General features: G+C 40.6%; 1 protein-coding gene across 1 annotated transcript; it reads left to right on the forward strand.

Annotated features, from left to right (window-relative positions):
* The first annotated feature begins 40,821 nt into the window (after positions 1-40,821).
* On the forward strand, positions 40,822-116,252 carry ASPG (asparaginase). Its single transcript, XM_038406175.2, has 16 exons — positions 40,822-41,155; positions 51,315-51,444; positions 57,008-57,119; positions 61,281-61,406; positions 70,177-70,260; positions 71,437-71,563; positions 81,382-81,494; positions 86,189-86,374; positions 90,409-90,522; positions 93,513-93,632; positions 97,856-97,951; positions 98,544-98,707; positions 104,905-104,991; positions 113,418-113,517; positions 113,813-113,872; positions 115,709-116,252. Exons 1-16 carry the CDS (start codon positions 40,981-40,983, stop codon positions 115,748-115,750), a joined length of 1,836 nt encoding a protein of 611 aa, XP_038262103.1. The 5' UTR covers positions 40,822-40,980; the 3' UTR covers positions 115,751-116,252.
* Positions 116,253-121,683: the final 5,431 nt, after the last annotated feature.

A 121,683-nucleotide genomic window follows, 5' to 3' on the forward strand; every position in this document is an offset into this window, starting at 1 on the left:
AATAAGTAATAAATTACTATGCTAATCTTGGCATTGTCAAACTAATCCTTTCCCAGAAAAGTAATAGAGTGTAATAGGAGGGTTTTTCCCCCAGTTATGCACTCTGCATAGGGTGCACGCTTATTTATTTTGTGCAACCTTGCATTAGCAAAAAGAAAAGGAGTACTTGTGGCACCTTAGAGACTAACAAATGTATTAGAGCATAAGCTTTCGTGAGCTATAGCTCCCTTCATCGGATGCATTTGGTGGAAAAAACAGAGGAGAGATTTATATATACACACACACAGAGAACATGAAACAATGGGTTTATCATACACATTGTAAGGAGAAAAAAGAAAAGGAGTACCGGTGGCACCTTAGAGACTAACAAATTTATTAGAGCATAAGCTTTCGTGAGCTACAGCTCACTTCATCGGATGCATTTGGTGGAAAAAACAGAGGAGAGATTTATATACACACACACAGAGAACATGAAACAATGGGTTTATCATACACACTGTAAGGAGAGGGATCACTTAAGATAAGCCATCACCAGCAGCAGGGGGGGGGAAGGAGGAAAACCTTTCATGGTGACAAGCAAGGTAGGCTAATTCCAGCAGTTAACAAGAATATCAGAGGAACAGTGGGGGGTGGGGTGGGAGGGAGAAATACCATGGGGAAATAGTTTTACTTTGTGTAATGACTCATCCATTCCCAGTCTCTATTCAAGCCTAAGTTAATTGTATCCAGTTTGCAAATTAATTCCAATTCAGCAGTCTCTCGTTGGAGTCTGTTTTTGAAGCTTTTTTGTTGAAGTATAGCCACTCTTAGGTCTGTGATCGAGTGACCAGAGAGATTGAAGTGCTCTCCAACTGGTCTTCGAATGCTACAATTCTTGACGTCTGATTCGTGTCCATTCACTCCTTTACGTAGAGACTGTCCAGCCCGGCCAATGCACATGGCTGAGGGGCATCGCTGGCACATGATGGCATATATCACATTGGTAGATGTGCAGGTGAACGAGCCTCTGATAGTGTGGCTGATGTGATTAGGCCCTGGATGGTATCCCCCGAACAGACACGTGGACAGAGTTGGCAACGGGCCCTGCCGCAAGGACAGGCTCCTGGGCCAGTGGCTCTGTTGTGTGGTGTGTGGTTGCTGGTGAGTATTTGCTTCAGATTGGGGGGCAAGCAAGGACTGGCCTGTCTCCCAAGATCTGCGAGAGCGATGGGCCGTTCCTCAGGACAGGCTGCAGATCCCTGATGATGCGTTGGAGAGGTTCCAGTTGGGGGCTGAAGGTGATGGCTAGTGGCGTTCTGTTGTTTTCTTTGTTGGGCCTGTCCTGTAGTAGGTGACTTCTGGGTACTCTTCTGGCTCTGTCAATCTGTTTCTTCACTTCAGCAGGTGGGTATTGTAGTTGTAGGAATGCATGATAGAGATCCCGTAGGTGTCCGTCTCTGTCTGAGGGGTTGGAGCAAATGCAGTTATATCGTAGCGCTTGGCTGTAGACAACGGATCGAGCGGCATGATCTGGATGAAAGCCAGAGGCATGCAGGTAGGAACAGCGGTCAGCAGGCTTCCGACATAGGGTGGTGTTTATGTGACCATCGCATATTAGCACCGTAGTGTCCAGGAAGTGGATCTCCTGTGTGGACCGGTCAAGGCCGAGGTTGATGGTGGGATGGAAACTGTTGAAATCATGGTGGAATTCCTCAAGAGCCCCTCCTCCATGGGTCCAGATGATGAAGACGTCATCAATGCAGCGCAAGTAGAGCAGGGGCATTAGGGGACGAGAGCTGAGGAAGCGTTGCTCTAAGTCAGCCATAAAAATGTTGGCATACTGTGGGGCCATGCGGGTACCCATCGCAGTGCCGCTGATTTGAAGGTATACATTGTCACCAAATGTGAAATAGTTATGGGTGAGGACAAAGTCACAAAGCTCAGCCACCAGGTTAGCCATGACAGTATCGGGGACACTGTTCCTGACGGCTTGCAGTCCATCTTTGTGTGGAATGTTGGTGTAGAGGGCCTCTACATCCATAGTGGCTAGGATGGTGTTTTTAGGAAGATCACCAATGGACTGTAGTTTCCTCAGGAAGTCAGTGGTGTCTCGAAGATAGCTGGGAGTGCTGGTAACGAAGGGCCTGAGGAGGGAGTCTACATAGCCAGACAATCCTGCTGTCAGGGTGCCAATGCCTGAGATGATGGGGCGTCCAGGATTTCCAGGTTTATGGATCTTGGGTAGCAGATAGAATACCCCAGGTCGGGGTTCTAGGGGTGTGTCTGTGCAGATTTGTTCTTGTGCTTTTTCAGGGAGTTTCTTGAGCAAGTGCTGTAGTTTCTTTTGGTAACTCTCAGTGGAATCAGAGGGTAATGGCTTGTAGAAAGTGGTGTTGGAGGGCTGAAGCAAATACTCACCAGCAACCACACACCACACAACAGAGCCACTGGCCCAGGAGCCTGTCCTTGCCGCAGGGCCCGTTGCCAACTCTGTCCACGTGTCTGTTCGGGGGATACCATCCTAGGGCCTAATCACATCAGCCACATTATCAGAGGCTCGTTCACCTGCGCATCTACCAATGTGATATATGCCATCATGTGCCAGCGATGCCCCTCTGCCATGTGCATTGGCCGGGCTGGACAGTCTCTACGTAAAGGAGTGAATGGACACGAATCAGACGTCAAGAATTGTAGCATTCGAAGACCAGTTGGAGAGCACTTCAATCTCTCTGGTCACTCGATCACAGACCTAGGAGTGGCTGTACTTCAACAAAAAGTCTTCAAGAGCAGACTCCAACGAGAGACTGCTGAATTGGAGTTAATTTGCAAACTGGATACAATTAACTTAGGCTTGAATAGAGACTGGGAATGGATGAGTCATTACACAAAGTAAAACTATTTCCCCATGGTATTTCTCCCTCCCACCCCACCCCCCACTGTTCCTCTGATATTCTTGTTAACTGCTGAAATTAGCCTACCTTGCTTGTCACCATGAAAGGTTTTCCTCCTTCCCCCCACCCGTCCCCTCTCCCCCCTCTGCTGGTGATGGCTTATCTTAAGTGATCACTCTCCTTACAGTGTGTATGATAAACCCATTGTTTCATGTTCTCTGTGTGTGTGTATATAAATCTCTCCTCTGTTTTTTCCACCAAATGCATCCGATGAAGTGAGCTGTAGCTCACGAAAGCTTATGCTCTAATAAATTTGTTAGTCTCTAAGGTGCCACAAGTACTCCTTTTCTTTTTGCGAATACAGACTAACACGGTTGCTACTCTGAAACCTTGCATTAGCAAAACATGTACTGGTGACATTGCTCATTCATGTCTCTAACATTGGTTTTAGCAGAATTTCTCTCTTCCTTGTAATTGTACAGCATATGGCAGAATATTTTCTCACAGGTTTAAGCAACTGTGATATTATGTCTACCATATATTTTGTATACAGTCTGAATTTAAGTTGGTGCTGCTGCTTTTAAAACTTGAAATGCTGTATGCACAGGTTATATTTGAGACACTCTGACTGATCCCTTCACTCAGACATCCCAGCACTCCCTTCCTTGGCTGCAGCCTTGCAAACCTGCCCTTCCACTTATTAGCAACTGCTGAATAATGTCAACTTTTTGCTGGCAACCAAGGGATTGCTAATAAGTAGAATCTATTGTATATGTAAAAGGAAAGGAAATACACAATTTTTGTTAATGTGGCTTTTGAAAGTCACATTTGAAAATTGTAGAAATAATATTTACAATTTTATAATGTCTTTCATCTCAGGATCTCATAGTTTGAGAATCAAATGCCCCATGTACTTCATAGTATCAGTAAAACTTAATGCTGGCACAATTCTCTGTAGCTGCTTATCATCAGGGAGGCTAGAAATCCATTTGCCACAGAAAAATGCAAAATTTGCATTTTTGCAGAGAATCTTTAGTTTTTACATTTTGTGGGGGAAAAATATATTAACTATTAACTAAATTTTATTGAAAGTATCAGTGTCACTTATTCAAAATGTGCAAACCCTCCCTCTTGTGGTTGATTTTTGGATGTGCTTTAAATTTACATAGCTTATCATATTCCAATAAACTGCCGGTAATGTAGAGGTTACTCAACGGGGCATAGGGTTCGGGTTTTAATGTACCTCGAATTTCATTTCAGCCTCCAGACGCGAGTAATTTAAAGTAACGAAAAGATGCCGAGAACTTTAAAAATCACCCCAACGACTCTGTCACTGACTTTGGCAAGGACAAATTTCGCATTGATGGTAATGTGCTGTTCTGTACTGTATGCAGCAAGGCTGTAGATTAAGTTTGAAGACAGGCAGTTGTAGAACACATGGAAAGTGCTAAACATAAACTGAATGAAAAGAAACAAAAACAAGAGGCTGAAACAGCAGAGCCATTGACAACAGTAGAGAAACAGTGCACTGTGACTGGAGCATTCCAGTGTTTTACAACTGTTAATATATCAATAAAATATTATGTTCAACTGATACCTATAAATATTGTGGCTAGGAAAACTAAAGTTTAGCATTTCATTTTAATCGCAGAAAAATGTGGATTTTTGTTTTTTTTATTAGAGTTTTGTTTTTTATCAAAGAAAACTAGGATCCCTGCTAATAATACGCAATATGTGCTTATATATATATATATATATAGCAGTGAGTAAAAGGAGTTCTTTCTCGGGCTCTCTGTCATGTGGGAGTGATTTCAGAAGGTGATATGTTACCAGAAGCAGACTTGGCTAAGCTCTCATATATGTTGGGTAAAAGCATCTTAGTTTTCTATCCATAGAGATTCTATGGTACTGTTTAATTCATTTAAGACTTTTACTATATTTCACTCTGCTTTCTCTCTCATATATTACCACTCCCCCACCAGTGCAACCTGCTTCATCATTCTGATGTATTTTGTACCTGATATAACCATAGCAATGGATTATCATCATTCCACCAAGTTTCTGTTAGGAAAGTTACCATTCAGCACAAAAAAGAAAACCACATCATAAAAATTACCAAGCATTTGGGGTCATGGAAATTAGATGTTAGGGAATAATAATAAATGTTAAATATTATAGTTAGTGCTTTTCATTGGTGGATCTCAAAGCTCTTTCCAAAGATGAATAAACATTTCTGTTTTACAGATGGGAAACTGAAGCACAGAGTTATTAAGTGAATTGCAAGTCCACTAGTAGAGCTAGGGATAGATCCTAGGTCTTGGGATTCCTGTCCAGTGCCATATTGGAAAGATAGATAAACATTCAGATGCATTCACAATTCCTTCAGTCAATTAAATCAGTGCCATTTTCATGTTGTCCACTGCTTTACAGGAGAGAAATCTCTTATGGACCACTTCTGCTTCTAAGTTACTAATCTCTTACTACATGGTTCTCAAAATACTTAATTTTGCAGATCAACAGAAAGGAGTCACAATTAATGACAATCACTGATGTTTGTTAGGCATTCAGGTACTGCATTGTTCAGAGTTATGAACAACCTTCATTCCGAAGGTGTTTGTAACTTTGAAGTTCTACTGTACAACCATTACAATTAGATACAACAGACATTAACAGGTTTGCTTATTTTTGTCCTATTTATTTTATCTATTTCTATATCAACATATTTTCTTCAAATACGGGCTATGCATGAGTTATCAAACAGATTTGACTGGAAAGTTTGAAGGGCTAGTAAGAAAGTTATTTTTGTGGGGGGGGGCACAAACATTAAATACAAATCAACATTTCATATTGGTAATTTATAATAACCTGTAAATCAAAATATTGAAACCAATTTTCTCAGTTGTGGGGGAAATACATATCTTTAGTCTCCAGAGCAAACATGGCAAATTTCAGGCCAAAGAAAATTTGCTAGCCAATATATATAGGGGCTGGGGTTAAAATAAGACCTATAATATTTTAATGTTAATTATAGAATGGATAGCCTCTCCATAAGATAGATTTCAATGATGAACATGTACTGTGCTAAACTTAAAATATTTGTATTCTGTTTTTATATTGGGAATATTTAGTAGGTCTTTTCCTTGCTAATATAAGCCTGCTTGTATAAGTGCATATGTACACCCTTTGAAATAAACACAGCTGTTGACTGATTGGGCATTCCTATAAAGGCAATTTTTTTACTTCTGCTCAGTATTTCTAGTTATCAGAGTGTGGTGAGGTATCTGAGGTAATGGATGTGCCACTTTTTCTCCATGGAGAAACTCTTAAAGGATTTGGGGCTAGTGGATGCACCAATTAATGCATTAATGTATCAGCATCTTTTTTTTTTTTTATGCTGTATCTATCTAGGTGTCCCACTGCTTTTGGGTGCTCAAGGGCGATGCTGATGTTTCAGATCGCTACTTGATTCATCCATCAATCAACATGCCTCGGAGCACAGTTACGTCATTTGTAATGGTCACCTTGCACTATGAACTCAGCTGACACCACTGATTTATTTCAGATAAGCTATTAAGCAACTATTGGACGTTAATGATGTTTGATCATTGCTTTCAAGATGATGACCTTAAAGTGTGTGTCATCATGTTACCAGTCTCCTGAACCATCCAGCCTCTTGCTGTCTTCAGTACTGTGCTATTTGTTATTTCTTTCCTTAATAATCTAGAAAATTAACACCAAGATAAAAACCTGTTGTTAGTTGCCAGCTGTGTGTGTGCATTCTTTCTGTGTGCTATCCCACCTCTGCGCAGATAGCTGATGCAGCAGACCTCGATGGAAATCCCCTCAAAGATCTCAGACCTGTTTCAGTAGCAAAGGCATCCAACCAGGTTTATTGTCAACTGTAGACTTCTACAGGACTACTGACACAAGTATGCCCATTACAACGGACCAGGTCAGTGAATGGCGGGACGTTCAATTCCCACCTCAGCTGGACAAAAGACACCCCCTTTGAGTCACCTGTGTAGCTACATCTATACAAACAAGTTACATATTGCTCCTCTAACCTGGTTACTTAGCAGTATCTGTTGCTTTTGTCTGCATCCAAATGGATTGCAGGTGTGCCCTTGCTTGCTACAGTTAACTGTTTTGGGGCAACTCGTGTTAATGCGTCAATTTTAGGAATTAAATTGCTCATTCTCAGTTTTTCATTTTGAAATTCTTTTTTATTTTGATTGCCTACTTAATTGTCCATATATAGTAGACTGAGGTGTAGTTGGTCAGTCTGCTGTTTACAAAGCACTTTTTTCTTTTCTTGATGCTTGGGGGTTTAGTCCCTATGTAATTTAGTTTTTCTGCAGAACTAACTTTTCTGCAGAAATGTAACCTCATCTCATTACAGTGGATGAGAAGCTGGATATGAGTCAGCAGTCTGCCAAGCACTTTTTAGGAATGTTTATATTTTTGCAGTACCAGCCCTGTTGTTGCCAGGTTTTGTGAACTTACAAGTAGGCATGTTTTGTAACAGGGCTTGACTTCTGCCCACAGCCTTTGCATCAGCAGGGCCTGACTGCTTTAATTCAGGTCATAGGCCTCTTATATCAGGCCTTGTGTCTCAGGATCTCTCTTTCTACTACATTCTCCCATTTTCTCTCTTTTTATGGAGAGGATGGTTTACCCATCATCCTGGAAAAGCATAATGCATGGACTGAAGATCACCCAGTGGGCTAAACACTGTTATATGGTCACCTTATTTTATTATCCACACGTTCATGCCCCCTCTGTCCCTTGGTTTGCACATTCCTCATATGACTGGTGGACAGATTTTCCAATTCATTTTTTTTATCCCTTATGGTGGGCCTGGGAATGTTAGGTCTGGGACTTTGATTGAGGAATGGCCTTTGAATGAGATGGGGGCCCCCTACTACAGAACAGATGTGGACAAATTGGAGAGTGTCCAGCGGAGGGCAATGAAAATTATTAGGGGGCTGGGGCATATGAGTTACGAGGAGAGGCTGAGGGAACTGGGCTTGTTTAGTCTGCAGAAGAGAAGAGTGAAGGGAGATTTGATAGCAGTCCTCAACTACCTGAAGGGGGGTTCCAAAGAGGATGGAGCTCGGCTGTTCTCAGTGGTGGCAGATGACAAAACAAGGAGCAATGGTCTCAAGTTGCAGTAGGGGAGGTCTAGGTTAGATATTAGGAAACGCTATTTCACTAGGAGGATGGTGAAGCACTGGAATGGGTTACCTAGGGAGGTGGTGGAATCTCCATCCTTAGAGGTTTTTAAGTCCTGGCTTGACAAAGCCCTGGCTGGGATGATTTAGTTGGTGTTGGTCCTGCTTTCAGCAAGCGGTTGGACTGGATGACCACCTGTGATCTCTTCCAACCCTAATCTTCTAAGTTTCTAATGATATCTTCTGGAGTCTTCGGGGTGTGATATCTTCTGGTGTCTTCAGTCTGTGGGATGCAACTTTAAACATGATTGCAAATCTAATACACAGGTTGATTTAGTTTCTTTACAATGTAATAGGGATCACATATTTTATAACACAAGCTATGCTTTTGCAATTGTTGTATACACATTTATTTTCACTTGAGGTGCATTACTAATATTTTATACTAAATATAAAGCTTATCTACTAAAATAGATGCTAAAATCTGTGAGAAGGGGTACTGCTTTCCCCTGCTGAGCATACTGTTTTAGCAAAAGTGTTAGTAACAGAATTTTTAGCCAAGCTTTTTAGAATTAATTTGCTTGTGATATCAAATCCACTTTTGTTAACTGTTTAGAAGTACAAGCTTTAACAGCCACTACTTCCGTTTAATATATCATAAAAGAAAAGTGTGTAAAAATTAAACCAAAATGAATTTTAAATGCAAGTCTATGCAAACACTTTGAGGGTATTACATTTTCATGACACTTTATTGTGTTTGGTAGTCAAAGGTAGAAACCTGTTGAAATTGTTTGGTTAGCTTTAACATTTTGCAACATAACCAGAAGGAGCATAAATGATTATCTTTTTAACATTTTTGCTATAAGATTCTTATGACTATATTTAAAAGTGCAAACAAGTTTATAAAAACTCAAACAGGAAATAAACATTTTGTTAATATTAGCTTTGCATTAACATTGAGGTTTCCCCTTACATTTTTTTCTATGAATAAAAAATAAAAAAAATCTGTTTAATAAAAGAGAATTCTTTTTGTTTGTTTGTTGAGGCAGAAATATATGTACACATTTATAACTGAGGCCTTTTTGAACTTTGCAAAAAAAAATTTGGTATTGGTAATATTATGATGGTTATACACCAACCATAATATTAAAGTAGTGTGATAACACTTATATTAAAAAATAGTATATAACATGGGCCTCAGTAAGGATTCAGTATCACTGACCCAAATTGTGGCTGGTACTAACAAGGAATTTGTTTACACAATTTGTAGTTACTATGTAACTTAATACTTTCTTTACCAATTTTTCCTTGCCTGCATGATGTTTGCTGCCATTAGTTTGTTAATTTTTACTTGTGTGTTGATGAAACAGTTGAGCAATGTTATGCACATTGTGAATGGTGTACGTTTCTTAGGAGTGTTCATAACAGGGCCTGACTTCTGTTCATAGCCTGACTTTGCTTTATATTGACAGAGTCTGACTACTTTAGTTTAGGTCTTAAGCCTCTTATATCAATTCTCATGTCTCAAGTTCTCTCTTTCTACTACAGTTGATATTATTTTTCTTAAAATCTTGACTTTTTTTTGCTCTCCTGACTTTTGACTGCATCTAAAACAATAAGAAACTAAATGCTGTTATCTGTATTTTTTTTTTAATACATTTCCTATAGTAGAAATTTCCTTGCTATTCCATTGTAGGACACCGACGGCAGTGTGAATTTACTGTTGGGTTCTACTCTGTAAAGTGACTACAAAAGTGACATTGCAGGATTGCATCTTAATATTGTCTCAACATTTTACATATCAGATTTGCTCAGTTTACCAGTAAAAAATTCTTCCTAATTGCTAGCTTTGAAAAATCACTATCGGAGTTGAAAATTAAGGTAGGCTCTGAATTTATGTATCATCACTTGTAAAGAAAATTATTACCATACTAAGCAGATATTTCTTTGTGTATATACAGGGATCAGGCATGTTGATAAGGTGTCTTATTGACTGTCATGCTTCACAGCAGAACCACACATTAAATGCAGGTTTCAGAGTAGCAGCCATGTTAGTCTGTATTCGCAAAAAGAAAAGGAGTACTTGTGGCACCTTAGAGACTAACAAATTTATTAGAGCATAAGCTTTCGTGAGCTACAGCTCACTTCATCGGATGCATCCGATCATGCATCCGATGAAATGAGCTGTAGCTCACGAAAGCTTATGCATGCATCCGATGAAGTGAGCTGTAGCTCACGAAAGCTTATGCTCTAATAAATTTGTTAATCTCTAAGGTGCCACAAGTACTCCTTTACATTAAATGCAGTTTCATTAGTTAAAAAAATCATTTTATTGGGTTGCTTCCTGTTACAGTAACCAAGTAACTTTTCTAGCACTCTCTCCCTTCTGCTGTATTACAGGTACACAATTATCATATGTGAGCTGAGCTTTTTTGTAAACTTATGTTCCCTACTAATGATTTGTCCGAAATTCAGGTGACTTGGTCCTGTACAACCAAAGCTTCTATGAATGTGCCTGTAACACCTTGAGGACATGTCTTCTGACAGTGTGTGACTCTCCTCACCGGGTAAGAAGGGGGGTTGATAATTATCTGAGCTTTTTGATTATTCAGAAAGGTAGAGCTTGGGGGAAGCAGCCAAACCAGTTCAGCCACCCCTCATTTTCCCTTCAAATATGTTGGGCAACAGTCAGGCTGTCCAAAGATTACTCCAATATTGAATCCAATTTTAATTTAATAATTAGTAATTTCTATTATACAGCAACTCTGAAGATCTTAGAGTTTTAAGGATACATATATGATGACCTAAATTTTCAAAAATACCTAGTGATTTGGGGTCTCAGTTTTTAGCTGCCAAACCTGAGACACATCAAATAGGTCTGATTTTCAGAGGGTGAGTGCTCAGCACCTTCAGGAAATTAGGACTCTTTAGGGGGTCTCAAGTTGGGCACCCAAAAATGGAGACACCCAGAATCCCTAGTCATTTCCGAAAATCTTAACCATGAATTTTATACAATCATAAACTATCTATAATTGTATCTATACAATAGACACATGTACATGTGTGTATAACAACACTGTAGACCTTTAAATAGTATGCAGGAAAGTTAGCTCTAGCAGGGCATTATAAGCTTCATTGCATAAATAATAATTCACTCAAGGGAGGATTGCCATTTCATATTGTCTTTCTGTGTATATTTAGGAGGGAGAGTGCAGCTTCCTCCCTTGGATTTGCTCTTCACTACAGATGAAATTCACCTCTGTGCACAGGGTCAGTTCAGTCCTTTTTAAGCTGTCTTTTCAGCACTTATCTGGTGTATTAGTTTTGCTGGCACTCTTCACAAAGGTGTATTTCAGGTAAAGCTGGGCAAAATGTATTGGACAAATAGTTTATTCACTGAAAATTGAAGTTTTGGATGGATCAAAACTTGGTGAATTTGGGTTAAATTTGGCAAACTTTTTTTACCAATTTTTTTTACAGTAAAAATGTTTTGAAAATTTTGCTCAATTTATTTAAAAAACAAGCTTAAAAGCACTCAAATAAAATGAAATTAAATAACTGGAAAAAAATTAATTTGGGGTTCAAAAAAACCATCATTTAGTTTGACCCAGAATGTATTCTTCTTTTGGCAAGAAAAATCAAGAAATTTCTGTTTTGGGTCAACCCTAAACAATTTTTTTTTCTGAATTTTTTGGTTCAGCCACCGCACTGAAAAATCAATTATTTGCCCAGCTGCAGTGAGGAGCATCTCTTACGGGAAATAAAATCACCCCTTTGACTATAAAAGCCAAATACAGTGAATGATCAACTTTTGACACATTTCATTGTGGATATTTTCATAGTTCATGCATGCTCCCATCACTATAGCATTGTTCTCCCTGTGGGATATGTAATCACATCAAAAATAGATAACCTTTTTAGCAGTGAGCACAGAAACCAAACTGACTTCTTACAGCTGAAGCTGGACCCCATTTCTGAAAGCCAGTATTTTTCAAACTTGGGTGGTTAAAGGTTAGGCACCTAAATCCATATTTAGACCACTAAAGAAAAGTAGCCTAACTTTCCATACACACAACACCTACAAATAAATTGCCAAAGTGGCATCTTTCAGAAATTATACATTTATTTTTTAGTTGCAAGTATTTGAAATGGGATGAGCCGTTTTACAAAACAAGTTGCAGTAGAAGGGATTTTCATCTACATTTTCTTTCCTAGGAACTGCTCCTTCTGTTGCTTATCACAATTAACTTTGAGTGTGACAATTCAAAAAGTCTGGCTGAAGGCCCTTTTAATCTTTATTAGGAAAAGTTCTTATCCAAAATCATATCTGAAATCCTACTATTATTATTTTTAGAGAAAGATCTGAGTAGGAACTGTATTGACTGAGATATAATTACTTGATGGCTGATTTTGTTGCTTTTCACATCTTACTGCTCACCTTCACCATTTTCTTTACATTGTGCCAAGCTGTAAAATGATTATAAAATATTAATATGCTTTTAGAGTTGGCCTCCTGACTTGGAAATAACATTTCATATTAATTTATTTTTATTATTTAAATTTAAGCCCAAATTAGGATTTTACAGGGTGAACTGGCTTTTTAAGGGATCTGGGCTTAGTCTCACCTTTGCCTGGTTTAGCCAGAGTTAGTATAAGAAAGATGTAAATACAAAAACAATGAGGAGTCCGTTGGCACTTTAAAGACTAACAGATTTATTTGGGCATAACCTTACATGGGTAAAAAAAACACTTCTTCAGATGCATGGAGTGAAAATTACAGATACAGGCATAAATATACTGGTACATGAAGAGAAGGGAGTTACCTTACAAGTGGAGAATCAGTGATGACAAGGCCAATTCAATCAGGGTGGCTGTAGTTCACTCCCAACAATAGATGAGGAGGTGTCAATTCCAGGAGAGGCAAAGCTGCTTCTGTAATGAGCCAGCCACTCCCAGTCCCTATTCAAGCCCAAATTAATGGTGTTAAATTTGCAAATTAATTGTAGCTCTGCAATTTCTCTTTGAAGTCTGTTTTTGAAGGTTTTTGCTTGTTTGGTTGGGTTTTTTTTTTTGTTTGTTTTTTTTTTTTTTTTTTTGCATGATGGCTACTTTTAAATCTGTTATTGAATGTCCAGGGAGATTGAAGTGTTCTCCTACTGGCTTTTGTATATTACCATTCCTGATGTCTGATTTGTGTCCATTTATTCTTTTAGGTAGAGACTGTCCGGTTTGGCCAATGTACATGGCAGAGGGGCATTGCTGGCACATGATGGCACATATCACATTAGTAGGTATGCAGCTGAATGAGCCCCTGATGGTGTGGCTGATGTGGCTGGGTCCTATGATGGTGTTGCTGGAGTAGATATGGGCAGCGTTTTCCCCAGGAATTGAAATTAGGGGTGGGAAGGTGAGGGCCGATGAGGGCTGAGACCATAAGGGCAAAGGTGGGCTATATGGCACCATAGTAAAAAATGAAAAATGTTTCACGACAATTTTATTAGTTTTAACTCATATTTTAAAACCATCACAAAAATTGAAGTTGGCTACTTAAGCACTACATCTACATCAGTCTTGGTTTCTTGTTGTAATTTTGCACTCTTTGGTGCCTTCTTGTGTGTCCGTTACTTCCAGTTCTTCACGATATGTTCATGCTCATGATCAGGCAGAAGGCGACTTCTTTCAGAACACAAAATTCTATTCAATGAGGAAAAAATATGCTCAACTGTAGCTGTTGTGACTGGGATTAATAAGAAATGAATTCCTACTTTCATCCCAGGAAACAGCACAAAGATTGGGTCGAACCACTAGTAATGATAAAGAAGATGAAGTTAAATCTTCTTTCGTTCATCGTATAATATCCCACTCTATGTTCAAAATTCTCTGTTCTGCCCTGATCACATAGCAGCCCCATTGCTGGTAGTGCCTCACTTCACTCAGCTGTCGGTGTTTTATAAGACAGGCATCTGTAAAAGCTACGTGGAGGTTGAATAGAATCCAGAAATCTCTATTGTAGATTTGTAAGAATCAAGTCTTTGTACTTTTTCAGCTGGCTTAACAAACACTTCTTGTCCTCTTCACTTATGGAATCACTATATGTACTTTCATTAGTCACTTTGTGGACTGAAGTATTTGCTTCTTCCAGTATATTTTCAATGGATATCTCTGATTGATCCAAGGATAGCTTCTATTTCTCGACAAAAATCTACTACTGTTGTAGCAGATGTCTGGATTACATTGTTTAATGACCCAAGTGCTTTCAACAGTAGACTTACGAGAGAGAGAATGGTGATGGTCTTCTCTGAACTTAGTAACAAAAGTAGTCCACCAGCCTCACTATTTAGATCTGTCCTATCTTTGTAGATACTTTCTAACGCCAGTAATAACGGTTGCAGTAATTTTAAGACAACTGCCAAGAATTACTCATGAGAAAGCCAGCAGGTTTTCCCAAGTTGGACTCATCTGAACTTCAGTCCCAGCGTATCTTCTGTTTGTTTCCAAAATGTTCAGTCCTTTTGGACTGTTGCTGAAAAAAGAGTATAAAAAAGCCATTAAGTTTGTGGCTTATTAATGTCTTTTGAAGATTCTGCAGCTTGTATTAGTGCTAGCTGGAATAGATGGCCTCTACAGTGTGTATAGGAAAGATTAAGGTTACATTTTTCTCTGAGCAAAGCTTGTACTCCACTATGTCTTCCAGAGAAGTTTGTAGCTCCGTCAAATGTACAAGAAGCCATCTTTGGGGTTCAATTTACAAGCATTTAACTCTTCTAAGATGTCACAGATGCAGCTGATGTGTCTTCTATAACCTGAACATCTAGAATGCATCTACTGGCCTACCACGGACATCAAGATAACATACGTAATGAATTAATACTTGATGCCTATTTGCATTGCTGCATTTGTCGGCCATGTATGCACATAGTTTGAATATAGTGAGAGAATTCTTCACTTTTTCAACTCCTTAGTCTTTCACTGTTGCACCACATGTTTCAAGAGAGTCAGCTGAGTTTTTTGCAGAAAGATAGTGAGCATTTGCCAGTCTTGTTCAGAACCAGTGTCCAACTTCAGGATTAACAAGTGACAATGCACTTAACATAGGCCTCTAGTTTGTAGCGTGTGGTATCTCTTGCTTGAATAGAAAGTATGATGCAATAGCCATGTTTGTTCACATAAACTGAGTTGTGTCTCCAGCATTCTTAACAGCCTCATTAATTTCTTCTAAAATTGGCTTTGACAGTGACTGGCTTATAAGGCTTATGCTTATGTTCAGATAAATTTGTTAGTCTCCTAGGTGCCACAAGTACTCCTTTTCTTTTTGCGGATACAGACTAACACAGCTGCTACTCTGAAAACTATAATGAGAGTGATCGGTTAGGGTGAGCTATTATCAGCAGGAGAGAGAAGACCTTTTGTAGTGATGATCGGGATGGCCCGTTTCCAACAGTTGACAAGGGGGTGTGAGTAACAGTAGTGGGGGAAATGCTTATTTTCCCCATGCTTATTTTTCTTCCTACTGTTATTCACACCTTCTTGTCAACTGTTGGAAATGGGCCATCCTGATTATCACTACAAAAGGGTTTTTTTCTCCTGCTGATAATAGCTGACCTTAACTGATCACTCTCGTTATAGTTGGTATGGCAACACCCATTTTTTCATGTTCTCTGTGTGTGTATATTGTGACGGGGCAAGGTCAGATGGCTATAGAAAAGTAGTGGGAGATAGATATATTAGCTCCAGGCTAAACAAATTCCTGGTACCAGGTTAAGTGAAATGGAAGCTGTTCCAGGTCAATTAAGACACCTGGGGCCAATTAAGAACTTTCCAGAAGGCAGGGAGAATGCTATGTTGATTGGGACACCTGAAGCCAATCAGGGGCTGGCTGAAACTAGGTAAAAGCCTCCCAGTCAGTCAGGTGGGTCTGTGCATGTCAGGAGCTGTGGGAAGAAGTTGCGCTGTTGGAGAGGCTGAGTAGTACACACCATATCAGGCACAAGGAAGGAGGCCCTGAGGTAAGGGTGAAATGGAGCTTGAGGAAGTGAGGGCTGCTGTGGGGGAAGTAGCCCAGGGAATTGTACATGTCATGTTTCTGAAAGGTCAGCTACCATAGCTGATACTATTAGGGTCCCTGGGCTGGAGCCCGGAGTAGAGGGTGGGCCCGGGTTCCCCCCCACACCTTTGCCCCCTGATTAATCACTGAGACTGGGAAACAAGAGACTGTGCAAAGAAGGATAACTTCTCTTCACCTCCCTCGCTGGCTTATGATGAAAATGGCTTAGCAGACTGTTATCCTTGTCTCTAGAGAAAGAAGGGTTACATGGAGGGTCACAGTGAGCCTCTGAGGCTAGCGAAATCCGCCAGGAAACACGGGACCCACGGAGGCAAGGACAGAGCTTTGTCACAATATATATAGATATATATCTATCTTCCTACTGTATTTTCCACTGCATGCATCTGATGGAGTGGGTTTTAGCCCACAAAAGCTTATGCTCAAATAAATTTGTTAGTCTCTAAGGTGCCACAAGTAGTCCTTTTCTTTTTGCGGATACAGACTAACACGGCTGCTACTCTGAAACCTGACTTATAAGACTTTCTGCATGTTGACGCAGTCCAGAGGATTGGTGTTTTGCAGCCTTTTCATGTAGGTTGTCAGTATTGGCTTAGCTAATCAGTCTGGCAAACCAAGCTCCTCCACTTTTACTATATAAATCCATGACATGCCCACATCGTAAATACTGTGTGTAGTTCTGGTCACCTCATCTCAAAAAAGATATATTGGAATTGGAAAAGGTGTAGAGAAGGGCAACAAAAATGATTAGGGGAATGGAACAGATTCCATATGAGGAGAGAAGACTGGGCTTTTCAACTTGGAAAAGAGATGACTAAGAGTGGATATGATAGTCTTATAAAATCTTGATTGGTAGAAAAAAATGAATAAGGAAGTGTTATTTATTCCTTCACTTACCACAAGAACCAGGGGTTACCCAATGAAATGAATAGGCAGTAAGTTTAAAACAAACAAAAGGAAGTATTTATTCACACAACACACAGTCACCTGTGGAACTTTTTGCCAGGGATGTTGTGAAGGCCAAAATTATAACAGGGTTTAAAAAAGAACTAGATAAGTTCATGGAGGATAGGTCCATCAGTGGCTATTAGTCAGAATGGGCAGGGATGCAACATCATGATCTTAATGTCCCTAGCCTCTGTTCTCCAGAAGCTGGGAGTGGACAGGGGATGAGATGATTCCCTGTTCTGTTCATTCCCTCTGAAGCACCTGGAACAGTCACTGTCAGAAGACAGGATACTGGGATAGATGGACCATTGATTTGACCCAATATAGCCATTCTTACATAAAAATAATTATAATAATAAAAAAGTTTAGTACAGAAACTCCCCAAGATAATGACCTCTTGAGATAGCGATAATGTGAGATAATGATCTTGGCAAATAATGCATTTTTAAAACGTTGGCCTGCTTGGAAATATATATTTATATAAGTTTCCCAGTCACAAATATAGCTTCTAGAGAAAGGTCACTGAAACATAGTCCAATTAGGGTGACAAGAAAGCAAGTGTGAAAAATCGGGACGGGGGTGGGGGGTAATAGGAGCCTATATAAGAAAAAGACCCAAAACTCGGGACTGTCCCTATAAAATCGGGACGGGGGTGGGGGGTAATAGGAGCCTATATAAGAAAAAGACCCAAAACTCGGGACTGTCCCTATAAAATCGGGACATCTGGTCACCCTAAGTCCAATGCTCTGGCCGCTGTTGTTTGTCATGGCACCATTCACTCTTTTGCTCTGCCCTAATAGCCCTGCACTGTCACCTTCTGCTGCCACCTGCCACTGTGATCTCTGTGAGTCAGTCTCTTGTGATTCTACCCGACTCTCAGTGATTTCAGCTCTTCGGGGTGGGGGGAACCTTGGTGCTAGTGCTGACTGGGCCATCTCTTCCACAGAAACACTGACCCACAGCAGGTCTAAGCACTTAGATCTGATTATCAGAGATTTCAGCTCTAGTGGTCACTTAACAAACCAAAAGACTCTCTATGAAGCCTAATCAGCTCTGTTTTTAAACAGTAGAGGGGGCAGGTCGAATAGTACTTGTGACTCAAGCAGACCATCAAGCAAAACACCTGTCCCCACCCTCTCTCTTGATGCTCTCAATCAGCACAGGCTAAGGACAGTTCTACTGCCCTTTGCTCGTACAATAAAACAACAACATTTCATTTTGTAACCCAACCCTAGCCTAAAATCTATCACTTGGGCAACACAGCTCTGTTTGCTGGATACCTAGGTAGATTAGGTGTGAATGTAAATACAATCAGGTCCTGAAGCCTTTCCCCCAGTCCCCAGCTCATCACTAGCTGTCAGGGACAGCTCACTTAGACTTTGCTTACAAATCATAATTTGAAATTATTAGTTTGGCCAACATCACCAAAATGAATGCACTGACCGTCACAAAAAAAAAAAGCTGTATAAGGAAGCTAGTCTGTGTTCATACTTTTCAAAACTATTATACTTTTTCAGATACACGTATTTTATCATACACTTGATATGCTTTTAAAGTGTGTATTAATGTTTCAATTCAAATTTCCAAACAATCACTAAAGTGGCAACACTGCATGTAACTTGTTCACAAAACTGGGGGAGGGGGTTGGGAAAATTCAGGGGGGCTGTAGGGAAATCCCTGGATATGGAGACAGAGTAGGCAACGGGGTTTGTTACAGGGACTGGTTCCTGGGTTAGTGTTTCTGTGGTGTGGTGTGTCGTTGCTGGTGAGTATTTTCTTCAGGTTTGTGGGCTGTCTGTAAGTGAGGGCTGGCCTGCCTCCCAAGGTCTGTGAGAGTGAAGGATCGTTTTCCAGGATAGAATGTAAATTGTTGATGATGTGCTGGAGAGGTTTTAGCTGGGGGCTGTACATGATGGCCAGTGGTGTTCTGTTACTTTCCTTGTTGGGCCTGTCCCGTAGTAGGTGAATTCTGGGTACCCATCTCGCTCTGTCAATCTGTTTCCTCACTTCCCCAGATGAGTATCGTAGTTTTAAGAATGCTCGATAAAGATCTTGTAGGTGTTTGTCTCTGTCTGAGGGATTGGAGCAAATATGGTTGTATCTTAGGGCTTGGCTGTAGACAATGGATCATGTGATGTGTCCTTGATGGAAGCTGGAGGCATGTAGGTAAGAATAGTGGTCCATAGGTTTCTGGTTTAGGGTGGTGTTTGTGACCATCACTTATTTGCACTGTAGTGTCCAGGAAGTGGATCTTTTGTGTGGACTGGTCCAGGCTGAGGTTGATTGTGGGGTGGAAATTGTTGAAATCCGGATGGAATTCTTCAAGGGCCTCCTTCATGTGGGTCCATATGATGAAGATGTCATCAGTGTAGTGCAAGTAGAGGAGGGGCACTAGGGGATGAGAGCTGAGGAAGCGTTGTTCTAAGTCAGACATAAAAATATTGGCATACTGTGGGGCCATGCAGGTACCCATAGCAGTACCACTGACTTGAAGGTATAAGTTGTCCCCAAATCTGAAATGGTTGTGGGTGAGGACAAAGTTACAAAGCTCAGCCACCAGGTGTGCTGTGGCCTCATCAGGGATACTGTTCCTGACAGCTTGTAGTCCATCCTCGTGTGGAATATTGGTATAAAGAGCTTCTACATCCATGGTGGCCATCCATCTTTCAGGAAGATCATCAATGCATTGCAGTTTCCTCAGGAATTCGGTGGTGTCTTGAAGATAGCTAGGAGTATTCGTAGCGTAGGGTCTGAGGGGAGAGTCCAAATAGCCAGATAATAAGAGAGCCAAGAGCTGTAAGCGTGTCAATGCTTGAGATGATGGGGCGTCCAGGATTTCCAGGTCTATGGATCTTGGGTAGCAGATGGTGTCATTTCTTTTGGTACTCCTCAATGGGATTGGAGGATAGTGGCCTGTAGAATGTGGTGTTGGAGAGCTGTCTGGCAGCCTCCTGTTCATAATCAGACCTGTTCATGATGACTACAGCACCTCCTTTGTCAGTCCTTTTGATTATAATGTCAGAGTTGTTTCTGAGGCTGTGGATGGCATTGCGTTCTGTACAGCTGAGGTTATGGGGCAAGTGATGCTGTTTGTTCACAATTTCAACCTGCACATGTCTGTGGAAGCACTCTATGTAGAAGTCCAGTCTGTCATTTTGACCATCAGGAGGAGTCCACACAGAATTATCCACAAAAGCTTATGCCCAAATAAATCTGTTAATCTTTAAAATGCCACCTGTCTCCTCATTGTTTTTGTAACACAAACTAACACAGCTACCCCTCTGGTGTAAATACATTCATTCTTGTTCTATTCTGACTTCTTAATTTGTAATCTAAGCCAACAAGAAATATGTTTCATTTTCAAAACATTTTTGAGTGTTCAGGTCATAAAAACTTACTTTATATTCTGTGCTGCACACTTACTTTCAATTTAGGTTATAATTTGTCAGAAACGCTTATGTCATAGGATGCGCTCATCGAGAGATTTCCTCCATATCAGTTCCTTAGTCTTGACTAATCATGTAGAGGTGATATTTTAAGTATTATACAATTTAAAAAAAACAACAAACCAAGAGCTGATGGTCCAAAAACCTTTGCATACACTAAGGGACATTTTGTGTTGTAGGTACCAAATTGCTGGGGTTTTTTTTTCTTTATAAATTAGTAAGGTGGCTGAACAAAAGGGTCTACTAGAATATTTATTTCACCACAAAATCATGTTCTCTCTTCTGTGTACTGTAGTAAACATCCAGAAGTTGGTTTTTTAAAAAATTTACATACCTTGTAAAACAATGTATGTTGGAATGGGAATACGTATGGTTGACTTCTGTTCTAAGGAGCGTTTCAATTCCTCTGTTTACATGCCCTGAAAAGTTTTGGATTATAAGATTTTCTGCTCTATAGCCAGGAGGCAGAAAGGGAAGGAATATATGTCTACTGATAGTAGAGTATTGAGTCTAAGGAACAGCTAGAAATTCTCTGGAGTTTTCCTGAGTCAGAGGATTAATTTTTTGTATCATGAGCCCCAGTGTAACTATTCAGGTTTCTATTCAGGATATCAAAAGGCAGGAATTTGGGACATCTGTCCTGAGGATGCAGAGATCATTTATTTCCTGTACATTCTAACTCCTTAGCGTGAACATTTCATATAATTAAATAAGAACGTAAGAACAACCCTACTGGTTTAGATCAGTGCTCCATCTAGCCCAGTATCCTGTCTTCCAACAGTGGCCAATGCCAGATACTTCAGAGGGAATGAACAGAACAGGACAATTGTCGAGTGATCCATCACCTGTCATCCAGTCCCAGCATCTAGCAGTCAGACGCTTAGCCATCTTGGCCATTGATGGACTGATCCACCATGAACTAACTTAATTATTTTTTTAACCTAGTTATACTTTTGGCCTTCACAACATCCCTTGGCAACTAGCTCCACAGGTTGACTGTGCATTCTATATTAAGAAATATTTCCTTTTGTTTGTTTTAAACCTGCTGCCTATTAATGTCATTGGATGACCGCTGGTTCTTGTGTTATGTGAAGGTGTAAATAATATTTATTCATTTTCTCCACACCATTAATGATTGTATAGACTTCTATCATATCCCTCCATTACTCATCTCTTTTCCAAGCTGAACAGTCAGTCTTTTAAATGTCTTCTCATATGGAAGCTGTTCCATGCCCATAATAATTTTTGTTGCCCTTTTCTGTACCTTTTCCAATTCCAATATATCTTTTTTTGAAAGTGGTGACCAGAATTGCACGCTGTATTTGAGATATGGGCATACCATGGATTTATATTGTAGCTTTTATTTTATTTGATGTTAATTATACTTTAGTGGGTTCAGCTGTGACGGCTACAGTCTAAAGTTTAACAGAGGATGTAGAGTCTATAGGAACACATGAAACCGTAGGCAAATAACACACATTACAAGTGCATCTATCTTTTAGTAGTTTTATTAAAGTTGCCAACCAAGTTATAAATGTTACAGCATATACAATTTCTAAAGATAAGTACAATATACCAGTTATACCTGCAGACATACTTACATTCTCCTAAATGGTGTTTGTTGGCCATTTTATGGATTGATCATCAATACAGGAGCGGTTCCCGCTGGAGTTTCCCATAGGAAGTTCAATTTTTCTGCTCTGGGCACCTGTTCTTATACTGTGAGTTTGTTTAATGTACATGCGCAAAATATAGGTATAAAGTGTTAACCCTCTCTGTTATTGGTCCCCTAGAAGAACAAGAGACTTCAAATTCTATAGGCTGTGTAGGTTCTTGTTAATATTGACATACCACCTTTATCTTGTGGTTAAGGCAGGGGTGGCCAGCCTGAGAAGGAGCCAGAATTTACGAATGTACATTGCCAAAGAGCCACAGTAATACGTCATCAGCACTCCATCAGTTGCTCCCCCTTCCCCCCACTTCCAGCGCCTCCCACCCACCAGCAGCCCCGCTGATCAGCGCCTCCCCCTCCCTCCCCACACCTCCTGATCAGCTGTTTTGTGGCATGCAGGGATGGGGGAGAAATGAGGGTACGGCAGGCTCAGGGGAGGGAGCGGGAAGGGGTGGAGTGGGGGCAGGGCCTGTGGCAGAGCCAGGGGTTGAGCAGTGAACACCCCCCGGCACACTGGAAAGTTGGTGCCTGTAGCTCCAGCCCTGGAATCGGTGCCTATCCAAGGAGCTGCATATTAACTTCTGAAGAGCCTCATACGGCTCTGGAGCTACAGGTTGGCCACCCCGGGTTAAGGCATGTGTTAGAGACTATATTTGTTGTTACAGCACTTCATAATTTAAATTCAATCTTCCCAGCTATACTTTCAAAATATTACCAGTTGGTACCTCTTTTCCCATAATCTTTCAGGTTATTTCTGTCATTGATTTATGCCATCATTTCTTGTTCCCAGGGCCTAAAATAGCTAAACTAAAGTCTTGCAGTCCTCAGCCCACAGGTTCTTGCGTTTCAGCTTGTCTTACTCATGTCTACTACCTCGTTCCTCTAAATACTAATCAATCTTATACTTTCATAATCCAACAAATCACCTCTGATTAACATACAGTGGATTTATGTAATATAACATATTGATTAATCATAACATCACACAATAAATGGATACTAAACTAAAATAATTGGCTACATTTCCCCCTTTCAAGGGTGAGTGTTATCTCATCATCAAGCAATGATTAGATAAGAGCCCTGTCACATACATATGACAGTAATGAGTAATAAAATAGCACATAACAAATCTAATTGATATAATGTTTAAATCTTATGTGTAACTTAAATCTGCGTCCTAAAGATTATATGTAACTTAACTCTATCTGCACGCCATTATTTTATATTATCAGGGATTGGTTCTTTCTCTAGGGACTCTTAACTGGAGGAATAATTACTTCTCTGCATTGTGGTACATAGTTATAATAATGTGAAGCTTCCTGAATTTATGTGGGCTTATACTCTGCATTTCTTCATAAGTATTAAAATCCTCTTACTCTTCTCTCATATTACTTCTGCCCGCTGCTGGTGCTGTGGCAGTTGACAAGGGAAGAGAAACAGGCTGAATCATATGTGGCAGAGAGTTAACCCTTTTCGTATGTATTGCTCTAAGTTTTTCTCCCATATGTCATAGAGCAAGGATGGTGCACATAGTAAGGATACTCTGGCCAATAATCTATCCTTTTACTCCAGTTCCCATTTTTTTAGGTGTACTGTTTTATGAACTTCCACTATCTAAAATTTTAACTATGGCTTGATTTGCTTTATCCATGTTATTACTAATCTCAATTAAATGTGAATATTTTTTCTACTAATTGTTTTATCTGTAAGATTAGTGGTGGTATATATGCATGAAAAACTGGAGAACTTTGTTTAGTCAAGTCCTGATAATTAGGGTTACTCAGAATAACAGTTCCATTTTTAAAAATGGGTATTGGCGATATTGTTGTGTGACCAATTGTTTTAGGCACTTGTGGTTTAAAACAAAAATGTGGATTTGTGACCATACATCTATGTTGACCATGATAGAAGTGTTTGTGATTGGTTACTACGCAATTCTGTCCTTTTCTGCATAGGCTATTTGTTCCATAGGAGATTTCCATTTAGTTAGTTGTACTGGACATGATATTTGTGCTGCATTCAATACTAGTGAATCTCGTTGGTACCTTTCTGGCTGACCAATAGTGGAGTTATTACCTTAAATATATTACACCTACAGATTCATTCATGCCCCTTATGAGAGCAACAAGCCATGTGTGGGACTTTCCCTGTTTGGGTATCGTGATGATACACTATTATCGGGAACTACTTGCATTTGTTCCTTGTAAATATAATTTTTTAGGTGGCCTGTGGACTGGACAGTAGCCAATTGGCCAAACACACCCTTTTCTGGATTGAACACGGGTAGCAATGGAGTGAACAAAACACATAAGGTCTGTGACATGTTCTTAAATAACATGTATCATGATTTGGATGTGGTGTCACAGATTCCAAGTTTCTAATAGCCCCGAATGATATTTTCTTACATTTCATTTGGCATTCAACTTTCTCTCCTTTACACTTTTGAATATATTGTGGGCAATACTAATTCAAAATTTGCTTGTCTCTATTTAATTCTGGTACCTTTTTCAGTTATAAGAATTGAAAGGTATTCTCAAGGATGGTGTTTACCATATTCTCCATATGCTGAACAAATAATTTTTTCCCCAAGATAATGATTTCTGTTTTGATCACTATTATAGTTTAGTAATTGATTGATTTTTCTCTTGAGTTTTATTAAACAATTTAGTGATTTCATGCATATTATACACCATAAATGATTCCTCAGTTGATAAGCCATAAATTCCTTTTAACATTGAATTAATCACTTGAATAGCTTCTTCCTGGATTACATAAATTTTGATTCTTTCAACATTCACCTTATTTCAAATTGGCAATCCTGTACCAAACAATCCTGTAATACTATTTAGAATTAGCAAAAGCATCAACATGCTTAGTTACTAATGCCTGCACATCAGCTTTCCCTTCTGCAATGTTTTTTAGGGTATACATTCCTGGTATTGTTACAGTTGAAACAATGTCACAAATGGAAATGACAGCCGGTTGATTGTCTAATGTCTGTGCTGTAATTATGCATAGCAAGCGATTGGTTAAAGCTATGATGTTTCCTTAGAAAATTTACCCCCAATAAATCATAGGGGTTTTTTTCAAATTTGCTAGTGCAAATATGTGTCTTTATGTCCCCTATTTTTATCACCACTGGTTTTGATAACACAACTGTGATCTGGTTACTTGCAAATGTTGCTAACACCCTGTGTTGTCCTGATAATAAACGGGATATTTCTGGATTGTTATAATTGATTATGCTGATTGAGGGCTCCAGTATCAATAATAAATCGAAAATGGCAGCCCCTCATCATGGCTGACACTGTGGGTCTCCCATTTACATCTCGTCCTAAAGAGGCTGCAACTCTGCATGGAGTCTTTTGGCGTCACACATTCTGTTCTTCTGAGTCTATATTTTCCTTCATTTCCTGGTTTTTATACTCCATGCGTGGAGTTGAAATCCAGGATGCCAGTTCAGTTGCTACTACAATGGTTTGAGGTGTGGTGTATTCCAACATTATGGAATTAATTGGCTGTTTTATTTCTCACCCTTCACGCTTTTGAGAATCTAATATTTCCCCTATTTGATGAAGTTCTTTAATAATCCTATTCATTTTAGGACTGGCGGTTGATAGATCGGGCTTCTCAGACAAGCGCGGTAACGATTCATGTCAGGCATGAATTGTTTTCTGCTTGTGGTTGGTGAAGATGGTAAAGAGTGTGTCCCTATCCCTTCATTCATGTTTCTAGAGCTATAGAATCTGGGATTTTGAATTTGGGGACATCATGGTATGGTCCCCCCCTTGGGTCTGATCTGATTTTAATATTATTATCCAACCTTTTTGGACCAGGTGATTGTTCCTGTGTCACAGTTTGTGGGCCTTCTACTTTGCAAACACGGTTTACCCAAGCTCCTTGAACATTTGCTGTAGGAGGGTGAGTTCTCTTGGAACCTTTCTGTTGGGTTTGAATATAACTATAGGCTTTAGACAATATGTCCAACACTTCTGGAAGAGTGCTCCTGGGGTTGACATACATCTTTACTTTACCCCGAACTGCTGGTAAAGAATTATTAACAAGCAAATTAATATATTGTGGTTCTGTTTCTTTTCCAGGCACTTTATTAGATATCCAAGTTGCAGAAAGTTTATTATGAAATTCACGTGGTGACTTGCCTTCCCATTATTTCATGTTAGCTATCAAAGTAACTCCTGCCTGGCCTGGGTGCATATTTCTTTCTAACAGCCACAGTGTCCCTGAATGATTTTTCCCCTTCTCGAAATTCTGGTGGCAACATGTTCCATAAGGTGGCTCTGTTTACAGTTAACTGTAAAATCTTAACCAAATCCTCTTTATCTAACTGGAACAACTTCTCTGCTGTTTCTAAACATGCTGCCTGGGCAGCCACTGGATCTCCTTTTTTTCATTGGCCCTACCATTTTTGCAATGGCTTGTAAGGTTTTTATATTGGTCACCATGGCTCTTGGAGAGACAAGATTACTGGATTCTACTGATGGTTCCACATTAGAAATCTATTCTTTCTCCACTTTCACAGTTATACTAGGGAGTCTGGGTTCCTTTTCCTCTAGAGGGACTGGTATCTCCCAAGTTTGGTCAACTTTAACAGTAGACAATTTAGGTGTCGAGTTTTGCCATGACCTTTTACATTTTCTTTTGGCTAGTGTAGGTGCCTGTAACTTAGGAATATCTGGCACTAGCATGGGTTTCTGTGGAGATTCTGATTTTGGCTCTAAAGTGGTTTGAAGTGGATATATCAGATTCAAAATGAAGTATGCATGCCACTTGTCCTTTTCATTATTTCTTCTGACTTAGTTTTACTTTGTGAGTAAGTCAATTATTTCCCCATGTTTATTTTCCCCCCTACTGTTCCTCACACATTCTTGTCAACTGCTGGAAATAGCCCATCTTGATTATCACTACAAAAGGTTTTTCTTCCCTCTCCTGCTGGTAATAGCTCACTTTAACTGATCGCTCTCTTTATAGTGTGTATTGTAACACCCATTGTTTCATGTTCTCTGTGTATATAAAATTGTCCTACTGTATTTTCCACTGCATGCATCCGATGAAGTGGGCTGTAGTCCACGAAAGCTTATGCTCAAATAAATTTGTTAGTCTCTAAGGTGCCACAAGTACTCCTGTTCTTTTTGCGGATACAGATTAACGCGGCTGCTACTCTGAAACCTGTCATTACTCATCTTTGTCCCTCCTTTTCCTCACTCTCACAACAGCTACTAATTCCTAATTGGGACTTGCACTCCTAAGTCACTTAAGCATTTTGAAAATTTACCTCCAGTCTATAAATTAGTTTCAAACACATTTTTAAACAGTGAGGCTCCTCCTGTACTGGGCAGCCAAATTGATTATACTGTACTAACATGGTCAGGACCGTATAGATCTAGGGTCTGAGTCACAGGCCTGGATTTCTCATCTCCCAAACCCCACAACTTGACATTGAAGATGTTTTAAATGACAGTAAATGTAAAATATAGTAGTATAAAACATTATACAAAGCATGAGTGAGACAGTGTTCCACTAGAACACACACATGTGCTCTGTACTATTAGCTTTAATGATCTGTAGCAATGTCTTCCTGGCTTGACACTGATACATGAACACATTTTTTTCTTCCAGATGGAATCTGGAAAGCATCCATCTGTGTAACTAGTGATAACAGATTAGTCTCAGTGTGACGGGGTGCACCTGGCCTTTGTGGCTCCCTACAGGAGGCCCCATGGTCCTCCTACACCGTGCCCCAGGAAGTAGTGAACTGACAGAAAAGGAGCCACAAAAATGGGTACTCCAGACCTGCCTAGAGAGGCCTCTCAAAAGCAGCCAATCAGAGCCCAGCAGACTTGGATAAAAGGAGTTGCAGGGCCTTAGCAGGTTAGTTCCTGGCTGGAAGCAGAGGGGCAAGAAACGGGGCTCCTTTCAGGCCACAGGTGCTTGAAGGATAGCCAGAGTTGGTTTCTGGCTGCATTTAACTTAGCTTGGTTTGCGGGAGAGAGAACTTTAACCCTGAGATAAGGTGAAGCTAAAAGGGCCGAGTAGGAAGAGACCCAGGGAAATAGTAGCGATGGACTAGAATAAGCAATATGGGGCTGCTGTGTATAGTGTCCCTGAGTTGGAACCTGGAGTAGTGGGTGGGCCCAGGTTCCTCCCCAGGTAAAGTGGCATAAACCTCAAGAAGTGATAGGCCTTATTTTGGAGCCCAAACAAAGGGCCAAATTTAAAGAGCCCAGAGCTAGGGCTGAAGACCCTAGTGAGGGCAAACAGACTGTTAGTTATTGGACTTTGTGATTTGGCCAGGGGGCCAAGCCACTGAAGACACACCAGGGTCGAGAAAAGGACTGCAGAACCACACCCAGCCGCTAGGAGGGACTCAACATAAAGGCTTGTAAATGAAAACATAGTTTATTTTCTTCAGTAATTCCTAAGAAGAATTTCCTCTCTACCTATAATTGTTATATTTTGGAGATTTAGTATCTTGCACTCTAGAGGTTATAGTTATCCAAGGTCCATTCTAAACAGACAGTCTATAAAAATGTTCTGGGTTGGAGGAGATTGGATTGTCCCCATTTTTCTTTAATTCCAGATCTTGATGGAGAATAAATACTATAATCAGGGCTGGATTTACACCTGATGCGCCCCTAGCATCTTCAGCCCCCCTGCAGCCTAAAGCCAAGCCCCCACTACTGTACACTCCCACACACACACACTGGCCGAGACTGGCCCAGCTTCTGCATCGGTTCCAGGCAGCTTGGCTCCGGGGAGGTGGGTGCCAGAAGTAGGGTAGTGGGAAAAGCAGCCGCCTTTCGCTCCCCCGAAAGGGTGGGAGGAAAGGAAAAGCAAGGGAGGGGAAAAGGAAGTCCACCCGCACTGCCCCTTGCTCCAGGGGTGGCAGGTTTGTATAATTTTTGGTGGTGCCCAGAACAGGTCCAAGTCCGCCCTCCTCCCCACCTGCCTAAGGCTCTGGGAGGGAGTTTGGGTGCGGGAGGGGTGAAGGTTTGAGCTCTGGGAGGGAGTTTGGGTGCAGGTTCTGGGTTGGGGTTAAGGAGTGGGTGCGGGGGCAGGCTCTGGGGGGGGAAAAGGGTTGAGGAACAGGCTCTGGGAGGGAGTTAAGGTATGGCTCTGGGCTGGGTTGGGGTGTGGGAAAGGGAGTGGGCTCTGGGATGGAGTTTTGGTGTGGAGGCTGGGCTGGGGTGCTGCGCTTACCTCAGGCAGCTCCCGAAAGCGACCCGCACCCCCCTCTGGCAGCAGCTCCTAGGCGGGGACAGGGGCACGGAGGGCTCTCCGCGTGCCGCTGCCCGCAGGCACCACCCCTGCAGTTCCCATTGACTGCAGTTGGCAGAGTTGGCTTTGAACTGACAAGACCTTTAAATAGTAGCCAAAGAGTTTAGATGAGAAGAACAGGGAGGGATCGGTTTATATAAACCCACAGTGTGACAGAATTTTTTTTATCCCACTATCCAAGTCTTTAGGAAGTCCTGTATCTTCCACCAATGACTGTCACATAGGAATTTCAGATGCTATTAGCGATCTGAGACCCATGATACTTTCAGTTGCATGCATTTAGATTTTTCCCAAATTGAGCCATGAACTTGGGTATTGAAGTCCAGTTTTAGCTGGACAAAAATCATAATTCTAGAGTCCCAAACCTGAAGTCCAAAGTCTGTCCAAAACTTTAGAAAAAATGTATGTCTTACTGCTTGAGACATTTCTTCTGAAACATTTTTTAAATTAAATTTAACACTCTTTATTGGCATCATTATCCAATTCAATTCAAACTTAACATGAGTAAACCTATTTCAACTTCCCAGAAGTCATTCTCAGACTGCAGAAATCAAATTCACAACTTAGTTTTTGGACTGTTAGTGCCAATTAGTTTGGTGCTCACTCATTTTCTTTCATTCTTCTCTTCCTAGCTCTTTCAGTTTGTCTGGCCTAAAAATCATATTTGAGCCAGCATCTACAATTACCCTGTTTTTCAGATTCAATACCAAACAGGAGCTCAAATGGCTCTGCCTGAGTCTAGCATAGCAGCTAGCAAAAGAGAGTCACCCCCCCCCCACACACACACACACAGCACAGGCAACCCTGGAGAGAGGAAAGTGACGAGAAGCTGAGAGAACAAGTCTCTCATAGATCCCTCATTCTCTGCTCCAGCCCCAATAAAAGTCCAGGAGCTCCTCTAACTTGCATCAGTTGGCAACAGTCCCCTAGGGACCATATACCAGCTGCAGAAGCTAGAGCATAGTGTGCTCCTGACAGATATCCCACATTGTCTCCATCTCTAATAGGTCTCCTACACTAGGGACTGTGGGGAGGAAGGCATAGGATCTGACTATATCAACTCTATGCCCACTGAGAGTGGGAACAACTATGTTGAGAAAATCCCCAACAAGGGACTGATGTATGGTTTTACCTCCTGCTGTGCCATATGAGTGGCATAAAGGAAGAGGAACAGGATAGAGCATCTGCTCCAAAGTATTGACTGTGGCAACTTGATCTTTGTGAAATACTGTGTTTGGCCCTCAATCTGGAAAAAAAGGGGAGAACCACTGGTTTATAATGTATCTCCAAGCATTCATGATTCACTATGTTAAATGGAACTAAATAGGCTTCCCAGAATATGCTTTGCCACAGAGTGGGCTGGTCCTTTAAGGGAAGTTGAGTAAAGAAGGCCAAAACTCAATAATATTTGATTAGTGAGAAATGACAACACTTCCCTTAGGAAGAAAGAATCCCATGCACTGCTACAGGCTGGCTAAGCAGCAGTTCTGCAGAAAAGGACGTGGGGATTACAGTGGACGAGAAGCTGGAAATGAGTCAGCAGTGTGCCCTCCTTGCCAAGAAGGCCAATGGCATATTGGGCTGTATCAGCAGGAGCATCGCCAGCAGATAGAGGGAAGTGATTATTCCCCTCTATTCAGCACTGGTGAGGCCACACCTGGAGTATTGCGTCCTGTTTTGGTGTCCCTCCCCCACTACAGAACGGATGTGGACAAATTGGAGAGAGTCCAATGGAGGGCAACAAAAATGATTAGGGGCCTGGGGCACGTGACTTACGAGGAGAGGCTGAGGGAACTGGGGTTATTTAGTCTGCAGAAGAGGAGTGAGGGGGGATTTGATAGCAGCCTTCAATTACCTCAAAGGGGGTTCCAAAGAGGATGGAGTTCAGCTGTTCTCAGTGGTGGCAGATGACAGAACAAGGAGCAATGGTCTCAAGTTGCAGTGGGGGAGGTCTAGGTTGGATATTACGAAACACTATTGCACTAGGTGGGTGGCAAAGCACTGGAATGGGTTACCTAGGGAGGTGGTGGAATCTCTATCCTTAGAGGTTTTTAAGGCCCAGCTTGACAAAGCCTTGGCTGGGATGATTTAGTTGGTGTTGGTCCTGCTTTGAGCAGGGGACTGGACTTGATGACATCCTGAGGTCTCTTCCAACCCTAATATTCTATGATTCTGTGATTCAGAATTTGGTTTTCTTCCTATTTGTAACAAAACCAAATTTTTGAAAATTTCTTGGGAACTGGAAAACCAAAACCAATTACACATTTGAAAGTCTGACCCATGGTATTTCTGAAACAACATTCACTCCACAGACCAGTGACTGACTCACTGAAATTGACATTCTTCTCAATTTTACCACTATTAATGTCAAATTCAGTCAGTGGCTGTCAGAGCTCCCAGAATCTGGGGCAGCCCCACCATGCAGACTGCCAGGGACATCAGGAATTTCCAAAAAGAAAAGGAGTACTTGTGGCACCTTAGAGACTAACAAATTTATTTGAGCATAAACTTTCGTGAGCTACAGCTCACTTCATCGGATACATTTGGTGGGAAAAAAAAGTTTTCCACCAAATGCATCCGATGAAGTGAGCTGTAGCTCACGAAAGCTTATGCTCAAATAAATTTGTTAGTCTGTAAGGTGCCACAAGTACTCCTTTTCTTTTTGCGAATACAGACTAACACGGCTACTACTCTGAAACCAGGAATTTCCAGTCCCTCAGGGCTGCCTGCTCAGGACTCAAACAGCATGGGGAACCAGCTGGCCGAGGAGTCTGGTTACCCTGGGATTTCTGGCCCTGGGGCAGTCCAAATAGTGGGGCTGCTCCAGACCCGTGGGCCCTGGAATCTATCCCAGTACCTCCAGGCTCCCAGCTCTGCAAGCGTGAGGGTTTCCAGGCTCCCTGCTGCAGAGCTGGGGGCCTAGACTGAGACCCCTGGCTAGAGCTGTGTTTCCCAAGACTTCCAAGACTGCCTGGTTCCATGATAGGGAGCCTGAAGGCACTGGCATGGAAGGGTTGCCCCAGAGCTGTGGACCCTGGAAGCCCAGTGTCCCTAGTCCCAGGGCTATCCTACCACCATAGAACCTGAAAGCCTAAAATCCTCCATCCTGAAGCTTTCCAGCTGGCAAGGCTTCCCTGTAACTCACTAGGTGAATTGGCAGGGAACCAATGGAACCCTGCCTGTGATTTGGCGTAAGTGTGTCAAACCCACCTTGATTTTGTGAAAAATTCCAATGAAATTCTGTTTCATCAAAAATTTTCCAACCAGCTCTAGTTTAGCCCCACAGTTTAACTGAGCATAGTTATCCACCGAACCGCTCATGATGAGTTTGGGCCCGTGGTTGTGTCAGGTAACCAAGCATCACATGGTGATAGCCCAGAGCTAATACAAAGGTAGCGAGACTTGCAGGAAACCCAGAAGGGACCCAGGGTTAGAAAAGCCTGGGTATGAAACTCTTCATACCAGTCAAAGGGAAAGGTTTGGCTGGAGCTACCTGCAGTGAGGAGCAGGAGCAACACACTTAAGAAGGGCATAATGGATTGGAGCAGAAGGCTGGGAGTTACTAGCTTTAAGATAAACTGTTATGTCAATAAACCACACCTCAGAAGGGAAGAGTAATTCAGAAGCACCAATTGTGGTGCCTTGTTTGATTGCAGAAGTAGGGAAACTGGGAGTGGAGGGGGAGGGAATAGGGTCCAACACCTGATGTGCTATCATTGGGCTACATGCTCCCTTAAATGTAACCATCTGCTACTGTGGGAGGACCTAGTCTTACCTTGTGATGATTCACCTGCCTCAGATAAATGCATAAAGTTTTTTACTTTATGTTTGAATAAAAGCAATTTTGCTTTTTTATGCAGGGCTATTAATAGACAGTACACTCATGGCAGTTTCTAGTCACTGATTAAAGTTCAAGGAGAATAAGGTAAAATGAAGGTATATAAAGGAAGGCTTGTATTAAGCTGTGGAAACATTACTTATAAAGACAGCTGAACAACACGGCTGCTACTCTGAAATCTGTCATTACTCATCTTTATCCCTCCTTTTCCTCGCTCTCACAACAGCTACTAATTGCTGTTTGTTCCATTTTGTTTTAAAACTCTAATATTTAATTTCTTATCAAAACTTCCATTACAGTTGTTTACTTGACAATGAGATGCTGTTCCAGGAAGAAAGACTGCTAAGCAGAGATGGATTCCACCTATTAAGGAAGGGGAAGAGCATATTTGGATACAGACTGGCTAACCTAGTAAGAAGGGCTTTAAAGTACGTTCGAAAGGGGCAGGTGACCAAAGCCCACAGGTAACTGAAAAACATGGAGACCTGGGTGAAGGGCTGGAATTTGGGGGGAGCATGGGCTGGTATAGCAGGGATAAGGGAGAGACAAGATGTGGGGGCAAGTGGGAATCAAATCAGTATCTTAGATGTCTGTATACTAATGTGAGAAATATGGAGAATAAGCAGGAAGAACTTGAAATGCTAGTAAATAAACACAACTATGACATAGTTGGCAACACAGAGACTTGGTGAGATAATACGCGTGACTGGAATATTGGTATAGAAGAGTACAGCTTGCTTAGGAAGGACAGGCAGGGAAAAAAGGGAGAAGGTGTTACCTTATATATTAAAAACATATACACTTGGACTGAGATTGAGATGGAAATAGGAGAAAAGACTTGTTGGATCTAGAGTCCATAGGAACAATGAAACCATAGGCAAATAACATATACAAGTACAAAAGCATCTATTTTTAGCAGTTTTATTGAAGTTACCAACAAAGTTATAAATATTACAGCATATGCAATTCCTAAAGATAAGTACAATGTACCAGCTATGCCTACAGACATCCTCCTAGATAATGTTAGTCTGTTGGCCCTCTTATGGATTGATCATCAATATGGGAGTGGTTTCTGATGGAGTTTCCCATAGGAAACTCAATTTTCCTGCTTGAGGCACCCTTTCTTATAATGTGAGTCTGTCTATACCTACATTCTGCACATGTACATGAAAGTGTTAACCCTTTCTTTCTTATTCGTCTGTGTCCTCTAGAAATACAAGAGATCCCGAATTCTATAGGTTGAGGAGGGAAGGACAAGTCCAGAAACCAAATCAAAATTTCAGATATGCCAGCTTTCTGCTGTTTGTGCAATCCTCTGGGGTTGAGTGTGTGGGTCCCTGTAGCCTCCCCCCCGGCCCCATGTTCTTGGGCGTCTGGGTGAGGAGGCTATGGAACTTGGGGAGGAGGGAGGGCGGTATTACAGGGGCTGCAGTGGCAGTCTGTGGTCTTGCTGTCTTTCCTGCATTAGATCCACCATACAGCGGAGCATGTCAGTTTGCTCCCTCATGAGCTTGACCATAGCATCCTGCCTGCTCTCATCACACGCGTCCCTCCTCTCTTCATGTTCATTTAACGCTTTATGGGATTCCACAATTGTTTGCCTCAATTCAGCTGGGCCTTATCAGTGCGGGAGGACTGCATGAGCTCGGTGAACATGTCATCCCGAGTTCGTTTTTTCTGCCTTCTAATCTGGACCAGCCTCTGGGATGGACTAGATAGGGGCTGTGTTGAAACATTTGCACCTGTGGGAGGAGAAAAAGGGAGGGTAGTATTTTAAAATACACATTTTAGAGAACAAAGGGGACACTATCTCAGTGAAACAGGTAATTTATAGTACACAGCACATATTCTTTCTATACAAGGTCATATTTTGCTTCTTATACTGAAGTGCCTGCCACTTTGGTGTGAGTAAGCCATCACACACAGCCAGGCAACAGAATTCAGCTTGCAGGCAGCCATGGTAAGCCCTAGGGGCACGTGCGGTTCTGCTTTTTCCGCATTCATTTCAATGCTTTCAAATGGCCGGGCCCCCATGGCAAGCAATGCCTGGTGGGTTTGCCATATAAAAGGAGGGCCTGCAGCTCTCTGGGATGATCGCTTCATACAACACCCCTTCCCTCCCCCCGCACCCACCCCATGGCTCCGATGAGGCTCTGAGCAGGGATGAGCCCTTTAAACTAAACGCAAACAGCCCAGTGCAGCTGGATTTCCCCCCACCGCGTGGCTCCGATCAGGCTCTCACTCACCAGAAGTGCCTTCTCCAGGGTCATGGTCCGGGAGCCCGCCTTGGGAGTCGGGGGAGGCTGTTGGCTCCAGCGTTCAGACTAGTTCCTGGCTAGGGGGGAAAACAGATTCCCCACTTGCCGCCTGTGCACTGTCGTCCTCCTCCTCCTCATCCTCCAATAACTCATCCTCTGCACTCCGTGCAACTCCCCCCTTGCAGGTGTCCATGCACAGTGGTGGGGTAGTGGTAGCATCACCCCCCATAACTTCATGCAGCTCACGGTAGAAGCGGCATGTATGGGGCTGTGACCCAGAGCACCCGTTTGCCTCCCTGGCTTTTTGGTACGCTTTCGTGAGCTTGATTTTTTGTACGACACTGCTCTGTTTCCCTGGAGTCGCCTCTTTCCGTCGTGGCCCTGGAGACTTTAGAGTATGTATTTGCGTTTCTTTTTTTGGAACGTGGTTCTGCCATAACAGATTCGTCTCCCCAACATGCGATGAGATCCAGTACCTCCTGTTTGGACCATGCTGAAGCTCGTCTGCGAATCTGGGACTGTGTGGTCTCTTGTGATGGTGGACTGTGCTGATGGTCACCTGTGCTGATGGTGACCAAACAAGAAATGAAATTCAAAGTTCCTGGGGCTTTTACTGCCTACCTGGCTGGTGCATTGGAGTTGAGAGTGTTGTCCAGAGAGGTCACAAGGGATATTCTGGGATAGCTCCCGGAGGCCAATAGCGATGAATTGCATCAACAGTACCTGTAACCTGAAACTGCAATCTCAATTTTAGCACTGCTCCACTTGCCGAGGTGGAGTACCGAAATTGGATTAAAGAGCCCTTTAAATTGAAAAAAACGGTTTGGTTGTGTGGACGTAATCAGTTTTATTTCGAATTAACTGGGCTAATTCCGAAATAACTGCATACTGTAGACCAGGCCTTGGAGAACTCCCTCGCAAAACTCCCGGTTGCTTCTCCCGTTGGCTAACCAGAACCACTGATACATGAGCATGTAAGTTATGATATTCTGCAAGCATTTTGTGTGTGATTAAGTATCTCATAATATTCAATAAAAGTAGAGACAAGTTTGTAATGACCTAAGAATATAAGAATTTGCATCAATGTTGAAATCTACACTCTACGTTTATCCCAAGTGACACCAGGGGTGAAAGTAAGGCAGTACAGGCCGGTATGGCATACCGGTAAAAAGTGGCTGCCAGTACCGGCCCCTACTGCCTTACCACTTTTGCGCCCCCCCGTCGGCGGCCCTGCCAAGTCCCTAGCGGCAGGGCCGCCGACAGGGGAGTGCAAAAGGGGCAGCGAGGTTAAAGCACTGCTTTATCATCGCTGCCCCTTTTGGTCTCCCCCCACCCCCTACAAGGCTGCCAGTGGGGTGGGGAGGCAAGCGAAAGGAGCAGCTCCCCTGGGGCCGGTGATTTAAAAGGGCCCAGGGTTCTGGCTGCTGCTGCGGCAGCAGCAGCCGGAGCCCTGGGCCCTTTAAATTGCCGCTGAAGCCCCAGGCAATGCGGGCCAAGCAGCGTGGAAGGGTTGGCTGGGGGATGCTAACCCCAGCCCCACCCATTCCGGGGCGGCTGGAGCTGGAGCTGGCCCCCGTACCAGTAAGTTTTAAATTTTACTTTCACCCGAGTGACGTACATATGACCATTAGTCTTTTCTGAAATAGCTGGGAAATGACTCTCTCTGAATGAAAGTTTAATTTTTATGGAAATCACTGACCTCTGTGACACTCATACCCACTTCCCTTTTCCTCTCAATAAGGAATTGGCTTTGATTTCCTGCAAATGACAAACTTCTTCTTGCATTGTCCCAAGTTACACATCCCTGCATGCTTTAAAGTTTTTGGAAGAGGCCTCTTCCACACCTATCCTTTATTTTTGCAGAAAAAGCTATAACAGATCACATTCCTACCCCATTTCCATTTTCAAAATTATTCTTGAATATTTACCAGCTTTGACTTCTTCTAAGTGACAAAATATCTTTCAGGTCACCTCAAATGACATGTCTGTCATTAGATCATTCTGAAGATTCTGCAGTTAAGCCTATGACTGTTAAGACACCTTCTTGACATGTGTGATCCTAGTAAGTAAACAGAGAAATATCCACTTAGTTTAGTAATAATCTATTACTAGTCTTGTTGTAGGAAAAAGTTTGAACCTAGTTTATTTTTCAGATCCTGTGGTGATTTTTTCAAAGCTGGCAATTAAGTAAACTGAGCAATTCTGATGTGGAAATTCTTGAGATAGTATTAAGATGCAATGCAGCTTTTAGTCTCTTTATAATTAGATCCCTGCTGTAAATTGAAAAGGAGTACTTGTGGCACCTTAGAGACTAACACATTTATTTGAGCATAAGCTTTTGTGAGCTACAGCTCGCTCAAATTTGTTGGTCTCTAAGGTGCCACAAGTACTCCTTTTCTTTTTGCGGATAAAAAATAACATGGCTGCTACTCTGAAACCTGCTGTAAATTGACACTGTCCTCTAGTGTCTAAAAATGGAATAGCAAGGAAATTTCTACAATATGAAATATACAATATTATGAAAAATGCAGAAAACAGCATAGAGTTTCCTATTGTTTTAAATGCAGTCTAGATTTAGGAGCACAATAAAGCACAAAATTTTATGGTCAATAATGGAAGCTGGTACTAATTTTCCAGATTTTAATACCCCACTTTGTGTTTGCTAAAATGGCAGATAATTAACTCCAGAAGGCCTAAAAAGGAGTTGGTTGAATAAATATAAAATCCAACATACTTCGGAGCTTTCTCTGTTCATTTTTGGGTTATTTGCCAGGCTAGATTTTTCAAGTTCATCTTCAATTAATTTTGGCAGATTTAATTTATCCCACTAATGTTGTGCTACTGAGGTAGATTGTAAATAGTATAATTTTGAAGGGGGAAGAAAGGGATTTTTAAAGTACTCTTTGGAAGCTTTAACTTCTCCAGAGTCCTTTATTTGACACATTTTAATCTTTTTATGCATCTCTTCTCCTGCAGTAAAATTCTAATCAGGATTCAGCATTTCCATTGTGCGCGTTCACAGTAGTCTGTGTTGTAGCCTAATTCTGTGCATGTTCAAATGTAACATATTAACCATATCACACTTCTCAGTCTTGTACAGGTAGTCAGCCAAATGCTCAGGACTGCCCAATTTGTGCTTGATACAGATTTGTGTTTTTGTGGGGAAGGAGGGGGTGGAGAATGCAAGTGTAGCTTGGTCCTCTGAAGACTATTCTGCAGCGGCCAGTAACCCCAAAGATCCCTTGGCAACTGGGACTCGGGTGGATGCAGCAGCATCCTGACCATGTCCCCTTTCCTCCAGCCACACCACCTGCATCTTGGACCAAGAGGCTGGAGCTTGTGGATGCTTTTATGTCAGCTTTGTGGTAAATGTTTCTTAGGAGGCTGAAATTGGACCCTTATTCCCAGTTCCTTATCTAAAGGCTGTTTTTAGAAAATTGCTGCCACATGCTACAACCCTACTTTCAAATTTGCAACTGTTCCTAGAATAAGTAACTAGCTTTGACTCCCTGAGCATGACAAACTATTTTTGACAGTGCTTTATATAGAAATGAAGCTTAGGGTCATGGAGTGTCAGGTTCCAGCTATTTCAGAAAAGTCTAACAGCAGTGCTGTCACTTGGGATGGCCAGAGAGCTAGTGGGCAATTTTACACATCCTTAAAAGTCACTTATTCAAATTATGAGGCAATGACAGTGGGGGAGATGGTCTTGGTTGTGTCTCAAAGTATATTCTTAATAAATATATTAAAATTCACACATTTGTTTTTAGAGTAGCAGCCGTGTTAGTCTGTATTCGCAAAAAGAAAAGGAGTACTTGTGGCACCTTAGAGACTAACAAATTTATTAGAGCATAAGCTTTCGTGAGCTACAGCTCACTTCATCCGATGAATGCATCCGAATAAGTGAGCTGTAGCTCACGAAAGCTTATGCGCTAATAAATTTGTTAGTCTCTAAGGTGCCACAAGTACTCCTTTTCTTTTTACATTTGTTTTTATTAACCTTCTAAATATTTAAATTAATATAAAAGAGGTTCCCTCCTGCCGCCCCCCCCCCGCCCCAAGTTGGCTTTTAATAAGGACAAGGGAATGAGGAATTTGGTAAATGAAATTTTTTAAACTCCATTTCAAGTTAATCAGGTTGCTTCCCCTCCCCCCAAACCTCCTCGTTATTCCCTATGATCCCGGTAACTGGGCGTCTGCTAGAGGGGTGCCAGTCCCGGAAGATGCCCACTGAACTGCCTTGTCTGCGGGTGCCTGGGCGGCTGGCAGGATCCTCGTTCATACTCCCCGCTTCTCGCTGCTCCCCTGCCGGCCGGTGTCTCCTCCGACAGGCTCTCAGGGCCAAGCACACGGGCGGGGCGCGTTCCCAAGGCCGGGGCCGCTTCTCTTGGCTTGGCTGGTAGAGCTCAGCAGGGGCCAGCAGAGTCTCCTTGGGGACAACCGGCCCATGCGCTGGCTCCGCCCGCTAGTTGCGGGGGGCTGGGGCCCAGGGACCGAGGGGACCTTGTCACTGAACAGTTTTAGGTTGGAGGGGGTGCGGTACCGCCCCAGCCCCGATGTGTGGGTCTGTCTCCCCGAGAGTCCCGGGCAGGGCTCTGTGCGGAGGAGGGAGGGTGCGGTACCGCCCCAGCCCCGATGTGTGGGTCTGTCTCCCCGAGCGTGCCGGGCAGGGCTGTGTGTGTGTGTGGGGGTGCGGTACCGCCCCAGCCCCGACGTGTGGGTCTGTCTCCCCGCGAGTCCCGGGCAGGGCTGTGTGTGGGGGGGTGCGGTACCGCCCCAGCCCCGACGTGTGGGTCTGTCTCCCCGAGAGTCCCGGGCAGGGCTGTGTGTGGGGGGGAGTGCGGTACCGCCCCAGCCCCGACGTGTGGGTCTGTCTCCCCGAGAGTCCCGGGCAGGGCTGTGGGGGGGGGTGCGGTACCGCCCCAGCCCCGACGTGTGGGTCTGTCTCCCCGAGAGTCCCGGGCAGGGCTGTGGGGGGGGGGGGGGTGCGGTACCGCCCCAGCCCCGATGTGTGGGTCTGTCTCCCCGAGAGTGCCGGGCAGGGCTGTGTGTGTGTGGGGGGGTGCGGTACCGCCCCAGCCCCGATGTGTGGGTCTGTCTCCCCGAGAGTCCCGGGCAGGGCTCTGTGCGGAGGAGGGAGGGTGCGGTACTGTCCCCCCCTCCCCGGTGTGTGGGTCTGTCTCCCCGAGAGTCCTGGGGGGGGGGCAGAGCCTTCCCGCCCCAAGACCAGCGCAGAAGACCCGTCGATCTGTCCCCTTCCGGGCCCGACCTGGGTACGTCTCTCCCCGCCCCCTTTCCTGGCAAGCCCCTTCGAGGCCCCGCCTGTGGGGCAGGCGATCCGGAAAGGGGCGGTGCCGGCAGCCGGCAGGTCCCCGCATGGCATTGAGGCGCGGGATTTAGTGGTCTCATTGTGGCTGCGATGGAGGCAGCGGCGCTGTCGACTGGGGGGTTCCCCCTGGGCAGAGCCCTTTCCTGCACCCCGCGCCCGGCCTGCCTGCAGCGCTCAGGCTCCCTGGAGCTCGGGGGCGGCTGCAGGGCGCGGGTGCTGGTGATCAACACGGGCGGCACCATCGGGATGGTGGAGGAGGAAGAAGGTGAGGGCAGCGCCTGGCGGGGCAGAGGGGCTGGGGTGGGAGGGAGCTGGGAGGGCACCACCAACCCGTAGGCTCTGGGTCGAGCCCCCGAAGGGGCCCGCAGCCCGGGAAGAGAGCGATGGTGTGTGTGGTGATGGTGGCTGCAGTCCCTGAGGGGCACCTAGCAAAGCAGGGCAGAAGGGGGGAGGTGGGCATGAGTCCTCTAGGGCAGGAGAGTGATGTGAGGCACCTGCGGCACCAGAACACTGTTTATAAGAGGGGAGCTGAAAGCCATTGAACAAACCTGTAAACAGGGCACATGATGGAAGCCAGGTATTTAGTTGCTATTATTACTTCAAGCTTGGGTGCTGCTGCTTTCCTAGTTCCAGCACCCCTGGAGTACCCACCTGTTGGGGTGACTGAGGGGTGGGCATGAATCCCTTGGGGTGCACAGCAAGGTGGGGGAGATTTGGTGTGAGCTCCCAAGCGGAATCCAGAAATAACTAGCACTTTTTAAACCTAGGTAGGAGGCCCTAAATGGCTGTTTGATTCAGATATCACAAAAATGATGCTGGTAGGCTGGGGAAAGCAATCTGAAAACATAGCCAGGACTATATCTCTTCCTATCATTGAGGGTGTATGTCCACAGCTGGTTACATCATCAGTAATAATCAGGACCAGAACTCATTGGAAATTTTCTGACAAAAAGGTTTTTGCTGGAAAATGCCAATTTTATCAAAACCTAAGTGGTGGTGTGAACAATTTGGTTTTAACCAACTTCTTCTGAAATGCAGGCAGGGTTCTGTCAGAAGATGCCTGGTTTCCTGCCAGCTGTCCCGGAATAACACTGAATAATAATCTTGTATCCACTGGCGTCAGGAGAACTGTCTTCCTGAATCTAGAAAAGGAGTACTTGTGGCACCTTAGAGACTAACAAATTTATTAGAGCATAAGCTTTCGTGAGCTACAGCTCACTTCATCGGATGCATTTGGTGGGGAAACAAAAAAAAACACAGAACACAGACTAACACGGCTGCTATTCTGATTCCTGAATCTAGTGTCTTATAGCCCCCCTTACATCAATTAAAAACTTATTCAGTGTTAAAGGAATGCGGTTAAAAGAGAATTGTTTAGTTTTTTTTGTGTTTTGTTTTGGCTAGTGTAAATCATTAATGAATCACATTTTACTTGATTAAACTTTAACTTTCTGTTTACACTCTTTACAGTGATACTGGTTTCATCCTGACTAAACAAAATTCTCAACCTGTCTCGACACATAACAGAAGATTTTCTAGTTGTTCAGCTGTCTTTATAAGTAAAGTTTCCACAGCTTAATACAAGCCTTCCTTTATATACCTTCATTTTACCTTATTCTCCTTGAACTTTAATCAGTGACTAGAAACTGCTATGAGTATACTGTCTATTAATAGCCCTGCATAAAAAAGCATAATTGCTTTTATTCAAACATAAAGTAAACAAGCTTTATGCATTTATCTGAGGCAGGTGAATCATAACAAGGTAAGACTAGGTCCTCCCACAGTAGCAGATGGTTACATTTAAGGGAGCATGTAGCCCAATCATAGCACATCAGGTGTTGGACCCTATTCCCTCCCCCTCCACTCCCAGTTTCCCTACTTCTGCAATCAAACAAGGCACCACAATTGGTGCTTCTGAATTACTCTTCCCTTCTGAGGTGTGGCTTATTGACATAACAGTTTATCTTAAAGCTAAAAGAAAAGGAGTACTTGTGGCACCTTAGAGACTAACAAATTTATTAGAGCATAAGCTTTCGTGAGCTACAGCTCACTTCAATGCATCCGATGAAGTGAGCTGTAGCTCACGAAAGCTTATGCTCTAATAAATTTATTAGTCTCTAAGGTGCCACAAGTACTCCTTTTCTTTTTGCGAATACAGACTAACATGGCTGTTACTCTGAAACCTATCTTAAAGCTAGTAACTCCCAGCCTTCTGCTCCAATCCATTATGCCCTGCTTAAATGTGTTGCTCCTGCTCCTCACTGCAGGTAGCTCCAGCCAAACCTTTCCCTTTGACTGGTATGAAGAGTTTCATCCCCAGGCTTTTCTAACCCTGGGTCCCTTCTGGGTTTCCTGCAAGTCTCGCTACCTTTGTATTAGCTCTGGGCTATCACCATGTGATGCTTGGTTACCTGACACAACCACGGGCCCAAACTCATCATGAGCGGTGGGGTGGATAACTATGCTCAGTTAAACTGTGGGGCTAAACTAGAGCTGGTTGGAAAATTTTTGATGAAACAGAATTTCATTGGAATTTTTCACAAAATCAAGGTGGGTTTGACACACTTACGCCAAATCACAGGCAGGGTTCCATTGGTTCCCTGCCAATTCACCTAGTGAGCTACAGGGAAGCCCTGCCAGCTGGAAAGCTTCAGGATGGAGGATTTTAGGCTTTCAGGTTCTATGGTGGTAGGATAGCCCTGGCACTAGGGACACTGGGCTTCCAGGGTCCACAGCTCTGGGGCAACCCTTCCATGCTAGTGCCTTCAGGCTCCCTGTCATGGAACCAGGAAGTCTTGGGAAACACAGCTCTAGCCAGGGGTCTCAGTCTAGGCCCCCAGCTCTGCAGCAGGGAGCCTGGAAACCCTCAAGCTTGCAGAGCTGGGAGCCTGGAGGTACTGGGATAGATTCCAGGGCCCACGGGTCTGGAGCAGCCCCACTATTTGGACTGCCCCAGGGCCAGAAATCCCAGGGTATCCAGACTCCTCGGCCAGCTGGTTCCCCATGCTGTTTGAGTCCTGAGCAGGCAGCCCTGAGGGCCTGGAAATTCCTGGTTTCAGAGTAGAAGCCGTGTTAGTCTGTATTCACAAAAAGAAAAGGAGTACTTGTGGCACTTTAGAGACTAACAAATTTATTTGAGCATAAGCTTTCGTGAGCTACAGCTCATTTCATCGGATGCATTTGGTGGAAAACTTTTTTTTCCCACCAAATGCATCCGATGAAGTGAGCTGTAGCTCACGAAAGCTTATGCTCAAAAAAATTTTAGTCTCTAAGGTGCCACAAGTACTCCTTTTCTTTTTGGAAATTCCTGATGTACCTGGCAGTCTGCATGGTGGGGCTGCCCCCAGATTCTGGGAGCTCTGACAGCCACTGACTGAATTTGACATTAATAGTGGTAAAATTGAGAAGAATGTCAATTTCAGTGAGTCAGTCACTGGTCTGTGGAGTGTATGTTGTTTCAGAAATACCATGGGTCAGACTTTCCAATGTGTAATTGATTTTGGTTTTCCAGTTCCCAAGAAATTTTCAAAAATTTGGTTTTGTTACAAATAGGAAGAAAACCAAATTCTGAATCACAGAATCATAGAATCATAGGGTTGGAAGAGACCTCAGGATGTCATCAAGTCCAGTCCCCTGCTCAAAGCAGGACCAACACCAACTAAAACATCCCAGCCAAGGCTTTGTCAAGCTGGGCCTTAAAAACCTCTAAGGATAGAGATTCCACCACCTCCCTAGGTAACCCATTCCAGTGCTTTGCCACCCACCTAGTGCAATAGTGTTTCGTAATATCCAACCTAGACCTCCCCCACTGCAACTTGAGACCATTGCTCCTTGTTCTGTCATCTGCCACCACTGAGAACAGCTGAACTCCATCCTCTTTGGAACCCCCTTTGAGGTAGTTGAAGGCTGCTATCAAATCCCCCCTCACTCCTCTTCTGCAGACTAAATAACCCCAGTTCCCTCAGCCTCTCCTCGTAAGTCACGTGCCCCAGGCCCCAATCATTTTTGTTGCCCTCCATTGGACTCTCTCCAATTTGTCCACATCCGTTCTGTAGTGGGGGAGGGACACCAAAACAGGACGCAATACTCCAGGTGTGGCCTCACCAGTGCTGAATAGAGGGGAATAATCACTTCCCTCTATCTGCTGGCGATGCTCCTGCTGATACAGCCCAATATGCCATTGGCCTTCTTGGCAAGGAGGGCACACTGCTGACTCATTTCCAGCTTCTCGTCCACTGTAATCCCCACGTCCTTTTCTGCAGAACTGCTGCTTAGCCAGCCTGTAGCAGTGCATGGGATTCTTTCTTCCTAAGGGAAGTGTTGTCATTTCTCACTAATCAAATATTATTGAGTTTTGGCCTTCTTTACTCAACTTCCCTTAAAGGACCAGCCCACTCTGTGGCAAAGCATATTCTGGGAAGCCTATTTAGTTCCATTTAACATAGTGAATCATGAATGCTTGGAGATACATTATAAACCAGTGGTTCTCCCCTTTTTTTCCAGATTGAGGGCCAAACACAGTATTTCACAAAGATCAAGTTGCCACAGTCAATACTTTGGAGCAGATGCTCTATCCTGTTCCTCTTCCTTTATGCCACTCATATGGCACAGCAGGAGGTAAAACCATACATCAGTCCCTTGTTGGGGATTTTCTCAACATAGTTGTTTCCACTCTCAGTGGGCATAGAGTTGATATAGTCAGATCCTATGCCTTCCTCCCCTCAGTCCCTAGTGTAGGAGACCTATTAGAGATGGAGACAATGTGGGATGTCTGTCAGGAGCACACTATGCTCTAGCTTCTGCAGCTAGTATATGGTCCCTAGGGGACTGTTGCCAACTGATGCAAGTTAGAGGAGCTCCTGGACTTTAATTGGGGCTGGAGCAGAGAATGACGGATCTACGAGAGACTTGTTCTCTCAGCTTCTCGTCACTTTCCTCTCTCCTGGGTTGCCTGTGCTGTGTGTGTGTGTGTGGGGGGGGGGGGTGACTCTCTTTTGCTAGCTGCTATGCTAGACTCAGGCAGAGCCATTTGAGTTCCTGTTTTTCTGGGGTTCATAGAATTCAGCAGCTGAGCAGCCAGAGCTAATCTTTCTTCCCTTCTTTGTGATCATAGGTGCTGGAACTGGGGGTGCAGCAGCATCCCCTGGCTTGAAGTGGTTTCCATTATATACAGGGTTTACCATTTGGTTCAATGGCTCTCAGCACCCTCCCTATACAAATTGTTCCAGCACCCCTGCTTGGCTCAGGGAACACAATTTTGATTTAGAATTAAATATAAATTTTCTTAACCTAGATATGCTCAAAGGGCCCCCTTTTAGTGCTTCAAGGGCCAGAGGGCAGAAACCACTGTGATAAACGTGTGTGTGTATGGGGGGGGCGTTGTTTCAATGCTAAGTGGGTCGGCTCTGATGCTTCTATAGAATTAAGCCTAGCAAAAAGACAGTTACTTAAATTTGGGTGCAAGCTCTTGCTGTGTAATTTGGGACATACTACAAAGATGAATCATCCAGAGGTCCATTTAAAAGGAAGACAGATTAGCAAAGGACCTGAGAATATTAATGTGTCTCTGTTGTCAAGGTCCCACTACAGATATCTGGGGTAAATTGACCACATGTCTGGATTTAGCTGGGGATCTGTGAAATTAAAATCAGCAAATGGAAGCCTAAAATACTTGAAACTGTGGGCTGTGCTTCTAAGGTGGAATGATTCTACGCAACAGCACAGCAGAAGTAGCCATTTGTGATGAAGTTAGGAGCAGTATCTCCTTCACCGGAGGAAAGATTCTAATTGAACGAGTGAAATATCTGAAGCTTGAAAGCATGTTAAGTGTATTTTGTAAAGTACTCTGGCAATAGTCCAAACAAGTCCAGTTAAATGCTGTTGCTGTCTTGTGAGAAAGTTGGCCAAGAAAAGGCCTGCTATTTAATTTAAGGCGAGCCAGGAAAGAGATTAGCAAGTGCCTAAAATGAGTCTTTCCATCAGTTTGGAAAGTGCACAAACTCTCAAGCTAAATGGGCATAGCTTGGCATTACCTAGTATGCACACAGTTTCTCTGCTCGTTTGGGCGTTTAAATAACAATAAAAGAGACTTTGGTATTGAATCTGAAAAACAGGGAAATTGTAGATGCTGGCTCAAATATGATTTTTAGGCCAGACAAACTGAAAGAGCTAGGAAGTGAAGAATGAAAGAAAATGAGTGAGCACCAAACTAACTGGCACTAACAGTCCAAAAACTAAGTTGTGAATTTGATTTCTGCAGTCTGAGAATGACTTCTGGGAAGTTGAAATAGGTTTACTCATGTTAAGTTTGAATTGAATTGGATAATGATGTCAATAAAGAGTGTTAAATTTAATTTAAAAAATGTTTCAGAAGAAATGTCTCATAAGCAGTAAGACGTACATTTTTTCTAAAGTTTTGGACAGACTTTGGACTTCAGGTTTGGGACTCTAGAATTATGATTTCTGTCCAGCCTAAAATTGGACTTTCATACCCAAGTTCATGGCGCAATTTGGGAAAATTCTAAATGCATGCAACTGAAAGTATCATGGGTCTCAGATCGCTAATAGCATCTGAAATTCCTATGTGACAGTCATTGGTGAAAGATACAGGACTTCCTAAAGACTTGGATAGTGGGATAAAAAAAATTCTGTCACACTGTGGGTTTATATAAACCGATCCCTCCCTGTTCTTCTCATCTAAACTCTTTGGCTACTATTTAAAGGTCTTGTCAGTTCAAAGCCAACTCTGCCAACTGCAGTCAATGGGAACTGCAGGGGTGGTGCCTGCGGGCAGCGGCATGCGGAGAGCCCTCCGTGCCCCTGTCCCCGCCTAGGAGCTGCTGCCAGAGGGGGGTGCGGGTCGCTTTCGGGAGCTGCCTGAGGTAAGCGCAGCACCCCAGCCCAGCCTCCATACCAAAACTCCATCCCAGAGCCCACGCCCCTTCCCACACCCCAACCCCTGCCCCAGCCCAGAGCCACACCTTAACTCCCTCCCAGAGCCTGTTCCTCAACCCCTTTTCCCACCCCAGAGCCTGCCCCTGCACCCACTCCTTAACCCCAACCCAGAACCTGCACCCAAACTCCCTCCCAGAGCTCAAATCTTCACCCCTCCCGCACCCAAACTCCCTCCCAGAGCCTTAGGCAGGTGGGGAGGAGGGCGGACTTGGACCTGTTCTGGGCACCACCAAAAATTATACAAACCTGCCACCCCTGGAGCAAGGGGCAGTGTGAGTGGACTTCCTTTTCCCCTCCCTTTCTTTTCCTTTCCCCCCACCCTTTCGGGGGAGCGAAAGGCGGCTGTCCTCACTAGGGTCTTCAGCCCTAGCTCTGGGCTTTTTAAATTTGGCCCTTTGTTTGGGCTCCAAAATAAGGCCTATCACTTCTTGGGCTTTATGCCACTTTACCTGGGGAGGAACCTGGGCCCACCCACTACTCCAGGTTCTAACTCAGGGACACTATACACACCAGCCCCATATTGCTTATTCTAGTCCATTGCTGCTATTTCCCTGGGTCTCTTCCTACTCGGCCCTTTTAGCTTCACCTTATCTCAGGGTTAAAGTTCTCTCTCCCTGCAAACCAAGCTAAGTTAAATGCAGCCAGAAACCAACTCTGGCTATCCTTCAAGCACCTGTGGCCAGAAAGGAGCCCCATTTCTTGCCCCTCTGCTTCCAGCCAGGAACTAACCTGCTAAGGCCCTGCAACTCCTTTTATCTGAGTCTGCTGGGCTCTGATTGGCTACTTTTGAGAGGCCTCTCTAGGCAGGTCTGGAGTACCCATTTTTGTGGCTCCTTTTCTGTCAGTTCACTACTTCCTGGGGCACGGTGTAGGAGGACCATGGGGCCTCCTGTAGGGAGCCACAAAGGCCAGGTGCACCCGTCACACTGAGACTAATCTGTTATCACTAGTTACACAGATGGATGCTTTCCAGATTCCATCTGGAAGAAAAAAATGTGTTCATGTATCCGTGTCAAGCCAGGAAGACATTGCTACAGATCATTGAAGCTAATAGTACAGAGCACATGTGTGTGTTCTAGTGGAACACTGTCTCACTTATGCTTTGTATAATGTTTTATACTACTATATTTTACATTTACTGTCATTTAAAACATCTTCAATGTCAGCTTGTGGGGTTTGGGAGATGAGAAATCCAGGCCTGTGACTCAGACCCTAGATCTATACAGTCCTGACCATGTTAGAACAGTATAATCAATTTGGCTGCCCAGTACAGGAGGAGCCTCACTGTTTAAAAATGTGTTTGAGACTAATTTATAGACTGGAGGTAAATTTTCAAAATGCTTAAGTGACTTAGAAGTGCAAGTCCCATTTTCATGAGTGATTTAGGCACTTTGGAGACTAAGTATAATTGAAAGTCAATAGGATTTAAGCTCCTACGTCCCTTAGACATTTTAGAAAATATTACTAGGAAAATCTGTATTCTTCTGGGCCCTTGACATTTGGGAACCAAGGGAGGAGTGAGGGGGATTTTGAGTGGCAAGGAGAGTGTTGTGCGACAGTTCATAGCTCCAGAGATGCATAGTTGTAATTTGCTGGTGCCCTTGACATTAACTACTGGAAGTCTGGTCCTCCCTTTTCTCCCCTAAACTGAATCTCTAGGTGGAAGGGGAAGGTATTTATTTTCCTCTGGCTCTGACGGTTAGGGTTGCCAGGTATCTGGTTTTTGCCCAGAACTCACGGTTGAAAAGGGACCCTGGTGGCTCCAGTCAGCTGGGCCAGATCATGGGCTGGGCCATTAAAAGTCTGGTCAGTAGCGCAGCGGGGGCCTGGGGCTAAGGCAGGCTCCCTGTGGCTCCCGGAAGCAGTGGGCACATTCCTGTGGCCCCTAGGCGCTGGGACAGCCTGGGAGGCTCAGTGCACAGCCCGCAGCGCTGTCTCCGCAGCTGCCATTGGCCTGGAACCATGACCAAAGGGAGCTGCAGGGGGTGGCGCCTGTGGGGGTGAAGGCAGCGCAGACCCACCTGGCTGCCCATGTGCCTAGAGGCCGCAGGGACCTGGCAGCCACTTCCTTGGAGCTGTGGAAACTGCTGGGACCCCCCCCCCCACAAACTCCCCCGCCGCCCAGAGTTCCCGCCTGCAGCCCAAACCGCTCATACCCTGCCCCACCCCAGCCGGTGCCCTCACCCACCTGCACCCCTGCCCCAGCCCAGAGTCCCCTCTTGCACCCCAAATCCCTCATCCCTGGCCACACCCCAGAGTCTGCACCCCCAGCCGAAGCCCTCATCTCTTCCCACACCCCAGCCCCCGCCCCAACCTGGTGAAAGTTAGTGAGGGTGTGGAAGAGCGAGCAATGAAGAGAGGGTGATGGAGCGAGTGGGGGTGGGGCCTCAGAAAGGGGCCAGGGCAGGGCAGGGGTGTTTGGTTTTGTGTGATTAGAAAGTTGGCAACCCTACTAACAATGTCAAGGCTCTGAGTGGTGAAACAGACTGTTATCTAACCTCATCCCTTTAGCCCAGGAAATGCAGTCAGAAGTTGAAGGTTTCCAATATAAAATATGAAAAACATTTTAAACTTAAACTCGGACTGGGTTTAGACTTTGAAAGCTCCATCCACATTTAAAAATTGAGTTTCCATGTTTTAAGAGGCTGAGCATATCAGAGGTGCATGTCTGAGAATAAAGACTAGGACTGTCTATAATGCAGTACCCCCCTTGCCTACTGGAGTACCGACTTTATCCTCCTCTGAGCAAGAGAGGAAGAAAACTTAAAATGAAAAGTTCGTAGGATGCATGGGGGTTTTCAGAACCCAGCTCCTGCTTGTCTATTACAGGTAGCATAGCAAGAAAGTTGCCTTTGGAGAACAGTGGTGGGGATGGAGAGAGCACACGGTGTTTTAAATGATTTCTGAAATGGCTTTGGCTCCATCTGAGTTCTTCATAGTCTGTCAAGTTCATTAAATTCCCAGTTGCACAAAAAGCTAATGGATGAATGTCATTGGTGATTGAGGGTCTTATAATATGGATAAAGAATCAAAGTTCGATGTGTAGGAAGGAGGTAACATCATTATTTTTTTACTAAATAAAGGGTTCTCTTGTTTTCCTGATCCTGGTACCTGTCAGGGAAATAATTACAGAGAATTTGTTTACAATTGCTCAGATTTGTTGACAATCTCTCAACCTGCTGGTAACTGATTTAAAACTGATCTGGAAGAGTGCATTATAAGCAGGATGTTTTTTCCTTTCTGATCATGTTAAGGTTTAAGCAATGATAGCAGTTACTTTTAATCTTTCTAACCATGTCTATTTAATATTGAGTGTTCATTTTGGAGTAGATATGCTTGGGTTAAATCTGTGCTGGCAAATATATGAAATGTCAGTGCAGGGGAGCAGAAGAAGCTAAAGAAAAATCAATGAGAGGGAAAACAGACAAATGAATGTTTCATCAGTAGTTTTTTCCCCCTTTATTTTCTAGGACTTGCTCCTGAAGCTAATAAGTTAGTAAAGACCCTGAAAAAAATGCCAATGCTGCATGATGAGGTATATGCGAAAGAAACCAAACTCTATGATTTCCACAAATTTCCTGATAACACCTTGGTGCTTCCGTAAGTAACTGAAAAAACATGTCTCCCGCACTCATATTGAGAAATTTTTGTAAAGTGCGCTTAAGTCTTAATATGAAGACTCCAATGTTGTTCTTGTGAAATTAGATTAACATAATTTAAAATAAGATAACTTATTTTATGAGTGCTAAATTGTTATGCCTTTCTGGGTCATTAATCATGACCTTTTTAACTGGTAGAAGGCAAAATAATACCTTCTTGATCAAATTGTTGAGACAGTCTAAAATAAGTAATTACAGGTATTTGGTAAATTCTGAGATTTCAAGTAGATAATGTTTTTTTAATAATCAAGTAGTTCTTAGGCTTTTTTGTGGCCAGAGGGGAATATCAAAAGAGAATGTGTGGAAAATAAAATCTGTTCAGGTACCTGTCTTAGCTAGTGGAGTTACCTTTTATCCGTGTTCTAACAGCTGATAAATCACTGTAGGGTTAGCAAAAATATTTATATTACATTACTTTAAATCAGAATGCCAAACACATTAGTTAAACATAGTATGTACTTATTTTGATCTACATAGTGCCTAATACAATCTCTACTGGTTGCCAAACAAAATTATGTTACAAAATAATTATCAAAATCGAATACACAATTAACCATCTCACAGTCAATGTATGTCATGAAGCTTAAACCTTTTCCCCCAAATATACACATGGGTGCTTATTTACCATGGTACTATCACATAAATAAACAGTGGCTACTATGAATACTGTATAGAGCACTCTGTGAATTATCTCCAATATACGTCTGAAGTACCAGCAGCAGCTAATTGTTGCAGCCTTGAACTGGCTTCATGCTTTAATTCTAGTCCCTGCTGCTGTGTAGAATCCCTAAAAGTCAATTGTCTCTTTCTGCCTCAAATTTATGGAACGTCATGGTAATTAGATATGGGCTTTATAATTAATCTGCATGGCTTTTTAACTGTTGGGCAATGATTAACAGGCTTATAGGTTTTATTTAGAGGACCATATGCTAATTTGATGTCTTCCCCAGCTGTGACGAATGACTGAATCCCTGTAAACATGTTACATTACACATAGATTGCAGGAGTATATTCTACAAAATATTTGAAAAATTAAATAGAATTATGGCTGTTTTGCTACAAGAAGTGGCGATTGAGGTTGATTATGGAAAATTATCTCTTTAAGGGGAAAATTAGGAGACACATAAACCAAGCAATAAAGTAAATTTTTTAGTTCAGGCCTCAATAAATTGAAGCACTTAAAACGAAGAAATTAGGACAAAGGAAAGTCCAAAGGAGACAATAATAACATGAAGAAAAGGAGTACTTGTGGCACCTTAGAGACTAACAAATTTATTTGAGCATAAGCTTTCGTGAGTTACAGCTCACTTCATCAGATCCGCTTATGCTCAAATAAATTTGTTAGTCTCTAAGGTGCCACAAGTACTCCTTTTCTTTTTGTGAATACAGACTAACACGGCTGCTACTCTGAAACCTGTCAGTAATAACATGAGTTTATGATATACTTGATCTTGTTAAATATTTTGGTTATTTTAAGAAAAATGTGTTTTCTTACTGATAGATGACTTTTTATTTGTGCTTATAATTGAATAATTTATTAAAGACATTATTAAAGGAATTTAAAGTAATAGTGGAACTCTACTGATGTGTCCTTTTTGTGTCCTAAGTGCATTTCATGTGAAGTGTACAGATAGGAGAAAAAACAGATGTATAAATATATGAAGTTTAAAAAATATGTTTCAGGTGAAGGACTGTCAAATTGTCGAATAAAAATCTTTTTGGTTCTTTAAAATTATTGATCGCTATTTCACGAAGGTTAGTGTGGCAAAATTTTGTTTGCCATTGTTCTTTTTATATTTCAGTGATTGCTTAGTGATATTTTAACTAGTCAATTGAGAAATATTGTAAGTTTTGGGGGAAGAAAATGGGAACATTTAGTGGACATTTAGAGTCTGATAACTCTAATGTAATGAAATGGAACATTCTGTTGACTCAAAGATTTGTTTTTGTGGAGGTGTTTTCACCACTAGTAAAAGAGTTGACTAACTGTACTGTCATGTGTCTCCTTCTTAAACAGCACTGGCTCAAAGGATCTCTTTTCACTACTGTTTCTTGACTTCCCTTCTAGTTGTTTTAAAACCTTGCTCTCATACAGAGTGTTTGTGTTCATAATGGTTAATGTTAACAAGGCAAAATCCTGTATGAAACCTACATTTCTTAGTTACAGTATGTCAGTTATGTAAGATTGAAAACAGTAGAAAGTTTTTGAACATTCATACTATAAACTATTCAAATATGCAGACCCACTCTGCCATGATACCTATAAGATATCAGCCAATTAATGATGGATTTATGGCAGCTGGGGATAGTTGACTCCTGTTTTGGCATATTTTTATTGGTTTATAAATAGTGTATATAAGAAATCTGATTTTTTTCTTCTCTCCACCATTTGTATGTTTCTTGTAAGCTGCTCAGAGCAGGGTCTCATTGTTTTTGTACAGCACCTAGCACATGGGGATTTGATCCTTATTGGAGCTTGTGAGTGCTACTGCAGTATAAATGTTAATAAAAGGTTTTTAAAAACCAGATATGGTAACTCCCCTCTATTCCATAATAAGCGTCAGACTAGAACAGTACTTTATAAGTTTCAGAGTAGCAGCCGTGTTAGTCTGTATTCGCAAAAAGAAAAGGAGTACTTGTGGCACCTTAGAGACTAACAAATTTATTTGAGCATAAGCTTTCGTGAGCTACAGCTCTGTAAAGCTCACGAAAGCTTATGCTCAAATAAATTTGTTAGTCTCTAAGGTGCCACAAGTACTCCTTTTCTTTTTGCGAGTACTTTATAAGGATGTACTAAATACTTAATCCTCAGATTCATAGGTTCATAGATTTTAAGGCAGAAGGGACAATTAGTCTGACTTCCTTCATGACGCAGGCAAAAGAACCTCACCTGATAATTTCTGCATCGAGCTCATAGTCCAAATGACCATTCACCTTAATTACATCTGTATTCCAAGGGAACCCTGGACCTTCCTGCTCAGAAGAGAAAATATCAAAAGCTGATTTGGCCTTCAAATATCTTTTATTTCAGCTAGCTTCTTGTGTGCCAGTAGCTTGCCATTTAGGAAGCTAGTTGAAATGGAAAATATTAACAGCGCACTGCCATGTTTTCAAATGTTTGGATATCATAGAATATCAGGGTTGGAAGGGATCTCAGGAGGTCATCTAGTCCAACCCCCTGCTCAAAGCAGGACCAATCCCCAATTTTTGCCCCAGGTCCCTAAATGGCCTCCTCAAGGATTGAACTCACAACCCTATGTGTAGCAGGCCAGTGCTCAAACCACTGAGCTATCCCTCCCCCTTGCCAGTTTAACCTTGTGACTGAATTTCCTTTAAGAGTTTTTACTAGCATGTACTCTCAACCTTAAATTCACCTTAACAAATTTCCCTGCTTACCTGCCTTTTGCTGTGAGAATCTCCTCTTAAAAAAATACACACGTGCATGTGTGTGCACACACATTCCTAATGAGGACCAGGGGAGAGAAAGGGGTCTTACATGATGGGTATTCCATCTTATTCCCTGAAGTCTGCAGTGAGCAGTATCCCACTTTTTGGGGCTGATTAAGATCTGAAGGAGAAGAGATTTGTTTCTGAAGCCTTATGAGGAAATTGTGAGGGGAGCAAACGGGTGCTTTGCTCTCTCCTTTAACATGGACCTTATGAGGGCCACAAGAGACCCATTCAGGGGAAGCTTAAGGGGTGAAGTACTTCAGCTGCTGTAAGTGCTCCAACCCCATGGCAAGCATTAAAAGGCTTTTCAAAGCTGACCAATTTCTCTGTGTACTCCACAGGCAATGGGCAGCTTGTGGAACTGCTTGACCAGCCTTAGGAGTTACTTTAAAATGTTAACATGCAATCCGACAAAGTGGGTATTCACCCACGAAAGCTTATGCTCCAATACGTCTATTAGTCTATACGGTGCCACAGGACTCTTTGCCGCTTTTAAAATGTTAGTAACTTTCTGAAGTAGAGTTTAATAAACTACCTTTTAATCTTGGGCACTAGAGTTTGGTAAGGTGAGTCCAATAAACTAGGTTTCATTTTTCCCTGCCTTCCTACTTTTTGGCACTTTACAGCAAAAAGCAAAAGCTAGGATTTTTTTAAACTCTTTATATTTAGGAAAAAGAAGAGCAGTATTTGTGGCACCGTAGAGACTAACAAATTTATTAGAGCATAAGCTTTCGTGAGCTACAGCTCACTTCATCGGATGCATACAGTGAAAAATATAATGGGGAGATTTTATAACAATGGGTGTTACCATACAGACTGTAACAAGAGTGATCAGGAAAGGTGAGGTATTACCAGCAGGAGAGCTGGATGGGGGGAACCTTTTGTAGTGATAATCAAGGTGGGCCATTTCCAGCACTTTACAAGAACAGTAGGAGGGGAAATAAACAAGGGGAAATAGTTTTACTTTGTGTAATGACACATCCACTCCCAGTCTTTATTCAAGCCTAAGTTAATTGTATCCAGTTTGCAAATTAATTCCAATTCAGCAGTCTCGTTGGAGTCTGTTTTTGAAGCTTTTTTGTTGAAGAATTGCCACTTTTAGGTCTGTAATCGAGTGACCTAAACTGGTTCCTCTGTAGCATGGGGCATGGTTGACTTGAGGGAGGCTTCTCTGCTCCTTGAAGTCTTTGAACCATGATTTAAGGACTTCAATAGTTCAGACATGGGTGAGGTTTTTCATAGGAGTGGGTGGGTGAGATTCTGTGGCCTGCGCTGTGCAGGAGGTCGGACTAGATGATCAGAATGGTCCCTTCTGACCTTAGTATCTATGAATCTATGACCAAAGAGATTGAAGTGTTCTCCGACTGGTTTTTGAATGTTATAATTCTTGACGTCTGATTTGTGTCCATTTATTCTTTTACGTAGAGACTGTCCAGTTTGGCCAACGTACGTGGCAGAGGGGCATTGCTGGCACATGATGGCATATATCACATTGGTAGATGTGCAGGTGAATGAGCCTCTGATAGTGTGGCTGATGTGATTAGGCTCTATGATGGTGTCCCCTGAATAGATATGTGGACACAGTTGGCAATGGGCTTTGTTGCAAGGATAGGTTGTGTATAGTAACACCCATTGTTTCATGTTCTCTGGGTATATAAAATCTCCCCACTATATTTTCCACTGTATGCATCCGGTGAAGTGAGCGGTAGCTCATGAAAGCTTATGCTCAAATAAATTCGTTAGTCTCTAAGGTGCCATAAGTACTCCTTTTCTTTTTACGGATACAGACTAACACAGCTGCTACTCTGAAACCTTTATATTTAGGGTTGTAATTCACGAGCTCATGGTTCACTGCACCTCTAACTTGATAGAAGGATTCTACCATGGCCGCAGGCCTAACCTACCAAACTTGATGTCACTATTCCATTGCGTATTTTTACACATGTGAACAAAAACAGGCTTACCATGAATCATTCATTCGGTTAAAAGTTAAAAAATTATGAGCACGCAATAGTTCATAGCCTAAAACTTTTTCATATTCTTGTCCTTTTCAGCCTCTCTGAACAAAATAAAAGAATTATCTACACAATTCTGGAACTTTCACCACTGCTTGATTCTTCTAACATGACGACAGATGATTGGGCTAAAATTGCCAGGAATATTGAGGTACTGTAAGTGTGGATAACCTTAATCATTTTTCAGGTGATATATTGCAGTTTAATTATTTTCACTTTCTGATAAAATAATTCACTTGTACTCTGCTTATATCATTTATATACTTATTAAAAGTACAATACTTTTCAGTATTTTACACAGCACACTAGATTGCTGATGACTTGTTCACTTTTGTATGCTTATAAGAACTTGATGGAAAGATATATAATAAGTAATAGTTTTGCAAATAAGAGCCAGAGAGAGATTATGCTTTGTGAAAATGTCAGATGTATTAGAAATGTTTGAGCATTTAGCTATCATTGAAATAATTTTATATAACTGATAGTTAGCTTATATGATTTATTTTTACAAAATTATGTCAATTATAATTGAAAGAAAATAATGTATCTGAGGCTCTATAGTACTAGTAGCATGGATGGGAAGAACGGATTTGTTTTTTTTCTGTCCCTTATCTTGGACACTGAAACTAGACTGCTTAGCTTCATTAGTCATTAGAATAATATTATTGTGGATGGATTTCCTACACTGGGAGAAATGTCTATGTGCACAAAAATAACTGACATTTATGAAAACAAACTTATGAAATCCTTGAATTTTGTGTGGTTTAATAAAAATCATCCTCATCCCCCAGTTGTGTGCTGTTAGGAAGTAGATCTGTTGTGATAAAACATTGGGAAACATGAACATGTAGTTGTTAATGTGCAATCTTTTAGGAAATTATATGTGACTTCTTGCAAAATTAATCATTATGAATTTGGTTATAGAAAACACTATGCTTTCCTGGTGCTGTTCACCCTGCATGTTGGTGATGACATTTCAACTGGGCTTGTGTATAGTGAATCTTTTTTTTCCTCCATCACTGGAGTTGCACCAATGCAGCTCCACCAGAACTAGCAACTCTGGAGCCCTACTGAAGACCAGCTGCCAGTGTTGTTCCCGCCATGTCTTCTGAGGTGTAGGTGACATCGCTGGCTGGCCACTCCCATTCTTGCTACCACCATTGGAGCTGCACTGCTGCTGCAGCCATGAGGGGAAACTTACAGACACCATACCTGTAGATTCAGCCAAGATGAACATCTGCAGCCTTCAGCTTGCATTGGAATGACCTCAGTGGTTTATGTTTGACTTTTTAAAAAAAATATTAATCTTTTAAAATATCAAATTGTTTATGAAGGCAGTTGCTCATGTAATCCCCTGATGAATGTATGCTATAGGTCTCCCTCTATGCCTATGCCACAGAGAGTAGGAGTCTGTTATAGCCCCCAACTAGAGAGCCTTGGCTTTTTAGCTCAAGATGTACCCCTCTCATGCTTTTAGTTCTGACAGTCCCTGATTCAGTCCTGTATGTCACACTGCAAAAAAAAAAAATAAACAGACATGCAGACTTTATATCAAAGAGCCACTTTTCTGCAAATGGGTGACTGTGAAGGATATTTGCACTCTGATTTTCACTTCTGCATGTTGGCCACTCTCAACTGCAGTTCCAGTACAGAAGAGAGCACAACGCGACTGTATTTCTTAAAAATTGCATGTTAGCTTTATTTTAGCTTCAGCTCACAACAAAATCTCCTTTTTCATATGAGCTTTCCTGCTTGCTTATTCTGTCAAGGAACTCTTTCCTCTCTGCTAATCTGTAGCTCTCATTTCAACTTTCCTGCTTAAGTGCATGCTACCACAAGGTGGAGACGCATAATTTATCTTGAACATTTACAGAACGTAATGACAGGTTTCATAATAGCAGCCGTGTTAGTCTGTATTCGCAAAAAGAAAAGGAGTACTTGTGGCACCTTACAGACTAACAAATTTATTAGAGCAGGAGCTTTTGTGAGCTACAGCTCACTTCATTATGCTCTAATAAATTTGTTAGTCTCTAAGGTGCCACAAGTACTCCTTTTCTTAGAACGTAATGGTGGCACACTGATGACTTGTCAAAGAGACACGCTTTATCTAAGAAATACGCATTTTGATTGTTTTCTATTGTTTTGGAGCATGAGAGAGAAATCAAGATACATCTTTTGATCAGTGTGCTACTCTTAGCTTCTGTGTTATCATATTGGAAAACTGCCTGGAAGGAGGTGGCTAGTGATGGTGGATTTGATCTTGGTCTGTGGGGTACATCCTTAAATGATGTAAATCTGCATAGCTCCATTGAAGTCAATGGAACTACACCAGTTCATACCAGATAAGAATCTGGTCCTTAAAGTGAAGATAAATTAAATTTCCACCCATGTGTTGGTAACGCTTAGAAGTAAAGTACAAATAAAATAGGACCCTTATAGTTTGGTTCCATGCTGAAAAATAACTCTGTAAAAATGGAATTGTGGGGTTTCACATTGAATCAATGATCTTCAATTCAAATCTTCTCAGTTTACAAGTTAAAAGATGGTTTGTTTTTTTCCTAATTGCCAGCCCTTCAAACTCAGAATTTAAGTCAAGCTATGTTCTTTCTGGCTGATGCATCATTCTTAATAAAGATTCTGCCACCGAAACATCAGTTAACTATATGTTAATGATGCACAGGCCAGAAACAAATCCAGCTCGCTCTCCCATAGCTCTGTTAGTACTACAGTGCTAATGAAAATATTAAATAATAAAATTTACTTTTGTAATGTAAGCAAAAGAGACTCTGAAAAAACACAGGGAGCATATTGGCTGAGTAAGAAGAGACACATGATTATTTTTCTGACCATAGCCACAGTTTAATTTTGATTGAATTGGACAGTCTTACCATGACATACCACCACAGTATCATGTCAAAAGTTAAGTGCGGACTTAAACATGTTGCAATTTGGCATCATAACATGGTGATTTGTCCCCAAAGAGATTTTTTGAACCGTTTTATTTCCTGCATGCTTAGCTTGCAGAACTGGGAATGGCCCCATCACATTCTGAGTAGGTGGTAATAGTACCCATTTGAGTATCTGTAGGCAAGTACAGAGGTAGAAATCGGCATGTGGTAGAGGAGGTGATATTGTCGGATGAAATAGTAGTGCAAAACTTAAACTAATGCTTGCTTATTCTGGCAAGTAACATCGTTAAAAGAAATATTCCATTTCATGAAAACAAACAAACATGCGCGTGCTGACTTCCATGCTGTTGCTGGCACATGCTCAACTGAAAATCAAAGGTAAAGTAGTAGTTAAACAAATGAAGAGAGCAGAATTACACTAGGAAATGTCTTGTATGAACAGCTCATTAAATAGGGATTTTGGCCTTCCTCTTCCCCCTTCTGAAATCTAGCAGATACCTTTATTCCAACAGAATCTGCTGTGAACTGTGTGCCTTTGTACTATTACAGCCCAGAATATTATGAGGCCTTCACATTCCTTGTTTTTTAAACGTGTACATGGCTTGAATAGTTCACATTAACAATAGCAGAGGTCCTTTTTTGTGAGAGCTCTTTCAGTTCGTTACTTAGCCATGGACCTACAGTAGTGACTATTTCATGCTTGTTCATCTGCCTTTGTTAGAGAATACAGATTCATAGTTACATGACCAACGAAAAGTTAAACATCATACAATAGTTACTTCAGTGTTAACTTTTGAACGGAAGAGGGCACTCTTACACTGGCAATTTGCCTTTCTACCGATTGGATTAAATGAGCTGTTTTTAGTGTAGTACGATAGTACTGGTTTGCCTAATCTGTCCTTGTAAATGGTGTAATCTCCAGAGTAAAAACAACTACAAGAAATCAGACTGTGCGACAGATTTTAGTCTCTAAGGTGCCACAAGTCGTCCTCTTCTTTTTTGTAAATACTGACTAACACGGCTGCTACTCTGAAACCTGTTAGATTTGCATATGTTAACATTCCTGTTTAATGCCATTGCTAAACTTTTCTTAATTAGCCGTCTTCTGCTTTAAAAATGCTGCATTAATATGTATACATAGACTTTGACTCTTCCATAATTTGTTAGAACTAGATTTTATGCTGATTGCCTTATTAACTCTTAATTATGTTAAACTGAAAACCTGGTCTTCTCTAGGAGGAAACCTATTTTTATATATAAAATATAGTACTTTTAACATATAGCAGTTAAAATTACCACCCTGCAGTAGTAGAAGTAAAGCAATATGTGTCTGATTTGTGTCAGCACCAGCACAGCATTGTTCTAATTCTCCTTAATATGAAAAAATGTTTTTCCATCTCCAGAAATACTATGAACAATACGATGGTTTTGTGATCCTTCATGGCACGGATACAATGGCATATACAGCTTCGGCTTTATCCTTCATGTGTGAGAACCTGGGTAAAACCATTGTTCTGACAGGATCTCAGGTAAACCTTAATTTTAGGCTGAGGTCAAAATTTTAGGCATTTTTGTTTTAGTGTGTCTGTATGTAAATTGCATAGTGTATTGATTAACGCTATATGGTTTAGACTTGCAGGAGCAGATTCTCAGCTGGTATGAACTGTCACTTGTCATTGATTTCGACAGAGCTATGGCAGTTCACACCAGCTGAGGATCTGCTCACAGGTTTTTTATTGTTAGTGATTCTAGAAACGTAAGAATTGCCGTATTAAATAAGACTAGTAGTGGTTCTAGTCCGGTTGCCAACAGTGGCCAGTACTGGATGCTTCTGAGGAAGGTGCAACAAATCCTATAGTGGGCTATTGTGTAATAACCTCTTTATATAGGAAACAGCTGCCTAAAACCAGGCTGTGAATGGTTTGTTTAAGCCCAGGAGCACGGAGGCTTATATTCCTTTATAAATTGTTATCCTGTCCTGGGTGGTTGTGAGTGGATTATTTTTGCATCTGAATGTAGCAGTTGCCTATCTCTTTGTTGGGGGGGCAATGAACTTAATTTCTTCAATATTCTTTGTCCCCATTTTGAACCCTTTTATGATTGCCAAAACAGGATGCATGTGCTTCCTTGGCCACGGTGTATTTAACATGGGATAGGAGTGGGATGGCTTATGCCCAACTTCATAGTTGTCATGCTTCCTTTAATTTATTAATCTCCATCAGCCTGGTGATTGGGCCTTACCACGTTGTGTCTGAGGCTGACTTTTTATTTTGTGCCAGTGTGCATTTTACACCTGCTGTTTTGCCAGAATGGCCACTGCTGTTTATTTAAACACAAAAGTGCAACTCCTAGTCTTAAAAGTGTCTTGAAAAATGGCATTGTGAGATTTCATCTTTTATCTCCCAGTAACTTCCACATCAAATGTGGTCTGTTTGCAAATAAAAATAGCTCTGAAAAATGAACTTGAGATCTGAGAAACATTCATTTTCCCAAGTAATAAAGGCCCAGGTCATATTATGCTTTTATTGACACAATAGGTAAGCAGGCAGCAAGTTATGATTATCACTCCTGATTGACTAAGAATTATGCACATCCTATTATTTTGTTACCCTGTCTTCTCAGCCTACTTGTTTGTTTCATCCATCTGTTATGTTTTTTTCTTTTTAGACTGTAAGCTCTTTGGGTCAGGGGTTATCCTTTCCTCTATGGTTGTACAGTGCCTAGCACAATTGGACCCCAGCCTGATTGACATCTAGGCACTATCATAATTTAATTAAATAACAATAATTGTGTATTCCTCTTGCTATCTCTGGTTTTGTGCAGGAGAGGCAGTGTAGTCTAGTGTCTAAAGCACTGGACTGGGACTCTGAAAACCTAGATTTTATTCCCAGCTGTGCTACTAATCTACTAGGTGACCTTGGGCAAATCATGTCATCTCTGTGCCTCAGTTTCTCCATCTGTAAAAAAAAAAAGGATAATGATACTTACTTCCTTTATAAAGTGCTTTGAGAAATTCTGATGAAATGTGCTATATAAGATCTGAGTGTTATTTATTACATGATTGACTTTGTACTTGGGACTTAGTAAAGAATTTGGATGATAAAGAAGGAATAGAAGGCAGGTCACTGTCTCTAGATTGTGTGGGGTCCGTAGGGCCAGCTATAGTGTTTGCTTTATAAAACAAAACATTAAGGGTTTTACTTTCATTTTTTGCTGTATTGTGTTCATGGTATATGAACCAGCAGTAGAGCATGCAATCTTAACTTTTGCATTGTTTAAAGGAGCTCAGACTCCTTTAAACATGGGGATGATTTTGCTAATAAAGATTCATTCTAAAAAGGCTTAGAAGTCCTCATCCTTTAAGTAACCACACTAGGTCTCTAGTCTGTCCTAGTCTGTCAATAACAAACTACCTGTTTACCTTTTATATCCAGCCAGGAAGGGTAGGGCAAATTATATCCTCAGATGATGCTATGGGTAACTCTGAATGAAGTGAGGCTGTTGTTTATCTTGCTCTCGGTACACTTTTCTCCCTCATGCTTCCTCACTGAAGAATTGAGTACACACGTTTTCTGTTCTCGATAATGTTGCTAACCTGGCTTTCACTTCTAAAAGAAAATATGCAGTAGCTTAGTAAGACCAGAATAATTTCTTTAATGAGATGTTTCTTTAAATATAGCTATTACAATAAGAGGAAAAATGTGAAAAAGCCAATGATATATTTTATGAAAAAATTCTGTTTTACATTCAGAGGGAGCAATTCCACCATCTGCTTTTGTCTAAAATAGTTAGATTGGATGAAGAAGTAAATCTTATTCACCGTAAATGATATAATGGGAGATTGCCTTGATTGTTAGCTTCTAAAATCATTCTGGGAGCTTCTAAACAAGGTTTGAAATCTAGAAGTCTCTGTTCACTGGTTGAGCCTCAGTCAGGGGGCGGGGCTATCAAGAAGGCCAGGGCTTTATAAACCAGTGAGCAAGCAACCAAGGAGCTTTGTGAACAGGGACTGCTAACAGGGAGTTTTGAGAGGGAGTTGGGAAGGGGAATGAGAAGGGGGCAAGGTACACGTACCCTCTTTAAAACTTTTAAACTAAACTATAATCAAAACTTCTTGATTTAAACAAAAACCCTATCATTAACCTAGGTAACTGTAGGAGAAAATGCAGGCAGAAGCCCAGCAGCAGAGTGGGGGCTATCCTGTTTATTGCGTTCAGTGGACCATGTATGATTACCTGCCCTGTGGGCAGGTGGTATGTGTGCATTCGGTGCAAGGAGCTCCTGGCCTTCAGAGACCATGTATGGGCTTTGGAGGCCAGAGTGGCGGAACTGGAGGAGCTAAGGGAGGCAGAGAGGTATGTTGATGAGGCTTTCTAGGACAGTGTAGATTTGTCCCACCTGCAGTCAGACAGCCCCTGCGCTGTTAAGGAGGATGAAAGGCCCAGAGAAGGAGAGCAGTCAACGGGAACAGAGGGAAACCTTCTCATAGTTGGGACATCCTCTCTCACTGAAGTTACCTCTCTGGGGAAGGGAACTCCAGTTATTAGGAAAAGGCAGGTGTTAGTAATGGGAGATTTGATCATTAGAAACATAGATAGCTGGGTTTGTGATGACTGGTAGAACCATATGGTGACTTGCCTGCCTGATGCGAAGGTTGCGGATCTCTAGAGGCATCTAGATAGACTTATGTGAAGTGCTGGGGAGGAGCCGGTGGTTGTGGTACATACAGGTACCAATGATGTAGGGAAGAGTAGGAGAGACATCCTGGAGGCCAAATTTAGGCTGCTAGGAAAGAGACTGAAATCCAGGACCTCTATGGTGGCATTCTCAGAAATGCTACCAGTTCCACGCGCAGGGCCAGATAGGCAGGCAGAACTTCAGAGTCTCAATGCGTGGATGAGACAATGGTGTAGACAGGAGGGGGATTTATTAGGAACTGGGGAAACTTTTAGGATGGGGGAGCCTATACAGGAAGGATGGGCTCCACCTAAATGAAAGTGGATCCAGACTGCTGGCACTTAACATTAAAAAGGCAGATTTAAATTAAGAGATGGGGGAAGCTGATTGCTGCAGAGGCGCACATGGATCAGACAGAAACTTCTCTTAGAGGAGAATCTATTGATAGAGATTCTCTAGGTTTTAGTCAGGAGAAGGGGATGAAAGAGGATAAAGTATGGGCCAGATCAGATGAGAAACATTCTCATAAGGAATCTGACACATCAGAAAAGGGCAGACAAATAAACAGTGACATGTTTTTAAAGTGCTTGTACACAAATGCTAGAAGTCTAAATAATAAGATGGGTGAACTAGAGTTCCTCCTGTTAAAGGAGGCTATTGATATAATAGGCATCACAGAAACCTGGTGGAGTGAGGACAATCAGTGGGACACAATCATTCTGGGGTACAAAATATATCGGAAGGACAGAACAGGTCATGCCCGGGGGGGGGGCAGTGGCACTATATGTGAAAGAAAATGTAGAATCAAATGAAATAAAAATCTTAAATGAATCCACATGTTCTATAGAATCTCTATGAATAGAATATAACAGTAGGGATCTATTATCGACCAACTGACCAGGACAGTGATAGTGACGATGAAATGCTAAGGGAGATTAGAGAGGCTATCAAAATAAAAAACTAAATAATAGTGGGGGATTTCAATTATCCCCATAGTGACTGGGTACATGTCACCTCAGGACAAAATGCAGAGACAAAATTTCTTGATACTTTAAATGACTGCTTCTTGGAGCAGTTGGTACAGGAACCCACAAGGAGAGAGGCAACTCTCGATCTAGTCCTGAGTGGAGTGCAGGATCTGGTCCAAGAGGTAACTATAACAGGACCGCTTGGAAATAGTGACCATAATATAATAACATTTAACATTCCTGTGGTGGGCAGAACACCTCAACAGCCCAACTGTTGCATGTGGCATTTAATTTCAGAAAGGGGAACTATGCAAAAATGAGGAGGTTAGTTAAACAGAAATTAAAAGGTAACAGATTGTCAGAGCCAGAAGAGTACCCAGAAGTCACCTACTACAGGACAGGCCCAACAAAGAAAACAACAGAACGCCACTAGCCATCACCTTCAGCCCCCAACTAAAACCTCTCCAACGCATCATCAAGGATCTACAACCTATCCTGAAGGACGACCCATCATTCCACACAATGATGGACTACAAGCCGTCAGGAACAGTATCCCCGATACTGTCACGGCTAACCTGGTGGCTGAACTTTGTGACTTTGTCCTCACCCATAACTATTTCACATTTAGTGACAATGTATACCTTCAAATCAGCGGCACTGCGATGGGTACCCGCATGGCCCCACAGTATGCCAACATTTTTATGGCTGACTTAGAACAACGCTTCCTCAGCTCTCGTCCCCTAATGCCCCTACTCTACTTGCGCTACATTGATGACATCTTCATCATCTGGACCCATGGAAAAGAAGCTCTTGAGGAATTCCACCATGATTTCAACAATTTCCATCCCACCATCAACCTCAGCCTGGACCAGTCCACACAAGAGATCCACTTCCTGGACACTACGGTGCTAATGAGCGATGGTCACATAAACACCACCCTATACCAGAAACCTACTGACCGCTATTCCTACCTACATGCCTCTAGCTTTCATCCAGATCACACCATACGATCCATTGTCTACAGCCAAGCGCTACGATATAACCGCATTTGCTCCAACCCCTCAGACAGAGACAAACACCTACAACTACAATACCCACCTGCTGAAGTGAAGAAACAGATTGACAGAGCCAGAAGAGTACCCAGAAGTCACCTACTACAGGACAGGCACAACAAAGAAAATAACACAACGCCACTAGCCATCACCTTCAGCCCCCAACTAAAACCTCTCCAACGCATCATCAAGGATCTACAACCTATCCTGAAGGACGAGCCATCGCTCTCACAGATCTTGGGAGACAGACCAGTCCTTGCTTACAGACAGCCCCCCAATCTGAAGCAAATACTCACCAGCAACCACACACCACACAACAGAACCACTAACCCAGGAACCTATCCTTGCAACAAAGCCCGTTGCCAACTCTGTCCACATATCTATTCAGGGGATACCATCATAGGGCCTAATCACATCAGCCACACTATCAGAGGCTCGTTCACCTGCGCATCTACCAATGTGATATATGCCATCATGTGCCAGCAATGCCCCTCTGCCATGTACATTGGCCAAACTGGACAGTCTCTACGTAAAAGAATGAATGGACACAAATCAGACGTCAAGAATTATAACATTCAAAAACCAGTTGGAGAACACTTCAATCTCTCTGGTCACTCGATCACAGACCTAAGAGTGGCTATACTTCAACAAAAAAGCTTCAAAAACAGACTCCAAGGAGAGACTGCTGAATTGGAATTAATTTGCAAACTGGATACAATTAACTTAGGCTTGAATAGAGACTGGGAATGGATGAGTCATTACACAAAGTAAAACTCTTTCCCCATGGTATTTCTCCCTCCCACCCCACCCCCCACTGTTCCTCTGATATTCTTGTTAACTGCTGGAATTAGCCTACCTGCTTGTCACCATGAAAGGTTTTCCTCCTTCCCCCCCCTGCTGTTGGTGATGGCTTATCTTAAGTGATCACTCTCCTTACAGTGTGTATGATAAACCCATTGTTTCATGTTCTCTGTGTGTGTGTATATAAATCTCTCCTCTGTTTTTTCCACCAAATGCATCCGATGAAGTGAGCTGTAGCTCACGAAAGCTTATGCTCTAATAAATTTGTTAGTCTCTAAGGTGCCACAAGTACTCCTTTTCTTTTTATGATAAACCCATTGTTTCATGTTCTCTGTTTGTGTGTATATAAATCTCTCCTCTGTTTTTTCCACCAAATGCATCCGATGAAGTGAGCTGTAGCTCACGAAAGCTTATGCTCTAATAAATTTGTTAGTCTCTAAGGTGCCACAAGTACTCCTTTTCTAGTAACTAGAGTGAAATCCTTGCAAGCTGCATGGACACTTTTCAAAGACACCATAATAGAGGCTCAACTTAAATGTATACCCCAAATTAAAAAACACAGTAAAAGAACTAAGAAAAAGCCACCATGGCTTAACAACCATGTAAAAGAAGCAGTGAGAGATAAAAAGGCATCTTTTAAAAAGTGGGAAGTCAAATCCTAGTGAGCTAAATAGAAAGGAGCATAAATACTGCCAAATTAAATGTAAAAATGTAATAAGAAAAGCCAAAAAGGAGTTTGAAGAACAGCTAGCCAAAAACTCAAAAGGTAATAACAAAATGTTTAAGTACATCAGAAGCAGGAAGCCTGCTAAACAACCAGTGCGGCCCCTGAACGATTAAGATACAAAAGGAGCACTTAAAGATAATAAAGTCATCGTGGAGAAACTAAATGAATTCTTTGCTTCAGTCTTCACAGCTGAGGATGTTAGAGAGATTCCCAAACCTAAACCGTCTTTTGTAGGTGACAAATCTGAGGAATTGTCACAGATTGAAGTGTCACAAGAGGAGGTTTTGGATTAATTGAGAAACTTAATAGTAACAAGTCACCGGAACTAGATGGCATTCACCCAAGAGTTCTGAAAGAACTCAAATATGAAATTGTGGAACTGTTAACTATGGTTTGTAACCTGTCCTTTAAATCAGCTACTGTACCAAATGACTGGAAGATAGCTAATGTAATGCCAATATTTAAGAAGGGCTCTAGAGGTGATCCTGGCAATTACAGACTAGTAAGACTAATGTCAGTACTGGGCAAATTAGGTGAGACAATAGTAAAGAATAAAATTGTCAGACACATAGAAAAACATAAATTGTTGTGCAAAAGTCAACATGGCTTCTGTAAGGGGAGATCATGTCTTACTAATCTATTAGAGTTCTTTGGGGGGGGTCAACAAACATGTGGACAAGGGGGATCCAGTGAACATAGTGTACTTAGATTTCCAGAAAGCCTTTGACAAGGTCCCTCACTAAAGGCTCTTATGTAAATTAAGTTGTCATGGAATAAGAGGGAAGATCCTTTCATGGTTGAGAACTGGTTAAAAGACAGGGAACAAAGGGTAGGAATAAATGATAAATTTTCAGAATGGAGAGGGATAATTAGTGGTGTTCCCCAAGGGTCAGTCCTAGGACCAATCCTATTCAACGTATTCACAAATGATCTGGAGGAAGGGGTAAACAGTGATGTGGCAAAGTTTGCAGATGATACTAAACTGCTCAAGATAGTTAAGACCAAAGCAGACTATGAAGAACTTCAAAAAGATCTCACAAAACTAAGTGATTGGGCAACAAAATGGCAAAAGAAATTGAATGAGGATAAATGTAAAGTAATGCACATTGGAAAAAATAACCCCAACTATACATATAATATGATGGGGGCTAATTTAGCTACAACTAATCAGGAGAAAGATCTTGGAGTCATCGTGGATAGTTCACTGAAGATGTCCACACAGTGTTCAGTGGCAGTCAAAAAAGCAAATGGGATATTGGGAATCATTAAAAAAAGGGATAGTGAATAAGACTGAGAATATCTTATTGCCCTTATATAAATCCATGGTACGCCCACATCTTGAATACTGCGTACAGATATGGTCCCCTCATCTCAAAAAAGATATACTGGCATTAGAAAAGGTTCAGAAAAGAGCAACTAAAATGATTAGAGGTTTGGAATGGGTCCCATATGAGGAGAGATTAAAGAGGCTAGGACTTTTCAGCTTGGAAAAGAGGAGACTAAGGGGGGATATGATAGAGGTATATAAAATCATAAGTGGTGTGGAGAAAGTGAATAAGAAAAAGTTATTTACTTGTTCTCATAATATAAGAACTAGGGGCCACCAAATGAAATTAATGGGTAGGAGGTTTAAAACAAATGAAAGGAAGTTCTTCTTCAATTAGCGCACAGTCAACCTATGGAACTCCTTGCCTGAGGAGTTTGTGAAGGCTAAGACTATAACAGGGTTTAAAAGCGAACTGGATATATTCATGGAGGTTAAGTCCACTAATGGCTATTAGCCAGGATGGATAAGGAATGGTGTCCCTAGCCTCTGTTTGTCAGAGGGTGGAGATGGATTTCAGGAGAGAGATCACTAGATCATTATCTGTTAGGTTCACTCCCTTTGGGGCACCTGGCATTGGCCACTGTTGGTAGACAGGACACTGGGCTGGACTTTGGTCTGATCCAGTATGGCCTTTCTTATGTTACATAAATTATTCTTGTATTTATACTGGTTGTATTGCATGAACTGGAATCTCTTATGCCGTTTATGTATAAGAAACGGGGTGTAATTTCACTCTCTTCTTTTTAGGTCCCCATATATGAATTGCGGAATGATGGTCGAGCCAACCTACTAGGGGCGCTGCTGATCGCTGGACAGTTTGTAATTCCTGAGGTCTGTTTCCCTAACATCAGAATTTGCTTTCCTGAACCTAGTGAAACCAAATGTTTATACTTTTAAAATATATCTGTTAACCAACAAGGAATGTGCATTGATAATTAAAGGAACCCTGTCAAGGTTAACAGGCCCCTATCTGACACAGTGCACCCACTGTTGTCAGGCTTAACTTACCAGTATGTTCCTAATATATTGTATGGACTTGTCGTGTCTCTGACATACTGGCTGCGGTAGACTTGAAATCAAAGATTTTCATTTGCACATTGTGCTTGGTAATGGCAACAAGTAGTAGAGTGGTGGAGGTGGGAATAGTTAAAATTGAAGAGAAGTTTAGTACTGGTGAAATGTAGAGAATTTCTGTCTCTGTGGAGACTGTAGTGCCAGTTATATTAATAAAGGACATCACACTCGGCAGCTGTGGAAGCTTCCCCACACTGCCTCACTAATATGCCTGAAATCTGACCAGCAGAACCCACCCATAAAGCTGAGAAAGAGAGTAGTACCATTTTCACCCTCATTCAGTCTGTCTCTGTTCTGACACTGCCAGTTTCATGTGGGTTAAGACCAGCAGCTTACTGACCAAGATTTTCCAAAGTGACTAGTAATTTTCAGTGCCATAATTTTTATTGAGTTCAGCTTGAGACAGTTTTGAAAGGGACTGACTTTTCACTAAGCATGGAGTTGCCTGATGCCTTATAGGCATCTTTAAGTTGGGCAACCAAAAATGAATGCATCCAAAACCACTAGTCCCTTTGGAAAATCTTGACCATTTTCTGTAGGCCACCAAAAAGCCATTGGACTCTGATTTTCAAATGCTTATGACAGCTCTTTAAAAGTCCTCTCTTTTCTTTTCACCTACCTCCACTTAAAGTTGAGCAAAAAATCCCAAAGAAACAATCTTCACTGTCTTTCCTAGATTTTGCCTGCTCTTATGAGGGAATTATGTAACTAGTTAACTTTTAACTTTTTATGAGTTAAAGAACAATCCATAAAGTGACAGACATGCCAGTTTTTAAAAAAAAATTGTGTCAGAATTGTAAATCTGCAAATTTTTAAGTAATTCTCATTACTTTAAAGATTTAGAAAACATTTTAAAAGGGGCAGACAACAGTACCTGCTTATATTTTTAATTCCTGGCTTCTACACAGACATGTTTCTTTATTTTTCTTGTAGGTGTGCCTGTATTTTTATCATAAACTGTACAGGGGAAATAGGGTGACTAAGGTGGATGCTGGGAGTTTCAATGCCTTTTCCTCACCTAACCTGCCTCCACTTGCAAATGCAGAGGTTGATATTACAAGTAAGCAATTTCATCGTTTAAGCCCTGTAATTTATGACGCATGCAAAAGCGCACTACCTTCCTCAAGAGCTGTTTCAGGATTTGATCAGTACTTACACAATTGAGACACATTTTCTTAAGTATGGATGTGATTTAAAAGTGTTGTGTTATGCTTTCTGTGTCTTGACACTGCTCCATGTGCCCTAGAAGCCGTTAAAATGATAGTTGTATAAGATATAAGAATCCGCGATTAAACAGCAGGTAGATTTTGTACAGTACTCTATTATACATAGACATGGCTGGATTGATTCTTACCAAATATCCAGATTCTTGGGAAGGAAGCATTTTGGGAATATGCCCTTCTGCCACGAAAATGCTTGGTCTGGGGATAAAATAAGGTAGGGAAAAATGAAAAAACAAAGTGGTTTAATCACTTTAATGATTACACTGGATCCTGAAATAAGGCACAGCAGGTGGGGCAGCATCTGTACAGTTTCTGACGGATCATTCATACACTTTGGTTCATAGTCATTTGGTAAGGCGCTTTATTAGGTGCTTCAGAAACTAAGATCCTTTTAAATCAGAAGGACGCTGTTAATGTTGTTAGGTCTAAAATTTGATCTTTCTTCCTAATTTATTTAGATGTTAGGCAATCTGGATGTGTGTTCCTGGTTTTTTTTGTTTGTTTTTGTTTTTTAATTATTAAAAAAATACACAAGGATTTCAGTATCAGTATGCAAAGTTACTGTCATAAATGATTGTGTATATGTGAGGGATGAAGTTCCTTTGTGGTGAAGAAACTTATTTAAAACGTCAAGGTGTCAAGGGGTTGCTAAAAACCTTGACTAAAATATGTCATACTCTGAAAATTATTTGTTAGTGCCGGTGTCTAGTTATTTAAAAAAATATATCTGGGGGGTAGAAGTGGTGCAGGGGATGGATGCACTAACCTTTCACTTCCTTCCCTCATTTCTGAGTTAAGTTTCAGGCTAGTCCCTAGTGGATGTCTACCTAACTTGAAAAACCCTCTCCTGTTAGTGTTGTTGAAAAGACTGGTACTGTGACCAAAACATTAGATTAGAATTTGGAAGATCTGAGTTCTATTCCTGGCTGTGCCACAGGCTTCCTGAGTAACCTTAACAGGTCACTTAACTTCTCTGTCCTCAGTTTTCCCCAGTTGAAAATTTAAGCTAATAATACTTCTCTACCTCAGAATGCTCTTGTAAGGATAATTCCATTAATGTTTGTACAGATACTATGATGATGAGCACTGTTAAAAAAAATCCTAACTATAATGTATTTTAATTTTTTCAAATAATTGACAGTCCATTCAGCCACATTCCAAGATTGGAATAGTAGGTTTGTACCTCTCAGAACTGAGGTGCATCTTGTGAGATTCCCCACAACTAACTGCCTTCAGAACATCTGGGAGGTAAAGGGAATCTCTTTCTTACTATTGCTATTTAGTTAAAATTAACTCAGGCAAATAAATGACTTGTGCAGTTAAGGAAAAAATACTGCTATTTAATGTATTAGGTTAACTAGAACACTTTCCTTCGTACTATTTCTGCATACTAGGATGAGTTGTCTTGAATTTTTCTCTGAATTTTTATAAACTGGGACAAATGACATTATAAATATTCAGGTTTCTGAATTATCAATAATGGAATCAAACTTTATGGAAATTCTTTCTTGGGTTCAAATGATCTGCTTTATAAGTACCCATTTTTGTAGTAAAAAAACGATAAAGCTATCAGTTACTTTTCCTGGCCATAATGTCCCATTACATTTTAAGCAGAACTCCCCCATTGAAATCAATCGGGAGTTTTTCTTAAAAATTGATGGCATGAATTGCCCCATTTTTACTATTTGTTTCAATTTATTGCACTGTTAGTGTAGTGTCACTTGTCCAAAGTGGAAGTGTCAGTACTGAATGATTGTTTCATTTTGGAAAAACATAGTTCACAGAATACAGACAGTAACTATAACTAGTGCAGCTTTACTCTGTCTAAAATAAATTGTTTGAAACATGGTTATTTTCCCTGAGTGCACTCTTAGAATCCTCATGAGAAGCTCTTGTGGAGAAAAGGAACCATTTGGGGCTTTTAAAAACAAAACAAACCAACCCAGCTATTTTTAACCTTTTAAATTGCTTTTGTACGTTGTCTTCCTTCACTTTTTTCAGACAAATCCATTTCTTTTGCTGCTTCAGTCTGCTGCCAATCTGCTCTCAGTTCCAGAAGAAGATATAGGCAGTCTACAGAGACTTTCCTCTGAGAATGCAGCTCCACAGGTCTACAAACTGGGAGACAGGCTGGGCTTGGAAGGTGTGAGAGAGAGATTAGGAGGAGCTGATTATCTGTTTCCAGCAAGAGAAGGAAGGTGGGAGTATAATGAGACCAGAGCCAATTATGACTGATTAATTAGTGCAGAAGGACGAGGTGGAGAGATACTGCTGGCGGTTAGAGAGCTATGGTATGCTATATCTGTCTCGGCACCAAAGAGTGAGGCAGAATAGAGAAGGTTAGTCTGCACTCTGCATCTGCAGCAGCCTCTTCGCCTCCAGTTGCTCCTCTTGTTTTTCCCCCCATTGGTCCATGCTCCCACTGATCAGTCCTTGTGGTTGGTTTCTGACTTCATCAGTCCTCTCTTCCTCTTTTTGGTCAATATTTAGAAGTTTCCTGTGGCTTTGTCAGCACCTTCTTTCAGTCGCTCCCATTGTCCATCTCTGGACCCACTGGCTATATCAACTTCCCCAAAGTTTTGGCTCTGGTGAGCTTGATACTTATAGGCAGCAGTAAAAAGATTCCAGAGTGCTGTTCATGTGAACAAGCCTCAGGAAGCTCCCATGAAATACTTACTTTAAGCTCCTCATGCAGCATAGAACAAAAAGCATTGGAATACATTAAAAATATATTTGTAATATTTTCAGTGATCAAGAATAGACCTTGACTCCAGTGGTGCCTTACAGATTTGAACGGGACAGTCAAAAAAGAAGCCCAGGCTAGTTACTAAGTACAGTGTATAAGGACACAGTCTCTGTGCATTTCATAACTTATTTCTCACTTCAGCTACTCTATATTGCCTGAAAGTATCAAACTAAATTATGCTGCTTTATTTTACCTAGTTTTTCTCAATCACACATGCATGTGGTTTATTAGCATAGGGATTTTGAGTGCTGAGGTTGTCATCATTGTGGTTTGGTTTTGTTTGTTAAAGAAACATTGAAAGATTTATTCAGGAAAAATCAAGTACATAAAAAAATTGCTTGGATTTTGTAGATAGATACAATAGATAAATACAATAGGGAAAGTTGAGAGGATACACACTATCAACCTTAATAGCATCACTAATGTAAAAGAGAGAGGATGATTAGTTATCATTGGCCAGGTTACTGCGGTATTAGGCAATTCCGGTTGTATATAGTAAAAAGCCCAAGTCATTTATTTATTCATATTATCAAGGTAAATGCCAGCTCTATACACTGATATTTTTTTTTCTTACAAATACAGACATGTTTATTGTTGTAATGAATATTTAGTTGGGATAGACTCATTTCAAAAGGTGTGTATCAATTATCAGAAAAAGGCGGCTGTATTTTTAGTCTTGCTTTCCACCTTTAAGAACCATCCATAAGTTGGTTTGTGCTCTCCATCCATTGGCTGTCACTCTCATTTCTAATGAACACTGGTGTAGCTTATATAATGGTATGACTTGCCTGTCACTTTGCAGAGAAGGGTGAGAAGAAAGTGCTGCTGTTTGACTGGAGCTTTCAATCATTAAAAGCTGTATTTCTTGTTTGATTTCATAACTGAGTTCAGTCACCACACCTTAGGGAGGTGTCACTTTTAAAGCTACTGTACTTCTATAATAAATGAGTTTAAACCTGTATTGTGGCTTATGTGTATGTGTTGCCTAACAAAAGTTTGCTGCTTTATAGAATGTGTTGTATTAGTTTGATTTCTTTCCCTCTGTCCTGATGTATGGTCTTGTCTTTATTAGATTAGACCGAAAGAGACAAGACTTTCACCATCTGATACTTCTGTAAAGGGAAAAGAGGTTTTCACTTACCTTCCAGGACCTATGACCCTGGAACCTTCCACATTCTTACTCCTTTCTATTCAGTAATTCTAAACCTTTCAAGTGAACAACATCCTCAGTACAGACATTGTGACATCCTATCTCGGATATCTCAGATATTACACCTTGTGGGATATAAAACACAAATTTAAAGTCTGCACAATATACTAAACCAACCTCTTCATATTTCTACTGGATTGTATGGTAATGATGGTGTCATAGTCTGGTTTGTGCTGAGGCTTAACAGTGGAACAGAAGCTAGCCAGACTTTTGGACACCACCCCTCTTCTGTCCCCCAACCTCTCCTCCAAAAACGGTTTAGCATACATTTATGTATGAAGGTCAAAACTTTCAAACTTGGCTGCTTAAAATTAGACCCCTCAAAAAGTGGCCTGATTATTTCAGAAAGGTCTGAAGTCAAAGGGAATTGTGAATGCTTGGCACATTTGAAAGTCAGACCACATTTGTAGGTGTCTAATTTTTGGCACCCAATTTTGAAAACCATTAAGATTTACAATTTTTGTTTTTATATCTCATATGCTTTGGCCTGTTTGCCTTCCTGCCCCAGGCCATGTTGGACATTTAGTACACTAAAATATAATTACCTAACTTTTAAAATAGTGTTCATCCTCTTTAGGGGCTTGCCTGTTTCTGAGAAAGATGAGTAATGTGCTTATCTTTGTTCCTAAAATAATCAGCTTTGTACTCAAATTTACATAATGCAGAGGAGTATGTATTCTACATCAGTTTGAAAGCTTTTTTTTTTACAAGCATAGCCCATCCAAGTCAGAACAGGTTGTTTATTTGTTGCAATGTGCCAAAAGCTCAATGAATAACTTCACTAGTTATCCAGTTCATCATATAGGATTCCATAAAGTATTGTTCTGAACACAGAAAGGTAGAATTTCTCATACTTCATCTGCCTATCCATAAGCTTCCTTACTTCATATTGGCATTCTTAAGATTATTTTCATCAAACAATCCATACAACCTGATGTAGCTGCAGAAGTTGTGGGATAGCATGTTCATCCAACAGAATGACATAAATTGTGCATAAATTGAGCCATTACATGGAAAATTTCTCCATTCCTTGGATGTTGTGTATGGTAACACAAACAGTGCAAAAGAATTACTGAATGAGTTTGTGTACGGCTCTCTGCCTGATTTGAAATGGCTCAAAATAAGCCTTAGCTGGACATGGAAGGATTTACACTTTTGTTTGTTTGTTTGAGAACTAATCCAGCTCAGTTGGACTGATTAGCTAGGAAGCCAGAACAGAATGTATGAATGGTGGTAATTGCAGGATGGAAAAATGTCATTTGTAAAGACAACTGCTACTCTTATCCCTGAAGTCATGATCTGTATTAAGCAGATTGACAAAACTCTTGGTGGGGAATGGTGCTAACTAGAGGAAAGTTTTCTGGCTATATTAATTTATTTAAAATAGATATCTCTTCTGGGCTAAGTTACCTTCCTCCATTAATGCTGTAACATTTTGAACACAGAGCATTATTCAGTAGAGCGCATTTTCAGACATAGGTTCAGAAAATATAAGGTAAACATTAGACCTATCCTGGTTATCTCAGCTTTAGTCTTCTTATCTTGGCATGGATCTCTAATGAGAGATGGTTTAATCTTATTTTGGCAAAGTTAACCAGGATAGGTCTAATTCACTCGTAAGTACACTGTTAGTTTCCAAAGTAGGTAACATACATTCTGAAGGATATCTCAGCAAAGTCTAATCTTTGACTGATATGGAAGAAAAAAAGCTTTCATGTCCTTTAGGTGACACTGGCTTTGAGTGTAGATGAGAGACTGTTTGTTTTTTTTAAAAAAACACTTGCTGCAGGGGGAAAAAGAGAACTGAGGATTCTTGGGCATCTTAATAAATACCGCTGCTGCTCTTTCTCCTCCCACCTATAAGTATGATGAACAGGGCTCAAAAAATTTCTTTAACACCCACTTGCCTGGACAGCCTACTGGCCTGAGTGAGTGAGATTTCTACTGCTTCAACCATCAAGGCCCTACTCCAAGCCACACCTACCAATAACTTTGCCCCAATAAATTCTTCCTTGCTAAATAGAGTCAAGGGGTTGAAATCAATCTATGGGAGGCTGAGTGATGGGGATTTACAAGTCTAGTTAATGATGTTTCAGCACAGTTCATCACAGGCACGTATAATAGTTTCCCTTGACATAATCCCAGAATTTTGTTTGGGATATGAGTTATAACAGCTTCCAGATGACTTCTTTTGTTGCAGCTTCTTTTGTAAACCCTGTAGGCCACTTTCTCCCTGTTTTATTTAAACCCTAAGAGTACTTCAGCTATTCTGTGTATGAAGAGGAAGCCATGCTGGATGCAGGAAGGGGAGCAGTTGGAACGTTGTGGGAGACAGAATCTTAAACCAGTGTAAAATGGTATAAAAGTGAGGCGAATAAGTGAAGCTTGCTATTCTCATCAAATGCTGGCTTGCTGCAGTAGAGTTGATCCATCTTCAAAGGCTAGGTATCATGGTCTGGAGGGCTATTGTGGTGGAATGCTTTTCGCTGCTGATTTAGGATCCTGCTTTGCAGTTGAAGTTTTATCAGACACAGAGTGTTTTTCTGATTATAGAAAGCATTAGCACATTACATGATTGAACATATAGATATGATTCATTTGAGCCATTAGGACTTGATTAACATTGAGCATCTGAACATACATCCAGTGCCTTCTGTCTTTCTGCTATTAATTTGACTTTAGTCCATGGACCCTTCCTCTGCCCTGCTGCAGGAATTAAATTTTGTAGCTATATGTGCTCAGGTTGAATCTGCACATACATCCCACTGCTCTCTCTCATCCTCAGCACAGTGGGGATCCGTTTGCTCATGAGTGGCTGATTCTTTCACTGTCATGAATATCACTTTCAATCTGTTTCACAATGTATGAGTAAAAACATTTATCCATATAATCCCCTTGTTTGTTTTTTCTGTAAGCACTGTGCTGAGACCCTTGTGACGTTTCTGCTATCTTACTTGCCAGGCAGGGGACAGTGTTGGGAAGTTCATAATAACTTTATGCTTATAGATGATATCAGATTGTATAGCCTGTCTTGATTGTTAGAAACTGTCTTGTCCTAGCATCAATGAGGGGAAAAATTTTTACTGGGATTTGGAGGGAGGCTTTTAAATATATTTTGGATATTCTTGAAAGCAGCTGTGACTATTGATTGCAAGAAATCAGGATAGTAGCTGAATGTTTTCAGGAGTGACTAATACCTTACAAGACACAGGACAAGTCTATAATAATATGTATCCTAATTTTTTATCTGTCCTTGCAGCCCAGAGGCTTCTGCATAAATGAAAAGAAACAACTTGTTTTCCATTGTGAGCTAAGTTTTACAGCATGGCCTGTGCTTTTAGTGAAATATGGTACTTGAAGCCATGGGTGGTTGTATGCCAGTGTACTACTGGTGGAATTCTGCACCACTGCACATGCGCAGAATTCGTGTCCCCCGCAGATTTCTTTGTTTTCCCACAGAAAATGACTTTCTGACGGGGAAGCAAAGGGAAGCCATAAGTGTAGTCATGAGACCCTCCCCAGCAGTATGTTTTGGGTGCCTAGGGCAGCCAGTGGAGAGCTAAATCACTGTGGGGCAGGGGGTGGGACTGGGGAAGACCCAGCTGGTGGCTCCTACCCTGTGCTGGGTTCAACTCTTAGTCCCAGCTGGGCTGGGGAGGATGGGACTTCCTCTTCCCCTGCACGGCAACCAGGGCCAGGTCAGACCCACCCCCAGATTTCTCCCTAGGCTGCAAGAAGCTCTGCAGACTCCCTATCCATTGCTCCTCAGCTGCAGGGGGAAGGATCACTATACAAGGAGCTGCTCCTCCATCCGCCCAACCCCCATGCTTCTAGATCCCCCCATACACAGACCCTCCTGCTGAGCCTCACCCCACCCACATCAAGACTCCCCTACCAAGCACCACTCCCCCTGCACCACCCCAAAGAGCCACCCGCACCTGGATCCCCACTCTGTTTCCTCAACCAGCGCTGCACCTGGATCCCCGCCCCACTCCCCCCAGCATCTGCACTCCAACACTGAATCCCCCACACCCAAACGCTCCTGCCAAACTCTATTCTCCCCCACCACACACAGATCCTGCCCTGCTGAGCCCCAACCACCTTTACCTGGACCCCCCTGGAGAGTCCCATTACTGTTGCACCCAGAACCCCCCAACAAGCCCCTGTGCATCCAGATCACTGCCTGCACCCAGATTGCCCCACACAGAACCCTCTCAACCCACACCTGGATCCCCCCACACTAAACCCCTCCACACTTGGATCCTGCCGAGCTTAACTTGCCTGCCCACATCTGGTGCACCTGACGCAGAAGAGCAGGGCCCTGGGGTGTTTCTAGGGCAGGCTCGGTCCTTGCACTGTGTCAGGGTTGGGTGCAGCCTCACTGCTGAGCCATGTCCTGGGGTGGTGGGGAGGGGGGAAAGCTGCTGAGTGATCTCCTACCTCTGTGCAGCTAGTGGTCTGTACTCCCCAATGCCATGGTGGAGCCTTCTTATTTATTTTACAAAAAAACATTTGCAGAATTTTAAAATATTGTGCACAGAATTTTTTTTTTGGTGCAGAATTTTTAATTTTTTGGTGCAGAATATTCTCAGGAGTATTGCCAAAGCCCCTTCTACAAGTTGTCAGTTATTGACATTTCTCTCTTGCATTGGAATATAAACTTTTTGAAATCCATAATGCATGATTTGGCTTTTAATAGTTTGTGTTCCATTATTAAGCAGCTGGCATCTGGCTTTAAATATATAATCACAGTTAATCGAATCCTTGCTATTTTATTTAATCATTAGTAACTACATTATAAGGTCTGGAAATGATTAGTGGCAACAGTAACAACATCTATCTTTAATATGACATTTGGAATTCGTGTCACATCTTTCATATTTGAGAAGATGTATTTTTTCTAACTTAAGAGTACTTGTTGGTATAATTCCAATTACAGAGTAATGAAGTCCTGATTAGAATGTGTGAAAAGTAAATGTTTCATTTACATTAGACCTTCTTCATACCATTCTGTTGCCCCCAAACCTTCTGAGTATTCTAAACAGGTGAAGGTAGAGGGAGGGTAGTTTATAACAGGGGATAGTAATGATGGCATAGGTGTAAGTATAGTATTAGTCAAGCACTTTGCACAATCACTGAATTAACTTTACATTTTCAGAAGATAGTATTAGAATGTATTGTCAACTTTTTTTAACAGCAGATCATGCTGTTCATTAGTAAGGACCAAACAGATACACTCTCATTTAACATTTCTTGTCTTAAATTAGTATTTTATAACCAAGCTGCTGTATTAAAAAAAATTCTCTCCTGAGGGAGTAATAATGTGGAAACTTTTATGCTGAATAATATTGATTTTTTTCTGGAGAAATTCTAAATTATTTGGAATTTTTAAAATATAAATATTTTAAAATATAGCATGTTAAGGCCTGACCAATGGTTCCTTTAGATGCTATTGAAATATAGGATCATAATAAAAACAGTGAGTGAGATGAGCTATTGTTGCCATTCTTGATTATCCCTTCACTTCCCCTTTTTAATTTTTTTTTGTATGAAGGTCATATTAATGAATTATAGTACATACTTTAAAAATAAGGAAGTGTGAAGTACGACAAATACACTTGATATAATGTTGTGAAGTTTAATTAAATGAGCAGTGAGACTTTTCTCTTTCTTTATGTTGTTGTTTTTCTCTTTACCAGTTAACTGGGAGACAGTGTGGAGAGCCAACACCACAAACAAGTTTAAGGTCCACACTAACATGAACAGGAATGTTGGGCTGCTACGAATCTTCCCAGGAATTAATGCTGCCACTGTAAGTATTCTGTTTTTAATTGTTGAAATGGTAGAGAGAGTATCCAAACACATGGCTGCTTGGTCTAACAGAGCTGCAGTGATGCCATACCTGTTGTTATAGATGGAAAAACTGATGAGATCTTTTTGTAAAGGGAAATCATGCCTCACCAATCTACTAGAATTCTTTGAGGGGGGCAACAAGCATGTGGAAAAGAGTGATCAAGGTCCCTCACCAAAGACTCTTAAGGAAAGTAAGCTGTCATGGGATAAAAGGGAAGGTCCTCTTGTGGATCAGTAATTGGCTAAAAGATAGGAAACAAAGGATAGGAATAAATGGCCCGTTTTCAGAATGGAGAGAGGTAAATAGTGGGGTCCCCAGGGATCTGTACTGGAACCAGTACTGTTCACATAATCATCAAGGATCTGGAAAAAGGGGTAAACAATGAGGTGGCAAAATTTGCAGATGATACAAAGCTACTCAAGATAGTTAAGTCAAAAGCAGACTGTGAAGATTTACAAAGGGCTCTCACAAACTGGGTGAATGGGCAAGAAAATGGCAGATGAAATTCAGTGTTAATAAATGCAAAGTAATGTACATTGGAAAATATAATCCCAACTATACATATAAAATGAGGAGGTGTAAATTAGCTGTTATCACTCAAGAAAGAGATCTTGAAGTCTTGGATAGTTCTCTGAAAACATCCCACTCAATGTGCAGCAGCAGTCAAAAAAAGCTAACAATTTTGGGAATCATTAGTAGAAAAGGCATAGATAATAAGACGGAACATATCATATTGCTTCTGTATAAATCTATGGTACGCCCATATCTTGAATACTGTATGCAGTATTCACCCCATCTCAAAAAAAATATATTGGAATTGGAAAAGGTACCAAAAAGGACAACAAAAATGATGAGGGGTATGGAACAGCTTCCATATAAGGAGAGATTAATAAGACTGGGACTTTTCAGCTTGGAAAACATGACTAAGGGGGGATATGACAGAGGTCTATAAAGTCATGAGTGGTGTCAAGAAAGTAAATAAGAAAGTGTTGTTTATTCCTTTTTTCCAGAGGCTCTTGTGAAGGCCAAGACTATAATAGGGTTCAAAAAAGATCTAGATAAGTTCATGGAGGATAGGTCCATCAGTGGCTATCAGCCAGGGTGGACAGGGATGGTGTCCTTAGCCTCTGTTTGCCAAAAGCTGGGAATGGGCGACAGGGAACAGATCACTTGATGATTACGTGTTCTGTTCATTCCCTCTGAAGCACCTGTCATAGCCACTGTCAGAAGACAGGATACTGGGTTAGATGGACCATTGGTCTGACTCAGTATGATAGTTCTTATGTTCTTAAGATTTGTAATTGTTTTGGTAAACAGCCTTGAGCAATGTACCCCAATTGGGTTGATAAACATTCCTAGTAGTAATATGACTGACCAGCCCTAGCATGGAAAACTATTTATGAAGGTTTTAAAAGTACCTTTAACCGGAATCACATGGACTTTGGAATTGATAATATATCTCTTCCACGTGTTTGGAAGATGTATTTGAACTCTTGAAAAGCACGTGCAAGCTATAGTGACCAGAAGTGCCTATTTGCCATACAGTCAAGTATATATGTATAATATATACTTTGCCAAAGGTACGCATACATATACAATATGGGAAAATGGAGTGAGGAAATCATGCCCTTTTCTACAATTCATGCTTCTTCCTGCAACTGTTGTAAGGGTTCAGAGCTCTGATCCTGTTCTATGATATGCTAATGTGAATTCCTGCATCCCTGTGAACACCTGGAGCCCTATTGATAACAATGGGACTCCGCAGAGGCCAATGTTAGGAGGTTGCTTTGCAGAATTGGGGTCTTACATGGTATGGGCTAGATTCACGAGGGGAAGTTTAGGTGCCTAACTGCTATTTTAGGCATCTCCATTCAATATTTAGGTGCCACTGACATTCACAACCCCCTGTTCAGGTCCATCTAACCCTGTAGGTGCCTAAAGTCCCTAAAGCACCTAAGATCCTACCTTAAAGTTCCCTAGCTTCCTAAATGTCTGCTGTCGGGCATACATAAAGCCACTTATGTCCTGATGCCACTGAGCAGCTTTGTGCCTAACTCACCCCCGGGCCCTGGCAGGATTCACAAACTAGGCATTTCCCCAGCCTATCTTGCCTCTGGGGGCCAAATCCAGTAGGTGTATAGAGAGGCCAACTAAAAGCACCTGACCAGATCAGGTCCTACACAAAATGTGGTGAAGTTGTGCCCCCCTAGCCCTTATATACTCAATCACCCAGTGGTTAGAGCACTCATCCAGGATGTGGGGCATGGGAGTTCAGATCCCTCCTCCTCCTGATTTTAGACCAGGGTCTTGAACCTAGGTCTTCCACATCTCAGGTGAGTGCCTCAACACTGACTAGCCATGAGTCAGAGGGTATTTTGGGATAGGTCTGTCTCTCCTGTCTGAAGCTCTTTCACTTTGCATGAAATATGTAGGGCTTGTCTATACAGAAAGTTAGTGTGTGGCAAACTGAGGTGTAAATCTGTGAGTGTTCTGGTGTGGCAAACTGGCTGTGTGGATCTTGGGGCTGCATACTAAAAATTCCATAGTGTATTTTGACCTACTGATGTGTCCACTAAGCAAAAGGGTGCCTAAAAGTTAGGGGTTGCAAAGTTCAGTATTGAAGCGCCTGTGTGTCTGTTTTTGAAGTTCCACCAACCTGAGTTTTTATTTTTCTTATGGCCATTGTCAGCTTAAATTGCATCCAGTAGTTTAAGCAGAAATTCCTCAATTATACTAGTCTTTTTTTTTTTTTTTAGGTGAATCTGAACAGATGGAAATGCAGTCAGATGGTAGATTTGTAATAAAACTCCAACTGTATAGTTCGCCTCATAGGTGACTGTAATGTATTGCAAGTAGTTTATATGGTCAACAAAGAAATATCTAAGTTGTCTAAAATAATTTCACTAGATGGCTGCTTACATTGATGAGATACATTAGCTGCGTGGTTACCAGTTGGCCCACAAAAAACTACTTCTCCCTCCCCTCGACCATTCAATAAAATGAACTGTCTCTTGAATTTAAATTAATTCCTGCAGGCTTCATTATGATTTTGTTTTCTAATGTTTGGAAGGCATATGTACTAAACATGGTAGATTTTATCATTTTGGTTCAAATGTATCAAGTAAGAATTCTGTGAATATGTTTCATTTATGAATATTTCTGTTTTTACAAGTAATTCATTTACATTTATCAAATAGTGTTCTGTCATCATGCAATTGCAAAGCTTATGTAAGAGAGATAAGATGGGTAAGGGTAATACCTTTTATTGGATCAACTTCTATTGGTGAAAGAGACCAGCTTTTGAGCTCACTCAGAGCTTGAAAGCTTGTCTCTTTCCCCAGCAGAAGTTGATCCAATAAAATATATTACCCTCACCCACCTTGTCTCTCTAATATCCTAGCACCAACATGGCTACACTACTGCAAAAAGCCTATGTAATATATTTAAATAATAGCTTACCATCCTTTTCTCCCTAAGGTCATTTTAATCAGCCCTTCCTGGAGAAAATTGCCATTATTTTAAAATGTATCCCTCTGGGATTTTCATAGGAGTCTAAAGAAATTTTTTCCCAACTACCATAGCCTTCTTTTTGAAAATCCCAGCCTTATTTTTTAGAAATGATCATCACAAATGGCCAGTGTAGATGAAGGACTTATTATTTGTAAGACTCTGATTCCTACTTGAGACATAATGGCATTTTAACTAAACACTTCTTTATGCACCTCTTATTGAGGGAACTTATTTGAAAGTACCATGTGATTATTAGTAATCATGACATCACTTTTTGACAGTGCCCTTGCCTTGGAAAGCCATGTGTCAGAAGTGGTATGAAAATAGTTTTTCTAGTTGTGCAATTTGTACAGGCCGCACCCTTATTTATTAGTTGACAACTTCACAAGCGTAAAACATGCCTTTGTGATCGTGAGGTTTCATTTTTGCAATTCATTTCTGTGTAGGGGTTCAAAGAGAGTTCTTTTTTCTCCCCTCCCCGCAATTAGTTCAGTATTCAACTACATATTTCCTCACTGGCTTGAGAAACTCTAATCAAATTAAGTGTTTACCTGTAAATGTTTTTATATTGACTCCTGTTTTGTGGTGATTGACTTTAAATTGACGCAGTTGTTTTTTTAATGTCCTCAATGGTGTAGGCCTTGGCTAATTCCAGCTTTAGTCTGTGCTGACATTGCGTAACCTTTCAGGGGTACCATGTTCTTATTTGTGTTCTGATGTCCTGTAAAATTCGGAACTGGTTTCCCACTGAAGTCCATTTCAGTCCATCTTTTCTCATACTTCATTTTTTTCCCCAAAGATGCCAGTACTGTCGCTATATTTATAAGCGTCTACCAGCCTGTCTTGAACCCTCCCTTACAATTTGTTTTTCCATATACTTTGGTATTGGATTAGTCATATAAAGCTTTGAATATGGTTAATATGTTTGTGCTACTGTATGGTACCTTGGTGGGGATACTGTCTATAAATACTGTCAATCATGGTAGCAAGAAGTTTAATTCCTTTTTTTTAGCTCATGAGTGCCATCCACTGCTGTTGTAAGATTTTTTGAAAAATATGTAGCAGGAGAAAGGGCTTGCTAATCAAATTATATAGCATTAAAGACATGGAGTTGTAATATTTTAACACCTTATTTTAAATAGGTGAAGGCATTTCTTCACGCTCCAATGGAGGGCATTGTACTTGAAACGTACGGAACTGGTAATGCACCAAATAATCGAGAAGATTTGCTAGAAGAACTGAGGAAAGCAACAGAACGAAAAGTAGTGATTCTTAATTGTACCCAGTGCTTACGCGGGAGTGTTGCTGCAGTCTATGCAACTGGACAGGTGAGGCAAATACGGCAATTTCTGTTCAACAATGTTCTGTACAGCAATGTTATGTAAAAGAAAGTTTCACTGATGTGATTGGCTGTACGTTTAATATGCTAGAAAACAAACATCCATCTACAGGAAGATGTTGTCTATAAAACAGCCGTATTAAATTAGTTTTTAAATGGTTCAAGCTGATCTGCAAACAAGATTTTTAAAAAGCCCTTTATTCTAGACTGAATTCTGTAATTAGCTAGACCTGATCCCAATTTACTGATTGACAGCTTCTGCTATGTGTGTGACACCCCAGCATCCATCTGCAAAATACTGTTGATGTCAATCCCAAAAGAACTCCAGTGAGCATGGAACTGGCTAACGGGGCAGACCAGTCAAGTAATGTCTTTTCAGGTTTGCAGTTACTTTAATAGTGACAAAATAAGGGCATTCAGTAAGGTGGCAAACTTCCGAAATATTCTAAACCTCATTGCTTACTTGACCCTCAAGACTCCCATTAGGCTATCTGCATGTGCCAATGAGTTCAGCAGTATAGTATGTACTGGGATGTCCCTCTGAATGGAGGCCAGTAGTCTGTGACTTCTGATCTGAAAGCAGGTGTAGGCTAGTTTAAAGCAAATTTATATGCAGACACTGACATTCTTGGTATTCAGGGTATTCAGCATATTTCAAAAGAGTTTTCCTAACCTTATTTGCAATTCACAACCTTTTTGGTTAGTCAAAATATTGGTAGGACTAATGAGCCTCACAGACCCGACCAGTGTTCATAACCTGTGTGATAATTCTGAATTGTGGAAAGGAAGTTCATTTGTCTTGCTTAACTTTCCTCCTATTCCCTAGCCTACGCCTGCTTTCGGATCTCCATTGACTATTGAATGGCTAACCTTTTTATAGTATGCATTGTTTATAAATATCACTTCTTTGTACAGTAGGACTGAACTATTATTGTTTCTTATACATGGGATAGCTCAGTGGTTTGAGCATCGGCCTGCTAAACCCAGGGTTGTGAGTTCAATCCTTGAGGGGGCCTTTTAGGGATCTGGGGCAAAAATTGAGGATTGATCCTGCTTTGAGCAGGGGGTTGGACTAGATGACCTCCTAAGGTCCCTTCCAACCCTAGATTCTATGAAATATTTTGATGCAGCTTTATTTATTTTTTGTTTCAACAACTTTCTTATAACCTAATATATAACTGAGGAAAAAAGGAAACATAAATTGTGACATTATCCAGGGTACAATCTGGACTGTTGAACAGCTGTCCCCCCTCAATTCTCAAAACAGGATTTTACACCAGCCTTTTACACTGTTTTGCTGTGAGAGCAACCACTCCTGGTCTGTTCTCACACAGCCTCAAGGATGTAAATTACTCCTAGCTATACTATATGAGTGCTATTGCTGGCCACTCTTGAATTACACTGTAGAGCAACACCAGCAAACTCCCAGTCCCAGACTGCCCCCAGAAATGTGCATCCTGGATTGCCCAGCCCTCTCCTGGACAACACAAGCTCATATAAAGCCCGTAATTTTATTAATAGAAAATGATATGCTTAAATCCTGTTATCTCAAGTGAAGTATCCCAAACACTTCAATCCAAGCACACTGGTTTAGATAAAAGTTTATTAACTACAGAAAGATAGATTTTACATGATTACAAGTAATGAGGCATAAAAGTCAGAATTGGTTACAAGGGGAAAAATACTTAACTTAACAAGCTAAGTGAATTCAAAGCAAAAGTCTCTCTCACCACATGTCAGCAGTCTTACTGGCTGAACTCCTTTCAGACAGGATCCCTCCCTCAGTCCAAAGCTGTTTCTTTGTTCCTCAGGTGTAGTAGCTGCTGTGGGTAGAGAGAAATAAGGAAGGGATAACTTGGGGTGCCTATTCTCCATTCTTATACTTTTCCTTTTCTTTGAGAGTCATCTCCAGTTGGAGCTCAGGAGACAGTCTGTGGGGATGGGAACCTCCAGCTGTTTCTTTGTGAAGATGTAAATATCTCGCTCATATCCTTTTTCCTGCCAAAGAATGGCCACTTAACTAGGCGATAGTTCATTTGATTTCATTGACATCTGGCTAAAGTGTCAGTTTGCCTTTTGTCTCCGAGGAACTGGTTTGTGGCGGCTTTTTAAAACTCGGAACATGTCTCAGTAATATCATTACAGTAGAATGTTATAGCTTCACATATGATGTTGCCACACATATTTTACCAGGACAGTAATGATTAGTAAATTATGAGTTTTCAAATAATACCTCACAAGGAATACTTTGTACAAAATTTATCATAGTCTTGTAAAAGGGGTGAACATAGAGGTGTAGAGACTGTCACAAATGTCAAAAGAGCAGGCTTCATAAGATTTGAACTTGAGACCTTCTGAAACATAAAATCATACCTTTTACTGAGTAGGCTATAAAGATTTGGTCTAACATCAGTGGGGAATTTAGAGGGATTACTTTGACCATCATGGAACTCCCATATATTTTGGTTAATGTAAAAATATATGGAGAATGAAAAAAGCAATCAATAAACAACTGAATGTAAAAATGTTTACAATGTAAAGTTTGTTCACTAAGTAATCCCAAGATACCTGAAATGGCAAAATTTCATGAGAAAAAAAATCTAATTTGCTATATGACATTCTGCTTCAACAAAAATGTGTATGGGGTGGAGAGGAACAATTTTTTCCCTATATTTTGGCTGAAAAATTCTCCATAAGTAGAGCACCTCTGCAAATGAGTTCTTGTGTTTGAGCCAAAGTGCTGTTTTCGTAATTTGACTCAAGACATTAGCATTCGTCCTTATTATTAAACCTTTATAGGGTTATTTAGTCACTTTCAGTCACTTGTTAATTCCTGGGTCCCAGCTTTTCAATGTGGTGCATGTATTATGTGGCTTCACCAACTTCCACTGATGGAGGCTAAACCCTATTTATATTGGTATCTGGACAGGAGAACATTGCCAACGTGGACAGAGCCATGATGTGTTCTGGCTGAATTCTACATAATTTATTTAATGCAGCTTTTTCACTGCCCTTCCTTTTTCAGAGTAACAGCTCTGTGGAGGAAACATGTTGACTGAGTTCTGGAAATTTACTATAATATTAATTTCTTTCAAAAAAGCTTATATTAAATTTTTTATATTTTAAAAAAAGTAAAAAAACATTTTGTCTGGCTAGTAATAACGTTACCTTCACTACATGTGGCATTATCCTGTCATTTGTACATATTTTAGCTAGTCAGGTGATTTAGTGATTAAATAATCACGGTTCATCTCAAACTCTTTTAATTAACTGAATATCTGCACTCTGATCCACCTCCTCAGCACAGATTATAATTGAGGTCTATGTGGTGGTAGGAAGTGGGGGAAATCACTTCCCCTCCTATCCAGACTGTGAAAAAGCCTTAGCTGTTCTTTGGCTGAAAACACTGTGTAACTTTCCAGCACAGAAGGAAGTTTTAAATGGTACATGAAGATTTTAAGGAAACTTCATTTGTCTTCACTCCATGGTTGGTATGCTCTGTAAATGTACATACTGAAGATAGGTCAATTTGTTTCTGCTTTTGCATTGGTTCAATCATTAGTTAATTGCTGAATTGTATAAGGAGAGCAATCTTTCTGTAGCAAGCACTATTTGGTTTTTGCCAGAACTGTAATTATTCAGTCTAGTCTCGTATCCTAAATCATACACAAGTAATGCAGCTTAGAATGGTCTGACAACACCCGCATTGGTAGCACACTGCAGTACTGAAATTCATCCAGGGAAATACCCCATAATAAATTAGTCAGTATGTTTGTGGGAAAACAACATATTTGGCAATTTTAGAAACACCATTGATTTTAAAAATTAGTAACTGCAGCTTTATAATAAGGGCTAATCTAACAACTGTTTAGGTAATTAATACACACCCATAACCTTTTCTTTTTAGGATAAAGAAATGGTCATTCTAGGTCTCTAGTAATCCCATGTGCATCAATACTGTATAGAAGTGTTTCTGAATATTACACTATTTAAGTTTAAAAAAAAAATTTTTTTCATTCACAGACTCTCACTGCTATAGGAGTAATTCCAGGGGGTGATATGACACCGGAAGCAGCCCTAGCTAAACTCTCATACACATTGAGCAAAAGCCAACTTAGCTGGGAGGAGAAGAAGGAGGTAAATATTTCACTGTTAGTTTAGTAGACTTTTAATAGTGGTTGGTTTTTTAAATCAATTTTTTTAATGTTTATTACACTGACTTCTGGCTAGTAAAATTATTTGACTTTTTATGTTAATTTTTGAGCATTCACTTCCACTATCTAATGTGAAGGCATCACACCCTCTTACTTTATGCAAAATAATGTTGCTATAGAACTATAAAAATAGGTAGATCTGAGGGGGGAAGAAAATCCTCAGACCTCTGTATAGAGGTTGGTTGAAAACCAACACCGATATTTAAAACTTCTCATTTTAAATTCAGCAGTGGATCTGTCCTGCAGCTTCAGCACAGACTCCAAATAAATAATGTGCAAACTGAAACTGAGAATGGAGGTGAAATCCTGGCTCCATTGAAGTCAATGGAAATTTTGTCCCTGATTTCAGTGGAGCCTAGATTTCACCCAGGGTTTATATTTGAGTCTTCATGTAGTAATTGGTGCATCTTATTATGCTTGTCACTTTATTTGAATTCTGTGAGTCTTGAGTGTCAATGTTAGACATAATTTTGTTGAGATGAAAAGCTTTGTATTGAGTATGTTCTTTAAACACAGACCATTTCTCTGCATCCCTGATTCTCAAGTGTTTATTAATTGACTATATATTTATAATTACTAGTTAATGACTGATTCTTTTTGGTTAATTAATGTCTTAGGTGTTGGGAAATAGAGAATTAATACAACACATACAACTATATAGCCCTGTTAAACATTCTCTTTTCGGTGGTGGAACGCTTGCAAATGTATACACTAAAACTTTTGTTTTTATATGCAGCAAAGTCATAGTCCTGATGGTGTAAAGTTGTTATCCTGATTTTTGGATTATATCAACATGAGTCATTCTCTAGATTTAACCTATCAAACTAATGATTTTCCCCTCTGTTGGATGTGCTAGGTAAAACAAAACCTGATCAGTTGTGGAAAAAAATCTATTTCAAAATCAATACCTTCAAATAACGTCTGTAAAAAAAGAAAATCCTATAGAATACCTATCTATGTGCATGGGGATGGAGAGTGGTGGCTTTTCCTTTCCTTCCGGCTTTAAATTTAAATAGTCTTCTTGTAAACTTTGTAAGAGATTTACTAGCTGTCTGAATATGAAATTTTAATATTTTTAGAACTGTCAACTGTGTCTTTTTCTTACCACTATCTAATTTAGTAGTTTCTTATTTTAAACATATTCTGTGTGGGTAACTTAACAAAATCTTTGTCCTGGAAAGGAGGCGGTCTCTTTGCTGTGGGAGGAGCAACTGTGCACAACATACTTTATGCAGGAACACATTCAACAAAGGATGTAGTAGAGAATATGGCTTATAGGTATAGCACTGCCCAAGAAGCAGTAATAGTCCATATGTGACTCCACAGCAATGAATGTATAATTTCTACTTTGCCTTTTTAAAAAATGTATTTTTTTAATGAAAGCTCTTCAGTGGTGCCAGATACCAATCTGAATTATGTCAGCCTGTCAAATCTGAAAATTTCCATGCACCATACATACAACTTCCACTGATATATATGTAATGGGACTCTTCCAGCAGACAGTTACAATATTGTAAGTGTTTAGGGGTGGGTTTTTTTTATAAAGGGCATGCCTAGACACAGGTAAATCTGGGGCACTCTTTATTTCCACATCACACCTTGCTTTCTTGCAAACTTGCACAGTCCTGCTTCTTAAAATTCTAATTGAGACAACTTACTGCTTAATATTTGTGGAGGCATCTTGACGAGAGAAAGCTAGCATATAAAATCATCAAAGTTGGAGAAACCAGTGGATTTGTTAATGTTCGTGATGTTCAGATTTGTTCCCTCTTTCCTCAAGCTTTTATGGAACCTTATTTCTAGGTTTAGGAGTGTCTCTATTTAGGTTTCAGAGTAGCAGCTGTGTTAGTCTGTATTCGCAAAAAGAAAAGGAGTACTTGTGGCACCTTAGAGACTAACAAATTTATTAGAGCATAAGCTTTCGTGAGCTACAGCTCACTTCATCGGATGCAAGTACTCCTTTTCTTTTTTCTCTGTTTTAGGGGTGCTGGAACAATTTGTATAGTGGGGATGCTAACAGCCATTGAACCATTCTGTAAACCCTGTATATAATGGTATCCATTTCAAGCCAGAGGGTGCAGCAGCACCCCTATTTCCAGCACCTATGTCTCTGTTCTTCTCCAGTCTTGTTTCAGAGGCTGCTTCTGAGCAGTGATTTTCTCATTGCTGCTTGATCCTGGTTAGTGCTAAGGCTCTCATCCTGCAAATACTAAATACATGTTTAATGTTGAAACACTGATTTACAGAATCAGGGCCAAAGATCCTGATTCAAAGCCTATTAAAATCTGTATGAATCTTTCCATTGATGAACCTTTCCATTGATTGGGCTTTTGATTAAACAGTAAGTGTGCAGTCAGTGCAGGGCATACTAGTTAAACATTGCCTTGCTTCGTTACTTTAAAAAACTGGACAAAGGCAGGATCTCAGAAGGCCCAGTGCTTTTCCTGAAGTCACCACTGGTCTCCTAGTTTTATTTTCTCATTCAGTGTTTTAACTTACTGTTCGTTTAAATAGGATGCTACTTACCATGGTGGGAAATCTTGACTATTTAAACCAAACTGTTCTCTCACACCCCCCCACCCCAAACATCTTGTTTTGCCTTCTGGATTTTCCAGTATGTTCTGACGTTTCTCTATCTTTTAGGTTATAAACTTTTTGGATGATAACTGTTTTTACCTTTGTGTCTTCTCCAGTGCCACTTGCACTGTGCTAAGCAAATAAATAATAGACTATAGAAAATATTAAGTAATTTCAACTGTGTTCTTATTCTATGGGGCAAAACTAATTTTTTACAGTAAATTGCACTCATTTGCATTTTCTGTAACTTTCTAGCTTAGGCTAGTAAAAATTAACATCATCAATCCTCTTTTCTCTTGCTTTTTACAATGATTTGATTGTTTGCTCATTTTTCAGATGCTGAGTGAGAATCTGAGAGGAGAAATGACTGTAGTACCCACAGGAACCAAGATCTCTCTTACAGATAGCAAGTTTATTCAAGTTATTGCCAAATCTCTAAGTGTCAGCTGCAAGGAGGTACCTATTTTAAATATTTAAAGTCAACTCATGTACAGCAGAAAATTAACTTAAACAAGTATATCTTAAAGGTGAAATACAGTGCAACATTGAAAATGAAACACAAATTTCCTTGCTAAGTGTCCCAACTAACCAGGCCATGGGGGGCATTTGGTACAACAATAAATTAAAGCTTGAATTTCTTTTCTATGTCTGTAAAATTCTCTTGATTCTTCTTTGTTCACTGATGATCTAGGCTATCATAAATACTACACAGGTCATTGTCATGCATGGTACTTATGGTATGAAGGAAAATACTAAATTATTTTGAATTTGCTACATATTTTGACAGTATGGAACAATTCAAGCATAGAGGGAAAATACTGTAATTATACACAAAATTATAAATGACTAGTACAATGGGAGACATTTTGTGAGTAGCTGTTAATGCGGAGTCAATATTGGTCAACGTTGATTGCACAACAAATGTTCTATGGAGAACATTGTAAGACATAATTATTATGGTCTTCTGTTGGCTTGTTTTCAGGGAAGGTTTAATTTAATTTAATGCCTACTCTACAGTGCATGGGGGTAGGAGAGAAGGAAAAAGAGTGAGGGACTAGGGTCACATGGAGTGAGTTAAGCATAAAAGAAGCTGAAGAGTAGGTTTAGAAGGTTACAAGCTCTCCTGCTCATTGAAGTCATGGAATTGGCAAAAAGAACAGGAGTACTTGTGGCACCTTAGAGACTAAAAAATTTATTAGAGCATAAGCTTTCGTGGGCTACAGCCCACTTCATCGGATGCAGACTAACATAGCTGCTACTCTGAAATCTGTCATGGAATTGGGATCATTCTGTGGTTGAGAGTTTTAAAACAAACAAAAATAACCCCCCACTTAAAGCAGGGACAGTGTGTTCCAGATTTTCTGGGGTCATTCTATTAGTGTCAGCGAAACTTGTTGCTGCTTTTCTTTGAATTGTAGGTCACTAAGCTCTTTATCATGTTTTATGAGATAAGATCTCACTAATGACCCATTGGGGAGGCTTGGAATGACCCCAAATAAGACTCCAGGGCTTGGTTAAATACAGTTCTTGTACTACTTTAATTTTATTATTTAGAAACTATATAGTTAAATCAGTACAAACCTCTAATGTGGACACAATTATACCAGTATAAAGGTGCCTTATAGTGCTATAACTTATAACTCTGTATGCTAGGGGGTTGTACAAACTTAACTATTTTGGTTTAAAAAAAAAATCACACCACTGCTCAAAATAATTAATTTGGAACAAAAACTGTGCATAGATCAGCTCTAAGGAAGGGTACAAAGTAAAGCTATTGGACTCTTTGGCTCTTTCATCTTTATGAAGTTGGTGTCTCCTAATAAAGTGTCTCTTGATAGTCCTATCAGAGATGAGTCAGAGCCTTATTGGCCATTCATTCTAACATATGGCTTAGAGTGAAGTAGGAATAGTATGAAACTTGCAGGGGTGAGGTACATATTGAAAATATTTTTCTCCCTCTCTCTCGGGTTTAGGTAGTACATAGGAAGATCAAAAGTATCTTCATGCCTTTTGTGAATCATAGATACAACTTGTGCTCTCAGAGGCTGAGATCGGAGAGAATTTTGATAGAAAAGTATTAGCCCTGTGTTACACCTCTGGGAGTTGCTGCATTTTGCTCCTATTTTGATTTTAGGACTGGGAGCTGAGACAGCATCCTTATTAATCTGCAGGTCAAATGGGTGAATCTGCAGAGATTGGGAAATAGTTTGCTGGTTCTGTTTGACCTGGATAACAGCTGGTAGGCTGATAAATGCTTTGTTGTGGAACAGCTACACCATTTCTAATCTCACACACCACAGGTCAATAAATACATCTTTGGTGCAGTTGGACTGGATCAACACAGAGGTCTGTAAGGGGAGAATACATATATTGCTTGCTTTTGGTAAACCCTGACCCAGGTGGTCAGACAAGGAGCTTAAGGACCCAAAAGCCTGGTCCACCAGGGCTAAATGCAGCCTCAGGACTTGAAGCAGAAAGTTGACCATGTTAACTCAGTGCTTGTGGGTGAAGGTATCTACCTGTAAGCCATGCCACTGAGCACAGTAGTACAATAATAGGTTAAATTTGGGAAAGGAAAGCCCTAAGAGACAACAGTGTGTTCCAGTACATATAAGGGTCTAGCATAATGCGTGTTAATGTTGAAGGCCTTGGTGGTGCCTTCTGGTGTTGAGTGCACCAGAAGTTTATTGATGCTCAACCCTTGTTGCGAGTAGAGTTGGGCAACGTTTTTTACAACACTTTTTTTTTTTTTTTTTTTTTTTTTTTTTTGGCTGAAAACTGCATTTGGGGGGGCCTGAAACTATTTGCCAAATTCAGGTCAAATTTCACAAATACTTTCGGTTGGAAAAAAAAAAAAGCCTTTTAATTTCAAATTTGGCCAATAAGAAAGGTGAAGACAGCAAAATCAAAACAAAAAACTCAAGGGGGTAAAAAAGAACAAAAAACAAAATTTGTTTTGAGTCGACCAAAATGTTTCGGTTGATACAAAATTATTTTTATTTATTAGACGAAAAAATGTTTTGGTATGAATTGAAGCAGATTTTTTTATCTGATTTTTTTTTTCCAGTTTGGCCCCTGTACCAGAAAAATTCATTATTTGCGCAGCTCAAATAGTGAGTTATTGCTTAGTAACATAGATCTAATTTTTGGAGTTTATGCAGCATATTCTTCTACTATGAAAAGCATTTCCAAGCAGAATGATTATTTACCCAAAAAAAAAAAAAAAAGCCAAAGCAAAAGCAAGTGTTGCTGCCCTAGGTTCGAAACATCAGCAGAAACTTCTCAACATAGTATACATTAGCAAATGGTGTTAAATATATATATATATATACTTTAAAATGGAGTTCAGTATTGTTCTCATAGAATCTTCATTGTCTTAAAATCTCAGAAATGACCAGTGATTCTGGGATTGTTTCTACGTTTAGGTGCCTCATTTGAGACACCTTATAGGGGTCTTACTTTCAAAGCCTGGGTGATCTTTTGAAACTCAGACCCCTTTTTAAATTGTCTCGGGTTTGGTTCCCAAAAAAAGAGACGCCCATAGTTGTTTGTCCCTTTTGAAAATGAAGGCCTTGATCTCTTTAATCAGCGTGAGTTTTCTATGAGCCTTATGATGGTGGATCCGTGGTATCTCCATCATATTTATATATTTTACCCTTCGTCTGACCAGCCAGCACAAAAAGAGAAAATATTATAAATTTCTATGTGAATCAATCAGAGCAGGCCTTAAAATTTAAGAATCTTTAACAAATGTGGTTCAAAAAGGTCACACCTTATCAGTATTCGGATGTGCCATATTTTGCAGGATCCTACTTAGCTATGGGGCTTGTCAATAATGAAAAAGGTTGTTTAAACATAGGTTGTTTAGTAAATAGCTGTTAGAATCAGCACAGTCAGACGAGAACTCAGAAGTATCCTAACTCCATATTGACTTCAGGAAACTGATATCTGTAGTTAGTAAGGAAGTGGTAAGTTTGGTGGTAATACAATTTTCAGGCATTTAATTTATTATATTGATCACTTCTTTATTATTTTGTTTTTTATATGAAGTAGGAGATTGTTTTAAAATTAATTATCAAACTTTAAAGATGGCTGCTTAGGGGCTTTTTCATTTCCACTTGAACTAGAAGAACCTACATGTTCATTGTTCAGGAAAAAAGACTTTTAAAAATATGCTATTCCAGTTGCATATTGTTTATTGGCCAAATCTGGGACCAAAAATTTTTCAAAAAACTAATATTAGTTTGAGATGAGCACATCTTGATAATAGGAGGGAGTTTTGCTATGTAGAATTTACATAAAGAAAGGGATGTCATTTGAGAGATCTGAAAAAAACTAATTAGCATGTGGGTCTGAAACAGCATAGTTTAGAAATCCTCTTAATTTAATTCCAGTATAACTAGGAAGTGAGAGAAGTCCAAGTAACTACGGAAACAGGTTTCAGAGTGGTAGCCGTGTTAAAGTATACATGTGACTTCTTTTCCCTCAAAGAATATGAACAAGATTGTTTTTACTAACTGGTATCTTTAATTATTATATTTGTATTATTAGATCTACAAGTAAACGTGGGTGCAATATTGTTCTTCTGAGGTAGATATCAGTAGTTCTAAGGACACAAATGGTAAATAAAAAGATATGTATGATACTAAAACTTTTAAATTTTATTTTGTGTTTCTCAGGAGCTAGAAGCCATTAGAGATGCATTAATTCCTTCTTTGGCCTGTGCTGCAGCTAAAACAGGTGACATGGATGCACTAAAAGCCATAGGAGAAATGGTAAAAAAAAAATTAAACTCTTTACAAATCTTTTATTTATAGCTTAATACAAAATGCATTTGTAAGAGACTGGAAGCAAGCAATATGTCTGTATAATAGAGCATGATAGTAACACTATAATCAAGGTGAGCTGACAAGCATTTATTAATAGGTACTTCAGTCTAGTCTTTTCAAAAATGTTTTATTTCATGTGACATCTTTCAGGCTTGTTCTCAGCCTGTCACTTGTGACTGTGTGAGCTAAGATAAATATGCAAATGCATATTTCTTTTTTGTTGAAGAATTGCAACTTTTAGGTCTGTAATCGAGTGACCAAAGAGATAGAAGTGTTCTCCAACTGGTTTTTGAATGTTTGTTATATCCATAGGTCTATGAATCTCAAAGTAGATACATTTACCAGTAACTACTGGACACCATTATGAACTTGACTAATTAGTTTAACATAAGCTTTTGAGAAACTGTTGCATGTTTAATGATTTTTGGTCATTGGATTCAAACTATAATGTTGGAGTATGTATCATTATGTGATTAAGACCCTGAACCAACCAGCCTCAAGTGTACTATCATTAGCAGTTGTTGTGTATATGTTGCAGGGTGGAAACTTGAGCTGTGAAGATTATGATGGTCGAACTCCACTTCATATTGCATCAAGTGAAGGAAATTTACAACTAGTTGAGTATTTACTGAAGTATGGAGCAACTGTTTATGCTAAAGATATGTTTGGTGTTACCCCACTGAAGTATGCAGTCAAATACAGGTATTAAAAAAATACATTTTACACAAAGATCTATGAGAAGGCCAACCCATCTCATTTCAAATTTATGTCACTTTCAATTAGTGGGTTTTGGTCAGCAATCTGCAATAGTGAAAAGCAGTGATCAATTCTTTGACAGCAAATTCTGTAGTTTTAAAGGATGTGTAAATGGTTTGGATATTTAGGACATTGTAGCTGAAGAAAACAGCCTTGCTGATGCCAAATCCCAGAGCTAAGTATGTTTTTTTTTATCCCTCCCCCTACTCCAGGACTCCATTATTTGTGGTGAGATTTCTTTATAAAAGAAAAATTTGACTTATTAATTTTATTTTTGCAGAAGGGAGAGTTCAGGAACTAGAGCAATAGGGAAGAGGGGGCTGTCTCTTTGTATCTTCCTTTCATCATCAGGAACAGAGGGTTTTAAAATAGAATAGGCTACTCCAGTAGGCTGAAGGGTTTTGTACCCACTCTTTCTTTCTGGGTCACCATTTCTCTGATTTCTCTCCCACAAACTCTACACATTTATTAGCAGAGGCATGCACAATAAGCATGTGCTGGCTGCCTCCCTCGGTGATTCTCTTTCCGTGTTGGCAATGACACCAATAATCCTTGAAGTTGGTCTCCTAGTTGCTGGTGGTCTGTGGGCCAGTCATTCTGCTGGTCTTTATCCTATTGTGTAGGTTCATAGTGCCACAGTTTATCAGAATGTAAAAAGATGTCAATTACTGTAGCTGAAATTAAGCTTGTAGTTTAGAGATTTACATCCTTATTTGTCCTTCCACCCATTTGAAGCTACAGATTGACTCTGACTCTGTCTCTCACTTACCTATGCTTTCCTTGTTTATTCACCCTATCCTTTAGGCCCTTATTATGTGTTTACAGTTTGTGAACACCATTTGTCTGTATTTTTGAGGGACAGTGCCCATTTTATATTTAACAAAATATTTATCCTTTTTCACTCTGTGCCACCAAAGGGTCCCTCAGGTCCAGTGTGTGTCCTGGTCTTTCTCTCCAAATGGCTCTGTTATAGCTTTCAAATGTTGGCAGGTTCACCTGTCTGTGAGGGCTGGATCTGCTCCTTGTGGAGTCTGTCTGTTCTGTTTATCTAACAACTGAAGAAATCTTTGCAAAATGACGTAAGGCTTTTCTCCTCTACAGAAGCTCGGAAGATGGCTTAGCACTGATCCCAGTTTCTGCTAACCCAGGACCCTCAAAGCTCTGGATGGCTGCACACTGTGCTACTGCTAGACCATTGTGTGCCCCCTACATCTTTATAGTTGTCACTGTCATTATCTTAGAACTATCCAAGCCTTTTTGATATAAGAAATATTTATAAAAGTCATAACCCACCCTCCTCTCCCCCACACACAACAACAAGAACTAGCTAAAAGCAAATCAAACAAACTTGCAGTTGAACAGAGGTGCCCCTAGTCCAGTGTGAGAAAGCACTGCATCACTATTAGATGTTCCTGCAAATCAGATACCTGCATTTATTTTACCACACCCAACTACTGCCTGAGGAATTTCACATGAGTTTGTTGTTTGGATTCCTTTTCATTGCCACTCCTATATTTGACTCCTACTATGCCTCTTTAAACCTGTACACCCATTCTGAAATGAGGAGTGGTAAAAGGAAAATGAATCCTAACTATTTTTAGTTTTTGTTTGTTTTTGCCCTTATCAGAATGAGAGGAAAAGCTACATAAATATGCCATTTTATTGTCTGTAACAGTAGCTTCAGGCCTGTAGTGCTAAGATACTAAACTTTATACTGAAGCTGAAGTGGCTCTGGACATTAGAAATCTTGCCGAGCTAATTTATCTCTGATGTAGATAGGGATGTATGGAATCAAATATATGCTAAAAATATATGATTACTACAAAATATATTTGAATTACATTCGTAAAACAAATGCCTGTTGAAAGTGAAGAGAAACAATATTGATGTTAAACTTTTGCATTTCATATTAAGTATCAAAAGGGTGAAATGGCTGTTTTAAAAATTAATATTAATAAGTATTCTGTGCTTTATATCATGGACAGACTTGCAAAATATAAAATTGTGCTTTTTAAAACAATCTAAGAAATTGCCTTAACTTCACAGAACTTTGCACTGATTGATTCCATGTTCTGGAAATTAATATTTTAGTTGAATTGGAATATAATCACCAATTTATTCTGTACAGTGTCTACTCCTCTCAAAAGCCTTGTTTTAATGTGTGTGTCACTTCTCTCAATGATCTGGGGGTTTTTTAGCTAATCATGCAAATCAGAAAAATGACTGGTGGTTTCTCTCTTCCCTTATCATTAGTATGAATGGTCACGATTTGTGTTTCTGCCAAAAAGCATCTTAACAGAGCACTGTCAACCTGCAGGCAAACAAAATGGCCTATGTCAACAGTCGTCTCATGTTTAATCTCTTAAAGTTTTCCTTAATTTTTAAAAAAATTAACTTGATATTTTCATTGCTGTTAAAATTGGAGTTCTTTTAAAAACTATAGTAATCTACTGCATGACCATCTTCTGTCCCATAATACATGTACTCATCCTCTTTATTACTGTGTGTATACACATTCTCTTTATTATAGGGCACTTCACACAATATCTCACACCCAGGAGATAATGTAGGTGAGTTGTTTGGACCTATCAAAGTTAGCAACATCCCTTTAACTGCCATTTTCCCAGTGCCTTAATAGAGTGTTCATTTTCAAAACTGTAAAATAAATACTTTTATAAAGTAAACTTTTCTAAGCATGAAACAGATGTCTCAAATCAAAATTTCATATATTTTATTTATTATAACCTTTTCCTTCTACTTTAAACTTAAGGACTAAAATGGCTGCAAAGAAAAAGTTGTATACAGTATGTGTTGCACACTGGATCCGAGATTATTGTTGGTAAAGTCACTTCCCACATAAACATGCATTGTAATATTTGAAATCTGCAAGGTTATGGTTCCATTATTTTAGTACCTCTGGGATAGAGGGAGAATCTACACTTCACACTGACTCTTTAAAATCACATTGTAGTCTGTCTGATATTATACAGTGCTTCGGTGTTTGAAGTTCATAGTGGTTCAACATTGTGAAAGTTGAATGAGAAAAACTGAGCCAATCCTGTCATAGCCATCATAGCTGCTAGAGAAGCAAGGATCAAAAAGAACAAAGCTAATTAAGTTGAAACATATGTTATACTTGCATTTCTTTAAATGGCTGGTAGAAAGTACAGCCCAAGGTCCTGAGCCTTGTACACATGGGCTTAATTTTGTGCACTCACAGTACATAAACTGATGTTCAGAAGTCCTTGCAGAATCCGTGTTTTAGTTACTTTTCTAAGGATCATGAAATAACTCTGATAACTCAGATTACCGCCTGTGGTGAATATCGACTTTTTAATGGTGACCATGGTATGTACCGATTTTTAGGGATCCCAAAAGATTGAGGGCCAGATCATTCTTGATTTTAGCTGTAGAGAAGGAGACAACAGGTGAAAAGAACCCATGCAAATGGCCAAAAATTTGTCAGAGGAAGAGAAATTTGAGCCTAAGTAGCAGAAGCTCATTTATGGCTTTTGGGGAGCAACTCTCTGCTGGCAAATATGTGAGAGAAATATCCACACAACTGAATTCTGACCGTCAGCACAGATTCCCAGCCTGCACCTTCACACCTCCACATGGAATGAGAAGCGTGGTTTTGTGGTCCAGACATGATTGTAATGCAAGGAGAGCCTGGTTCCTGAGTTGTGTTACCAGTTAGAATAAGGAGCCACGGGGACTAGCGGAGAAGGTCTGGCCCTCCATAGGGGCCCTGAGATTGGAAGGATTTCTATAGGGATCTAAGGTCCTGTGTGAGGCAGGAGGGCTGCACCTCCTACCACCTCTAAAGATCTTCAAACTCCATCTACTAGACGAGAAGCTTTTGCAGTGGAAACAGTTGGCTCAAGACCATGGAGGTTTCCACTTAATTTCAGTTTATTTTAAAAAAAGAAAAAATCTTGCCTACACACACTTTTCTCCTCCTCCCACCCCTATGCACTCTGTTCAGTATATTTATTTAATGCTGCCAAAAAATGCCACAATGGAGCAATGGTCTTTTTAGGAGTGTTAGAAATGCTGAGTATTCCAGGACAGACCACTACCAAGGAAACAGATACAGACACTGTTTGCATGTAGCCCTGTACAAAATACAAGTTTGTAAGTAAATGTAAAAGCTTTTCTGCTATAATCTGTTATCAGTTTCATTTTTCAAATAAGTACTGAACTGCTTGATATGTCTTGGTTAAATCATATTCTTATGAGTTGTATTGTGTAAAGAAAAGTAAATACAGCACTAGTTCCTACTTGCTGTCTCCAGGAGACTCTTACTGACAACCAGCCATGTCTCAAGGGACTCTTCTGATGAAATATTTAAGACAACTAAACCAACTTACAACATGTGCAGTTGCAGTAACTGATCATGCTTACTTTGCTGCAGAGAAACAAAGAAACGAAGATTTCAGTTTCACTCTGAGCAAAAAACCGGCCGCATGATTTAAATGCTAAAATTCCATTGAACAACTGAAAGAATTTAATTTTTGAAAAGGCAAAATTTTAAAAACCTTGTCAGAAAGCTGTTACCAGAATAGCTTATAAGAAAATGCAGATCTTATATCAAATTAAAAATTTTATATTTTAATTGGGCTTCCTCGTGATAAGCTTTAAAGTAACTTCTCTTTGTCAAGATGAAGATTCCAGAACACAAGCTGTTTGACCTACTGTCCGGTTCTAAAATAGGAAAGTATTATAATCTTCAAGAAGAATAAGAAATGTAGAATAAACTGAACATACATTTGAACTTATTTGTTGTTGAATTAATATTAATATTGAGTGACTGGTTTGTTCCTAAGGTTTTGAATCCAGCCGTAGATTGTTGATTTGGTTAATGAGCAGCCTTGTATTTTTCACTTTAAAATGTTCTTATAGCCCCCTCCAAACAAAGTCACAATAGATGTGGTTATACTTGAAATAGACATTCTGGAGCAGTTATGTTTTGGGTGTGGGTTAAATTCTGCCTTTGAGTTTGGGAATTAGACAGCACAATAAATTAACATCTTTTGGTCTCTTGAGAACTGGATCCAAATCCTACAAGGCATTAGGTCAAGTTCTCCAACTATCATATTTTTGTTGATTGTTTTCCACAGCTTGATATAGTGCCTCTTTATTATTACCCTTTTGGGTAATATAGAGTCTGTTGTCAAATTTTGCATGCATTCCACAGCATTGTAATCCAAACAACAAAGTTTTAAGGGGTCATTGCAGTGTTTTAAGGGGCCATTTCTGAGTTCTGTGGCTGAGGAATGGGAGCCAGGCTGGTCATGTAGATCCTGTGATACCTATCAGGCAGAAGAATGTACTCACGGGAGAGGGCCAGCCAAAACATGACCATGGGTGGACTAGTAGGCCATGAAGAAAACTGTATCCAGTTGAGAATAAACTTAGCAGCAGAGGGGTATTTTGTGAGAGATTCTCCCAAAGGTCAAATAAAAATCTAAATGTATGGGTGCTTATATCATCCATGAAGTCATAGGAACTTTGGCATCTCTCATTTTAACCCATAAGGTTTCATTGCTAATATTTAAAAACAACAGAGATCTTACCATGGAGAGAACCAAAATGCCTGCCCAATCTATCCTGTTATGTGGAAAATACACACAGAAATACTGTTACTCTGTGAATGCCTTCATTGTCTATCTGCATTTCAGTTCTTGAATTAACAAGAGCTAGAAATGGGGACAGTCAGGGGACAAATAAATATAGAATCATATTTGAAAGGTATTTATGTTCCTGTCTCTTTGTTTTGGATTCAATAATTGAAAATGTAGCATTTTTGTAAATTCAGTGTGCCAAGGTAGTTAAATGATGTGATAAACCTTTGCCTCTTCTTTGCCCAACATCAGTGCAGAGGAAACTGGGTGGGGTTTAGTGGTCTGTGATGTGCAGGAGGTTAGAGATTATCTGTTGGTCTCTCTTGGCTTTAAACTCAGGCTCCTTGAATGGAGAACATACTCGTCAGTCTCTTTTTTTGTTTTGTTTTGTTTTTTGGAACATACCAATCTGAAAAATGGTGTTTATGGAATACTTGTTTTGATCTGTAGATGTTTTCTCTCCAGGATATTTAATTGTTAAAAATAACTTTTTTTCTTTTTATCAATTTTTTCATAAAGGCATGTAGAAGTGATTCAGTTACTGCGTGAAACTGGAGCTCACCTTTCCAGCCAAGAGGTAGAGAACATAGGAACAGAACTTTGCAGGTAAAGATGACATAAGTTTAGATATTGCATTGTAGAGTGGTCCAAGTGTCAGGAGCACAGCTAGCTCCCAGCCTGGTAGCTAGGCAACACAGCGAGCTCAGCTGGGATCAATGAGCCTTCTCCAAATGTTTGTGTTCCTGATGGGGCAGAGGAGCCAGCAGCCTACTACTTGATCCTTGCAGCAGCAGTAACATAGCAACTGCTCAACTCGTACCATGCCTACAGCTGTATCTGCCTGCCTTGAGCTTTCACTTCTTGCTCAAACCCTTGTTCCTGCCTTGACTCGTGTCCGCTTCAGTCTAGTCCTTGCCTCCCTGCCCTTTTCTGACTCAGACTCTGACCTATGGCTCGGCTTCTTGATTGTGACTTTGGCTTACCCTTTGGCTTGGTGTTCCCAATTCTGGTTCTGACCTTTTGGCTTGGCTCCTCAATCTTGACTCTGGCTTCATCCTTGGATTGGTACCTGACTCCTGGATCTATGCTCGCCATTACTCTGGTCTGCTGCCACAACCTCCAGGTAAGGTCCTGCTGCACCCACTAGGTGCATGCCTCGGCATCTTACACCAAGTCAGCTGTGCTAATATGCAGTAGTTACAGTTACATCATCATCCTGTTATCTCTATTTTCAAGGGTAAATGATTGAGTTGTTAATATGCCCAGGACTTACTTTGAAATGGGAAACAAATGGGGAGTTTATTATTGAAGCAAACGAATGTGGTTGGTTATAAATTACCGGAGTGATATAATAATACGTTAAATAATAATATTTAATACAATAATAATAAAAAAACTAGGGATCCACACGGGGGAGTTACAGCACTTTGGTGTGCATTACAGTTCACACCTCCATAGTCTGAACTGTGGTGCAGTGTAGCAAGGTCCTATGTGAGGAATTCTTGGGTTGTAATCTTGATTCTGACACTGCTGTGGCGTTGGGTATCTTTATCTCAGTGCCACAGTTACTCTGTCTATAAAACAGTGATTTTTGATAGTGACCTGTTTCAATGAGTGTTGTGAGAATTGTTTCTCAAATACTTTCAAGATGGAAAGCACTATATACATAATTATTATAGATGCCAGGGTCCATTGGGTATCTGGCATATACTATTTTTGGGCTAGAATTAATAACGAAAATGCAAGTAAAGGGACCAAATTAAGCATTGACTGTGTGACACACCTGAAGTAGTATAGCAGAACTCCACAAGTGAAATGGAGAGCATTATGGAAAATGTGTAAATGGATTTGAAGCAAGTCTGTCCCTCTTCCTGATGCATTTTATTACTATTGGGTTGTAGGGAACTTATGTTTTTAGTATCTGGATCTTGAGATTAGAGCAACAAGGACAATTTATACTGAAACAATGGAATGGTTTTATTAAAAAAGAAAAATACTTGGAGGAATAGCTTCAACCTTAACTGTAGAGCGAGAATAGCATCCGTCTCAAGAAGAATAACAAGAAAATCCAATAAATATGGGTTCAGACTGCAAATTGGTGGGAACTCTAGCCCCAGTTCACCATATCACTTAAATACATGCTTAATATTAAGCAGATACATAGTCCCATTGAAGTCAATACTTTCCATACACTGCTTTTCCATGCTAATTTTTCATTAATAAAAAATTGTAGTATTTCATCAACTTAAAAGAAAATCATATGGCTTTTTTTCAGATGTGCTGGTGACTTGTCCACCTGCAGTTCCCTCTGAAAATTGTCTCAGTAGATTCTACAATTCTTAAAGTAACAGGCCTTCCCTTCTTTCTTCCTCATTCCCCCAACAATAAACTAAATACTAGTCTCTTCACCCAGACAGAATACTGAACAAAATACATTGTACCATGTCTTCAAAGGCTACAGCTCGGCTACCCGCACAGAAGATATGGATTCCACAGTTGAGGACCTACATATTTCCCAGAGCTTTGCAAGTGATGGAAACAATGGAAAGACTTTTCAAATTAAGAGTTTACTAACTCTGATCCACCTGTCAGAAGTGTTAGGGGAGCGGCTCAAAAAATTACATTCTTTCACAAATAAATTGACCGGATACATCGCCCCTTCTGCCCTCTGCAGAACCTGCTTAACTGGCTAGCCTAGTAGTAGTACTAGAAAAATGAGAGCATGTGGCTTTAAACAGAAAGTGAATGTGATGCAATTTGTGGTAGTACATTCAGGGAATATTGTGTATACTGGATCTGTATTGTGTACATTGTGTGATCTCTTGTATTTTGAATGAAGTGGTAATGAACCCCTGAGGCTTTTGAGGCATTTTAAATTGGTTTTTAATGGTGTTAAGCTAACAGAGGACAAAAAACCCCATTTGTTTTAAAGGTATCTCCTGTGCAGAGAGTGGAATATATATATATGGAGAGGAGAATGAGTGGGCTTTGTGCATGGAATGATTGCATGGATTTCCTTGTCTTGAGACTTTCCACCACACAAAATGAACGAAGCATGAAACAATCCACAACGCACAGCCACACCGCGTACAAGAATAGTGGCCTCACACCTATGGGGAACCCAGGACTACTTCATCAGCGTAAATCCTGTGGCCATGCCCCTTGCATTGGCCTACACAGAGCTGATGTGGAGTCCAGTTCCACAGTGCACATGGTATTGAGCGAGACACTGAACTTTGACTTATCAGCAGGGCACTTCTGCACAAGGGAACCATTTAACTTATACTACTCTGGAAGGCCTTCGGTGTCCCTTTGCAGAGAGTTGAATTTCCTCCAGATTGTATGAGCCAAAATGCTAAAGTGTTTGTAGTTAATATTGTCTTGTTGCAGGTATTCTGTCCTTCCAAGGTGTCAAGGAATACTCACTTTGGGATATGACAGCTCTTGATGATTTGAGCAAAACTCAGTGATTTATTCTTCCATGCTAGTTAATTTCACGTTATCCTCCACCCCTGCACCATCTTCCTAGGGAGTTTTCTCATACTAGGCATTGTCATATTGGTGAGGCTGTTGCATGTGTTCAGCCTGGTTAGAGTTGCCTTTGGAACAAATAGGTGTTTTACTGACTTCTCCTTCTGTCTAATTTAAATGACCGGCACCATGGCAATATGCCCAGCCCCCAGGGTGTGGAGAGCCAAAGCTGGTTGGTTCCTAAGTAGCATTCAAGGACTGGTTTAGCTAATTTTAGCATTGTGTCAGGAGTCATCTTGTATTGTTCTCTACCTGAATTAAGATCCAAAAGCCAGTTTTTCCTCACTGCTTCTCTTTTGTCAAAATAATTTGGCTTTATTCTGTATTCATTCATCTCCATGGCCAGTGCTTTTGCTGTTTTAACTCTAGCCCCTTAATTTCCTTGTCTTTAGACATAAAATGATTTAGGATTTAGAAGTGTTCGGTTTAGTACATTTGGTCATCGGTTGATAACTGTAAAATGTCAGTTGGAGTTCTTTCTAGTGCATCTAGTGTTGGAATTGTACTTGCAAACAAAACACTATGACGTTATCCAGTCTTTTAGCTGCCTCTTTTAAGGGTTAATTCATCCTGTTTTTAGAAAGTGAGATGAGGAACTAAGTTTTCTTACCAGTCGTCCCTTAGAATCTTCCAAATCTATTTTCCTACTGCAGGGGTATTGTTGTCTTTATGCAAAACAAAACTGTGACAACTCCAAGACACATAATGGTAACTCCCCAGATTTGTTCAGAAAGCTTCTCTGCTAGATCCAGTTTAGCCACAAATTTGATTTATACTGGTTGGGTTTTTGAATGTCAATTAAGTGAATGTCACCTCTTCTGAACGTCTGTGCACAACAAGGCTGAAATAAGGGCAGGTGAGCAAGCAAATCAGTTCACTCACTCGTATCCTCATATGTTAAAATATCAGTTTATGAAATCCAAGGATGTTCTTTTTCAAACCTGTTATCAGGATAACATACCTTTTTAAGTCTGATCCCAGATGTTGGGATAAATTATAGTTCGGAAGGTACTAGGACTATGCTTCTAATCTCTGGTTAACTTTCTGAAGAAATAAAATATGAAGCAGGCTTTTATAATCTTAATCTCCCATCTCTCCTTGCAGTTACGAATAAAAAGGCCTGGGTACACTGGATAATATGAACGGTATCCTTGAATGCACTCTAGATAGAATTATTTTAGTCCCCCACAGAATCACCACCTTGCTTATCAAGAATCTTCACCAGCAGAAAAACATAATTTCTTTACTGTCTGGGTGGTGCTGCAGCTACAAATATCTCACCATTTCCCAGTGGTTTTAGTTACACTTTGAACAAGCAGGATCCTCACATGGATCTGTGTGTAAGAGCCCCTGAGAAAGATGAGGTCCTGAGCTCACCACAAAAAAGGAACTCAGCCTCCCCACCCTTTGCAAAATCCTACAGATGAATCATCAGTACCTCATGGTAAACACTATCAGTAACTGCTATAAAACTTGTGCTTTCTTCTAAGCCAGTTAAAATGTTACCAACTTTTTATACTTATTTTGCTGTCACTGCAATGCGTATTTTGAAGGTCATGAAGCACTCATAACAGTTTTTATGCTTGTAATCTAGTGCTACCTGCACATACTAGTTAATTAAATTACATTTATCACTTTTCCGCTATCTTGACTCTTCTACAGTCAAGTCCTTTTGCCCATAATGGAAATTCCTGTATTATGTAACAGTTTTATAGTCATCCTTTCCAAATGTTAAAAATCCAGTGGTTGGTAGTCTCATCTATGCTTCCTGCCGACTATATGGTATGCCAAGTGGCACAAGAGCTTAGCAGTGTGGTGTTTTTCACACTCAACCAGTGCTGAAGTGTTATCTGTTTTGGAGGGTGGGATTTCCTTTTTTTATATAAAAATATATGAAGCCTTGAACGTTTGAAACTGGGCTGGCATTAAAACGTGTTCTGCACCAGACACACTCCCATTTTTCTATAGAGCCAGGCCCTTCCTTACTGTGCTTTTCTGCATGTGCGCAAGAAGGAAGCTCCTGTCTTGCAAACCTCAGGATCATTTCAAAAGTTTCTTGGAGTATGTCTACACTGCATTTGAGAGGAAGCCTTCCAGCTCGAGTCCAAAAACTCATGCTAGCACGGTAAAAATAGCTCCGTAGATGGTACTTTGATGTTGCAACTTGGGCTGGAGCTTGGGCCCTCGTGGCCGGAGTGGAGTTGGCAGCCTGAGACCAAATGTCAAAGCACCGTCTACTCATCTATCACGAGCCCCACTAGCACAAATCTGTGGACCTCCCAGGCTCTCTCCCAGATGTGGTGTAGACATGCCCATGCAAGACATGCAGGAAGGTAGCTCTTCTGTTGTAAACTAGGAGAGTCTGTAGTAGCAGGGCTTCTCTCTTGTGCTCCTTCCAAAGCATGCCAATGGCTCTCCTCTGTTGCCAACCTGTTAGGTGCACAGGAGGCTTCTGGCTGTGGGTAGGAGACCCTGCAAACCTCAGAAGGTACATAGCAGTGGAGTTCCTGTTATGCAGACCTAAAGAGCTTTCCTTTTTTGGCACACCTCTGAAATTGGATTAAAGTTATTTAGAATCAACATAATGTCTGAGAGATGCAAGATGACCAAGCTACTTGCATTCTTCAAGCATATCAAATTGATTGACCCTTCTCAATTTAAAAATCTCACCTAGGTCTTTACCAAAACCATTCCTCTGAGGCAGTAAACCTCAAAGGATGCCCCTATTTAGCTTTTGATATCCAGGAGGAAAAATGTAAATTGGCTGTGAATTAATCAACAGAATAGAATAAAGTTCACCTATAGTGGCAGACGTGAAAACAAATAATAAACATTTATCTCACTGGTTTTGCTCTTGGTTAGGATACAGTGGTACTACATTATCTGTGTGTTTATTACCCGTTTGAGCAATTGTGACGTGATAACCTGGCATTCTTAGTTTTGTTGGTAAATACTCCCATCTATGATGATGTCAGCAAATTTGGACAAATCCAGACACAGAGATTGCATGTGTTCCACTACAGTCTTGAGGGTCAGCACCCTTTATTTGGCCTTGAATTAAAGCCAACCCCCCCCAAATTTTCACTTCAAATTCTGTCATCCCAAAATTTAAAATAAGCATCTGAACTGTGGATGTGCAGTCGGTCACCAAACTGAAGCAGAGAAATTTCTTTGCTACATCCTTAGGTGAAATGCAGGGTAATCAGCTAAGTATGGTTTATTTTTGGCTGGACAGTTATTCAGCAATAGTTGGAATTAGCAAACTTCTGAGGATGTGATTTTTTTTTTTTAAATTTGCAACTGCCATTCATTGTTACAAGAAATCCTGATCAGTGAAGAGTATCATTTTTGTTTGTTTGTTACTGACTTAGAAGCTTCATGGTTTCAACCTCTGTGGCAGTTTTAACTCAGATTGCCCTCTCTGAACAAGAGCTTTGGAGTGGGCAGCGTGCAAGTAATGAAAGCAGTTTTGTTTGTGGTGCTTGCTGTGATACTGTCTGAATTACCTGGGTTTGTTTGGTAACACAGTGGTTTTTTTTAATGTACTCTTCTTTGGGTATAGTGATTTTTTTTTTTTTTTTTTTTTTGCTTTGCACGATGGGAGAATGATAGACCCCTTTTTGGCAGCCCAGCACTTTCCTGTTCAGACTTTGAGAAGCTCTTGATTCTCATCGTCTGGCTTTGATTTTTATAGCCAGAGAATCTCACTGTGCCTATAGCAAAAGATGAATCTTCTGAAACAAATAAGCTTTCACTTGTTGAGTAGCCACTGCTGTGAGCTACTAATTTCCCTATTTTTCTAATACTCCTGCTGTCTTGTGCAATTTATAAGGGCTCTTCCCTTTCAACTCACTATTAAACTCCCCATTTTGGTCTGTTGTCAGTGGGAAATAACTTCTTTGCAACATTGCTTTCCATTAGTGCTTCCTCAACATTTCTTCTCTTACATATGCCAGCCTGCTCCCACTATTAAATTTCTCATACAAAACAAAGACCCTAACTCCTCTCCATCTGTCCCCTACCCCTTCACTCCATCTCAACAGCCAAAGGCACTGCATTTGTCTTCTTCCCACCCTCTCAGGCTGCTGCAAGTAAAGACCTTGAAAAAGCTTTCTTCTCACCTACCCTCAGGCTGCTGCAGTTAGAGGCTTCCACTCCCCTTTAAAGATTTTTTTTAAGTACCTGAAAATATTTATCAACAGTTGAGAAGTGGCCTCAGACTAGCAGGGAATATCAACTTTTGCAGACTTGACTGCGGAATGACCCTTCTACAAGCAGTCCTGGCTGCCTGCTGCTGACATCTCACATGCCTTTGCTGCACTGTGACTCCTCCCTCCCCTCCCCCCCCAAGTCTGCTCAGCCAGTCTACCACACTCAGGAGCCTTTCACCTTCCTCCTTATCCTTTGCCTGCTATCCTCAGTACTCTTTTCCTTCAGAGAGAGAGAGCGACATTCAGGGCAGCAGGTCATATGCCACAGACGAAACAAACAGGCCTTTTCCGTCCCTCACTTCAATGAGATCCAACCTCACTGGAGAATCACCTGGCTGTTTCTGTTCAGATATTCAGCAAGTAGTCAATATTAACGTTTAAGGGCCTTACAGCTCCAGAGCTAACAGCCTCTTGAGATGGCTGGGGGTAGCCCCAGTCCTTAAAGTGCGTCAGGTCGCGGATCTGGGAAACAACCTTTCTAAGAAGCCAGCCAAGTTGCTGAGGGGTACACATTTTTAGTAAAAAAAAAAAAAAAAAAAAAATTAAAAAAAAGAGTACTTGTGGCACCTTAGAGACTAACAAATGTATTTGAGCATAAGCTTTTGTGAGCTACAGTAAAGTAAATGGCTCTTTATTGGCATGGAGTTTTATAAATTGCCCTTAATTTAAGATCCAAATACTGTAGCACCATTGCAATTATCCAAATGGCACCACAGAAACATAATGCTGTCCTAACCACTGATAATGACTATTAACATTCATGCTAGAGGCAATATTGTATCGGATATGTTTATACAACTTTTGGAATTTGTTTTTTAAGTGCAATATTTTGTTAGCATGTCTGCTGTCACTCTCATTATAGTAAAACTATTATTGAAAATGCAAAACTCTGCAACTCAAATGTGGGATAGCCCCCCCCAACTCCTCTTAGACTCCATTTCACAGGATAAATATTGTGTTGTGAAATATGAAACTGCGTATCTTTTTTCCCCTTTGGTCATAGTCACACCCACTGGGTGAAACTAGCCTGTTGTAAGTTGCTTATAATACAGCCCTGTTAAATTAAGGAACTGATTCATCAAGCATGTTGCTGGCTCAGCTGTTCAAAGCTTTTGTAAACTTCTCCGTCGCTTACTTGTGCCCCCCCCCCCATCCTGGCAGTCATGCTAAGATTGTTGTTGGTTTAGTGTTCACATTAGTTTCTCTGATAGTTAAGAGAACACAGTATGACAGTGAGATGCCCTTACAGATTTAGAAAAAGTAAACTATTCTTAATTGTTCTTTTTCCAGCCTTGCTGCTAATGGCGATGTGGAAGGGTTGTATGCCTGGTATCTAGCTGGTGCAAACCTGGAACAAGCTGGTTATGATGGCAGAACTCCCTTACAAATAGTAAGTGTGGCTATAGCTGTACTGCATGTGGAGCTCTGCTAAGCGTATGTGTTACGACATATCTGTTCTGACACATAGGTTGGGCAAATTAAATGCCATTTTGGTTCCGACAATTTTGATTAAAAAAAAGTATTTGCTTCAAATTTATGACAAGTCCAGAACTCTTGTCAAGCAATAAGTCATTCCCCCAACTCCCCACAAGCAATTAGACATTTCAGTCAGGCTTTAAGTAGTTTTGCATGCATGTGTACATGCACACAAGACATGGCAATACTCTCTACATTTCTGTTTACAGGCAGAAGCTACAGGGCATGTGGAGCTCCTCGACTTTCTTAATCAACTGAAGCTAAAGATGGTAATGGTTCTTTTAAAAGTTCTTGATTGCTGAAATGAGCCTTGGTTGTCTTTTGTTGTTGTTGTAGGATGATTTTGTAGTTAAGGCCCTGGACTGGGCTTGGAGAATTCTGAGTCCAGTTCCTGGCTTTGCCACAAACTTCTCTGTAACCTTGAACAAGACCTTTAACCTCTCTGTGCCTCAGTTCCCTATTTATAAAATGGGGATATAATCTAAATAGACTGCCTTGTCTATTTAGACAATAAACTCTTTGGGGCAGGGACTGTGTCTACACAGGATCTATACAGCACCTAGTGCTATGGGATCATAAATTTCATCTAAGTGTTACTATAATGTAAAAGATAGATAATTTACAAAGTAAAGAATGCATTAGTGAGTTTCTTCTCCACAGGTCTGACAACTGTTGGTACATGGATTTAAATTTACTAAAGTAAACCCAAATCAGGAATACTTCTAGTCAGAATCAAAATAGACAGACAAACTACAACCATGCAAATACTTCAGAGTTTACATATTTCATTCAAAAGGAAAATGTTGTGTTTTTGTAATGTGTGCAAATAGATTACGCTTATAGCAACCAAGAAAATACATTGAGTGAATTAAACATTCCCCAAAACAAGTATCTTGATACTTAAACCAACAAGTTCCTTTCATGGCTTTGGGGCTGTTTCATTGCAGTGTAGACTTCCAGACATTTCCATGTCAAGATTAAAAGGCAAGATGGGCTCATTTGCCAGAGCAACAACTTGGGATCACTTCGTATCATTCTACTTCTTTCTCATCTCATCCCTGGCATGTTTTGATGGCTTATTCATCTATCTTGTCTGTATTAGATTGTAAATTCCTCTGAGCACCCTTGCCTCATATGGACACCTATGGCGCTATATAAATGATAACACACACTCTGGCTCACTGAGAGCCAGAGAGAGAGAGAGACCTAACTAAGCACATGTTAGGAATTATTGACTATTGACCATAGAAGACTTGAGTTTAAAAGGCCATACAGATTCACCCTGCCATTGTAGATTCTGAATCAGGACAGTAAGAGAGATCAGGAATTTCAGAGACTGACTGAATTCTTTACACTGAATGTCAAAATTAACAGTATTGACATGTATCTTCTCCAGCCAACAGTCAAATAAAACTGGGAGAACAGTCAACCAAATCTTAAATGATGCATGGATGTTTGGAGAAGAATCACCACTCAGCTTGCCACTATAACTGGAGGAATTTTAAACACTTACATTTTTTTTTTCCTCAGAATTCTACTCTGATGCAATCATCTCACATTGGAGATTAGATATCTCTCTTTTCCAGTGTACTGGAAAATCTAAGATATTGGAGAGGTTAAAAAAAACAAAACCCTCAGGATGTTTAAACCGTTGGGCTGGATTCTCCACTGCTATGCACCTTGGGTAGTCATTTACACCTGAATAAAATGGATGTAAAATGCTCCCATTGGTGTATGTGAGTGGGGAATTCTCATTGGTAGCATTCTATACCCACTACTCACTGATTTAGTGATTCAGTAAAATTCAAAGATTTGTGGTGCCTTTACATTCACCTCAATTGAAGTCAATATTTATTTTTAAATAAAATTTGATATCAGACTGAGAAGCATGTCACTTTAAATCTGTAACTCTCATATGGGCCATCTCTTGATTTTTTTTTTTAAATCTTCCCTACCTATAGGAAAGACAATCTGAAGGCATTCCTGAGTGTTGGATTAGAGTTTACTCTAATGTAAGCTCTTCTTGGAAAGGCTTCAGGCAAATTTGAAGTGGTCCACACTGCATGTCTTAAAGCTAACTGTTTCTTTATATGATTTCTCCATAGGTTATGGAAAATGAACATTCCTGGAAAAAAAGCCAGTTTTGAACAATTAAACAATACTGGGCAATATTTTTTTTAAAGAAGAAGAATTAAAAAAAGGAAAATGAAGATGATCGCAGTTGCTACTAGAGTATATTGGGAACCTAGAATTAATTTAGAAATATATTTACTTTTTTCTTATCTTTTAAGATTATTTTCTTATGGCTGATATTTCAACTTTCTTTTAAAAAATGAAAACCTGTTACACTAGCGTGTCACATCTTAATTTAGGTCCTTTTTCAGTGCCAAGTGTCTGTGCATATAGCTGTAAACAAATAAGACTAGAATGTCATGATATGGTCTCTTGCTGTATAAATATTTTATTTTATTTTTCTATAACTAGCATGCTGCATTTTTCATTTTCTATAATTGGGACACTGAGTTTTTATCTAGTATATCTATGGAGGAAATGCTGCATGCAACCTGCAGCATTTCTCTTATGGTGAATTTATATTTTGGGGATGGAATTCAAAGTTGATTATATATCCATGGATTTACATTAATAAAATCTGGAAATAAATGTTTGCTTCACTTAACTGGTTTCTTGCAATAGTTTAGATCATGTAAGTAATAATAATTACAACAACTGTGTGTGTGTCAGCGCAAATAATTGCATCAATCAAGAGCATCCACCTGCAGTTCTGTGCTAATATTCACCGATGTGTCACTTTAAATTGCACTTTTTAAATGTATTATAAGGCTAACACCTTAAACACAGGGCTTGTTAGCACTGTGCCACAGTGCAGATTACATGCTTCAGAATTGTGTGCCAAAATGTTGCTAACTGCTCCGTGTGGGTGCTGTAGGTGTGTTCTAAAAGGTACCCAGTTCACATTAACATGAATGATAGTAAGACACACTTTGGTGCATCCTGCAATTCGAATCCCCATAGTTTGCACTGTGGCACAGTGTAGACGTAGGCACATTCATTGATGGGACTCTTTAACTGAACTGAGTTTCTGTAACAATGATTTTACCTACCTTCTGAAGAGGACTTAATCAGAATAGCTATGTTTGACATCAGATTGTATCTTGAGTGGCTAAAGAATTAATACATTTCTGGTTAAAGCAATAATGTTTCTAGGTACAAAAACCTAGAACTTGCGAATATAGAGAATACTTAAGGCAGATGCACAGATAGGGGATACAACTTTTGATTTACAACTATGATTTCTGATTTTATGTCTTCCTCAAACAAATGGCACCTTTGCTGAAGCACAGAGGAGTTCCTTCCCTTTCCATAGCCACCCTTTCCATGCAGCCAATGCTCCATTGATTCTTTCTGAGCCCTTTAGCATTGGAAGCCTTCCCAGGCCAACTTACAGACCAAATTCCCCCAGGAATATGGAGTGAACACTATGTACATGATTGGAGAAAACCCCACTTTCTCTGCCAAACACAACTATTCTCCTATGGAATATACTGTACACATACGATCCAATTTTCACACCTAGAAGTACATGATCTTGTTTTATGCTAACATACATTTGGTGCATCCATTCACATTGGAGCATTCCTTTAGTCACAAAAAACATCTTAATGCATGTACAAAAATACTGTCTCTCATTAGTACTGTTTGAACCTAATCCAGTATGGGTATGATTGAACACTATTGGTGTATTAGGAGCTTCTCTTACTAAGCTAACATCCTGATCCATTGCATTAATGAAATTTATTAAATGGCTAGCATTATATAGCAAGTAAATTATAGCTCTCACATTAATATGGATCAAGCTAATAAAATCCAAAGATAATGATTAAATAAACTTCAAAAGGAACAATGTCAAGATGTTTTAGGCCACAACCTTATCATATCCTTGAACTGGTGAATTATAGGCAGACTTAACAATTTAAAAGCTATGTACATGTATTATCCTGATCATAGGGCACGAGAATAGCTTTATTTGCATCAGACCTAGACTGAGTGAGTGACATCTTAAGAATGGCAAACTTTCTAAAAATTGCTACACTGGAACAGGAAATCCCTCGCTAACAGTAATACGTCACTTGAAGATAAGTTAAATTTGGGACTGAAATGGTGGATTTTGGGGGGGGCGGAGAGGCCTTTAAACTGATGCTGTTAGACAAAATCAATTAATCCATGGCATTCATTCTTAGTGACACAGCAGAATAATTATTGCAATACACAGTATATAAGAGCACTTATGGGAAACCCTCTAAGGACCGACATATACTGTGGATACCATTCTATCTTTAGAAAAGAACATTTAAAAAGCATATATGCTAAAGTAGAAAAACTGGTGATCACGTCTTTAAAGTGTACAATACAGCATATAGAAAAGGAGTACTTGTGGCACCTTAGAGACTAACAAATTTATTTGAGCATAAGCTTTTGTGAGCTACAGCTCACTTCATCGGATGCATTTGGTGGAAAATACAGTGGGGAGATTTATATACACACACAGAGAACATGAAACAGTGGGTTTTATCATACACACTGTAAGGAGAGTGATCACTTAAGATGAGCCATCACCAGCAGCAGGGGGGGGAAAGGAGGAAAACCTTTCATGGTGACAAGCAAGGTAGGCTATTTCCAGCAGTTAACAAGAATATCTGAGGAACGGTGGGGTGGGGGGGAGAAATAACATGGGGAAATAGTTTTACTTTGTGTAATGACTCATCCATTCCCAGTCTCTATTCAAGCCTAAATTAATTGTATCCAGTTTGCAAATTAATTCCAATTCAGCAGTCTCTCGTTGGAGTCTGTTTTTGAAGATTTTTTGTTGAAGGATAGCCACCCTCAGGTCTGCAATCGAGTGACCGGAGAGATTGAAGTGTTCTCTGACTGGTTTTTGAATGTTATAATTCTTGACGTCTGATTTGTGTCCATTTATTCTTTTACGTAGAGACTGTCCAGTTTGACCAATGTACCTGGCAGAGGGACATTGCTGGCACATGATGGCATATATCACATTGGTAGATGCGGAGGTGAACGAGCCTCTGATAGCGTGGCTGATGTGATTAGGCCCTATGATGGTGTCCCCTGAATAGATATGTGGACAGAATTGGCAACGGGCTTTGTTGCAAGGATAGGTTCCTGGGTTAGTGGTTCTGTTGTGTGGTGTGTGGTTGCTGGTGAGTATTTGCTTCAGGTTGGGGGGCTGTCTGTAAGCAAGGACTGGCCTGTCTCCCAAGATCTGTGAGAGTGATGGGTTGTCCTTCAGGATAGGTTGTAGATCCTTGATGATGCGTTGGAGAGGTTTTAGTTGGGGGCTGAAGGTGATGGCTAGTGGCGTTCTGTTATTTTCTTTGTTGGGCCCGTCCTGTAGTAGGTGACTTCTGGGTACTCTTCTGGCTCTGTCAATCTGTTTCTTCGCTTCAGCAGGTGGGTACTGTAGTTGTAAGAATGCATGATAAAGATCCTGTAGGTGTTTGTCTCTGTCTGAGGGGTTGGAGCAAATGCGGTTATATCGTAGAGCTTGGCTGTAGACAATGGATCGTGTGGTATGATTTGGATGATAGATAGAGGCATATAGGTAGGAATAGCGGTCAGTAGGTTTCCGATATAGGGTGGTGTTTATGTGACCATCGCTTATTAGCACCGTAGTGTCCAGGAAGTGGATCTCTTGTGTTGACTGGTCCAGGCTGAGGTTGATGGTGGGATGGAAATTGTTGAAATCATGGTGGAATTCCTCAAGAGCTTCTTTTCCATGAGTCCAGATGATGAAGATGTCATCAATGTAGCACAGGTAGAGTAGGGGCATTAGGGGACGAGAGCTGAGGAAGCGTTGTTCTAAGTCAGCCATAAAAATGTTGGCATACTGTGGGGCCACGCGGGTACCCAACGCAGTGCCGCTGATTTGAAGGTATACATTATACAATACAGCATATCTTTCTATACCACACATCCTGTAGAAGCATCTTAAAGTGACTAAAAAAAAGTACAAGCCTTCAGCATTAAAACTGGGAAAAAGGTACAGTAAGTTATTGACCTTTTCCTGCACATAAACCAGGTAAACAAATTCCCATTTTTAAAACACTTGGGGCCAAGTTTTCAGTCATAGTGTAAGTGAATTCTACTCCATTGAAATCCAGTGGTGTGTTTAGCATTCCTGGTTAAGTTTGGGCAAAAGTTTAGAAATGTGATATAGTAAGAAATGGGTTTATATCCAAGAACATAATAAAAACTTAGAAGTAGAATGCAATACTCAAGTCATGTACATGGAATGAGCACTTGCCTGCTATGGCTAGGAAAATTATAATAATGCTTTATAACTGAAGAGAAATATGTCAAAACCAACTAAAATACAATGGTAAGCCTTTAACTCTGATGTAATATGCTGTTCACATTCTGCCTAAAGTAGCAAGCAACTTGAAAAGTTCCAGAAAATTGCACCAGGCAAAGTAAACAGTCTGGAAGATCTGCAGAGAATGAGTTTTTAAATTATGTTGCTGAGGTATATTAAAAGCATGAAAGAAAGGCTAAGAATTTACCTGAGACAGTAAATAGTAGTAACCTTTTTATATGCTAAAGATGACTGTAAAGGATTCATGATGTAATTAAAATGGCAAGCAAAAGCTATCACGGGAAGGGAACAAGGCAGGGTTGTGAACCTTTGTAGCAGGCTATGGATACTCCCATTGAAGGGAACTGAAAAGGATGAAGCTATAGTGGAACCTCAGAGTTACCAAACACCTCGGGAATGAAGGTTGTTCGTAATTCTGAAATGTTCCTAACTCTGAACAAAACATTAGGGTTGTTCTTTCAAAAGTTTACAACTGACTTAATACAGCTTTGAAACTTTACGATGCAGAAGAAAAATGCTGGTTTTAACCATCTTAATTTAAATGAAGCAAACAAGCACAGAAAGTTTCCTTACCTTGTCAAACCTTTTTTTTAAGTTTCCCTTTATTTTTTTTAGTAATTTACATTTAACAGAGTACTGTACTGTACATTATTTGCTTTTATTGGGGAGGGGGGAGTGTCTCTGCTGCCTGACTGCATACTTCCAGTTCCAAATGAGGTGTGTAGTTGACCAGTCAGTTTGTAACTCTGGTGTTCATAACTCTCAGGTTCTACTGTATTAAAAAAGTAGCAGGGACCACCTTAAATCAGCTGTGGTGTTTGCTCAGACTTTGGCTGAAAGTTACTTTAGAGTTAGATCCTAACTAAACCAAGAGTTGTTCTGTAGTCAACTGAATGGAGAGAGGAGTAACCATGTGTCTCATGAGTGTCACCGTGATAATTATGCCTTTGAATCATAGCACCCATGTGAAATATATATTATACAAACAGTACAGCATAGGTCCTAGGACTCTGCCCTGTGGAACCCCAGAGTGCAGGCAAATCACTTTGAAACATATTGAGCTTTAATCACTGAAGCGGCAATCCATGGAATTGGGGTTTTCCCAAGACCCCGTTTTACTTAGTTCCCCAAGAACTCTGTTCGACTCAAGGCTCACTGAGGTTCCTTTATTTGGTATACAGCAAAGTTACACTGAGCTGGTCAGACTCAAGCATAGGGGGTGGATATAGGGCGTATCACACATCCAAAATTACACAGCAAAACTTGCATAGATTTTTACTAATGCTAGTAATGCATGCATTTTTAACTACACATTGCATTGTATGCCTCATGATTGGCTTGGTTACTTTTCAGAAACCAATCCCTATACAGCATGATCTGTCCATATGCTGTTCATGTATAACCTGATTTTTACATTCCAAGTTTATTTTGTCCACTGGTCGTAGCACCACGGTGTTCCTGCTTACCTTAGCTACCACAGACATCATGACTCCAGCATACTGCTTGCCCCAATTTAAGCTTCCATTCACCTTCCCAGTCATGCACACTAAGGAATTGTCTGTCTTACATCGTTATTTATGCCTACCCAAGCCTACACATGGTCAATGAGTTAAGTTGAAGCAGTATGATCCAATACTCAAACCATAGTAAATACTAAGAAGGTTGGTCTCT

Source organism: Dermochelys coriacea, chromosome 6, assembly GCF_009764565.3.
Source record: "Dermochelys coriacea isolate rDerCor1 chromosome 6, rDerCor1.pri.v4, whole genome shotgun sequence".
NCBI classification, from domain to species: Eukaryota; Metazoa; Chordata; order Testudines; family Dermochelyidae; genus Dermochelys; species Dermochelys coriacea.

Bases quoted from the DNA above. Each gene is read 5' to 3' on its own strand.
- ASPG (XM_038406175.2), top strand. From the start codon at position 40,981: ATGGAGGCAGCGGCGCTGTCGACTGGGGGGTTCCCCCTGGGCAGAGCC. The intron at 70,261-71,436 runs GTCTGTTTCCCT...TTTTTCTTGTAG, and splicing joins GACAGTTTGTAATTCCTGAG to GTGTGCCTGTATTTTTATCA. The intron at 86,375-90,408 runs GTGAGGCAAATA...TTTCATTCACAG, and splicing joins CAGTCTATGCAACTGGACAG to ACTCTCACTGCTATAGGAGT.